General features: G+C 27.5%; 5 protein-coding genes across 7 annotated transcripts; 3 read left to right on the top strand and 2 right to left on the bottom strand.

Annotated features, from left to right (window-relative positions):
• Positions 1-15,113: 15,113 nt before the first annotated feature.
• On the top strand, positions 15,114-22,793 carry LOC135926306 (iodotyrosine deiodinase-like). Of its 2 annotated transcripts, XM_065462131.1 has the most exons (3): positions 15,212-15,263; positions 21,732-21,775; positions 22,021-22,793. In XM_065462131.1, the coding sequence occupies exon 3, from the start codon at positions 22,059-22,061 to the stop codon at positions 22,656-22,658; it is 600 nt and encodes a 199-aa protein (XP_065318203.1). In that variant the 5' UTR covers positions 15,212-15,263; positions 21,732-21,775; positions 22,021-22,058; the 3' UTR covers positions 22,659-22,793. The 2 variants fall into 2 exon arrangements, with proteins under 2 accessions (XP_065318202.1, XP_065318203.1); XM_065462130.1 differs by having other exon boundaries at positions 15,114-15,263; positions 21,732-22,793.
• Positions 22,794-29,387: 6,594 nt separating this feature from the next.
• LOC135925958 (uncharacterized) lies at positions 29,388-54,103 on the bottom strand. Its single transcript, XM_065461560.1, has 12 exons — positions 53,991-54,103; positions 53,766-53,946; positions 53,649-53,726; positions 36,817-37,469; positions 35,783-35,941; positions 34,761-34,819; positions 34,598-34,666; positions 34,435-34,525; positions 33,844-33,958; positions 33,510-33,680; positions 31,213-31,442; positions 29,388-30,324 (listed from the first exon to the last, which is right to left on the bottom strand). Exons 1-12 carry the CDS (start codon positions 54,054-54,056, stop codon positions 30,106-30,108), a joined length of 2,091 nt encoding a protein of 696 aa, XP_065317632.1. The 5' UTR covers positions 54,057-54,103; the 3' UTR covers positions 29,388-30,105.
• Positions 54,104-69,834: 15,731 nt separating this feature from the next.
• Positions 69,835-75,521, top strand: LOC135926251 (purine nucleoside phosphorylase 1-like). 2 transcript variants are annotated; one of them, XM_065462054.1, is made up of 6 exons: positions 69,835-69,884; positions 72,548-72,771; positions 72,838-72,941; positions 72,996-73,171; positions 73,282-73,472; positions 75,233-75,521. In XM_065462054.1, the coding sequence occupies exons 1-6, from the start codon at positions 69,841-69,843 to the stop codon at positions 75,427-75,429; spliced, it is 936 nt and encodes a 311-aa protein (XP_065318126.1). In that variant the 5' UTR covers positions 69,835-69,840; the 3' UTR covers positions 75,430-75,521. The 2 variants fall into 2 exon arrangements, with proteins under 2 accessions (XP_065318126.1, XP_065318127.1); XM_065462055.1 differs by lacking the exon at positions 69,835-69,884 and adding an exon at positions 72,119-72,362.
• A 7,503-nt stretch (positions 75,522-83,024) lies between these two features.
• LOC135926772 (CD109 antigen-like) lies at positions 83,025-104,888 on the bottom strand. Its single transcript, XM_065462704.1, has 24 exons — positions 104,852-104,888; positions 103,696-103,822; positions 101,604-101,799; positions 101,159-101,312; positions 100,844-100,966; positions 99,848-100,052; positions 99,038-99,214; positions 98,803-98,977; positions 93,163-93,390; positions 93,013-93,117; positions 92,409-92,511; positions 91,994-92,070; positions 89,671-90,017; positions 86,295-86,409; positions 86,138-86,251; positions 85,751-85,954; positions 85,536-85,674; positions 85,069-85,490; positions 84,666-84,936; positions 84,406-84,617; positions 84,119-84,343; positions 83,981-84,075; positions 83,794-83,932; positions 83,025-83,198 (listed from the first exon to the last, which is right to left on the bottom strand). The coding sequence occupies exons 1-24, from the start codon at positions 104,886-104,888 to the stop codon at positions 83,025-83,027; spliced, it is 4,164 nt and encodes a 1,387-aa protein (XP_065318776.1).
• A 15,099-nt stretch (positions 104,889-119,987) lies between these two features.
• Positions 119,988-126,007, top strand: LOC135926593 (protein ILRUN-like). Its single transcript, XM_065462519.1, has 5 exons — positions 119,988-120,162; positions 120,203-120,360; positions 120,404-120,604; positions 120,654-120,728; positions 125,433-126,007. The coding sequence occupies exons 1-5, from the start codon at positions 120,008-120,010 to the stop codon at positions 125,525-125,527; spliced, it is 684 nt and encodes a 227-aa protein (XP_065318591.1). The 5' UTR covers positions 119,988-120,007; the 3' UTR covers positions 125,528-126,007.
• The last annotated feature ends 6,462 nt before the right edge of the window (positions 126,008-132,469 follow it).

The raw sequence follows: 132,469 nt of genomic DNA, 5'->3' as shown, positions 1-132,469 counted from the left end.
CGTCTTTTGGCCAGGGCCACCTGCAGGTATTTGATATAATCCAAAATTAATAACTAATATCGAAATATAAAATGAGTGAAAAAAATTATCGAATAATTTAATATTTGCAGTTGTAGAAATAGATTAATTCAATATTCATTAGTCTAATAACGACAAAAATTAATTAAATCATCATATTTTTGTATTGGAGTTTGCGTGATATTTATTAATTAAACTATTATGAATAAATGGTAAGTCGCACCACTAGAACCTATTTATTTAACATAGGCGTTTTAAATTAGAATCAGCCCTTCCCTTACCCTATGTTTAGCCCACAAACTTATGAAGGGTTCCTTATTTTTCCTCTATATTAAATATCCAGTGATGGATTTGAGGAAATCCTAGCGTATCTCTGTTGCTTGTCAACACTAGAGGGTTTAGCGCCGAAATCATGTAGAATAAATTAGGTTTTTCAAAAAAATATAATTTATAAAAAGCAACAGGCCATTTCCATACAGAACTATTTTTGGAAGGTGGCTTCCTAGGCATGTTTCCAGCATTTTTTTAAAAATAATTTCTCAAATCAATATTTATTTTTGTATAATATTTTAAAAAACCATGTAGTTTACGAATCTAAGCTATTTAATCGTTAATAAAAAATAAATAACCAATTCGATAAAATATTAATAAAAGAAAATTTTAATGTAAACATGTCTAGGAAACCGCCTTGAAAATAAAACGTTTTGTTTGAAAATGGCCTGATAAACAAAAATTAAATTTTGCCATAATTTTATTTAGAATTAGTCCCTAATAAACTGTTTAATAACAAGGTCCTCCCCAATTGAAATTGAGAGAATGTCTTCGAGTTTTATCTTGGCAAGTCAGTTTCGGGTTCTAATATTGAAATTCGTAAGAAAAAATAACTACAATTATTCCATATTTTTTTAAAACGATAGTTTGATGTGAAGTGTTTTATTTTTAACAGCTCTTTCATTTATTATCGTCTTCTCGCTTTTTTATATAATCTAATTAGTAATCTCTAAGGGTGGGACAGGCGCATACGCAGGAATTTGGTATGGGGATAAGGGGGGTGGGATAATAAAATTTTTTAAGAAATATTATTGTTTGTTAAAAATATCAAGCATAAATTTATTAGAACTAATAACTATTTCTAATACACAATTTTAAATTAATGTGAATTATAAAAAAATTATATGTATAAACCGTCATATAAAAAAACTATAAAATAAATGTGAATTAAAAAATATTAAACGGATATAAATGGTGGTATAGAAAAACTATTATAAAGTGAATATAACCATATGAATCACTTAAATGACTAAAAATAGAAATTTGAATTTTTTGACCTTTAAAATTTATATAATAATAAATGTTGGAAATATAAATTTAGGAATAATTGTTGTACGTTATATATTTACATGTAAAATCTAATCTTCGTTGGGATTGAGCTAATTTTTCAATTATCTCATCCTTGCTTGTCATCAAATGCCTATGAATATTCAAAAGATCCAAACCTTTCAATCTACTTTCAGAAGTTGTACTTTTTGGTATTTTTTCATAGACCGGGCCGTATTTTAATTTTTTAAATATACCCGGGCCGGGCCCAAAATTTTTTTTTAAAAAACACCCGTGCGGGACCTGAATTTTTTTTAAAAAAATCCGGGCCGTGTTGTATATTTTAAAACAGCCTATATTTGAAATCGTTATTATTAGGTATAAAAATCAAAAAGAAATATAATTTATTTTTTAAAAATCCGAGCCGGGCCTGAAAATTTTATTTTAAAAAAGCCGGGGCGGGCCTGAAAATCTTTTTTAAAAAACCCGAATCAGGCCGTAAAAAATTTTTAAAAAAAATCCGGCCGTTCCCTGCAAATGGTACCTCTGCAGGCTCTGTTATTCTTCTTAAAAAAGAGAATGTTCTTAGTTTACTAATGGGAAGAGTTGCTAATATATATAAACCCTTTTAATACATTGGAAATATAATCTAAAATGTATTTGAAATGCACATAGCATTTTTTGGGACTATATCAACCATAGTTAATCCTTTAAACATAGTTATTTAGTTAATAAGACATCATAGGACACTTTAACATCTTCATGATATAAATCTAACAAATATTTATTTTTTTTCTATCACCATCTGAAAAAGGTTGGGAATGGTTTTGTGGAAGTAATATTGCAGATTGGTAAGTGCTGCATGATAAATTCTAAACCATTCATTTATTTGGGTTATAAATGTATCTAAGAGAGGACTCATTTGTTTTATAATCTACTGATCCTATATTAATGTTTTAACGATGAGCTTGCCTTGCTGCAAGTCGAGGGAGGCAAATATTAAACACGTATAGTTCTGCTTTTGACTCAACAATAAAATATGAAATTCTTCATCAACATTAGCCCTAATTTTCTTGAATTCTAATAAAATGCTCTCCTCTATTCTCATCTTCTTAATCAAACAATGTCATGTTTTTGAAAAGTATTACATATAATAGTTGTATAATTAAATAATACATTCTAATGAGAAAAAAAATTTGGAATAAGCATTGAATCCAATAATTTTCTTGCTTCTGAGGAAATATTTCTTTCAGGCCATTGTGATTTTTCAATAATAGCAAATAATCGGCTCTTTTAACTCCATAAACGCTGTTACTGTTGATGGCTAGACTCTATCTCGTTGGATAAGCTTGTAATTTCTTTCTCCCTGTTGGACAAGGAGTTTCAGAAATAATTATTATTTGACTAGAAATTTGAAAATGGTAGATAAATATTACGCCACTGAAAATTTGAAAATAATAAGTAAATATCACGCCGGAAAACTTGAAATAGAAATTAAATGATAAAATAACTTGGTAGATGAATGTGATAAATAAATATAATTAAATATTTAATATGAGATAGGAATAAATATAAACAAATATAAATTAATAAAACAAAATAATACTTTTGAAAAATATATCCGGCATCTGCATTTTTTGGCTTTGAGGGGGAGGGGGGATTTGTCCCACTCCTTCCCCTCGCTGCGTACGCGCCTGGGGTGGGAGGGCGCAAAATTTGAAGAGCCCCCTGAAAATTTTGAAAAGAAAGTCATTTCCCAAAATAGTCAAAAAAAATTTTTTGAACTTCCTGAGATTGTAAAGACTAATGACGGCACTGTCTCTTTGTTAGCAGTGGTCCCTACTAAAAAAATTAAGACTTTATTCGAAATCTAAACTTACACACTAAAAAAAATCCTAAACACAAACTAAGAGAAAAACAGAAACAACTCAAACAAACTCTCGAAACTACAAAAATCACAAAGCAGACAAAAATATAACTCACCAATGATCTCTTTATTAATAATTAAATTAAATCAAAATAAAATAAAATAAATTCGTCATTTTAATATAAAAAGAAATTAATTTCATAAAAAAAAAATAATAATAAAAATAAATCCACATATAATATATTACATCTAATTTTTCTATCCAATCAACCTTATTTTAATCGGTTGATTGGCATTTCGCGTAAACAAAAAAAAATATAAAATGTACGTATTTACAAATACGACATGCCACCCCTTTATGGGATCAGGGCATGTCGATAAACAAAAAAAAATTTTTTTTTTTTACACGTATACAAAAATGTTCATGCTCACCTTCATGTTAAATGAATATTCCTCACCCTAAGCCGACATGGGACTGCTCCAAAAATCCCCTGCACTAGTCGTCGGTAGAACCTCAGTAGCTATAGTAGCCATAGCTCTCTGCAACATATCTACCTCTCGATGTCCGCGAGATTCCCCTAATTGTGGCACTCCATCATTATAACTTGGTCTTTTCGGAGGACGCCTATCAGCAGGTATGGCCGGTCTCATAAGAACAGAAGTTGTCGGCTGCTCCACATTCATCTCGTTATATATCTTTTTTTTCCTCATATGGTTTTACCCGCGGATTCTCCGATAACACCCCCATAGGTACACGATCCCTGGGTAGTTGCGTGCATTGATGTCTAAGATGACCCTCTCCCTGACAATTATAACATTTTTTCCGTCTAATCCCATACGTCGGTGGCTGATTTTCCTTCCGGCGTCCTTCTCCCAGGGTCATTATATCGTGCTTCTTGATTAATGTGACCTGGAGATAGAAATCTCCAAGGTCCACAAGTCGTGAGATTGTTTCCATTTCTCGAAGGTGATAAAATATTTGTGGATATCTGGTTCAAGGCTATACGTGGACCTTTTCTTTATTTTGGTTTTCAGAAATTAGTAGTAATGACTTAATTTTTTTGAAAAAAAAACTTTATAACAACAAAAACTTCAATTTAATAAAAAAAAATATAATTTACTGGTTCAAGGATATGCGTTGACCTTTTCTTTATTTTAGTTTACAGAAAATGGTAGTAATGATTTCTTGTAAAAAAAAATTGACTTTATAACAACAAAAACTTCAATTTAATAAAAGAAGTATAATTTAATATTTCGGGGAATTAATTGAAAAATAAAAAAATTTTATAATTTAAAAAACAAATCTTTTACAAAAAAAAAATTTAAATTAACTAAACACTTTTATAATTTAATTTTCGTAAAAAAAAATTCACTTCATACACAAAAACAAAATCAATCCATGATTGCGTTCCAAAACATAAACACGTTTTAAACTTTTCCTATTTCCTTTTACGGTATTCCACACATACACAGACCATTAAATTATAAACAAGAGAAAAGGGGGGGGGGGGAAAGAAAAAAAAAACTCAAACAAAAACTTTTAATTAATTATATCTTTTTTTATTTAAAAAAAAATATTTTCCCAGTACCAATACCAATGTTCAACAACCATGATTTATCCTATAAGGCTATGAACAAAAATGTATTCACAAAATGAATTACAACTTTTCTATTCCTTTTATTTTTTACACTTTTGTTCATTTACAATACATATATTACCACAATTTCAATCTTTTTTCCTTGTTTATTACCGACAGCCGGAACATTAAACCAGTTTAACTTAACATTACATATACATACATATACTTCAATTTTCCGTAATATTACCGAGATAACCTCCTTATTCAATTTCACTTTTTTACATAACATCTATCAATAAATTCTAATACCATCATATAATAATACATAAACTTAAACAAAAAAGGTTACCGACCGTTAACGTACATTTTACTCCTTCATGCTTTAACTTTGCATAAATATATATATTTACCACTTTAAGATGAGCCCCTCTCCTATTTGATCCTTTAACTTCCCATTCCCACATACAATATGTTACCCAAACCTTCATTTACACATTATATATTTGCTCGGAAACGAGTCTAATCCTTCGGGATGCACCTTCATTTTATTTATACATATATTTTCATATTTATATTATCATATGAGGTACCTCAGATTTACTTCCGCGGTCTTATATGATCATTGTGGCGCATCACTGTGCCGCCCATTTCTAATTGAATCAAATTCAACTTTGAACCTCTGTTTACCCCAACAATGCCCCTGGCCCATTTCTTGCCCTTCCCGTCAAACAAACGAGTCCATACTTTTTCTCCAACTTCAAACCTAATCTTTCGGTCCTCCAAAACTCCCTTCTCGTGACTCTCGGCCCTTAGAAAATCTAGGGGAACCCTAGTCCTCCGACCCAAAAACAATTCAGCAGGTGTCACTCCCTCCTTATTCCTAGAATTGAGGTAATACAACTGGGCCAAATACACCCCATTCCCCTGATTGCCGGCCTTTCTTATCCAATTCTTAACAATTGCTACCATCCTCTCAGCTTGACCATTTGAGCTGGGATGATAGGGCGGGGTCAAAATGTGTCGAATCCTAGACTCTTTACAAAACTGCTTGAAATTTTCGCTAACAAAGGCAGGTCCTCCATCAGATACAATGGTATCCGGCAATCCAAACCTGGCCATTAATGCTCTCAATTTCCTTACAACAATTTTCGTGGTATATCCATGTACCTCCTCGTACTCTATCCATTTCGAATACGAATCCACTACTAAAAATACGACCTTTTGTCTAAATCGAAAAAATCAACATGTAAGCGTTCCCACGGTTTTCTCGACCTAGGCCATATCTGACCCACCTCCTTTCGGGGCATCGCCGCACACGAATTACACGGTTCACATGTCCTTGTGATATTTTCAATATCTTTTCCCATACCCGGCCACCAAACATATTCACGGGCCCACGATTTCATCTTCCCTTGACCTTGATGTCCAACATGTAACAAATTTAAAATTTTACCCCTTAATTTGAACGGAATTAAAGCACGATTACCCCTCATTAAACAATCATCTATCACAGACAATTCCTCCTTCACCTTTTTAAAAACTTTACAATCCTCCTCCCAAGTCTTTTTTCCCCATTACACATAACTTTATCCTAATCATTTCTCTATCTCTCAATGTACTCAACTTAAGATCCTCCCAATTGGTAGGACCCCCTTTGAGCATATGCGAAAGCGAACAAACCAGGGCTTTTTCAATGTTTCGAACCTTATCCTTGTTCCCTTCATCATTTTCTTCACTTAATCCTAATCGGGACAAACTATCAGGCAAACAATTCTCTTTACCGCAACGATATCGGATCTCCACATTAAAGCTGCCCACCAACAACAACCAACGTTGTAACCGGGGAGACATCATTAACTCCCGATTGTTTTTCCGAAATAAGTGAATTAACGGTTTGTGATCAGTAAAAATTACAAATTTTTTACCAATCAAATATTCACGACATTTTGTCAACCCGAAAATCACAGCCAGGGCCTCCTGTTCAATCACAGAATATCTGGTTTCCACCTCACGAAAAACACGCGAGAAAAACAATACTCTCTCCAAGCCATCTATTACCTGTAATAACGCACCACCAACTCCTTTATTTGAGGCATCTACCGCCAAAACAATTTCCAAGTCATTATCAAAACACACCAAAACTGGCTCTTTTCCAATTTTTTCCTTTAAAATTTCAAAAGCAATCTGCTGTATCCTTCCACTCATAATGAATTCCTTTTTTCAATAAATCATATAACGGCGCCGCCACCTTTGCAAAATCTTCCACGAACCTATGGTAATAATTGACCATACCCAAAAAAGACTGCAACTCAGCCTTAGTGTCAGGCCGTTTCATGTTCGATATATTCTTCAAATTTTTATCCAAAGGTTTCACTTCAATTCCATTAATCCGATGACCCAAATATTCAACCTCCATTACCCCCAGAACACTTTTCTCCTTACTAGCTCTCAAGCCTTTATCACGAATTCTCCTAAACACTTCCTCCAAACGTTGATTATGCTGCTCCGGCGTCACTCCAGTGATTAACACATCATCCATATAGTAAAATACTCCTTCCAATTCTTGGAAAACTGACGCCATGGTCCGTTGAAAAATGGGAGCAGATACACTCAACCCAAATGGTAATCTACAAAACGCAAACAACCCCTTTGGAGTCGTTATCGTCAATAATTTACGGATCTCTTTTCTCAAAGGTAACTGCAAATACGCCGACGAAAAATCCACCTTGGAAAAATATTTCGCACCCTTCAACTGAGCCAAAATCTCTTCAATCCTAGGCAATGGATATTTAACCTCCACCACCCATCGATTTACCGTGACCCTGAAATCCGCACAAAGTCTCAATTTACCATTTGCCTTTTTAACAGGCACTAACGGAGTTGCCCAATCGCTATATCCCACAGGAATAATAATGCCGTCCTTCACCCATCTATCTAATTCCTCATCGATCTCCTTCCTCCATTCGAAAGGAACTCGCCGACAAGCCAAAAAGATCGGTGAAAAACCCTCCCTCAGTTGAACATCAACTTGATAATCATTTAAACAACCTAATTTTTCATCAAAAATAATGCCATACTGCCTTACTAGAATAGGAATAGCTTGATTAACCTTATTCCAATCCTCTTATCCCCCGGCCACAATTTGCTTCTCATTTCCCTCATCATTATGATCCAACTTACTCGATTTCTCCATTATCTCCTCCGAAATTTCACAAATTTTATTATCAGTATTATCCAAATTTTCACTCTCTCCAACATCCATTATTACATTATCACTAGTATCAAAAATATTCCAATAATTATTGAGAAGACCAAGCTTGGTAATCCAATCCCACCCCATAACAGTCTCAACATTTTCCTTTACTACCCATAAATCAAGGAAAAATATAGTATCATTAAGATTAACCCCCAATTTGGCCTTTCCCAACACAGCGACTTCCGATCCATCAAACTGCCTGACACACATAGCCTCTTTTTCCAGTTTGCCCCCAGGCCAATACTTATAAAAATTCTCCTGCGACATTAGAGAAATATTAGCCCCGGTGTCAAATAGCATTTCTATATTCCTATGATCAATCCTCAAACTAACCCTCGGACACAAACATGGTCCATCTAATTTTTCCGTCATTAAAATATCATATGTTTTAATCGGAGAATCAGCGTTTATTTTATCTAAAATAATAATTTCATTGGCATTCTTATTGCCCCCTAAATTCAAATCTGGATTTAAATTCTTATTCCTGACAATTACATTTCTTCTAATAAGATTCATTGGACATCTTTCCCAAATAAAATTCCTAACATCCCTTCTAAGAGAATAACGAACAATATTCCTCGGATATTGTTCCCACTTAAATCGACTAACCTCCCTCTCAGGGAAATTACGAGAATGATTTCTTACTTTAATTCTATCATTTCCCTCATTTAGATTAATAATATTAAATATTTTATTATACAAATTTTTCCGAACTCTCGGAGCCCCGACTCCTATATGATTCACTCTGCAATCATATAGTCAACACGAATTTTGAGATGCTTCCATGCAGTCCATAGCTACATGTCCCGGCCTTTTACACTTAAAACATAATCGGACCCCATTTAAACTAACCATTTTTACATTGGCATTTCCTATATCAGGTCTCTTTAACGGAAATCCATCTTTAAACCTTTGCTCTGGGACTACGCAGGTATCCCTTTTATGTCCTCGCCATCCGCAACGATGGCAAATGATCATTTCCACAAATCTTTTATTTTCCGACAATCCTTTATTTCTCTCGTAATCATTAAATTTCTTATCCAAATTTCTATCACCCACCTGGCTCTTAACCGAATTTTTGCTTTCCTTTATCAACGCATTGATTGCTACTTTCATTTCTTTCATTTCCAGGAGGATCCTATCTGACCTCTCCCCAACATTTCCAGCCTTGATTTCCTCTAAAACATCTTTTAGATTACTTTTGAAGTCTGCTATTTTCTTCCCATAAATATCCGATATTAAATTAAAATACGTTTCTGCCATTTTCTTTTTATAAATATCTGACACTGCAGTGTCCTTCTTCCAATTGCAATACATGCCTGCCAGTACCGCAGTACCCCTTTTTACCAACAATTTCAATATAATAATCAATAAATACATCATTAATAATATTCCCACAGTAATCAACTGTTTACCTAAATCCAATTCATTAAAGTTCTTATACATAACTTTATAACCCAAATCCTTATAAATGAGAACCTTATCCCCAAAACTATGCTCCCCACTAGGCCTAAAAAAATAAACCATTTGCTCATAAATTTTTTTAATTAATACTAATAATCAATTACAAAAATTTAAATATTTGTAGAAAATATTAATACATCACCTTAAATAAAAACTTCTCTATCAGAATCGTATAATGGTTAGTACAAATGCGCAGTCAAAAATTTTTAAAAAAATTTTTAAAAAAATTTTATAATTAAAAATTTTTTGTTTTACCTTCTAAACCGAATAAGTCCTAGGAAACTATCAGCGTCACAAGGCACCACTAAAAAAATTAAGACTTTATTCGAAATCTAAACTTACACACTAAAAAAAAATCCTAAACACAAACTAAGAGAAAAACAGAAACAACTCAAACAAACTCTCGAAACTACAAAAATCACAAAGGAGACAAAAATATAACTCACCAATGATCTCTTTATTAATAATTAAATTAAATCAAAATAAAATAAATTCGTCATTTTAATATAAAAAGAAATTAATTTCATAAAAAAAAAATAATAATAAAAATAAATCCACATATAATATATTACATCTAATTTTTCTATCCAATCAACCTTATTTTAATCGGTTGATTGGCATTTCGCGTAAACAAAAAAAAATATAAAATGTACGTATTTACAAATACGACACCTACAACGGGAGGAAAGGGTGGTTAGGGGGAAGGGGGTACTTTAGAAATTTTTTTAAAAAAATTTTATTTTATTTTTTGTTTTACCACACTCATCCATAACCAAAGGATTAATTGTCTTATAAAATTATATTTCCAATGTATAAATATGCCCAAAAATATTAACTAAAAAAAATACAAATGCTTAATTAATAATTGCATACGGCATTAGTGTTATTAAACGGCTCGTTTTGAGCCGATTTTTTAAAACGGCTAACTCAATATTTTAGCCAGAAAAATTATGCAAGCCTCGAGATTTCGTTTATATATGTCTAGACCTTTGTTGCTTCTAAGAGCAAAATCTTCAGGCTTGCATAATAACTTTCAGGATGGAATAATGAGTTAGCCGTTTTTAAAAAAGGAGACGTTTAACAACACTATATGGCATAATATAAGAGATGATAAATGGGCAGACCATAATAGAAAAAGATATGATGCGACAATTTTAACAATATAAAGAAAAGCTTTTAAATAGTAGCTTTTAAAGATATTATTAAACTAATTGCAGATTAAGAACCTGTCCTCAAATTGTATATTCAAAAAATGGGAGATAAAACAAAAGGGATTATAATCTAAATTATATTCTGATCTATTCTCGTATAATAATATTATTATCATTGAAACCATGAAATATGGTTATAAATAAAATTAAAAAAGAGACTAAATTTAACAAGTGTTTTCAATTATAGTTGATATGGTACATATGATGCTTCGAAATCATAAGCAATAGCTTTGTTATATTATATATTGAAAATGATAGCACGACTGGTCTAGATATTAAAAAAATATAACATGCAAACATAATTCCATGAATCTACCCCTCGATTTTTTTAGGCAAAGCTATGATGGTGCTTTAAGCATGAGTGAAAGGATCATAGGAGTACAGGTTTTGATTAGAGCTAAAATCTCAAAGGCAGCTTTTATTTGATGCTATTATCGATTAAACCTAATCATTGTTCAATTATGCCAATTGATAAAAGAACTAAGAAATGTTATAAGGATCTTAGACGGGATCCGCGTGTATTTCAATGGTGCTAAAAAGATATATAGTGCTCAAATCATGTCATAGTGATGTACTGACAAAATAGCAACGATTTTTATGCATCAGGAATACCACTCGGTAATATTATCTTATTTGTTTAGATTTAAGATGTTTATTTTATATTTATAGAAGCTATCCATCATATAAGGTTATTGTAAAATAAATTTCTACTTTATAATACTTTGAGGGCAGTTTCAAAGGATTCTGAAGATTCTGCCACTTCTACCATGGCTAGTGCTATTGTTTTTAGAATAGAAAAAATTTATTTTATCAGTTTGTGTGTTAACAAGATTGGCTTGAACAAAATTCCAAACCATTTCGAAGGATATAGGGTTGCAATAAATCAAATTCAATTGGCAAAGGATTGCCTGTCTAATTTGAGAAGTATAATTTAAATGATTGTATTGTATTATTTTTTAATCTAATAGATAAAACACTGAATCGGTGAATGTTTTTTCAAAGGCACAAGATTTTATGAAGGGGAGAAATTGCCTTTTGATTTTGAAAGATCTAGACTTCAAACATTACAATCCAAAAAGGAAAAGTGTATATACTTTCATTATTAAATATAATATTTTATTAAAACCAGTTTATGTAGCACGTTTTGGCATTTTGCAGTTTAATGAAATATTCAATTACGAATTTTTAAATCAAACATCAATTTTTACATCAAAGGGAATGTCGGAAAAGACATTCGTTAATGTAACATTGAAGATTCTGTGAATTTTACCATTTAAATTCAAGTCAAGTTTTTGAAAAAATGTCTAAGTTTCAAATTATTTAAATTATGGTTAAAACGAGGGATGTAATTATTACATATGACCTAGAGGTTAGAGAATCTAAAGATTTGTCGGATTCTGGGAATTGTAAATTTCTTTTATTAAAATATTTATATTAATATATTATTTAGCTTCTTCCTCTTATGATGATGATTCTGAAACTTATGATTCAAATTAGAAAAATTATTCGTTATTTTACCTTATCATTTACTTCTGCTTTCCTTAATTTATCAATTTTTTTTTGCATAATTTTTATTTATTTATGGGATCTTCCATTAATTATAGTATTATCACCAAGAAAAATTTTATATGCTAAGTTTTATGTACCAAAAATTTTGTAGAAAAAATTATTTTAAAATATCTTAAATATAAGTTGTTTAATAATATATTTAAATGAGTAAATAGTATTTTTAAAATATTACAAAATGTAAATTGTATATAATTAGTATAATAAATTATGTTGGGAGGGAGGAGGTCAAAAAAGAAAGCCGTGGATGGCGATACAATTAGATCTGCAAAATTAATAGATACACGATGACGAAGATAGAAGCCTTCCTGTGGGTCACCAGTGATGGCGCGAATTTTTTTATAAAGGGATTTGAAGAAGGTTAGGGCATGATTCCCAAAAAACTGGTTATGTCGGATACAATTGGTATGAGATTGCAATTGGTTAGGGAAATATATTTGTTAATTTTAGAGTTTTCCGCTCCCACGAATGAGTTGTTATTAAACGAGGGAGCCAATCGGTCGATGCAAGTGTAATCCCATGCTAAAGGAGTTCCATTACTCCAAGGTATTAAGGTCAGCCCTTCTGGCCGGATACCATTTTCAGAGAGGCCACAGAGTTCGAGGGTTGCGGGTATTTGAGCTGAGCGTAGAGCGCGGAGAATGGTGCCGTTAACTGCACTGTGCCGAGACTGTCTACTTTTAGAGAATCGACAATGAAGAGGGTGATGTCCGAAACAATCAACGAGGTGGGAACATAAATTGCATGCAGAGTTGGCCAGTATTTTACAACCGAGAAGGGACCTATTGCAATGCTTAATTCTTCGTTTGTTAGGAGGAGTCCTAAGTTTGAGCTGGGCAAAGCTTCTAACCATTCGTAACCCGATAAGGAAGGTAAAGTTTGTGGAACTTGCAGTTGTTGTGGGAAAGAGAGATGATCAACAGTTAATTCATCAACTAAAATGGGTGATAATAAATGTGAAAGAATTGATGGGGATCCCTTAGACGCCGCACTAGATATTAGATATTCAACGGAGTGACGTATTAAGGAGTTATGTTGCTTTTGTGATGTGGGGATTGGAGCAGAAAGGGAATTCTCTTTCCAGATTGTTAGGGCGTGGGGGGAGGTGGGGGTCGGTGGAGTTATTGTTAAGTGATAGAATAATTTAGCGGCAGCTTGACTATGAGGCTATAAAGGCAGCAAGGCTGAGTGGCGCAGGTGATCTTAGACCAAGACCCCCAAATTTCGAAGGCAAGGAGGCCTGCATCCAAGAATTAGGGCTGAATTTTATATTGAGTAGAAGAGCGGAAGGCATGTTAGATTTTGGGAATAAAGAAAAAGTTTTTGAGAAGGAAGAAAGATTGATAGGAAGGAAGGACAGGACTTTGAGGATTTTATGCAAAAGGTGGAAATTACGGAGTAATTTTGTTTTGAAATATTCGATTGCTTTATTGCTTCCTATTGGGGATCCAAGATGTGTGAACACGGATAGATTAATGGGTGTGAAGTTATGAAGAGCGGTAAAGAATTCATCTGGTGAATAAAATTCGCATTTGTTGTTATTAAGAGACAACCCTGTAATATTGGTTAGATTATTTATTATGGGGGCTATTTTTAGAAGTTCATCATGTGGACCAGCAAGGGTTCCATCATCCAAATACCAAAAACATTGAGGGTCAAATTTGTCTCGCGATTTATCATTTCAATGATCGACTGGATACCTGGGCGGGTTCAAGGGGATCACCCTGTTGAATGCCTTGCCTTGATTCAATTATTGTGTTGTTGAATTTAAGGTAAGATGATTTGTTATAAGAGGCAAAAAGGTAGTGAGAATATTCTGGAAAAAATGAGTTTTTTGTGAAGCGAAGTTGGATACGCGTGGCATGGGAGGCCACTTCACAACCGGAAAGTATGTTGAAGCCAAGCTGATGGGGAATCAATCGCTCGATGAGCTTGTTTTTAATGCGATTACAAATATTTTTGGATATAATTCGACGGAAAATAATTTATTAACTATTTGTACTACCTTATATACTGCCATATGGGTGTCAAAAATAATTCATTTTTTTCGGGGGGAGGGGGGAGGGTCCTTTTTATGGGGATATTCTGCTTTCATCGCTCACAAAGTATAGGGGCCACGGCTGGTCAAATAATTGCCAAAATAAATGTGATAAAATGTATATTATTTGATTGACATATAATAATCAAAAATTTAGCATTTTTAGGATACGTGCTACCTTAAGGACAAATATCTTAGATATTATAAAAATAAATAAATGAGCTTTAAATCGTCAAAAAAATTATATATTTTAAAAAATATATAAGAGAATTTCATACACATTTACGAATATAATATAATCGGTCAAAAATTAAGCCATGTGAAAATATTGTGTCCTATTTTGTAAGGACTCCATGCAAAAATATGTATCGAATAAATTTATAAGAGTCATCTAGGACAAGAGATCGGTTTATCAATCTTTTAATGAGATCAATACTTCTATTGATTAATATTTAATTTTATCTTTGTTTCCTATCTAAGAATTATTAGTAAATAATGAAATATTGTTTTCATCAAAATATTTTATTAACTTGAGCAACTGTTATTTCGTGTCCACTATATGCAGCCATTGTGATCTTATAAAATATCTTTTGTACATTAGCCTTATATTTATTTTTTTTTAACCAAAATTATTATATTAAATTAACTCAGATATTTAATTTCATTGTCAAAAAAAATCAAATTTATTACAATTGAAAAATTTATCTTTTGAGTTATTCAAAAAGTACGTTTTCGTTTTGTTTATTATCTAAAAAAACCTTTAAAAAATAAATTAATAAGAAACTTAATAAGTACACTATCTTTATAAAAATAATGAAATAAATTATATATTTTTTTTCAAATGATGAAACTTTTAATTTCACTTTCAATGTCTTTTATTTTAATTTAAAATAAATAATTTCTTCTCTTCATTTAAATCCAAAATTCCGGTTAATTCTAAGTCAAGGTATATATGAATATATATTTTAATATAATCATAAGTGGCGTGCAGGATTTTCTCTATGGGGGAAGGGGGGGGGGGGTGTTAATAAATTGTTTTGTTTATATCTTAGGCTATGTTTTTAAATATTAACATATAACAAAATTTTAGAGAGTATTTCATTATAGATTTTATTTATTATATAAAAATACTTGCATAAATTTTTTTTTCCGGTCATGGGTTACTTTATTTGAATATTTACTGATATGATATGTTGTCAAAATGTAATATCAAATAATTAATTTTTTAAAAAGGTAAAATAAATAAAGGTGAAAAATGTAAAAATAGAATTTACGGGAAGGGATAGGGGAACATTCATATGTATTTATTTTTATTATTTAAAATAAATTTCAAAATGTAGATATTTTATACAGATTTTTTTTCCGGTCATGGGTTACCTTTTAATATTTACTGATGGATTATAATATTAAAAATTATATTGTATAAAAACTCTATTTAAATATGAAATTTAATAATTACATAAAATATTAGTAATTCTTATGCAAATAATGATATTCTGAATCTTTTTCCTTGCTTGATATATAAAATTCCAGTGCTACAAATACAACATCATATTATTTTAAAAAAATATAAAAATAATCAAATACTGATCAATTAATATTTATAATAAATTAAAAACATAAAAATAGTTTTTTTTAAATTGCAAGCATTTATTATCAATTTAGTAAATGAAAATAAAAAAATGGGATTCAGTGTATCTTTAAATTTAGACTTACATTTAAAAGCATCGGTTCTCGCATGCTTATATGATGATTATTATTTATAACCCAATATTTTTTGTAAATTAAATATTACGATTACGAACCCCCTTAATTGGGGTATACCGTCTTTACAGAGAATCTTTTATAGAGAATGCAAATATAGAGAAACTTTTATAGAGAAAACAATTGTAGAGAATGTCGTTTATAAAGAATATAGTTTATAGAGAATGATTTTATAGAGAATTTATTTTATAGAGAAACTTAGAGAATGTCGTTTATAGAGAATGATTTTATATAGAATGTCGTTTATAGAGAATGATTTTATAGAGAATATTTTACAGAGAATTGTTTTACAGAGAATTATTTTATAGAGAATATTTTACAGAGAATTGTTTTAGAGAGAATTATTTTATAGAGAAGGATTTTATAGAAAATGAATTAAGTATTATTTTAGAAATAAATTTTCTCAAAAAAACAAGCCAGATGCCGTCATATAAATTCTCGGAACCCTGAATAAAAAAAGGGAAAAAATACTCTTAAAAAAAATTATTCACGTTCCTGATTTGTATTGCTTATGAATAATTATAATAATATTTTTGAGTTTCCTGTTGTTATTTTTTTTAAAATACGCTGAACAATTAGAAGTAGTAATGCTAAAATTATGAAAATGTTTCCTTCTTTATCAGTTTCCATTAGTGCTTTGTTTTAATTAGTAGAGTAGCCATTTAAAAAAAAACTATTAGCAACAAAGCCAGCCTTACGCCAATTGTTTTAGAAAATTTTGTAAATATTTAGTTGCTTTGTGCATTATTTTAATCTGCTTGGCCCGGCCCCGATTTTTTAAAAATATATTATCTATTTTTAATTTGCCTAGATAATAATGGTGATTTAAAATATTTGGTTTTAAAATATTATGGCCCGGCCCGATTTTTTAAAAAAAGAAGCTTTTTTTGACCCGGCCCGTGTATTTAAAAAAATAAAATTTTAGGCTCGGCCCGGGTATATTTAAAAAAATTTAAATACGGCCCGGGTTTAAAGTCGGGCCTGTAGGTCTCTGATTTATAGTGCGCTTTTATAATTTCCCTAATAAATCTGATTTTACCAATTCCGAAGAGAATCTACCCTGGGAATTTCATACGATTGCGCCAAAATTTTTTTGTATTTAATAATTTTATTTAGTTCTATTTTTTCATTTTTTATCATAAATTGAGCGCGTTTTATTAAATTTTAAATCTGATTTTACCGAAAATGCATTATAATATGTGTAGAATACCCACCCTATAAATTTCAGAAGATCTTATATTGAACCTCTGAAGAAATTTTAATTTACATTAATCTGAAATTTATAAGTAGTGTTAGTAGCCTAAAAATCAGCTAAACATAATTTGGCTTAACCGAAAAATCGCCTAAAACTAATTAGACAAAATGTAGGGACTGGGAGCTAGGCTAATCGCCCGTCAGCGTTACGCAACACTAAGCCTAGCCTTTATTAAAATTATTTAATATATTTATTATGTAACGATATATGACGGGCGATTAACCGAGCTCCTTAGCCGATGCCTAATTTTCGAATAATTAGTTTTCGCCTATTTTTATGCTGCCTAATTATGCTTAGCCGATTTTTTAACCTAAAAACTTGGCTAAACGTTTTGGAATTGCCTAAAATTAACCGATTGCGCAACATTAAAGGTGGGTATTCTACACTTATTAAGGTGCATTTCTGGCAAAATCAGATTTTTAAATTTAATAAAACGCACTCAATTAATGATTTTAAATGCAAATAATAACAAAAAATAAAACAATACCCATCAAACTATCGCCTTACCAAAATTAAGTTTAGTTGAAAGATCACTAGAGTACTGTCTAATATTCACAGGATAGGAAGGGAAGATCAGGGGGTGGTTGGATCAATTTCTGTCAAAATCGTCATAGGTCCGAAAATAATTGTATCTGAATTTACAAAATACAAAATGATAGTTCAAACCCTTACCTAAAATTTATACATTGACAAAATTTAAAATAACACACTTTTTTCTCTAAATTGATTTTATAAATGAAAATTTCTTATTACAAGCCTAAACTCCTTAGCAGTGTAGAGAAAGATGAATCAAAAAGTTTATGTTTTTTATAGGTTGTTAAACATTCCGAAAATCAGACTTTTAATATTTATAAGAAATTTCTTATTTACATATAGGGATTATATTTATTGATACCAATTTGTTTAAATATGGTTGGTTCACAGACAAACTTGTATTTCATCATATGATTATAAGAAGCTTTGTATCATGATATACACTGATTTCCATCGCATTGTAATGTCTTATTTTAGAAAATATCGAAGCTTGATATTTGCAGCAGATTGCACAATATTTTACTAACTCTTTTACACTTAGAAGATATTTCAAATACCTAATTATCAAAAGATTTTGCATCATATATTATAATACTACCCCCTTCTTCCCCCACTCCCCTCATTTCCTATACCACATCAAAATTAGAACAACGGAATTCCAAATACAAACTACCCATTTTAATTTCAATGCCAATCTTGAGTTATAACCCCTCCCTATGGTAAAAGGTCTTGTTTAACATTGTTTGAATGGTTAAGCGTCTTTTTATAATTGGTAGTCGGTCTATAAATCTAGTTATAAGCAAGTATAATTATCATTAATATTTAAATTTCTTCTTATCGTTGGGGCTAATTATTTATTCAAACTTTTCTGTTGGAGGGGGGAAGGGGGGGGGTGTTTCTTAATAAAAAAATTTTCATGATTAAAACAATATTTTTATTTTCCAGCATAACATTTGGATTTTCATTATCTACGCTTCCTGCGACAGATATCTTACTTTTCTTATCTATTTTTTATAGGGCCTTGCTTTCTACTGTAAAAAGTGGAATCATAAATGATAAGTTCGCTTCAGCTTGTTTAATTAATTATAATATCCGTCAATGCTTGCCTTTAAAACTTTTATTTTAAATCTTTCTAAACCTCTTTTAGTCTTGAAGAATACACATTTAAAAAAATATGAAGGCATAGAAAATGTAAAAAAGAGATATTTTCCACCTTTCGATTTTTTAGGGTTGTATCTACTCCTTGAATTCCAACTCAAAAGTAAATATTTTATTCCATTAAATTTTCTCATCTTCAGCGATGATAGTAACGTTGAATCACTATTATCACCACTCTAATAAAATTTATGACATTCATCAGATTAATAAAATATAGCAACTGAACTGAAATGGAAATATACTATAATTTGTGTTAAAAATAGCTAAGTTATTTTTAATAATATATGAGGCATGTTCAATTCATTCAATTGTAGTTCTACTTATATTTATTATATTTCTATATCCATTTTTAATTAATTTTGTCTTTGATCACATAATTAGAAAAAAGACTCGTCAGGAAGAAGAACTTAGCAAGAATCAATTAAGGAAATCAATAATCTATTTTTTCCCCAATTCCTGAGTCACAATAGTGGCAATTTCATCATCAAAGATTACACGAATTAAGTACTGAGATAGATAGCAATTCAATTCGACAATCTACATATGATGTTGAATATTGTTTCATGTCTTGTTGTGATAAGCTTTGACTTTGTCTTTTTGATTAAACAATAAGAGAACTTTATACAAATTTATTATCAAAGAGGCCAAAGCTCCATCCAAAATCTTTATTTTTAGGAGCCTAGCCATAATTTTAAATTTTAGGCCTGAGCCTGTCCTGTCCCAAATTTAATTGAAAAATATAACTAAACGCATATTTAAACAATCAATTAATATAAAAATTTAATTCCTTTACCCTAATCTTTAGAGAAATCTATTTTATTGCTTAGAATCTTTTTTTATATTTTTTGAGTAAAAAAAATCAAAAGCCTTAACCCTGTTTTTAAAAAAAATAGACCCAAGCCCGACTTTAACTTAATTTCCAGGTTCAACTAAGTCTGTTCAAAGGCCGATAAATATAAAATTGTAGTTTTCATCAAACTCCATTTCCGATATCGCAACTGATGTAATTGATTTAAGATAATGCATTCGCGACAATGAATTCGCGATAATACATTTGCCATAATGCATTCGCGCTAATACATTCGCTATAATACATTCGCGATAATATCTTATATAGAAACCTTCAATTGACGGTTTTGGTTTTTTAGGTAGGACAAAATTATGGTGCTTCTATTAAATCAAAAATATTGGTTTCTCTATAAATATGTGGAACCCCAAATAGAGATCGGCACTTTTCGACACTCAATATATTAAAGCCATCGCATACATCTAAATGTGTATTATTAGAGATTAATGAATTCTTAGTTATCTATATTAAAAAGATTTATGAATAAAATTTGTATAATTAAATAGAAAAAAAATTATATTTAGAAACGTGTTCTTAAAACGCAGAACGAACGGGAATGTGACATATTTTTTACTCAAACAACTGGTTAAAACCTTTTCTTAATTAAAATTAGAATCAAGATTTTCGTCAGTCATATTATATCCATAAGGGTAAAGTTAAGAACCCTTCTATAGGCTAATTTAGGTAGCTGACATATAGATGCAATATATATAAATTTTAAGAATGGTTGGTTCAGTTTAGATTCTCTTTAATAACGGTTAATACATATTTAACAAATCGTTTCAGGTTTGGTTTAGCTGAGTTTATAATCAAGCTAAACCTTGATATGAACTAAAAAGATTTTACAAAAAAACCATTGTTGAAACAAATAAAGTCATCGAAAAAATACAACAAATAAACTGAATTGTATTATTAATCAAATCCCGTATAAATTCTTTGAATTCTATAATTGTCCCATATAATATTTCTCTAGAAAATCAAGATCTAGAAAATAATTCCCTACAAAATAATTCTCTACAATATAATTCTCTACAATATAATTCTCTACAAAATAATTCTCTACAATATAATTCTCTACAAAATAATTCTCTACAATGTAATTCTCTACAAAATAATTCTCTATAAAAGTAATTCTCTTTAAAATCATTTATAAACAACATTCTCTATAAAATCATTCTCTATTAAGGACCTTCTCTATAAAATAATTCTCTTTAAAATCATTCTCTATAATCGACATTCTCTATAAAACCATTCTCTATAAACGGCATTCTCTATAAAATCATTCTCTATAAATTAATTCTCTATAAAAATTATTCTCTATATAAAACATTCTCTATAAAACATTCTCTATAAACTACATTCTCTATAAAACAATTCTCTGTAAATGCATTCTCTATAATTGTTTTCTCTATAAATGTTTCTCTATAAAATACATTCTCTATAATGGTTTCTCTATAAAGACGTGGAACCCTTAATTAGTAGCATTAAAATTTATTTTTTTAAAATAATAACGGCTGTGCAAATATTTTTGTGTTTGGGAACTTAGTTACATTTTAAAAAAAAATTAATAATATAATAAGGTCAATATCCAAAATTTCATTAAAAAATTATCTATAAAAACTTTTAAAAGAAGACTTCCAGTTAGTTTTATTATCTTTATTCATAAATAATGGCCCAAATTGGATAGACGTAGATACAAAGCTTTTAAATTTTATCTAGCAGCAATTAATAGTTGTGCAATCCTCAGATTTAAATATGACCTTATAACTAGACCAATCATTTTCTTAGATGAAGATAATAATTTCTTCTACTATATTATTTCAAATATATAATTCATTTTATTTTATCGGGATTAGATGCAACATGTAGACATGGGATTACCTTTTTTGGCAAACAATTGGTTATTTTTTCTAATCATTTTTACTATCTATTTAACATGCAAGTTTGTTTATAAACATAAAAGTTTATTGGGAAATTTAAAAACATACTTTAACAAATCTACTCCTTTATTAAACTCTAATGATGGTGATCATAGTCACTCATTTAATTCTCAGGAAACGATGCCACACATAAATTATATTCATCACATACCGTTCTTAATAAATATTAGTAAGAACCATAATTATTCAAAATCTTTATTATTAGAAACGGCCATTACGAGATCTAAGGACTACTTCAATCTTATGAATTCTAGGAGAAGCATTCGTTTTTTCAGCTCCAAACCTGTTCCTCCTCTTGAAGTGATGGAAAATATCATTAAAACAGCTGGAACATCCCCTAGTGGTGCTCATTGCCAACCGTGGACATTTGTCTTAATTTCCAATCCTCGTATAAAAAAAGAAGTAAGGAATATAGTTGAAATGGAAGAAGAGATAAATTACAAAAAAAGAATGGGAGAAAAATGGGTAGAAGATCTCAAATTTGCCAGAACTAATTGGATCAAGGAGTACTTGGAAACGGCTCCATATTTAATTATTGTATTCAAGCAAGTTTACGGATACCAAAATAATAACGAGGGTATGGTTGAAAAAACTCCTTTTTATTATCAAGAAATGAGCGTCTGTATAGCCTGCGGTATACTCATATCGGCTATTCATAATGCAGGAATGGTAACCTTAACGAGTACACCCCTAAATTCTAATAACAAACTTAAACGATTGTTAAATCGACCGGATAACGAAAAGGCGATTTTAATATTACCTGTGGGTTACCCAGCAAAAGATGCGACTGTTCCAAATATCAAAAGAAAAAAATTATCCGATATCATGGTTCATATCGATTAACTCATACAAATTTAACTTAAAAATGTATAAAATTAAATTTATAAATGCTAATTTTCAAAAACGAATAGAATAATTATTCGAACGGAATAATTCTTTTTTATACAAATATTATACTTTTATTAAATTGTGCTATAAGATGCAAAATAAAATCATGAATCTATCAAATACAAAATTTAATTCATTATTTATTTGGTACACATAAGTTTATAACTATTTAAATTTTTGAAATTTAATATTTTTTTTAAAATATATTAAAGTTTTAATTTTTTAATATAAATTCTTTAGCTAATATAAAAAAGTCACAAAATAAATTGATTAAAAAATATATAAATATGTTTTGATTCGTTTTAAGGTCTGAGATATTCAAGGAATTTCACTATAATGTGTATTTTCCAATAAAATTCAAAAAAAGGCGAGAAATGTTTTTTAATAAAGCGTCAAACTGACCAAGACTAAGGAAAGATTTATAGCATAGAGACCTGCAGACCGGGGTACACGGGTCTGGCCGTAATTTTTTTTGATAAACCTGGGCTGAGCAAATAAATTTTTTTAATATCTGGGCCGAAAAATTATTTCTTTTTATAAATCTAGGCGGACTGAATATTTAAAATAGCGATTATTATTAAATATAATAGATGAGATAAAATATAATTAAAAATTGTATGATTAATGATATATCACATGAATTCACTTACCATATTTCCTATATCATTAACCATCTTATAAAAAATTTTATACACCTATGCCGGGCCGTGCCTTTGGTATTTCTGCCGGTCTCTGATTTATAGTTAAAATAAAGAATATAATATTCGTTTGTAATAATATGTCATATCCAAGATTTTCGCAAGGGTGAGACTTTTGCGTAACTTTTTTCCTCGTATATTTAATTGGATAGATCGATCAAGGCCTTCTCCTTGAAGGCGTTTGGTGATATTACATTTTTAAATAAAATTTACTTGGTGCTATTGTCGCTTCATCTTTAATTATTTTTTTCTGATTCTGGAAGGCTAGAATAAGCTTATTGCATGATATAAGACTCTCTTAAACTTCTTTATTCTTCTCTTTTTTAAAAAAAAATCTTTTCAATCCTTTACTCTAGCCGAAAACTTTTATCTTAAAAATACTTTTATTTTTTAACCTCAGCGCCATACTCATATATTATATAATATATTTTGTCAGCTTTATAACATTCCGTCTAATTTATTATTTAGCTTTTTATCCAATAGCTTTTATTTATTTCTAACATCTCGTAGATTATGACATAGTGAAATTACTTTGCTCCTCCTCTCCTTCTTTTTATAATAATACCCACTTCCTGGGAACTTTTGAAGCGTTTTGCAAATGTTCACTAAGTTTGTATTATGCGGATATGGACATGTATAAAATCTTTTTCTGGCATTGGATTAGTTCGTTATTATGCTATTTATTTTAGGGTTAAAGTTTACTCCAATAACATCCTTATGCTTTAATGGGGAAGTTATAGAAAATAGTGAGCTTATATTTATTACATGTATCCATGTCTATATCCCCGAGGAGTAGTGGGGAAAGCCTGTAATTTATATTCCAGGCCTCCAAGTAGTCGCAGTCTCATAGTCATCGATTGTGTCTTAAATATAGGTACAAAGGTTGGCAATGTGGATATCTTTAGCGATTCTGGTGTAAAAATTCCTTAGGATAATCGTGATGTTGATAGATATTAAAGGTGCACGTAAGGAAAACTGCATGGTATGCATTCATTTCACTGTGCCCCTGTTGTAGTGCATGTGTGATTATTCTCACTATCATTCCTGGATTCCCATCTCATAAGTTTAATTTTTATTTGAAAAAATATGCATTTCGATGAAAGGGTTAATCTGGGCAGAGGAAAATAGAACTAGTCAGACAGTATAAAAAATGGCTGAGGCCTTGCCAACGATCCTCTTAGACATTATGTGTATTTTATTTTCTAAGTAATTTTTAATTTATTGATGTAATTTAAAATATATAAAGCAGAGGTAAGTGGAAATTGTGAATTATCTTACAGCTGTCCATCTTACTTATGTTAGTGAATGTTGTAGTAGATTAAACAACTTACGATCACTAGCTCTCAAGCATCATCTATCTCAGTTGCATTCAGTTCCCATTAAAGCAAAGGGAGTTCAAGATTATTTGATATATGGTGAATTCCATATCAAATCAACCAAGGTTTCAACCCGACCCCTTTCAATTTTTCTTAAATTTTGTATACTGGTATTATATACTATAACTAAGAAAAAAATGAAATTTTACCTTCCAACAATGTTTACCCGCTAAGATATGGCAGTTTCAAGCGCTGAAAAATGATTCATTTTTGAAAAAATGCACCTCATTTATTTTCAAATATCTCGAGAAATAATTAAGTTAGAAATATAATTTAAATTTTATTTTGTAGCTTAATAAAAGTTCTTTAAAATGATATAAAAATAAATATGATAGACATTTGATTAATATCGAAAACCGGATGTGTAAAACTCTGTAGATAGATATCACATTGCTTTATATTTGTACAAAATCCTAGACTGGGATGAACATGGGTTTAGGAGTTATCACTCTTTATATGGCTAAAGTTGAACAAATTTAACATTAATATCATCATATTTTATTTTAATGTTAATTTAAAAATTATGTCTAAATGATAGGCCCTTACTTTTTTTTATCTTTATCAAAATTTTTGAAAAGTGGCTGGAATAATGAGCTTTGTTTAACACTTTAGTTAAATTTTGTCTCGAAGTTACTTGACAAAATAATTCTAAACATATTTATAACTTTATTTGCCTCAAATTGCATTATATATAATACAACCAAAAATTTATAATTAAAATATATCATATATTATAATCATCCAAGGAATTTTAATAAATTATGACTTTTGTTTTCGTCTAGGGGAATAAAAGCTTAGAATTTTGTGTTCCAGAAATTATCTTTTCGCTCAAAAATCTGCTTTCAAGATGACTTTCTATGTTCATATATTCATTATTGCTCACAAATATATAATTCACCTAGACCTGTGAGCCGGCCGGCCATTTGGTTACGCCGAAAATGCCGCCGTTTAAGAAAATCACGCCGGCGCGCAGCCGATTTTCATATCGGCGGGGCACGGCCAGCGCAGAAATCTTTCATATTTCATACCTTTTTATTCTAATAATTGGTTAACATCACTGTTGTAATATTTTTAATGTCGATCAGGATTTTGATGAATTTTTATTTTCTACTATTTTAAAATCATAATTATATTGACGTCATTATAGAATTCAATCAATCAAAAATCTAAAATTCCAAAAGTTAGCATAATTTTACATATTTTTAAAATGGATGTATTTACATTTAATAATTCTATAAATAATTGTAGTATCCTAACTCTGGATAATAAAAAATCCATAAAAAAAATGTTTAAGTACAATAGATTTAACATCAGACATGTTAGATCTTGACAGCATTGATCCATACCCGGATACCTGTTTTCAAATTGGCAATTCCAAAGATAATAATAACAATAATTCCATGCATATGAAAACCTTAAAATTAAATGTCCCAACACGTTGGCATAGTATATTAATTATGCTAGAAAGCATATCTGGATTAATTAAGAATTTAATTAATAATGTTTTGTAAGAATTGTGAAGCACTTTATCAAATTATGAATCTGAGCTGGTAGAAGATCTATTAGCATTTCTTTCAAAATTTAAAGAAACTGTCGAATTTTTTTCAGTACAAAAAGGGCCTACTTTAAACTTGGCGTTACTTTTTAGAAGTGAAATTGAAACAAATTTAATAGTAAATGGTAGTGATAGTTCTGAAATTATTTCACGGAAAATATGCTAAAAAACTTGTGTTACGATTTTCGGTGTGTAATCTGCAAGTAATAATATATAAGTATATTCTTTTATTTTTTATTTAAAATTATCTAGGTATTGGCTTTTCTTTTAGATCCAAGATTTCAAAAATTGACAATTGTGTCAAAGTATTTAATAGAGCAAAATTGTTCAGCTTCAGAATTTATAATAAAACATCTTAAACTTATAGAGAATGATGATAATCAGGTAGTAAATATAGCTAATGAGGATCAAGAAGAATTATTAAATTTAAGTTATTTGACAAAATTGGCAAATAAACATTCAACAAATATAAATTATTATTCCAAGTTAGGTGACTTAGAACAAGAATGCCACAGTTTTCTTGGAAAACGATATTCACAAGATATGGACGTTCTAAATTTTGAGAGAAAAGAAGAATAAACTTCCCAATCTTTCCAGGCTCGCAAAAAAATTCTTTGCATTCAGGTGACTAGCACACCTAGTGAAAGAGTTTTCTCTACCGCTGGATTGACGTTAAATTCAAGGGGATCATTATTATCCCAAAAATTTAAATAAAATAATTTTTATACATGATAATTATAAAATTACGAAATCGATTTTTGGTTTATAATGAGTTTTCTATTAAATAAATATTAAAAATATGCCGAGATATGTGTTGAGTAGTGTATATTCGTTTTTTAAAAAATAATAAGCAATTAAAAAAATTTATGTTATAAAAATTTATAACTGCACCGATTTTGTTGACTGCGGCTAAAAATCGGCGCGCCGCCGGCCGTCGACAGGATTTTTGAAAATTTCGCCGGCCGCCGATAGTTTCGTCAGCGCACAGGTCTAAATTTACCCCATAGATATTATTTCTTGCATAGTTAAATATATCTATTGTTGTCAATATGTGATGTTCATATGGACGTTACAAGCTTGCTCGAGCTGCTAACCGTTTAGTACGGCCCCCAAAATGACGTATGGACTTTTATCTCGTGCGGTTTCAAAAAATGTCACTCAGCCTTTATCCCAAAATCATTTTCATGATTGTAGAAATTAATGAAATCTTTTATTTTATATTGGTTACTGCTCCATCAGAAAAATAATAAATTTTAGCCACTCTATTAAATCTTTCCTTCAAGAATACAATCAATTTTTAAAATAAATAAAATGCACATGCGTGTGCTTTAAACAATCTGATATAACCACTAAATATACATGTTTTATTATGTTGTTCTCACGGTAATAAATTATAAGATTTGATAGTGGCTTGATTATTGGTCTGATTAAATTCTTGTGCATGGTTCTGCACTACAAATGCATAGTTTTCTGAAAAGTCTGCAATAACTTAGAATTCGCCAACATTTAAATTGAATTAAGTTTCGAATTAATGATTCTCGTGAAGCTATAAACAAATGAGGAATTAAATTGTTTTATTCAATAAAATAATAATTCGTCAGCGGATTTTGTCAGTGTTTCGAGGGTAGTTTGATCAACTGCTATCCATTGTTTGAATGTTTAATAATCAATAGAATTCTCGTCAAATAATATATTAAGCCTTTCTTTTAATTTTGAATATATGGAGGAAAATTTATTGTTGAATTTCAATTTTGGTAGATTATTTTATGCTAAATAAAATATTTAAAATTATTTTGTCAAGTAATTTTAATTTCGAGATAAAATTTAACTAAAGCTTTAAACAGCTCAGTATCCCAGCCACCTCTCAAATTTTTTTTATAAAGATAAAAAAAAGTAAGGGCTTATCATTTAGACATAATTTTTAAATTAACATTAAAATAAAATATGATGATATTAATGTTAAATTTGTTCAATTTTAGCCATATAAAGAGAGATAACTCTTAAGTCTAGGATTTTGTACAAATATAAAGCAATGTGATATCTATCTACAGAAAAAAATACCTTTTTTTTCTATGGCTATTTCCGGTTTTCGATATTAATAAAATGTCCATCATATTTATTTTTATGTCAATTTATTAAGCTACGAAATAAAATTTAAATTATTTTTCTAACATAATTATTTATCGAGATATTTGAAAATCAATGAGGTGCATTTTATCAAAAATTTACCATTTTTCCGCGCTTTAAACAGCCATATCTTAGCGAGTAAAGAGTGTTGGAAGGTAAATTTCATTTTTTTCTTAGTTATAGTATATACTACCAGTCAAAATTTAAGAAAAATTGAAGGGGGTCGGGTTGAAAATCGACTATTTTTGTTGATTTGATATGGAATTCACCATATACTTTATATGAATTTTAATAAAATTATTAATTCTTACCTAGTAAAGGTATTTTGGGAATTGAGTCAAAAAATATTAAATTTTAAAATAAAAGGAGAACCTACCCTTATTCCTTAGTTGTTGAAATGACTGATTAGTTACTTCCTTGGGCAATATCATAGAACTAAACCGAACCGTTAAGCCGATATTTAACTGTTTTATTTAACAACCTAAGCCGTTACAAATTTTGTCATAAGAATCTGAACTTCTAGAAAATGTGTGAGTCATTCGAACCTTATAGGTCTGTCCGGCTTTAATCTTTTGAAATCCTAACGATTTAAAGAGTCATCAATGTATTTTGAGTGATAATAGGTGTCAGTCGCCATTTTTAGATATTTTTATATTAATATTTGACGTTGCCATCTACACAGGCTAGTGCGTGTAAATTAAATAGCTTGACATGATTGATTTTAAATTGACAATATAACCTATTTTATACTAAATCGTTAATTTATTTACAGGTTATGAAATTTAGTCTACTGAAACTTAGCATGTAAAATCATAAAAATGTTAAAAAATGTTGAAATAGAATATAGTACTAATATTAAAAATGATTCTTTATTTTAGTTAATAAATATAAATTTAATTATTAATATGCATACATTTGATTCCATTTTAAATCCATAAATAATAGTCCCAAATAAATAATTGATCATATATAAATTATTAAATTATATATACTAAATTTGTTTCATGAATTTAATATAATGGATATGTTATAAAAACCAAATTCACCAAAATAAATATAAAAATACGTCATATAAAAGTATTTGGTTCAAAATATATTAATATAATTATAAATTATATTTTAAAAAACGTCTTAAGTGAAATTATAAAATATGGTGTTATGTGTATTATTGTTTTATATAATAAATCGTAAGAGAAATTAAATTGTCTTATCAATTTTATAGTGTTTGTATTGAGTAATTTTTTAATGATATCATTAGGAAATTTACTTTAAAAAAAATAACCAAGTTTAATTTCACATAATAAATAGCGACAAAGAAATATAAAATATTTAACTAATGAAAAACACTGGTAAAAAAAAATTATCTGTCTGACTATCAACACAAATATACATTAAATAGCATATAAGTAAAAGGTAATTACAAATTATAAAATCGTTTTTCAAAAATAGCTCTAAACAAATATTCGGTATTTTTCATATTAATATTAAAAAAGATTAAATAAATAATGTGCTAAATAATCGTTCGCCATAATAGAATGCTTCAATAAAAGATATATAGACCATTTTTCAAAAAAAATGCTGATACTCTAGTAAATTTCAAGTCAGAAATATCTATTCCACCGACTATATCTACAGGACCCTCACTTTCAATGATCCATACTATTAGCTACGATATCAAGGCCTCTCAAATTATTTGGCATTTCGGTAAATTGAGAAGACAAAATAGAAATATTGTGGTCACCATTAAGATTCATTTCCGAATTTAGAGAATCAGAATCGTAATGGTATATCTGTTCTTCGTTAAATTCCTCACCTGCTACAAAATTTGTTTTGTCGATAAAATATTCTTGATTAATGTCTTCGTGCTAAAAAATGAATATTTGTAATATAAAATAAAGGATAATATGGGATAATAAATTATCCCTTCTCAGGACGCTTAATTTTAACAACTCAAGCAATGAATGAATGGCTTGATTCCAACCCTTAATTTTAAACAACTTTTTTTGTTATGCACTAAGTTTGTGCCTGATCATACCATTTTTAAACCTATATGCAACAAATGCAATCATGATGCAGACTGTTTTTGAACGCCATGCACTCAATTGTAAATTCATAACTAAAATTAATCGACAATAAAATTAAAACACTTGCCACATTTCTCAATAAAGCAAATTTCCCGTGCATTCTTGAACCCATGTTCAGCATAAATAAAAAAAAAACCCCTGAAGGAAAACTAGAGTCTCCTTTGTACCTGACAAACCCTTGGTCTGGGATTTTAATTGCATAAATCCCCTTGCCCCTTCTAATAATGTGCATGACCTTCATCTCAGGGCTGAGTCATTAAAATGCCAAAAATATTCTTACCACTTGTGAAGGTCTTTTCTTACTTGGAACTAATTCTCTATCAAAAAATCACATGTTTTATAAAGATAAAAATCATATTTCATTTCCTTAAAATTGGGCTGATTTGCCCTAGACAAAAGGTGTGAATTGTATAAGCGCCTAATAGTAATATATTTTCCCCAATTAATTCTTGCGAATATAATTATTATAAATAAATTGCATATTGAAAAAAAAAATATAAAAATTTCTCTTTAAAAAAAATGGCAGTGGGATAAATATTTTAGATGATGTCCCCATATTAGTAAAAGCCGTTAAGCAGGGTGCAGGAATATGCCATGCGGGCTCTAATTATGTATCAAAAGATAACTATCAAATCTTCTTCCTTTCATAAATATATTAAATCGTATTACTACACTCCCGATAGACAAATTTTGATCGTTAATGTTGCCATGGTCATCAGAAATGATAACCTCGTGAGAATAATCGACTCCCTCCATCATAGTACAATCGTTGACTATTCCCTCCAAATTATAATCCATTTCAGATTTTTTTGATTTTCCTAAATCTGGTCCAGATCTCATGAGATTGGCAATTTTGTTCAGCACAGACGAATCGTGAGAAAGTAAATTAAATCCTTCGTCTTAATGGTATTCATTTAAAAAAAAATATATGACTTAATTTCAGACAAAATAAGGATAAATCTTATAGATTTAAACCAATTTTTAAATTCGATTCAGCCCAATTATTCATTTTTTTAGATATATTTAAAAAAAAAAAATTGGTACCATTTTGCATTATAAGTTTAAGTAATATTATTTCGTTTCGCACTACCACTTTTTTGTAATATTATTTCGTTTCGCACTACCACTTTTTTTTCGCCAATATCGATATATCTACACCACCTATACTTATAAAAATAAACAATGTTTACCAATAAGAAGTGGTTTACCTTGCATCATGTCTTCTACTAAAAACCATTTATGGACTATTCCATGTCAGAGGTCATATATGTTTTAGATATACTAAATTTTAGTGAATTAGCCATTACCTGAAATAATGGGGAATTGAGGTACAATTTACTCTTTCCCAATTTTAAATAATTAGTTTTTAATTAAAAAATTAAATTCGTTCGAATATTAAATCTAATCTTAATAACTAAAACTATAGGTGATAATTATGAGGACAACATAAAATATAATATTTTTCAAATGTGCGTCATTTAGGCCAGCAGAAAATTTAAAATTAATATAATGAATATGAAATCCATTTTTCCCCTTCTATTATTCATTTACCATTTTTCCAATAATTAGCGGGTGCTTATTTCCTCAAAAAATATCGTGAAGTATAAAAAACGTACAGATTGCACTATATATGAACGCAATGCAGTATAAGGCTTTTTTTATTGTTTAGAAACATTTTAAGGCATTATAATTGATTTATGAGTAATTATTACTTTTAAATCAATATTGCTTTAAGATAGAAAAATAAACAAAGACTTATTGCATTAAAACGTTCATATATAGCGTTATCTATACGTTTTTTATACATTGGCGATATTTTTTTAAATAATTATCTAATAATAAAAACGAATGGAAAAAAAAATTGAAAATTGAAACTCATATTCACTTCAAAATATTCATTTTAAATTTCTTACGGCCATATAAGATTAGCTTCTATTTAAAAAATAATAATTTTAATGATTACCTCATAATTAAATTTAAATTCAATATCCAAGCCTTTTATAAGCCAATTATTTAACATATGAAAAGAATTAAAACCCCGATTTTTGTACCTTTAATCCCCGTTTTTAATAAATTAGAATGTAAATGACGCGTCTCCAATCGAAATTGATAGAAGTCGAGACAAGAAAATGTTATGCTCGCCTTGATATTTTGCCAAATGATGTCAGAATTACCCTCTTTTAGCAAAATCTCGACTTGGCTATAATCTTTTTTAGTTTTTTTAAATCGACTAAAAGATTAAAATAACACTACTTCCGATATCATACTTGCTCGAAATTTTTGAATTCAGATAAATATTTATAGCAAGATTTATCAGCGAGAATATCATGTTCGTAAATTTTAAAAATATTAATCATCTGAAAAAAAACAAGTCGACACTTGCAGTTTCGGTAAGCGTCGGTAGTCACTTCCTATTTAAACAGATACAAGTGGCCAATACTCGAAAAAGATAAGAAACTCTTATAAATTATCTTAAAAAATTTTTTCGCCTACAATAGGAAAAAAGGAGGTGATGTTAAATTTTATTTCTCTCTATTTCTTTTTATTTTTCCCTATTTCAACTCTTATAAATTAATTACAAATTAAAAAATTGATGAATTATATTTGCTTTATCTTTTTTTCTAAAATAAATAAATAAATATAATAAAATAATTTTTTTGGTATCGATATTCAGGTATAGATGATAACGGTACCAAAAAAAGTGGTATTGGTGCATCTTCGAGAAAAAGATATATTGATGGTTGGCGAAAAAAAGTCGTCTCCTTGTTAATAATGTTAATTAAATTTTATTTAAAAAATGGCGTATTTTTTTTAAAAAATTTTAACATATTGATATATTAAAATTTGGGAAAGTACTGAAAGTTTTCAAATTTTTTTAAAATGGTTTTTTAGACACATCCTAATAAAAATTTTCAAATGAGGGCAGAATTAAGATAAAAATAGTAGAAATAAATAAAATTAAAAACCTTTCTTAGACGATGTTAATCGTCCCATAAAATCAGAAAAAGCCTTGGAGAGTGGAACGCTCTCATCTTCAACTACTTCATTGGTACTCGAGTCTGACATAGACTGAGTCGTTGGTATAAAATATTTGTAATTATTGTCGCAGCTTTCCCAATGCAACACTCTAGATTGTTCTATTTGTTATAGTGTTGTAAAATAATAATTTCGCGTATAATTTTTTTAAAGTAATGACATCTAGTTAACATTACCAAAAGTAAAGATTTAATATAGTCATTTATTTTATAGTATTCATTTCAAACAACATTATTTATTTTTAAATTAAGGGAAAAAAATTACGATTAATGGTCTGATATTGTTGATTATTTGTGTCGACTCCTGCCTCATTGTTTTCCGTTTCCTTGAGTGGAAATATATTAAGACCAGCAGCTACTAAAAAGCTAAATAGAATAACCTTTTGTGTTATATTAAAAAATGATAATTAAGAAAAAATTGAATATTGCAATTATAAAGACCTTTTAATATTTATCATATTATTAATTCAGTGATTTTAGTGTATTTTAAAATAAATAAATCTAAATTTATTATTTTTTAAAAATAAAAATGTACTACAAGGCGATATGATTATTTAATATATTTTTTCTTATATAAAAGATCACATTTATTAGAATGAAATTCATAAATAATTTAAAAATAAGTTGAAGATAGCATGCCCACTGAACAGGATTTACAGATCCGGAGTTGGGTTAATGCCCTGATAAATACTATGCTTTATTTTAGCGCTCTGCCTTGAGAAACGTTATCAAGCGAATTATATTGCATAGTTATTTATCACTTTATGTCCAAAACTGATTTACTCTACATCTAAATACAATATTGTTTACCCAAAATAAATCAGTTGGTGGACGTAACATTATAAAAAAAAATTACGAAGCAGGAACTAGGATTGGTCTGAGTAGAAACGGATTTGTAAAGCGAAGTCGCCAGATTGGTCAATTTTTTTAACTGACTTTGTAAAGATCTAAATTTTAAAAAATAAAAATAAAAGTTTCGAGTTTATTTTAAAAAATATTATAAAAATTAAGTTATTTACAAGTTATTGGTTTCTAAATTTTTGACTTTGTTTTTGAGTATGTTATTATCGGTCGCATATGCTTGTACTCTAAATATATTTTTTTTTAAATTTAATAAAATTTAAGTAAAAAGTTTCAAATTTTTATTATATAATGGTCAAAAAATACATGTGTTAATGTTACTTGTTTTCCAATGCTTCAATATATTCCTTTTTTTTTCGTCTACTCTCTTGAGCTGATATCTAATAAAGTAAAGTAAGCTTATTGACTACTATATTTATCATGATAAAGCTACGACACTTAAACGGGTAGTCCCTTGGAACATTAAGAATATTGTCATTCATTTATATATAAAAAATGGAATTAATGTGAGAAAAATCCAAAACGATACTATAATAAGGTTTAGAGATTACCGGACATTGTATATCCTTAAGAATGAAGTTTAAATGAGTAGTTCTTATCCAGATTTAAATTCGTTGCGCATATATTTCTTAATTACCAAAATGAAATAACTATATATTGTCAATATACTATATATTTGCATGGCCCAGCCTACAAAAAAAATAAAATGGGTTACGTGGTTAACTAGTACAAACTATTTTTTTGTAATAGGCTGAGTTCAGCAGTTACAAATTACTTGATGATTAGATTTTAAATTTATTTCTATTTTTTTATTGCAAATTTAAATGGGATGGTCAACAGGCTAATATTTTGATTAACAACCGAATTAGTATAAAAAAAATTTTTAACGAGATGGGGAATTCATAGTAAATTTATGGGCCTTGTAGACCTTCTAATTTCATTAAATATTTAAGCACCTCATTTATCCACTATAATCAATTTTTCGAAGTTGAGATAAATAGATGGATTTTATGGGACTAATTCTATCAAATATATTAAAAATATTTATGTTTTAAAAAAAAGTAAAACATTAACTTTAAATATAAAATTTTGTTTTATATTTTATTAAATTACTTTCAAAATCAAAACCTTTGTGATTAATTTTTTCATTATTAACTTACATTTTAGATATATGAGAGTTAATTTAGTTTATTAAGTAAATTATATAAGATCCGGTATTCGACTTGGCCAAATACTGGCAAAAAAATTAGATTTGGCCTGATATTACTGAAAAACCTGTAATATTTTTAATTTTTTATGGAAATAAAAAACACCTAAGTAGATATTTAAAGTCAGGGGAAAACTTTGTTTTTAATCTTTCTCCTAATCTTCTTAAGCGATTTTTCTTCCATTTTCGTAAGCGGATATCGTTTTGGCACCGGGTAGCCTTCGGCTATAAGAGTTCTTTTTTCCTCTTCCGTTAGCAGTAATGGGCCGGTCACAATGTTCCCATTTATTTTGGGCTTAGGGAATATAATCGGAAATAAAAATAATGTATTATAATCGTAGCTTAAACCCCGAACATAAACAAATCTAGAATCCACCCTCTTATAAAATATATAGGCATTTTAAAATTTCCAGGTTAATCGATTCCAACAAAAGTTCAAGTTATTTATATATGGTTTAAAAATCTTTTAGAGACTTTATTTATTTGGTTATTTTTTGAATAATTAAACAATTTGAAACCGCAGCCAAAATTTTCAACTTTAATAAAAATATCGAGAAACCGCCCTTTTTAGTCTAGTTCAATGTGATTACAATGTAATTAACTACAAAACCCACTCTAGGTCTACAGCTAGAACCCATTCCCTTTAAACTTGACGACCTAATATTCTTTTAACTCAATCTGAATCTAGAATCAAGCTCGTACCCGGACGAAATAAAAGCGGATTCAATTTGGACTCTTCGTTTTTATAAAAAAATGAAGCTATTGTTATAGATTTTAAAAATTTCTTTTCAAAATTTTATTAAAAATAATAAAGCTAAATTTTATAATTAACAGATTCGATAAAGGGGGCTTCTAGTTGAAAACATTTATGTCACTAAAATATTTTACTCGTTATTCTTGACAGGAAATAAACTAGTATTTTTTTAAATAAATGCTATTAATGATTAAATAAACGGTTTCTATATGCAAGACTAAAAGTTTTAATCAAGATGGCTAATTTATGCTTAATTTACTACTAAAAAAAATTGTCTTCCAAAATTTTTTACCGTAGATTAGAATTTGCTAATCTAACTGGGTATGATTCTATATTAACGTAATTTTTTTAAAACACAGTCAAGTTATTCTGACTATTCTACAAGGGTGAAATTCAATAAATGATTTCATAAAAACCTGCTGAGATATATATCTGGACAATAAGATTTGATGATGTTCACGATCCGATAAAACGGAACGCCATTCGCTGACGTGTTGATTTTGTTGCGGATGTTTCATAATGTGGCCACCGAGCTCCAAACCGGAATGTATAACAGAGGAATAAATATCTCTACTACTGTCGTCCATCATATCTTCGCAATCAGTGTTTATACTATCTTCTCCCGTGGAGCCAGGCTTAAAATTCACTTTGGTAAAATTTTCATTTATGAGGGCGAAATTGTGGAGTTTATCCCGATTTACGAAATCTGCGAGGACATCGCCCGCGATGCCATTTTCTTTCTCGGCTTTTATAATGACTGAACCGTTGGAATCATTGTTAGATATTTTTTTGAAACCTATTGTCTCGTTAGGTTTAAATTTTTTATTGTATATTGGTGAGTGGGGTTTGTTGAATACTAAGCCGGGATTTTTATCATTTTTGCTAGCTTTGTACAGTTTGTGAACAAAATCAGATCTGGTCAAAGTTAAGGTTTTGGGGATGTTGATTGGAATTTGATCGTTGTTAGACTTGGACGAGATAGGTGAGGAAGTGAAGGTCGTGGAATTAGAATTGAAATGAGGTGTATTGTTGGTGGTTAAAAAATCGTTGATGTTGAGGATGTTGTTATCTGAGAAAAGAAATTTGAAATGGTCTTAAAACTTAAAAGTAATAAATGATTTTTCAGAGTAAATTTTAATTAAATTTAATGGAAATTTAAATCATTTCTTAACATCCAAAAAAACGAATATTAAGCAAAATTCATATTAAATGAGTTGCAATTCTAAGCTTATGCAAAAAATGTGATCTGACCAAATATTTTAAAATTTTATAAGGTACATCGACATAATATAGAATAAGCATTAAACTAAACAATGTATATTCATAAATTCTATATCTTGTCTTCTCTACTATCATGGAAAGAAAATAAATGTTAAATTACAGTGTTGTGATGATTTAATAAAACATATTGACGATTAAATTAAAACCCATCCATATAAATTTATTTTCTTTGCAAAAATAATTTGAAAATTCTTTTATTACTCCTTTTGTTATTTTATAAATTTTTGCAAAGAAAATAATTGTATATGGAGTTTTAATTTAATCGTCAATATGTTTTATTAAATCATCACAACACTGTAAAACTCTGTTTCAGACTTATTTTGCTTAGGTCCATATAAGAAAATTATAGGCGCTCTAAAATAAAAAACTTTGGTTCCTTTTTCTTAAAAGGAATACTTATAGAGCTTAGGAGAACAAAATATTAAAAATTTTGCCACGGTCGTAAAAAAACTTTCAGATTCGCTCCTTGAATGAAAATTTTTTAAATAAATGTTCGGTCCGATCAAAATATCTGTTAAATCAAAGAGATTCATGCAGATAAACTATTACTAATCTAATGCAATCGTTATCACGAGATAAATTCAATTTATAATGATTAATATTTGGAGAAATAATTTTTGTTTACCGATAAATAAAATAATCACACATATATTGCACCATAATTTACCGAAATAATATAATCTATAATGTGTTCCAAACTTTATTGTTTAACTTCCTAATATCTTTCGTTCAACTTTCTTATTTAAATGCAAAATATACATTACAAAAAAAAAGGAAATTAGAGCATGCATTCCTCTATACTTAGGTTAATAATTTCCACAATTTTATAATATTTAAAATATTACACAATTAATTATCATGTAAAATTAAATAAGTGTGATAATTTCGCCCATTTTTGATGATTGATAGCGATAACCTTATTCTATTTAAGTTAAATTTTCAAAAATATAAATAACATATTAGAATTTATAAAATCGCCTCCCTCTCCCTCACACATAAAAAAGAATAAATAAATAAATACACTATCAGCCATGGTCGTAAATTTGAAATAAAATTGCACAATATCTCCCTTTAAAAAAAAATTAGCACAAATCTTTTAAGCCTCCGTCGAAAACTTATTTCAAAACTTTAAGGAAGCCTTACCCTGCATTCATAGTTTACGCGAATACCTGGCGAATTATACAAAATACTTTGTATTTTTGTATTCTCCGCTGGAATTTCGAGCTAACTGCGAGTGAGGTGTTACCCTGCATTTACAGTGAGCACAAATTCGCGGCAAAGTATACAAAATATTATATTTATATACTTCACCGCGAATTCACGCTCTGTGAATGCAGTATAATGTTTAGTTTTGAAAATCCACAAACTAAGACCGAATGTTTTAACTAATTTAAAAAGACTATATTTGGCGTTTTCTAGATAAAGTTTTGAAAGATTTCGAATAAAATTTTTTGATGTTTTGTAAAGCCTATATAAAAACAAAATTTTTAAAAATATACCCAATTCCTATTATAAAGTATAAACATTTAATTATAAAAAAGAAACATTTGATTTTGGCTTCACAAGATATATTTTAATCTGAAAACTGTTTTTAATATTTAAAAGAGTGATCAAAAGGCATGCGGGTAATCCAACACTAATCATCTCATATTACCTAAAATATCAGTTCTAGCTAAACCTAAGGGTTATAAAGCAAAAAGTTTTGAATTTCAAAAAAAAATACAAATAAAAAAATAAAAGAAAAATCAGTCAAATTCGCTAAAATTTAAATTTTATACCTAGATTGCTTAAAAAAATTAGTTTCCTAAAATATACAATTTTAGGGGTAATAAAATAAAAATTAATCTAATAATTTCAATATTTTTGATTTTGTAATATAATTACTTACAAATATTTGAATGATCTACCATACGATGTTTCAATTAGTAATTGATATAACATTTAAATTTATTTTAAAAAATGTCTGCCGCGGTCCAGGTTTGTGATTACAATTTTAGGCATGACCCAAGTTTTATCTATTTTACACCTAGTTTATTCAATTTTTTCAGCTAATAATCTCACTTATTTAAAATAATTTAAATACAAAAACTCACATTCAAATAATTTTAAAAAATTTAATAGAAAACAATTTTAATCTCATAACGCGATAAGATATTCTTGATTAAATCTTTTACATATTGCAGTGTTTAACTCTTGAGCGGTAGGTTAATGTTAAAACTCTCTGTTATCAAAATAGCAATTTTAAAAAAAAACGAAATTTTATTAAAATGCAATAAGGCCCATTTTTAAAATAAAGAAATTATGCGATCGCTGTCGATCTGCTCTGCTATATATCATACCCTGTAAGGGAAACTATCTCGGTTAGCTTCAGAAAAAACCGGCCCTTCCTGGATTCAAGCCTAGATGAAAATATAAAGTGATTACTCAATCAACGCCTATGATAATACTCGAAAAGGATTTTATTCATATTATATTCTAACCATAAGTGGTAATATAGATTCAAACAATAAAAATGTTTAAAAAAACCCTTTTGTCCGATCCCACCAAGCGATGAGTTTAAGCACTAAACTGGGTGTTAGGTGGAAAAAAAATAGTGCTAATGATTTGGTAGGTATAGCTCACCCCGATTTTAAATCTGTCAAATTCTTATATTAAGCTTCAATATTTTGATACTAATTAAGCTAATCTTAAATAATTAAAACATTATCAGCATTTTAAAATACCGAGAAAAAAAGCAAGCAAATTGTCTTATAAACTAAATTTCATATTTTTTTACTATAACAATAAAAACCTAATTAAAACAGGATAATATCAATAATTTGCATTTAATTAATAATCAATACATGTTTTCAAATAGTAATTACCAAAAAATATGAGTTATAAAACTTTGGATAAATAAGCATAGTTAGCATAAAATAGACTAATGAAATAAAGTTCTCAAAACATCGACAAGTTTAAAAATCTTTGTGGTATTACTCTGCCGTAGTATATTACACAAGGGGTAATAGAACTGTTTACACACGAAAAACATTAAAATCCAGAAATATTGTAATTACAAAGATATTATGTGGACATGCTAAAAGTAAAATGAAAACGAAAAAGGGATGTTTATAAGAGGGGAATTGTATTTGTTTATGTGAAATCCCTTTTTCCAATTTAAAAAAAAACTTTTCAATGACAACCGGCTATATATATAATATAATTTTAAAATAAATCAAATATTGTTGAAGATAAAATTTTAAAAACGATAGTAAGTTGTCCTTTATAGAAAAAAACGTGTCAAATATTGACATTAATGATAGAATAAACAAGCCCAAATCTAAAAATGAATATACTTACGTGTATTTATTTATATAACTATGTATTAATTATCAAACTAAACTCAAGGTAAATTTAACGTAATCAATATTAAAGGAAGTAGAAAATACAGGAAGTATAAAAAAAATAAAGGGTTCCCATCAGAGTAAAAGTAAAAATTTTATGTATTGAAGAAAAAAATTTTTAAACATTATTTCTTAATGTATCCTTCCATTCCTAGTCACTATATGACATTAGACAAGAATACTTAATAATATTAATAAATACACCGAATAAAAATGCCTCAATTTCATTTATTTTCCCAAAAGTATATTTATTAGATGCTTTAGATTCCTTAGGCATTTTAAGCGAGTATATTAAATTTTACACTATTAAATTTGTATCAATTAAATATTATACTGATTACAATGTAACACTAAGTAATGAGAACTATTTTGTTTTCGTCTATAAAGCAAGCGACAAATATGTTTTTTAAATCATATTTGTTTGACTCTAAAATATATAACCTAAAGCACGTTTTAAACCTGAATTATAACCTTATTTAACGTGAAAAGTGTGACAAATTATTCGTAAAAATTAGATATTTAAATAAATATAATTTTATCAACTTAGTTAGATATGGTATGATTTTTATTCAGACTCCTCCATGTTATGCTAGTTTACAGCTGGGCTATTTACATTTAGCGAGTTTTTATGATGTAAAAATTAAGAGGAGAGCCATTAATAAGAGGTAATGGGTATAGATAAAAGATATACCGAATTAAGACATGCCTCTATCTCATTATAAAGAGCTAGATAAAAGGACGGTCCATTATTGGTAATTAGTTTGACGGTTTGTTGACTTTTTTGTCAATGAAAAAAGGAGAGCGGGTGTGCTGAGAAGAAAATCAAGATCTTCAAATTTGATGAGGAGAGATGCTTATTGTCATGAATCGGGAAGGGGATAAGATAAGCTTCTAGGAATTTTGTTAATTTAAATTGCAATATTAAAGGAAACATGCTGGAGAAGAGGGAGGGAACATAACCGATATTTATTAATAAGATTGGTAAACAAACGATTGATGTTCTAAAAGGGTTTATAGTATTTTTGTATGATTAAAAACCATAGATACAAATCTCTCAAATGAAATTTTATAACACTCATTAGATAACCACTTGTTAGTATCGGTTATGAATGGTTCGAAGCCATGAGGTTCAAATCTCGGCCTATAACTAAAACTGTGCGTAGCCGGTAATTTTATTTACGCCGGAACCCCCACCGATTGAGATCATCAGCGCAAGTTGGCTCGCCGCTTTTTTCATAGCGGCGGCGAGGCGTGTATAATTTTTTGAATGCTGTTTATTATATTTATATATTAAATTAGAATATTAACATTTAAAATCAAAATATGATTTGTATTCTATTGCTATATATAATAGAATATTGTATATCATTTACATTCATTCCTACATCATATTCCCTTTCCACAAACAATACATATGAATTATTTTTATGGACTTGCACGTTTTAAACCACTCTATATACAATTATGAAATAACAACTCTCTCTACTAATCATAAATCAAGTTATGTCTGGAGGTACTTTGGAAATTTTATTTTGAAGAATGAAAATAAGAAAAGCACAATGATGCCTGATTATATTTATTGTGAACCTAGCTTAAAATTGGGGGAAAAAGATGAGTAAAATTCGTATGAAATAAAATGTTTTAGTAAAAATATAAGTACAAGTAACCTTTCTCGGCACTTAGTTAATTTCCATAAAATATCATAAATTAATAATAAATCCATTCAAAGTCTAAAAATGTTTTTAAAGCCAACACCAAGATGTGGCAACAATTTTTAACTGGTTAATTTAATTTTATTAAGCTTTATTTTGAAAGTTCAAAACTAAATTTTTAGTTTGTTTATTGTCAGCTCTTTGAGATCTTTTTAATGTATAAACTTAATATATAATTTATTAAATTAATTATGTAAAACATTATCTTGAAAGTTCAAAACTAAATTAAATTTTTTATTAGTTTCATTCCAGCTCTAATTATTTTGATGTTTTCGAAAATAAATATGAAATCTAATAGGGCAAAATTATGTTATGATGTGCTGGTTAGATTTAATGCCATTTGATTCTATAAACAATAAAGAGATGACTGATTTTCTAAAGGTTTCACATTTAAATAAAATGATAGATTCCTCGTCAGAAATGTCTAATAGGACAACCATTAGTCGGGGTGTGCTAGATGATGTTTATTTGATATATAAAGGCGCCCGATCATTTCAAGTGTCGAAATTATATCACATCTAGTCTTCATCATTTAAATTAATTTTGATTTAAAATATTTTACCCTAGCAACTAGAAATGTGACATAAAATCATACTGGGGAAACCATATTATCTGAGATTGATAGTATTGAAGAGGAGTTCCATTTAACAAAATAATACATGCTTGCATTCCAAATTTATATTTTAATTTGTTATAATAAAAATCAATAGAATATTGCTAATATGTGTTATTTATATGATTCTGATCTGAGTAAAAATGCAACTCCTTAGTCTATTTCTGAGAATGAGAAAATACATAAATTTAAATCAGAGTGAGACAAGAAATAATTTAAGATCAATAAAACTATACTAACAATGTCTTAGAAAAAAGCGCCCAAATAAATTATAATGATTTATAAATATAATTCATTAAAAAAATTTTTTAAATAAATATCGCGCCGCAGTCGACAATTTAGTAGGCGGCGGCGAAATCGGCTCACCGCCAAACGCCGATGAAAAAATCAAAAAATACCGTCGCCGTCGATTGAGGCATCGGCGCACAGGTCTACCTATAAAGAATAAAATTGTTTTCCTAAATCTTAATAATAAAAGGGTATTTTATTATTAAAAAATGTTTTTACTACGTCTAAATTACGACTTAAGATATCGAAATAAATTGATAGATAAGTTAATTAGATTCCTTATAAAATATGTCAATATTTTTCATTAATATTAAACTTTTATCAGGGATTTTACAGAACCTGGCTAGATAAGTCTACGATATATGATCATCAAGTTTAATCCATATGCCGTTCCGTTCTCATATTAAATTAAAATAAACAACAATACATAACATTTATAATATGTGTGTAACTCATTGATGCACTATAAAAAATATATAAAATTTAATTTTTTAAAACACGAAACATATTGTTTTCATAAATCTCTCTTCCATATACTCTCTATCTAAATCATTGTTTGATAACATCGATGTAAGTACAAAGACCTAGGAAAGTTTGAATTTTTTTCATTTAATAAAAAATGATATTTTAGCAAAAATTTTAAAGAATACGGTGAATATTTATTCCAAATGTATAAGATTTATAGCTAATTTTCTGATGGTCAAAAAACCTCAAAAACTATTATCATAACCTTAGATTCTTAGCTTAAATTTTCAAGAAAGCAGAAATAAATCAACTAGTGCCTTAATATCTAGAGATTTTCTTTGTCGCGGATCTGTGGATTGGGGCGAATGAGTTATCAATCGATTAATACTGTCTTGTATATATGATATGAATGAATACTCTTGTGTAATGGTGGAGCTTGCAAACTCTTACCAAATAGCAGGTGCAACCAATGCTAATTAGCAATTATCCTTAGTGCTGTGTCGAAAAGCGGATTTTTTTTGATTCACAGGAGTACTCAAAAAAATGATCTACCGATAGGAATTATCTTAGGCCTGTTATAGTTAAATTTAGACATGCTTACAACACTTTTACCTATCCCCAGTACGTCAGTGAATGCAACTGCTGATCAAATTTTGTTTTGATTTATAAGGAGTAACTTTTATTTTGCTTTTCTTATAGTTTTTTTTATAATTTTTTTAATATTTCGGTTGCGTCCAAAACTTAAATTTAAGAGAAAAAAATTTGGACAAGTATTTATTTTTTAAGTTTTCCAAACATGTAAAAAAAAATTGTCGTGGATATCGAAATCACCTCACCAAAAATAGGCACATTTCTTAATCAGACCTCATATAATAAAGGAGAAATTTTAACTGACAAATAAAGGAGAAATTTTTGATTTCCCGTCATTCTTGACGGGTTATATGCTAGTATGATAGTCGATAGGAAAATAATATTTTTTTTTGCCTTTAGAGAACGAATAAAAATTCGGCGTTGGTTCGCGCTCTGACCATATCCAATTTTTTGGTATGTCTAGAAATAAATAAGTGCGAAATATTTAATTACGATGCAAATGATCCAAAAATATTATTATATATTATAAATTAGAAAAAAAATAAAAAGGTTTATAATTCCATCATTCAATTTGTTGTCCTAATGCCCTATATATATTTATCTATGTAATTAAAAAATATATTATATATTTGTTTGCAAGAAAATATGTAAAGAAAGAACCATTACAAATGTTATCAATAAATAATATATACGCTATATTATATATTCCAGCAAACTTCTCGTAACTCATTTTAGAGACCTACCCGAACAAAAAGTTTTATATTAAAACTTAGAAGTCGTTAAAAGGCTCTATTTGAGTCGATTTTTAAAAAAAGGCAACTGAATATTTTACCCATAAAAATATTATATAAGCCTGAAGATGTTGCTCATAAATGGCACAAAGGTGCGAAATTTTTTTTGACTATATCGTGTTAGCCGTTTTAAAAAATCGGCTCATATCGAAGAATTTGATTTTATTAAGCAAAAGTCTATTTTATTTCAACTTTTTTGGCTTACTTAGTTGTCAAAATTAATATTAAAAAAAATTCATTTATATATATTTTTCCCATAAAAAATATTAACGCGTGGGACCGAAAACCCAGTACAAATTTTAGTGGGTCGTCGATTTCTTATAAATGGAACAATGGAGAATAATCGTTGCATTATAATTTTTGAATTTAGGTAAGTTAATTCTAGTTATCAAATTATGCGACTAAGATAGCACCAAAAAATTTGATCCTAATCATAATTGGGAAGCATCGAAAAATAACTAAAATAATAATATAAACACGCTAAAAATACAACTAGCAGTAAAATATTCTTTATGAATGCTTTATATAAAATATTAAATTTGGCTTCCTAAAAATAATCAAATGGCTATCTTTCATGACAAGAGTTTTTGGAGCGTTAAACAAAATATCGGTTATTTGTTAAATCTTATTACTGTGCTTATTAATTTCAATTCATAATAGACACGTCCTTGAAACATGCCCCGTCAAAGATGACAACAGTCTGTCTTTCAATTGTAATAGATTAATATATTTTTTTGAGAAATTGATATCATTTTAGACGGTTTATATACATTTTAAAAAAATTCCGACCTATTATTTAAATTTATACGAAGTGAAATCAGTTACCTTTTTAAAAATATTTAATACATTGTTTGGCAATAATTAATTATTAAACAACATTTCATTTCTAATATATGTTTTATTTATAATTATATTGGAATAATATATTATCATTAAAAACCAGTCATGGGAAATCAGCTTTTATAACAAATTATGATGATAAAAAAGTTAGGAGGGGATAGCGTCGTCCTGAAAAAAAATCAAGGCATAGGCCAAGGGAATGGTATGTTTAAAATTTAATAAAATTATGTTTAAGGGTTTATCATTGATAAGATAGGAATATAAAACACAATCAATCAGTAGTGATGAAGTGAAGCCTTAGGCGATAAAAATGTTTCGATTTTAAAATAATAAAATAAATTATGTTAATGACTATTTTTAATTAGTGAAATATACATAAATTATAAATTTTTTATCAATCTATTATAACCACAAATCTACTAATAAATATTATGCATGTAGACCTGTGCACCGAAATATCAGTTGACCGGGGCAGTCTTCTAATTTTTTTCATCGGCGTTTGTGAGCGTTCGAGTTCGCCGCCGTTTAATAGATTTGCGGCGGTCTCGGTAGCGCTCTATATTTTAAAAATACATAAACTAATTTAATCATGTTCCACCCCTATTTAGATTTTTTATTCCTCGTTCTAAGAAAAGAGTCATATATAGATAATATTTTATATATTCCTCATTCATGGATAATCACATCAATGATATTTAATCTATTTAGTAGTATAGAAAATTATACACAAAATAGTTATAATTTATTATTTCAAAATGCAAGTAAATATAAATAGTAAATCTGTCGTATGGATATTATTTTGTCGAGATTTGTGTGGCAAAGAAGTTCTTTTATATGTTAACCTAGCGAAAATTCAATTACAGGTTGCAGATACACAAAAAATAATTTCTAGCTCTGTGAGCACGTTTAGGAAGTTGGTGTGTCCAGTCATTTTTCGAAAAGGTTAGTGCATATAATAATCATTATTTGGCAGAGAATGCTAGAGCCATCTATATATGAATTTAATTTAAGATATTAAAATGCAATGGTGTTGTAGAATTCGAGTTAAAATATTATGAAATAATTTTAAGATTGAATTTAGGGTTAAATATTTTAAATTTGCTAAAATAAAAATTTTAAACAAAATAAGCTTGTTTCAAATATTTCCTTTTAGGCAAAAGATGTCTCGCCTATCAAATTTATTTATTGTAAATACTGATTATTTAGCACAGTACGGCTTTTGTTGACATCCTAACAAACACCTTTTTGTTTCATTATAAGTGATTGTAACATAGTCTTGAAGTCAGCTTTAATCAATATAACCATCCCTACTAAAGATATCAAAATCTTCAAGATATCAATATAATCATTATCCAATCTGTATAGTCTCAGGTTGATTGCAAGAATTTACTATGCTCAGACTGTTAAACATTTCAAATGTCTGCTATATATCTAACCGTCAAAATAAGTTCTCTATTTAAATGATATTAACTTTTTAATATTATTAATTATAATTATAATTAATTTATATTTACTATAAGTATAAATATGCCCATAATTTCATAATATTTTAATTTTATTTAAATATGCAACAATTTTTTTGGCATAGATAAAACTTCTAGTGGTGCACAGGTTTAGATCCCAGCTCATCCAGATAAAAAAAACTTCTAACCAATATATCAGACTATTTATTTCATATATATACTAAGCCAAGCTCATATTGAATTGGGAAAAAAGTTCAATATAGTCAGATAAGGATTTTGACTCTGTCAGATCCAATACCTAGCCCTAGTTAGTGTTGTTAAACGGCTCATTTTGAGCTGATTTTTTAAAAGAGCTAAGTCAATATTTTATTAGGAAAAATATTATGCAAGCATAAGATTTTGTTCACAACATCTATTAACAAAATCTCGGGCTTAGACAATAATTTTCTGGCGAAAATATTGAGTTAACTGTTTTTAAAAATCGGCTCAAATCGAGCCATTTAACAACACTAGCCCTAGTAATCATAATCACATATTTTAAAAAAAACACGCAAAGAAATACTTCAATTTTTGAAAATTCTTTTAAAATATAGGATTTCAAATTGTGTGGGTGGTATTTAGAAAATCAATCACTTTCGGCCGACCCCTTTCGATTTTGATAAAAAATTGTAGGCTGGTTATATATGTTCCCATTAGATCATAAACAAAATTTTAGCGCATTAGCAACTATATTAGTGGAGATAATCGGGGTTAAAGGTCCAAAAAACGTTTTTTTTGCTTTTTACTGATGTTAAATAATTAGTTTTTAATTTAAAACTAAATATGATCAAATATTGAATCTAATATCAATAGCTAAGTTAATAATTGATAATTATGGCGAAAACATCAAAATTAATTTTTTTTAAAATATGGGCCATCTTATGGTCAATTGAAGAATGATCTCCAATTTTTAATTTTTTTAAGAAATATTATCCGTTTACTATTTTTTTAATAATAGCTTCAACAATTAGCATGGCTGGATATTTATTTAAAAAAATATTTCGATTTTTATACTTTTAGAATAATAGATGGTGCTATATATAATAGTTTTAATATGTTAAAATTCATTTTTTTTATTGATTAAAAATATTTTAACGTATATATATATATATATCATAATAAATCGATTACAATGTGCATTATATATATTTATTTGTAATTCAGATCATGAAATTTTTAAAATCTTCACAAATTTTGCCTGATTAAGATAGTTTATAAATTAATTAAATCTTACTTCATCTAAAGAAATACAAAGCCTGGCTGGCTTGTGAGATTTCTTCAGGAGATAATATATATGTTCGGCCGGTGGGAGTAGAAGGATTGACCAGCGAGAGAATATTAGATTTGGGCAACACTAAAATATCATCTATCAGAGGAAATTTAAAGAGGCTGAAGGTCCACAAGGGTGTAAAAAATCGGATTTTTATTTCTTCATTTGTATCATTTTAACGATTATAAATCCTAACCACCATTTGTCTTCATATACACATGTTACATATCCATTAATATTTTTAAATATAATTTTCTCATTTAAAAACGAAACTTGTTTTATATTATATTTTTTGGAATTTGAATATATTTTGGTTTTTAGTTTATTTTGGGAATAACCCCGTGAATTTTTTGGGTCCCATGTATGGGCAGTGCAGAATTAAATCTTTTACGAAAGGCTACTCCTTCGATGTATTCTTGATTGGATATATATTCAAATTAAATTCCATAAAAATTATTTTAGCATAATTATATAATTCTAATGGGGTTAAAATTTGATTTTTATTTAGGCTTTGAAGACTAGCTCTGGCAACTAATCTTTTGACAGTTCCTCCGATACGTCACATGCATATTTGCCGTGAGCAGTGGCGAAGTTGTGCCATTCGGCAGTATATTAAAATCGTATGTATGAAGGCATATGTTCAGAAAATTTTGCGCTTCTTGTATTGAGACGCGGCTCCATCTGAAAAATATATTATTTTTTCTGGTTTAGAATTAAATTTGACTGTTAAGAAATTAATAAAAAATTTTTGATGGACTGCACTAGTATTATGGTTTAATGATTAGGATATAATAACAAAATTTATATTTTTTAAATCTTCTCCAGATTTATAATATGCTAGAATTGGGTGTATAGTGGCCTGCACGTTGTTCCAATGAAATCCCTGAATTTCATCGTGTAAAGTAAAGGAATAATTTTTAGAATAATCTAGAATTGTTAAAAATTCCCCATCTTTTAAATTTTCTTTGGAATTCTTCAAAATAAAGTTTGTTGTTTAGCTATAAACGAGTGACGCAGTAAAATTTGAACTTTTTCTAATAAATAATCGAGAAATCATCAACGGACTTTATAATAGTTTCAAGATTTGTTCTATCCACCGTGATCCATTGTTTAAACATGACATATTTTGTACGATTTCTCTGAAATAATAGGTATAATTGGCCCTTAAGAGATCTATACCAGGGCATTAATCACAATTTGTTAAATAACATTTTGACTTACAAATAATTTGCGCCAAAAGATAGTTATAAGAATTTATACAGTAATCTTCTCCTGCTGTGATTTCAGCTATTACATTTGTCATTAATTTCACATTCTGATGAATGGCGCAGACACAAACAGTGTGTGAGCCACTAGCTCCAACTAAAATACAGTTTTTTGGCCTACGTTCGGCAAATTTAGAGAATCTAATTGATATATTTGGGTATTCTTCCTTAAACATCTTGAATATTTATTTAAGATTATTTAATATTAGTCTTTTTTGGACTGGTTCTTTCTCGCCTTTAACAGATACACAATCTTTTATTTCAGGCATGAGTCGGCTTATTTCATCAGAACTATAAAAATCTTTGACGAGTTTAAATGCTTTCGTTTAGTGTCTTTCCTGCCTTATGTTTTGGGAATGAAAGAATTCCACTTTCTTACCACCATTTTTGATTTTTTGTCATGTATGATGTTACGTTGAATTCCTCAAATTGTAAGAATTTGATATTGTTGATTTTTTGATAATTTATCAAAGTTATCTTTTAATAAAATAAGAATTTCCACTTTCATTGGACTATCATTCTCGGAATCAGATATTTCTAAAATCTTAGTCTTTATTAAACGTTTTTTTATTGGTGATTCTTCAATATTGTGTAATGAATGTTTCATTAATCGATTGAAAGGGATCTTGATTGGATATAAATGCTTCGGGAATGTGTGGACCAATTTTACTTAACTGTTTGTTGAAGATATAAATCACTATTTATATTAAGCATTCAAGGTAGTAGAGAACGTAAATTCTTTTTAAAATTTTTATGTTTTGGTTTATTCAGTGGATTGCAACACTTTAGCTTATCTTTTAAAGGTTTCATTTAGAAAAATTTATTTATTTTTAAAGATAAGTAAAAATATAAAAATTAGTTTTTTTTAAATTAGAAAAATATTAAAGAAATGAATCAAGTACTATTTTTACAATTTGTGAAAAAATATTAAAGAAATTAATTTGTATTTATAGCAACTGAACTGCGATTTATTGTTAGTGTTTTCACTATTTTCGCTTATTAATTTTAATAATCAGTTTATTTTTTATATAATAAAAGATACTATCTGGATTATTTGATTAATTTTTTTAATGTTAAACATTTGCTCAAAATTCAAAGACTTTGATCATAGAAATTTTTAGCAAAAAATATTTATTCTTCGAAAAAAACTAGAATTTTGTTTATCTCAGATAATGACAATTCCATAAAAGAATCTTAGGCCTAGTAATTAATGTGATTTTCCCCTTAATAATTTTATTGCACTCCTTTAATCCTGCCTTTAGTCAAATTTTTTAATTATTTTTAAATTACATTTAAATATTAAAAAAATTATTAAAATTTTTTATCCTGTGAATATCTCACGGGAATGTGGTTTACAAAGTTATATAACCGAATTTTATGATATATTATACTTGAGAATATTTTTAAGCAATAAAACAAATGAATTTTATCATATTAAATCTATTATATATAGAGCCATCTAATTTTTAAAAATATAAAATAGCAATAATTTTTAAAATAAATATCCAGCCACGCTAATTGTTGAAGATATTAATAAAAAAATAGTAAACGAATAATATTTCTTAAAAAAATTAAAAATTGGATATCATATTCATTTCGATATTAATTTCAATTTTTCACCTGACCATAAGATGACCCATATTTTAAAAAAAATTAAATTTTGATTTTTTCGCCATAATTAACATTTATTAACTTAGCTATTGATATTAGATTCAATATTTGATCATATCCAGTTTTAAATTAAAAACTAATTATTTAACATCAGTAAAAAGCAAAAAAAAAGACGTTTATTGGACCTTTAACCCCGATTATCTCTGCTAATATAGTTGCTAATGCGCTAAAATTTTGTTTATCTAATGTTAACATATATAACCAGTCTATAATTTTATATCGAAATTGAAAGGGATCGACCGAAAATCTTGATTTTCTTGCTCATTTTAGATAGAATGACCCAATGCGCTTTAATAATGGGGGATCTAAAAAGCTGGCCATTGCAGACCCCAATGTCAGGGCCTTTTTCTAAGAAATTATAATTAATATTATAGCAAGGGAATACTTAAATATTTTGCAATCATTTTAGATGAAATAAAAAAAAATTATTTAAAATTTTATAACATTCAACTTTAAAAAACTTTCATTGATTGAATAAATGTCATATATATATATATAATCATTTATTTAATAAGAATTCAATTTTTGTAATATGATATATTTAAAAAAAAACTTAAAATGAAACTTCGCTGGTTCTTGGTAATAAAGATGTCTATCTAAGTTAAGAAAAGTAGATGGCTCAATATATTATACAAAATGCCCTAAGCATAAAATTATAACATTGTTATTAATTATCATAATATGCCATAATAAATTGGACACTTGTCTAATTTGAAATGAAATTATTTTGATATAAAATTATAAATGGTATAATGTAGGAATCACTTAGATGTCAGAAGATGAAATTATGTATACAAGTGAAAATAGATTTTTTCAAAAAAAAATACCTAGATAATTTAGATATTTATTTAATTAGGGATACACCCAAGTTTAAGAAAAATCAGTTTTTGGGGCCTAAAATCTTAAAATTTATAATTTTGACTATATTTTACAAATTGTTCCAAAGGGAAATTGCAATGAGCAGCAGCAAATTAATGTAAAATGCTTCAGTATATAATTTGATATAATTTAAATGTATTTTTCAAAAATAGGTTTATTTTTATTTTTATGTTTGATCAGCACTAAATTTTTAAATTTCTTTAAGCTGAGCCAGGACTTTTTAAATCATACCATCTTTCTACCTAATCCAAGATACGTTGTTTTTAGAGCAAGACTATAAGCCTATCAATCTTTGGTTTTTCTACAAAGTTTCTAGAAATAAAAAACTAGCTGTTTTTTTTAGTGATTTTGTAAAATTTTATAAATTAATAATAAATAAAATTTTTAATAATATTTTACAATATTAAATAATTATACACATCTTATTTTATTAAAATTTTGATTTTATTCTTTAGCATAGTATATTTTTATATTAATTACAAATTACATATTTATTTTAAAATATAATTAAAATGAGAAATTTTATATTTCAATTAAATTGGCAATTGTAAGTAACAATCACACCATGTATATGTCAAATATAGCTATAAATAAATAATTTTAATAAAATTAGTTCTAGACAGCTATAATTAATGGTAAATAATATATTTACAAACAAGATTATATTTTCTTTTCATTGGTTAAAAATATAATATACCTGTATTTAAACTTTGAATAGATATAATTTTATCAGGCAAAATTTGAAGTGCATCTGTGTATATTTCTGAATCTAGATCTTAAATAATTTAGCTATTGTTAATAAATATTTTCTCACCTTTACTAAAATCTTCAAGTTTTGTAGACAGTTTCAATATAGAATTTATATGTGAATAACAATGATCTTCGGCATTTTCTGTACTTTCATCAGATCCCATATCGTAATTACCACTAAAATTAATATCAACATCGTCAAAGTCTAAATCAGAATTTCCGCTAGATATGCTACTATGGATAAACTAATAAAATATTAGGCCTTAAATAATTACACCTAAATTATTACTTCATTATGACCAGGTTCGTCCCATATGTTGGATTTAAATCCTTCAAGTGTATCGAAGACCTCCATAATGAATAAAAAAGGAAATATATTTAATTTAACATTAACAAGGAATATCGAAATATATTATTATTTTTCTAAAATATTCACTGTACAACTAAACCCTTATTGACACCAGTACTTTTCATCAACAAGAGTATAATGTTTCGAGATCTTTCTTTATAACTTTTGAGTCTTTATGATTGTTTTTTATACATCTCTTTCTTGATAAAACAAATTGTTTACATTATTCTTTTAAACTTTCTCCCCCAGACTGCCAGTAGGTATTAGAAACTGGTCAAAACCTAAGAGTTGTTTTCAACCAAAAATGGGTATAAATATATACGAGGATATGTGTTGGATTTGGACCGATGGGTCCACCTGTCTGAGTGGGAAAAATACGGTCCGCGGGGGTCAGGGATGGTCGATGACGGGATCCAGGGGGCCGGGTTTTATCGATTTTGTCATGGAATCACTCGGACAACGTAGTGGAAATAATATTTTTAAAGTTTATTAAAGTCGAAGTTACAAAGCAAAATTAAAAATAAATCAAATTCATCCAATAATTAATCAAAAAAAAAATGTATATAAATTTCACACAAAAAAAATATTTAATGGTCAAGAAAAAGGTATTTTTCCAACCTTTATAATTTTTCCAAACAAAGAGAAAAAAAAAGGTTGTTATTTAATCGCGATACAATCAATCTTGCAATATAAAAATAAGGTATATTATCAATTTCATAACAAAAAAAAAGGAAGATGGGAAAACAAAAGAAGCAAGAGGAAAAAAAAACGTAAAGAAAAGAAAAGTTATATGGGACAAGTGGGGAGATAGAACATAACAATATGTGTGACTTTTTAATTTTTATTTTACAAAAACGTTTTAATTTTTCTTAATTCACATTATTTCTGTATCATGATCACGAGATGTTTATATGATGAAATTGTAATAAATACAAAATGAATTAATAAGGAATTGATTTGAATAATTAAACCGTGATGTTTTGTCTCCAATTCAATAATCGCGCATGGTATTTACCCTTCTATTCAATAAAAAGCATTCCTTGCTACTAAATACCCAAATTTCCCCTTTTTATATCTCCTATTTAACTTTAATGATGTCTAATTCTAGGAAAAATTATTGGTTGATCTGGAATACGGCTAAGGTCACTCCATGCAAATAACTCCCCGCTTACTTTTAAACTAATATCTAATCATGGTCAAAGCACCGCCACTAAAGCCAGGTCCCCAAGTTCTCACCCTTGACCGTTGGGTGATCGTGATGGAACCCTCCCTTACCCCATCTAAGCGAGCCTGTCGATACGGCCCCGAATCTTTTAGAGAGAGTGTGCAATAATAATTACAATAAAATTATAGGAGGGGCGGGGTATAGGTTTTATATACAATAGAATAAAGACCTTTTAGGTTATCCCTCATATTTTTTTAAAATTTCAATTTTTCTGAATTTATTTTTCCACCTCAATCCGACCAATTCTCAACTTTTTTAAAATTAATTTTTTCTAAGTATAATATTATTATATAGTTTATTTCAAGAGTTTTAACAGATCTTTATAAAAAAAAATAGATAAATATACATCTTTATTAAAAAATGTATTTTAGATGCAGATAAAAGTATAGATATAAAATACAAGTAGTGTTGTTAAACGGCTCAATTTGATCCGACTTTTAAAAATGGCTAACTCAATATTTTACCCAGATAAACTTTGCGCTAATCTGAAGATTTTGATCATATGTGGCTCGAAAGTCTAAACACTTAATAGCGAAATCTCGAAGCTTAGGCAATATTTTTCTGGCTAAAATTTTGATTTAGACGTTTTTTAAAATCGGCTCAAAACGAGCCGTTTGACAACACTAGATACAAGACATAAGGTATTTGTGATAATGAGAAGGTCAACATAAATATGTTGTTCAAAAAATTTATATGCCTTGCCAAGCAAATTGTATAAACTATTGTATGTGACCCAACAATAGGAGTGAACATGGAGAGATTTATAAACCAACCAGTAAAATTATATAGAGAAATATCATATGTTATATTATATTGATTGTTTCAAAAAGCCAAAATTTTTTTTATATTCTTATAGAAAACTATCTCAAAATTTTTCAGTTTTAGAAAAAATTAAATTTCATATTTCGACGACTACAATATATACATCACTATTTAAACAAATTTAATATAAAATATAAATGAACCAGAGCATGTATCTAAAAAAGCAATTTAAAATTTTGGATAGTAAAATATAAATAAACATATTTTATTCTACCGTTGTAGAGAATAAAAAAAAATGAGTTTAAGGAGGGGAGGGGGGTGAGGTAAAAATCAGAGAAGTTACTTTCCAATTTCCTCTCTCACGAAGGCGTTAATCTAGGCAGCTATGAGAACGGATATATGTCTAATCATGGAAAAAAGGTGAATAATGACTAATATTATAGCTTATCTCATTTTAATTTATGGTATCTGTTGTGATATTTGTCGTATTTGTAAATACGCGAACATTTTATATTTTTTACGGGAAATGCCAATCAACCGATTAAAATAAGGTTGATTGGAAATTAAATTAGATGTAATAATATATATTATATATTGATTATTATTTTTTTTTGTGTTTAAAAAAAAATAGATTTTTCTTATATGTGTAAAATTAATGATTTTTGTATTTTAAAAAATTACGAATAAAGGAATTCTTTAGTATTTCTGAGTTTAGTAATTCTGCATATTTGTTGACAGTTTTTTTAGTTTCGAGAGTTTATTTAAGTTGTTTCTGTTTTTTCTCTTAGTTGGTGTTTAGGATTTTTTTTAGTGTATAAGTTTAGATTTCGAGTAAAGTTTTAAATTTTTTTTTAGTGGTGTCTTGTGACGCTGATAGTTTCCTAGGAGTTATTCGGTTTAGAAGGTAAAACAAAAAATTTTTAATTATATAATTTTTTTTAAGAATTTTTGACTGCGCATTTGTACTACCATTATACGATTCTAATAGAGAAGTTTTTATTTTAGGTGCTGTATTAATATTTTCTACAAATATTTAAATTTTTGTAATTGATTATTAGTATTAATTAAAAAAAATTTATGAGCAAATGGTTTATTTTTTTAGGCCTAGTGGGGAGTATAGTTTTGGGGATAAGGTTCTCTTTTATAAGGATTTGGGTTATAAAGTTATGTATAAGAACTTTAATGAATTGGATTTAGGTAAACAGTTGATTACTGTGGGAATATTATTAATGATGTATTTATTGATTATTATATTGAAATTGTTGGTAAAAAGGGGTACTGCGGTACTGGCAGGCATGTATTGCAATTGGAAGAAGGACACTGCGGTGTCAGATGTTTATAAAAAGGAAATGGAGGAAACGTATTTTAATTTAATATCGGATATTTATGGGAAGAAAATAGCAGACTTGGAAAGTAATCTAAAAGATGTTTTAGAGGAAATCAAGGCTGGAAATGTTGGGGAGAGGTCAGATAGGATCCTCCTGGAAATGAAAGAAATGAAAGAAGCCATCAATGCGTTGATGAAGGAGAGCAAAGGTCCGGTTAAGAGCCAGGTGAGTGATAGAAATATGAATAAGAAATTTAATGATTACGAGGAAAATAAAAGATTTGTTGAAATGATCATTTGCCATCGTTGCGGATGGCGAGGACATAAAAGGGATACCTGCGTAGTCCCAGAGCAAAGGTTTAAAGATGGATTTCCGTTAAAGAGATCTGATATAGGAAATGCCAATGTAAAAATGGTTAGTTTAAATGGGGTCCGATTATGTTTTAAGTGTAAAAGGCCGGGACATGTAGCTGTGGACTGCATGGAAGTATCACGAAATTCGTGTTGACTATATGATTGCAAGGTGAATCATATAGGAGTTGGGGCTCCGAGAGTTCGGAAAAATTTGTATAATAAAACATATATTATTAGTCGAAATGAGGGAAATGATAGAATTAAAATAAGAAATCATTCTCGTAATTTCTCTGAGAGGGAAGTTAGTCGATTTAGGTGGGAACAATATCCGAGGAATATTGTTCGTTATTCTTTTAGAAAGGATGTTAAGAATTTTATTTGGGAAAGATGTCCCACGAATCTTGTTAAAAGAAATGTAATTGTCAGTAATAAAAATTTAAATTCCGAGTTGAATTTAAGAGGCAATGAGAATGCCAATGAATTTATTATTTTAGATAAAATAAACGCTGATTCTCCGATTAAAACATATGATATTTTAATGACGGAGAGATTAGATGGACCATGTTTGTGTCCGAGGGTTAGTTTGAAAATTGACCATAGGAATATAGAGATGTTATTTGACACCGGGGCTAGTATTTCCCTAATGTCGCAGGAGAATTTTTATAAGTATTGGCCTGGGGGTAAACTGGAAAAAGAGGCTATGTGTGTCAGGCAATTTGATGGGTCGGAAGTCGCTGTGTTGGGAAAGGCCAAATTGGGGGTTAATCTTAATGATACTATATTTTTCCTTGATTTATGGGTAGTAAAGGAAAATGTTGAGACTGTTATGGGGTGGGATTGGATTACCAAGCTTGGTCCTCCCAATAATTATTGGAATATTTTTGATACTAGTGATAATGTAATAATGGATGTTGGAGAGAGTGAAAATTTGGATAATACGGATAATAAAATTTGTGAAATTTCGGAGGAGATAATGGAGGAATCGAGTAAGTTGAATCATAATAATGAGGGAAATGAGAAGCAAATTGTGGCCGGGGGAAAAGAGGATTGGAATAAGGTTAATCAAGCTATTCCTATTCTAGTGAGGCAGTATGGAATTATTTTTGATGAAAAACTAGGTTGTTTAAATGATTATCAAGTTGATGTTCAACTTAGGGAGGGTTTTTCACCGATCTTTTTGGCTTGTCGGCGAGTTCCTTTCGAATGGAGGAAGGAGATCGATGAGGAATTAGATAGATGGGTGAAGGACGGCATTATTATTCCTGTGGGGTATAGTGAATGGGCAACCCCGTTAGTGCCAGTTAAAAAGGCAAATGGTAAATTAAGACTTTGTGCGGATTTCAGGGTCACGGTAAATCGATGGGTGGTGGAGGTTAAATATCCATTGCCTAGGATTGAAGAGATTTTGGCTCAGTTGAAGGGTGCGAAATATTTTTCCAAGGTGGATTTTTCGTCGGCGTATTTGCAGTTACCTTTGAGAAAGGAGATCCGTAAATTATTGACGATAACGACTCCAAAGGGGTTGTTTGCGTTTTGTAGATTACCATTCGGGTTGAGTGTATCTGCTCCCATTTTTCAACGGACCATGGCGTCAGTTTTCCAAGGATTGGAAGGAGTATTTTACTATATGGATGATGTGTTAATTACTGGAGTGACGCCGGAGCAGCATAATCAACGTTTGGAGGAAGTGTTTAGGAGAATTCGTGATAAAGGCTTGAGAGCTAGTAAGGAGAAAAGTGTTCTGGGGGTAATGGAGGTTGAATATTTGGGTCATCGGATTAATGGAATTGAAGTGAAACCTTTGGATAAAAATTTGAAGAATATATCGAACATGAAACGGCCTGACACTAAGGCTGAGTTGCAGTCTTTTTTGGGTATGGTCAATTATTACCATAGGTTCGTGGAAGATTTTGCAAAGGTGGCGGCGCCGTTATATGATTTATTGAAAAAAGGAATTCATTATGAGTGGAAAGATGTACAGCAGATTGCTTTTGAAATTTTAAAGGAAAAAATTGGAAAAGAGCCAATTTTGGTGTGTTTTGATAATGACTTGGAAATTGTTTTGGCGGTGGATGCCTCAAATAAAGGAGTTGGTGGTGCGTTATTACAGGTAATAGAGGGATTGGAGAGACCCGTATTGTTTTTCTCGCGTGTTTTTCGTGAGGTGGAAACCAGGTATTCTGTGATTGAACAGGAGGCCTTGGCTGTGATTTTCGGGTTGACGAAATGTCGTGAATATTTGATTGGTAAAAAATTTGTAATTTTTACTGATCACAAACCGTTAATTCACTTATTTCGGAAAAACAATCGGGAGTTAATGATGTCTCCCCGGTTACAACGTTGGTTGTTGTTGGTGGGCAGCTTTAATGTAGAGATCCGATATCGATGCGGTAAAGAGAATTGTTTGCCTGATAGTTTGTCCCGATTAGGATTAAGTGAAGAAAATGATGAAGGGAACAAGGATAAGGTTCGAAACAGTGAAAAAGCCCTGGTTTGTTCGCTTTCGCATATGCTCAAAGGGGGTCCTACCAATTGGGAGGATCTTAAGTTGAGTACATTGAGAGATAGAGAAATGACTAGGATAAAGTTATGTGTAATGGGGAAAAAGACTTGGGAGGAGGATTGTAAAGTTTTTAAAAAGGTTAAGGAGGAATTGTCTGTGATAGATGATTGTTTAATGAGGGGTAATCGTGCAGTAATTCCGTTCAAATTAAGGGGTAAAATTTTAAATTTGTTACATGCTGGACATCAAGGTCAAGGGAAGATGAAATCGTGGGCCCGTGAATATGTTTGGTGGCCGGGTATGGGAAGAGATATTGAAAATATCACAAGGACATGTGAACCGTGTAATTCGTGTGCGGCGATGCCACGAAAGGAGGTGGGTCAGATATGGCCTAGGTCGAGAAAACCGTGGGAGCGCTTACATGTTGATTTTTTCGATTTAGACAAAAGGTCGTATTTTTTAGTAGTGGATTCGTATTCGAAATGGATAGAGTACGAGGAGGTACATGGATATACCACGAAAATTGTGGTAAGGAAATTGAGGGCATTAATGGCCAGGTTTGGATTGCCGGATACCATTGTATCTGATGGAGGACCTGCCTTTGTTAGCGAAAATTTCAAGCAGTTTTGTAAAGAGTCTAGGATTCGACACATTTTGACCCCGCCATATCATCCCAGCTCAAATGGTCAGGCTGAGAGGATGGTAGCAATTGTTAAGAATTGGATAAGAAAGGCCGGCAATCAGGGGAATGGGGTGTATTTGGCCCAGTTGTATTACCTCAATTCTAGGAATAAGGAAGGAGTGACACCTGCGGAATTGTTTTTGGGTCGGAGGACTAGGGTTCCCCTAGATTTTCTAAGGGCAGAGAGTCATGAGAAGGGAGTTTTGGAGGACCGAAAGATTAGGTTTGAAGTTGGAGAAAAAGTATGGACTCGTTTGTTTGACGGGAAGGGCAAGAAATGGGCCAGGGGCATTGTTGGGGTAAACAAAGGTTCAAAGTTAAATTTGATTCAATTAGAAATGGGCGGCACAGTGATGCGCCACAATGATCATATACGACCGCGGAAGTAAATCTGAGGTACCTCGTATGATAATATAAATATGAAAATATATGTATAAATAAAATGAAGGTGCATCCCGAAGGATTAGACTCGTTTCCGAGCAAATATTTAATGTGTAAATGAAGGTTTGGGGAACATATTGTATGTGGGAATGGGAAGTTAAAGGATCAAATAGGAGAGGGGCTCATCTTAAAGTGGTAAATATATATATTTATGCAAAGTTAAAGCATGAAGGAGTAAAATGTACGTGAACGGTCGGTAACCTTTTTGTTTAAGTTTATGTATTATTATATGATGGTATTAGAATTTATTGATATGTTATGTAAAAAAGTGAAATTGAATAAGAAGGTTATCTCGGTAATATTACGGGAAATTGAAGTATATGTATGTATATGTAATGTTAATTTAAACTGGTTTAATGTTCCGGCTGTCGGTAATAAACAAGGAAAAAGATTGAAATTGTGGTAATATATGTATTGTAAATGAATAAAAGTGTAAAAAAATAAAAGGAATAGAAAAGTTGTAATTCATTTTGTGAATACATTTTTGTTCATAACCTTATAGGATAAATCATGGTTGTTGAACATTGGTATTGGTACTGGGAAAATATTTTTTTTAAAAAAAAATAGAAAGAGATATAATTAATTAATTATTTTTTTTTGTTGGGTTAGCACGTGCGGCATTTGTAAAAGAGGAATTAAAATTAAAAAGGAATGTAGAGGGGTGAGGGGTGTAGATGCCTGGTTGAGGTTATAATTATAGATGTTGTAATTATAAACTTTAATTGGTACAGTTGTTTGTTTTTCCTTCGAAAATTGTTATGAATACATCGATATTATTTATGTTGAAAGGGGTAAATTAATATTTTATTTTATATTTTTTTTTTCGTTTGGAAAGTTTAAATTAAAAAATTAATTTAAAACCTTTATTTTGTGAAATTTGAATTAAAGAAAATAATAAGTTAAAAGGTGTAAATTAAAAAAATTAATTTAATTTCTTTATTTTGTAAAGTTTGAATTAAAGAGAATAATAATTTTAAAAAAAAAACTTTAATTGATAAGGTTTTCGGAGGTTGGGTATAAACACATTCTTTATATTGAAAGGGAATTTATATTAGAAAATTAGCCTTCCACATGGAAACTCTATCAAGGATAATCGACATGGGTGATTGCTACTTGCAAGTAACCCTGATAAAGAAAAACAATGGACTGACTCTAACGACGGGATCCTCTAACGAGAACCAGGCACCAATTCCAGAAGTGCGACGACGAAGGTGCTTCAATTGTCAGGAGGTGGGACACTTGAGGCATCAGTGTTCCCGGCCATCTAGGGAGACTCGCGTACCTTTGCAAGCAATATCTGAGAATCGTGTGTATCCAGGACGGAAGCGGGGACATCATGTTTCAGAGGGAAGACCACCAACTGACGCAACTACCTCAGGGTTGGATAGGGAGATGGAGAGACAGGCCGTGGATATTAGTAATGTGGATGTTCGGGGTCGATTCGTGAATGGGATTCGAGGTACAAATGAAGGAGATTTTTTGCAGAGATTAGTGACTAATACAATATCAACTGATAATTCGCAACCGTCGAGAGCTGAGGATTTCTGGATGAATCCCATGTCTATTTGAGAAGAATATTCTTTAAATAATGTTGTAAGTTTTTTTTTTGTAGATATTTTTTTTTTTGTCCCGTTTTTGTTTTATTTTTAACGATATGCCATGATCCCATAAAGGGGTGGCATGTCGTATTTGTAAATACGCGAACATTTTATATTTTTTACGGGAAATGCCAATCAACCGATTAAAATAAGGTTGATTGGAAATTAAATTAGATGTAATAATATATATTATATATTGATTATTATTTTTTTTTGTGTTTAAAAAAAAATAGATTTTTCTTATATGTGTAAAATTAATGATTTTTGTATTTTAAAAAATTACGAATAAAGGAATTCTTTAGTATTTCTGAGTTTAGTAATTCTGCATATTTGTTGACAGTTTTTTTAGTTTCGAGAGTTTATTTAAGTTGTTTCTGTTTTTTCTCTTAGTTGGTGTTTAGGATTTTTTTTAGTGTATAAGTTTAGATTTCGAGTAAAGTTTTAAATTTTTTTTTAATATTTAAAAAACTATTTATAGAAAATTTGCATATTTAATGTGAATAGTATAGTTTATATTTTTTGTTCATTAAATTTATTATATTATTCAATTTATATGTTACATTATGAATATTGGCAAATTACCTTATACATAGATTATCAGGTGATATAGTTTTATATATGATTATGTAAATTTAAAGTTATTTTAAATATATATATATAGAGATTATTAAATATATTTTAGTTAATGATAATTCAATAGTTTTTACTAACCATAATTTAAAAATTAGCCACCGATAACGTATAAATCAAGAATTTACTAAAATAATACCTATGAATGAATGATTTAAAATTTGATTAACCATTAAAATCTAAATTAATAAATTAGAATCCGTTTATAAGTTATTTTTGACATTAATCTAAAAATAATTTTAATTTTTACTATATCCTACCTTAGTGTTTTTAAACAGCCCGAATATGGAGATTTTTAAAAACGGCCCGATTAAGATTTTCGCCAAAATAATATATGTAGGCCTGGAGATTTGATCCATAGATGAAAGAAAGGTTTGACCTCTATTTACCAAATCGGAAGGCTTTGATAATATTATTTTGAGTTATAATCGTAATCGGGCTGTTTTTTTTAAATCTACCCAAATCGAGCAGTTTAACAACACTATCCCTTAATTTTTGAATATCTACCCCCCCCCCCTTTCACCCACTACCACCTTAAATTAAGGCAAATGACTTCTGCCCTCCTATGTAGACGCTGTGATAAATAGCTCTTCTCATTTAACCCATAAATGTTACCCAATTTGATGAACTTGAAATAATCATTTTTTCTTTTTATTCCTTCCTTGTAGACGCTGTGATAAATAGCTCTTCTCATTTAACCCCTAAATGTTACCCAGTTTGATGAACTTGAAAGAATCATTTTTTCTTTTTATTATAATTCTTGTAGACTCTGTAATAAATTGCTCTTCTCATTTAATCCCTAAATGTTACCCAGTTTGATGAACTTGAAAAAAAATCATTTTTACTTTTTATTCTGTTTGAACAAAATTATTTAGAAATAAGATTGGTCAGACACAGTATGAGCTTTTTCTTTTTTATATTAAACTAGTCAGTTTCAAATATTGTAATTTTAAGAAATATTCGGTATTCTTTTATTTTTCCTAGAGTCGGCTATAAAAAAAGGGAGGTTATAAACAGGTAAAAGCTTCTTTCACACTTTGTTGATCTGCAATAGAAGTTCATACAATGTGTAATCATTTAGAATTAATGGGACATAGATTGTTTAGTCCATCCATTAAGTCCATTTAGCAAAAGATCTTTGTCAACTTTGAACCGTTTACATAAAAATTTTGTTGTTTACCATACCAATATGCTCAGTTTTTCTAGATATTTACCAAAATCTAATTTTAAAACATCTGATAATACTACGTTATAAAATAAATAAAAAAAAATATTTTATAAGTTTATATTTGATATAAAGAAATGCTCTCTGAAATTCATTTGCGTTGGTGTAAGCCTTCTAATAAATCATTTGGACAAATTTTTTAATAATAAGTACATATCTGTGCTTCATGCAGCGTACCACTTATTAAAACATTGCCGGTTTTTGTTCGAATCCCTCCCTGTAATTATATTCTAATTAATTTCATAAAGCATTATACTAAAAATTTAAGTTACAGCTAATTTACAAATTTAGTTAGTTTATAAACTAATTAATATAGTTAGGTTTTATAAATATTTTATTAGTTAGAACGAATTAGCGGAGATATACACAAAATATAATATAAATTAATAATTATACATTAATTTTTGCTAACTTGCCGCGAATTAGCGTTAACTGTGAATAAAGTTTTAAGCGAGAGTGCAGGCGAGTACGCAGCGCTGGGGGAAGGCAGGGGGACAACAAAAAATGCAGATGCCGGATTATATTTTTCAAAAATATTATTGTTAATATTAATTTATATTTGTTAATATTTATTCCTATCTCATATATATATTTAATTATATTTATTTATCACATTCATATACTAAGTTATTTAATCAATTAATTTCTATTTCAAGTTTTACTTGGCGTAATTTACCTATTATTTTCAAATTTTGGTGGCGTATTATTTATCTAAATTTCTAGTCAAATAATAATTATCTCTGAAATTCCTTGTCCAACAGGGAGAAAGAAATTGCAAGATTGTCCAACGAGATCGAGTCTCCGCCATTAAGCATAACAGCTTTTATGGAGTTAGAAGAACCTATTATTAATGCTATTACTGAAATATCACAATGGCTTGAAAGTAATATTTCCTCAGAAGCAATAAAATTATTGGATTCAATACTTATTCCAAATTTTTTTCCGCATTAGAATGTATTATTTAATTATACAACTATTTTATGCAATACTTTTAAAAAACATGACATTGACTTGATTAAGAAGATGAGAATAGCGGAGAGCATTTTATTAGAACTCTAGGAAATTAGAGCTAATGTTGATGAAGAACATATTTTATATTTTATTGTTGAGTCAAAAGCAGAGCTATACGTGTTTAATATTTGTCCCCCTCGACTTGTAGCAAGCAAACTCATCGTCAACATTAATATAAGATCAGTAGAAGAGTATTATAAAACAAATGTCCCCTCTCTTAGATACATTTATAACCCAAATAAATGAATGGTTTTTAATTCATCATGCAGCACTTACAATCTGCAGATATTACTTTTATAAAAGCCTTTCCAACTTTTTTCAGATGGTGATAAAAAAAAATATTTGTTAGATTTTTATCATGAAGATGTTAAAGTATCTTATAATGCCTTATTAGCTGAATAACTATGATTAAAAGATTAACTATGGTTGATACAGTCCCAAAAATGCTATGGATGTTTTGCATTATTTCAAACACACTTTAGATTATATTCCCACTGTATTAAAATGGTTATATATATTAGCAACTCTTCCCATTATTAAACTAATGATATTCTCTTTTTTAAGAAGAATAACAGAGCCCTGCAAAGGTACCATTTGCAGGCCCAAATTTTTTTAAAATAAATTATATTTATTTTTGATTTTTATAGCTAATAATGGCGATTTCAAATATTTGGTTTTAAAATATATACAGCTCGGCCGGATATTTTTTTAAAAAAATATTTAGGCCTTGCCCGGGTGTCTTTTAAAAAAAATTTCGGCCCAACCCGGGTATGTTTAAAAAAATTAAAATACGGCTTGGCTCGGGGGCCGGGCCTGCAAGTCTCTGAAAAACATACCTATGAAATACAACTTCTGAAAGTAGATTGAATGATTTAGATCTTTTGAATATTCATAGGCATTTAACGCCAAGCAAGGATAGATAATTGAAAAATTAGCTCAAAACATACAAAATACAATTATTCTTAAGAAACTTTTTGTGTATTAATTTATATTTCCAACATTTAAATTTTTAATACTTTATATATAAATTTTAAAGGCTCAAAAAATTCAAATTTCAATTTTGGGTCATTTAAGTGATTCATATCGTGGTTATATCCACTTTATATTTTATAATTCACATTTATTTTATAGTTTTTCAATGCCTATTTATATATATAATTTTTTTGTAATTCACATTAATTTACTGTATTAGAAAAGTTATTAGTCCTAATAAATTTATGCTTAATATTTTTAAATAACTATAATATTTCTTAAAAAATTTTATTATCCCCCCCCCAGACCAAATTCCTACGTACGCGCCTGGAGAGTGAGATTATTCTCTTATTGGCTATTTATTTTTAAAACTTTACAAGACTTTAGAGAATTCTTTTAGACCTCACAATATGAGAAAATATTTTCAGATTTACTGTCATAATCCCATCAACCACATAATTGTATAGATCGCAACACATTGGTCACCACTAAGGAGAAGCATGGACTTAATTGTTTACATAGGCAAGGTTGACACCAACGTCATACTTCATTAAATCTACTAATAAGTAGAAGCCTAAAAACAACGCAGGTCACTAACATTTTAGAACCGATCAATCTATTATCAGAGAATAGTCTGAGACTTGGTGGATAGACTAAAATTCTTAGGAAGTATTTAAATCTTTTATTTGGAATTTCGCGTGTTTCCTCATTTCCATCATAGGTAAATGTGAAACCTCTATTAACAGTCAAATCAAAGAGGATAAAGAATTAATAACTTTATTGTCATTCGAATTGCTTTATAGATAACTGTATATTTTTCTTTCAAACTTATGAATTTTTAAAACCTCTAAGCAAAAAAAATTAAGCCTCTTTTAAACGAATTGAAAGATATTTCTTTCTTCAGTAAAAAAATGCAAGTGAAATTTCAAATAAAATTATGGCTTATTCTACTCGGAAACCGGTATATAAAATAATTGACTCTTATATTTAATTTCTTTTTGAATATATTTTTATCAATTAAAACAAAAAATTATGCCTAATTCTCTAACTCAAGTTCGGTTATTGAATCATCCTCGAAAGAAAATAATCATTAATGAATATATTAAAAATTGATTTATAACCCCATATATGTAAATTATTGCGAATATTATTTTTTCTAAGTCTATGTTTTTATTTTTACTATTTTTGAAGTTTTTTTTTAAATAAATATAAAAAGATAAGATATTTTAATAAAAATTTGATAAATTTTATTTATGACCCTATCAATTTAAACTTTCAATTTTTTTTCCTACCCAAAATAATGCGAAATCTAGTGAAGTCCGGTGTGTTAACGGTTCTCTATTCAGTCTTTGAAATCATGATCGATCAGGATCATGATCTAGTCAGGTCTTTTTCTTTGATTGGAATTTATTTTAATATTAAATTAAACTTGATTAAAAAGTGTTATATAAATAATTTTAATTTTAAAAAAGATGCTAAGAATTTTAATTCATTATTGTCATTCCTATGTTTTCGTTTTCAAAATCAAAAACAATCATAAAGTAATCAATTTCAATGTAAGATTTTTCTATTATTAAAATATGAATATAAGTTTCTTCATAGAGGTATTTATAGAGAAACTTCTTTTGTTTAAAACACTTTAAAATATGAACGTAAAATTAGGCATTGAATTAATTTTTTAGTTCCCTTTTAAAATATACTAGTCAACAATTTATTAATACTAACACCAATTTGAATTCTTTATTCCTATCAATTTAATAAAAGAATATTTCTTTTGGGAACTTTTAACTTGTGTATCTGTATTGTGCTTGCTTGAGAGGTCTGCAAATGGCAAATTTTCAGGTCCGGTGTGGTGGGAATTTAATTAATGCCCGACGCGGCCCCCTCCCTGTTTCATATTTTATTAAGGTTCTCCTGGGTTTAAAAATATTTTTAAATACAAGGCCTAAACCATAACATTTGTTGTTGAACACCAAAATAAACAACTATTTAAAATCTTGGGGAGTGATTAAATTTAGAAAAAAATAAAACTATACTTTATAAATTATCACTTCTATTAAATATCAGAATTCAATCAAAAAAAAATTTCGGACCGAGCAACGAACTGGGCATTGCATGTCTCTAGGCTTTTATTACAGCTTCTCCTATCTTGCATATTCTTAAGTTTATATTTGAGGGTTTTAATTTTATTAAATATCTAGGTTCTTTATTTGAAATTAATTAAAATATTTTCATCTTTAATTTATAGAATATCATTGTCAACAGAAAGAGTAGCAAATTGATTTTTTTTTATTGATACGAATGTTAATTTTAAAAGAAAATATCACTCTATGTTTTTAATTCAGTTTGCATTTTAAATTAGTTTGAAAAATATTTTACCTTTATATGAAATTAAAAAATTTTTAGGAACCTTTTATAAAAAAAATAAGGAAACATCCAGTTTTTCAATTCATAACCGCTATCCACTCTGGTCTTTAAATTTTTTTAAATTAAAATTAATGTAACTTAGTGTAACGAAATACATTTTTTAATAATAATATTTTGTAATTATGAAATAACATTTTAGATTCAATTTTTTTTGCTCACCTATGAACGAATAAGATATTTCATAATTTTTTTTATTGTTCTTTCATATCATTAATATTCATATATGAAGGCGTTTCTGAATATATTTTATGGGGTTAAGGTGCTTCTGGGCATAATAAATTATGAAAGCAAGATAGAAATAAGAAAGTATGCGACAGATTAAAATAAAGTTTTATACATACAAAAAAAATTAGATTTTTTTTGAAATTGTAATAAGAAATTATTTATCATACCCCTTAACCCTTTTTAAAACTTATTAATGTTTACTACATTATCATACTTTGTACTTTTGTATGAAATTTTGAAATGCTGTGCATATACATTTATTTTTTCAACTCTAAATATTAGAAATAAAAACACAAGGTAAACGAACGTCATGATGTGTCATAACTTCGTATAAATATAAATAATATCCTGTAGTTGCAATTTTTATTCAAATATCATTTAAAATTAAAATTAAAAAGAAACTTTAAAATGAGCACAATGAATAAAAATATTGGAATTCAAAAAATTAAAGGGTATGAAATAATTGTTTTAGACTTGCATTAATTAATAACATTGTTTAAAATATATAATTATAATCTTATTTTAAGAAAATCATGAGTTTTATATAAGGATGATTATTTTAATGAAAATATAATTTTAATTTGAAATATAAGGTAGAAATCTTTGGGCTTTTTATTTTTGGCAATATACTATATATGATTATCTAAACTAAATATAATAAAAAGTTAATTATTTAAAATATCTGATAATTTCTATTAATTGATGCATCCAAAATAGGATGAAAACTCATGTATCCCCTTTCCGGATATAAGATTTGACCATCTCTACTCACCATTCATTAATATAATCATCCTTTTCTCATGGGCTAAACATTAGTCTAATCAGAATATCCTTTAAAGCCATGTTCAACTTATAGGGCTATAATTTTCCTTTTTTCCTAAATAAATTCTTAAACTAATGTTGTTAAAAGAGTCCGGTTTTTAAAAATGGTCCGATTAAGATTTTAGTCAAAATATGTTATGTAAGCCTCGAGATTTGGCAAATAGAGGTCCAAACCTTTCTGTAATCTATGAGCAATATCTCCGAACTCTTACATAATATTATTTATTTTGCAATAAATTTTAGTAAACATTATTTTTATTGCTTTATTATTAATGATTTATATAAAAAATTGCACATAGCTAATATATTTAAGCATTTTGTAATATATTTTACTCGTTTTGAATCATGTATATCTCTTTCAAGCATAATAACATTTATTGGGAACCACTTAATACTAAATTTTTTATGCTGAAAGCATCTATACTGAGACCACCAAACATAAAAATGAACCTATTTTTTATCATTATAGTTTAACTACGCATTTTTATATACAATTTATAATTAATATTGCTAATAACAAATACTAATAATTAATAACAGCTTTTCTTTCGCATCTGAAAAGGATATACATCTATTTGCAAATTTGGTGCCTCCAATGATCCGGTAAATGGATAAAAAATAGAAATACCCAACTCATCTTTCTTCATATTTTAGTTTAGGCGGACATAACAGAAAGATTAAATGTTTCACACGATTTTTCTAATTGGATATTTTTCTTTAAATAATTTTTTAAGCACTTGCTCTTTGTTTTAAAATCTATATATTTTTTTTAATCTTACAAATAACATTACTTACGATAATATCAAATCTATAATCTTTAAGTATAAGATGACATTTTTAAAGAAAAATCATATCAAGCAACACGCGGTTATTCTTCTACTTTACTAGCGTAAGTCAGAGCAGCTAAATCCTTCGAACAAGATGGGACGTTTGGCGCTACCCGTCACATTAACAATACTAACTTAAATACCATAATTTTTTAAATAAAAAACAAAAATAAACTTGTTTTTTAGGTTTTTTTTCTCTCGTTTTACCCCTACTAAAAAATATCCGCAATTATTTTGTTGTCACTTTCTTAAATATGCCACTACTAGAATCTCTTCCATAATTTTACCTTTATTCATATCATATATTCTCTATTTACAATTCGATTTTAATCATTAACTTATAACACCGAAAATTCTAACAAATGCGTATATATTTAGAATTTTTATCAATTGTAACCCGATTATAAATTGTTTTTTTATAAAAAATCGTTAATTTAAACTATCTTTGAGTCATTTTTGAATTTAAAAATCCTGATTTTTTGCTAGATCATAAATATCATACTATAACTGATTGCTTTGATTACGAGTAAAATCAAAACTTTTTTAAAATATTTACAGCAATGATAGTTATTTGTTTAAATTTTTATACATTTATAACTTCATGACCATATGTCATATCCTGGATTTCAAATAATACATTTTTAAATTAATGAGAAATTTCTTTATTCTTGCAATATTGTACAACACAATCTAAACCTTGAAATAATTGGCACACAATAGTATTTATAGTAATTTTTATAAAAAAATCTACAAAAATTCATTTTGGCAATGGAAACCTATAATCCTAAGAAATATAATCTGGATAATTAACAGGACGTTAAATTAAGTCCTTTATCATATAATGTTTATATTTAAATTATATTTCTTTCATGTAAACATCGAATTTTTTTTTCAATTAATTAATATAATTTTTATCTTCGTTTATTTAAATCTTATATGTATTTGTAAATTCGGTTTTTTTGTTAAAAAAATTTAATATGATTATATTTATAGTTATATAATTTTGGTCGATTAAAATGTAAATGAATTCCAATATTTTTGTTTTGTTTAATTTTTATCAGATGCTAGATAATATAATGTTACCATTGATTGAAAGTTAACCACTTTTATTTACTTATAATTTAATCACTTTCGATACAAACACTTAAAAATAAATTATTTTTTTTACCTGTTTATTTCTATATTTCTTTCTTTTATATAATCATAAACTGAGTTTCTTATCATTCAATTTTGATCTTTGAAAATTAACAAAAATATATATATGGTTGGACAAATAATCGGGTATATCTTGTGTTTTAATTTTTTTTAAAATTATTACAATATAAATTAAATCAAATTTTGATCAAATTCCAATTTACAGTATAAAATTAAAAATAGCAATTTTTTTATAAAGATGGATCTTGATATTTATTGTGCCCAGTTTCTTGAGGACGTCATTTAGAAAATTTTTATTTATTTTTATACAGATTTGCACCTGAAGTCAGAAATGATGTTGAATCACAGGGAGAAAAGGACGATATATACGAAAAGGTATTGAAAGCGGCTGACTATATAAATTCTTTACTTAAACCTAATTTAAATCCCACTATCGGTATAATTTGTGGTTCTGGTCTTTATGAAATCGGAAACGTTTTACAAAATAAGGTCGAAATTCCATATGAAAATATTCCGGAGATGGCTTATAGTAAAGGTAAATTAGAATTTTTTCTAAAAAAAACACAATTTTATTATAAATTTTTTAAATGTAAAATTTAAGTCAAAGGTCATCATAATATGATAGTGGCTGGAAAATTAGGCGATAAAGATGTTGTATGTTTTCAAGGTCGGTGTCATTTTTATGAAGGAGTGCCTCTTTGGAAGGTACGATAATATTTATTTAAATTTTTAAATCATACAATTAATCTTATCGAAAAGACAACCATGTCAGTCAGAATTATGAAAATGTTGGGTGTAAAGTTATTGTGCGTGACAAATGCAGCTGGCGGCATAAATGAGAATTATAAGGTAGGAGATATAATGGTTATAAAAGATCACATAAATTTCTTGGGAATCGCTGGAAACAACGCATTAGTTGGTGAAAATGATTCAAGGTACAAATATAATATATTTCTATAATCTTTTTCTCTAAGTGGGATTAATGAAAATGTATTCATAAAATTAAGCAATGATTAATTGCTAATTTTATTTTATTTTGTATTAGGTATGGCACAAGATTTCCTAGCATGTCAAATGCATATGATAAGAATATAAGAAAATCCTGCAAAAATGCCTTTGATAAACTAAAATTATCTCACTTGTACCACGAAGGTGTATATTGTTGCGTGTGTGGTCCTAACTATGAAACTAAATCTGAGGTCAGAATGCTCAAGTTAATGAAGGGAGACGCTGTTGGTGAGTACATGCGCTTTGATTTATGCTTTAATTTATTATTAAAATCTTTGGAGAGGTCTATAGTTAAAACTTCTAATACAATAATTTTTTATTCATCATTCGTGATTTATTTTATCCTTTCCCAATCACCTTAATGACATAAAAATGGAAAGTTTATAATATAATATATAAATTTATTTAATTAATCGATCCAGATAAATTGCTGTAAATTCCATAATCTAACTATCATTTATATATTGTCTCTTCTTCATAGGGCAAAGAAAAAAAATGTCGTTTTTCATGATAAGAGAAGACAATATTCAGAGTGGGATGGCTAGACTAAAGTTTAAATGTAATTTAAAAAAATTAACTCTGGATTTCGCACGGTAAAGTTTATAGGAATTTTATTATTTCTTTTAATGTTAGCTCACATTTCCGAATATTTTATAGAAGTTTATTCTTTTTCTGACTGCAATACGTAGTATTAAAGAACATCGTTGGTAAATTCTAATGGCATTGATGCATGATAATAAATGTTAAAATAAAATATCTGGCCGTAGTGTAGTTTTAGCACATGTTTTTACCACTGAAAATTTGAGGATATTAATTTATATAATAAACGCTTAATAATCATTTTCATGTCATTTTAACTTCAATGCCAGAATTAAGAATTATTAAACTCTAACTTCTTTCTTAATATAAAAACATTCAACTATCCTTCAGGTAATAAAAATGGCACCAAACTAATTAATTTATCCAATACAAATGCTTTAATCATTTTCTTCAAGAGATAGATATTGTTAAAAGCTTAATCAGAATAAATCTCCAATAATAGAAATCGATAAAAGAACAAGAAATAAATTGGATTAATCAAATACATTACTTGATAAAAATAAGTGAAAAGTCTCCAAAGCTTCAATGACAAATATTTAAAAAAAATGAAAAATATTTATCGATGAATTTAATAAATAATCCCTGGCTTTCTTAAAGGTATAGTTCGCCAAATAAAAAAAAGCCAAGGCTAAGAAAAAAAAATTTTAATTTAAAATTTTTTTATAATTAGGATACCGTTCTGATGAACAATTTAGAATTATCTAGTGCTATTGCTTTATAAGAAATAGATTAATCTTTCTCTATAACAATGTGATTGGAAATGCCCTAGAACAATTGAATATACCCCATAAAAAATTAAATTCTTACTATATTCCCTAGCCTTTCCAACTTCCGGGGGTTCACTTTTTGAAAATTTTCACAATTAGCAAATAAGGGGCTTAAAAAATTATAAAAATTTTGGACCAGTCTCGAAAATAAAAATTAATAAACATTTCAACTCGAACTCGGTGGAAATTAATTTAATTTTCAGGATTCTATTAGTTAGACAAAACTCTTAATCATACATCAAGTCACTATCAACAATCATAATGCTCTGTGTGATTTAAAGTATTTATCAGAATACAATCGCCATTATAGAATAATAATATTTTTATATTTTTTTAGAACATGAAATTATCTCCGTTCCTTGTTTCTTTTCTTTCTGATTTTCAAAACTAGTGAGGTATACAACATAAATCTTAAAAATATAAAGAAAATATTAATCTTATAAAAATAATTTGTATCGTATATTTGGAAATTAAATGGAAAATTAAATATTAGAAGAGTTGAAATTCAAACATAATTTTAATCTTGTATAAAAGAATTAATTTATAAATTGTAAACAAATTTTGACTTTAATATTAGGATAATAATGGAATATTAACTCCTATTGTTTATATTATTTAAAGGAATGAGCACAGCTCATGAAGTTACAGTAGCCAGACACTGTGATATAAAAGTATGTGGCCTAAGCCTTATAACTAATGTTATAATTGAGGGAGATGCTGAAGATGCTGAAGCGAACCATGAAGATGTATTGAAATTAGCAGAAGTGGGTGTGCAATATATGGCTTCTGTAATAAAAGAAATGATTTTATGTCTATAATGATATCTTTTTTTAAAAATATATATCCATTTATTTATAATATGTGGTTTTAGTTTTATCAAAAATCGAAATAAAAAATATGGTGTTAAGAATTTTTATTTATAGATACACTAATAACATAATGTCATTTTTCAATTTATTGCTACTTTTTCAAAAGCATAGGCTATATTGTGTAAGAAAGTTTCGTCATCTAGTATGGTATACGTATTATGTACGGAGAAGATGTTGCTCATAAATGGAACAAAGGTTTGTATATTTATTAGCATTTCTGGCAATATTGAGTTAGCCGTTTTTAAAAATCGGCTCATTCGAGCCGTTTAACAACACTACTTAGAAAATTCGATTTTTTAACTAACGCCGCTGTCAAAAATATTATTAAGAGAATTCATTTTTATATTTTTTTTCTTTAACAAAAATTTAAGATAATGGAGAATAATCGTTACATAGGTAGATTAATTTCATTCATCAGAGACCTGCAAGCCCAGCCCTAAGCTAAGGCATATATTAATTTTTTTAAATATACCAAGGCCGGGCCTAGCTCAAAATTTTTAAAAAACATCCAGGCCTAAGGCCAAATATTTTAAATCTCCATTTAGTTAAATTAAAAATAAATATTTTTTAAAAAAATACGGGTCAGATCGTGCAAATGATACGCCTGCAGGTCTCTACTATTTATCAAAAGGCGACTAAGCTAGCATAAAATAATAACTTGAGCCTAATCATAATTGGGGAGCATCGAAAAGTCGTGAGGGAAACAAACTAAAATTATAATATAAACAAAATAAAAATACAATCAGCAGTAAAAATTCTCTATGAGGTTAAATGTTTTATCTAAAATATTAAATTTGGCTTCTTCAAAATAATAAGATAGCTATTTTTCAAGATAAGAGTAGGTTGAAGAGTGAGGACTAAACAAAATAACGGGTATTTGTTAATCTTAGTCCTTATTAAATTAACCTTATCATGACAGAACGTCCTTGGAGCATGTCCCGTTGATGATGATAACGCCTTAGGATTAAGGAATGGTTTGCCTTTCAAATGTTATAGATTTAGTATTATTTTTTATAAATAAATCAAACTTCTTATAGGAAACTTACCAAAATTTGTAAAACTGATATAATTTTAAACGGTTTTACTATTTAAAAAATTTAAACATATTATTACAATTTTTACGAAGTGAAATCAGTTACCTTTCTAAAAATTTAGTACCTAATAATACATTATATGGCAAAAATTAATTATTAAACAACATTTCATTTATATTTTATGCTTTATTTATAATTTTAAGGAAAAATATATTATTAAAAACCAATCATGGAAAATTATAATATTTTATAACAAAAAGTTAGGAAGGGACAGCTCCATCCTGGAAAAAAAAACAAGGCATAGGCCAAGGGTATTATAAAATTGTTTAAAATTTAATTTTAAAAAAATCATGTTTAATGGTTTATCATTGATAGGATAAGAATATAAAACACAATTAATCAGTAATGATGAAGTCCTTAGGCGATAAAGATGTTTCTATTTTAAAATAAGTTGATATAATAAATTATAATGTTAATGACCATTTTTAATTAGTGTTAAATACATAAATTATAAACTTTATTTTGATCAACATAACCTATAAAAACAAATCTATTAATAAATATTATGCATGTATACCTGTGCGCCGAAATATCAGTTGGTGAGGACAGAATTTTTATTTTTTCTGTATACCTGTGCGCCGAAATATCAGTTGGTGAGGACAGAATTTTTATTTTTTTCGGGCGTTTGTGAGCGCTAAAGCTACTATATACCATATTTTTTTTATTAGTGATAACATCACTTAATCCAATCAAATATTCATTTTATTATTTTTTAATATTATACGCCATATTTAAAAAGTTAGGGTTTTGGTAAGTTCAAGAAAATAAAATATTTAATAAAGTTAAAAATATATTATCAAAAGAGGATACAATAATTTCTTATTAGGTCGATATTCCTGTCTGATTTTTTGTGACTCTTACGAAGATGGTCTAGGAGCTGTTATTGCACACAGATTTCTTACTGTTCATGATTAACCGATTGCTTAAGCATCGAGGACACTTTGGCGGCTGAAAATAATCACTTAACCATTGATCAAGAGACTTCGACGATCATCTTCGCTATCGAGAAGTCACATCAATATAATTATGGAAGCATTATAAAAGAGACCTAAATAAAATAACCAGGCGCGTACGCAGGAATTTGGTTTGAGGGGGGGGGATAATAAATTTTTTTAAGAAATATTATTGTTAATTAAAAATACTAAGCATAAATTTATTAGGACTAATAACTTTTCTAATACACAATTTTAAATTAATGTGAATTATAAAAAAATTATATATATAAACCAGCATTGAAAAACTATAAAATAAATGTGAATTATAAAATATAAAGTGAATGTAACCACGATATGAATCACTTAAATGACCCAAAATTGAAATTTGAATGTTTTGAGCCTTTAAAATATATAAAGTTAAAAAAATTTAAATGTTGAAAATATAAATTAATTAATACACAAAAAGTTTCTTAGGAATAATTGTATTTTGTATGTTTTGAGCTAATTTTTCAATTATCTATCCTTGTTTGGCGTTTAATGCCTATGAATATTCAAAGGATCCAATCATTCGATCTACTTTCAGAAGTTGTATTTCATAGGTATGTTTTTCAGAGACTTGCAGGCCCGGCCCCCGAGCCAATTTTAATACATTGGGAATATAATCTAAAATGTGTTTGAAATAATGCAACACATCCATAGCATTTTTTGCGACTGTGTCAACCATAGTTAATCTTTTAATTATAGTTATTCAGCTAATAAGGCATCTGAAGATATTTTAACATCTTCATGATAAAAATCTAAAAAATATTTATTTTTTTTTCTATCACCATCTGAAAAAGGTTTGAAAGGCTTTTGTGGAAGAAATATATGCGGATTTGTAAGTGCTGCATGATGAATTAATACATTCATTTATTTGGGTTATAAATGTATCTAAGAGAGGGGACATTTGTTTTATAATACTCTTCTACTGATCTTATATTAATGTTGACGATGAGCTTGCTTGCTACAAGTCGAGGGGGACAAATATTAAACACGTATAGCTCTGCTTTTGACTCAACAATAACATATAAAATATGTTCTTCATCAACATTAGCTCTAATTTTCTTGAGTTTTAATAAAATGCTCTCCGCTATTCCCATCTTCTTAATCAAGTCAATGTCATGTTTTTGAAAAATATTACATAAAATAGTTGTATAATTATATAATACATTCTAATGAGAAAAAAAATTTGGAATAGGTATTGAATCCAATAATTTTCTTGCTTCTGAGGAAATATTTCTTTCAAGCCATTGTGATATTTCAGTATGAATAATCGGCTCTCATAACTCCATAAAAGCTGTTACTGGTGGAGACTCGATCTCGTTGGACAAACTTGCAATTTCTTTCTCCCTGTTGGACAAGGAGTTTCAGAGATAATTATTATTTGACTAGAAATTTAGATAAATAATACGCCACTAAAGTTTAAAAATAATAGGTAAATTACGCCAAGGAAAACTTGAAATCGAGATTAATTGATATTAGTAGATGAATGTGATAAATAAATATAATTAAATATATATGAGATAGGAATATATTAACAAATGTAAATTAATATTAACAATAATATCTTTGAAAAATATAAATGGCATCTGCATTTTTTAGCTTTGAGGGGGGGGGGGGATTTGTCCCCCTGCCCCCCCCGCTGCGTACGCACCTGAAAATAACAAATAATCGTTTAATATGGTGGGTGACGAAGCTATTAAATAACGACTATGAGATAATTTATAGACCTGGTAATCAAAACAAATGTGCCGCTCTATTCCGTTTGGGAGTAGTGGGAGCAAAAACCAATAAGGTTATAAAATTCGAAGATGAAATCAGAGAATTAAAAATTAATTTAATATAAGATTTATCTTTCATTCGCAGTAAAGTCGTAAGTAAAACAAGCAATAAAATCAATCTGAAAGTGTATAATTAAATATCATTGGTATATTGATAATCTAAATAATTTTTCGTAAGATATTTTATTCGAAGAAGGATTATTATTTTATAATGATTATCCTTGATAATCTAAAGAAGGACATTCTGAATAGTGGGGATGAAATTATTATGCAGATACTATTTTGGCAAATCTTGATTGTGATGTTGTTAATTTCGTTAAATGCTTATTTGCCAGGAAAGAAGACCGGGAGCCAGAGAAATGCCGTTATACAATTGAACATTCATACCCGACCTTGGGAACGAATACACATTGATTTAACAGGCCCCGAATCTGGTATGTATTGGTTGATTTACGTAGACGCCTTCATCATATGGGTTGAAGTTGCAATTTTAACAAATATTAATTTGGCAACAATAAATAATCTGCATAATTATTTTGCTAGATTTGGGTTACCTCATTACATTGTTTCAGATAACGGTACTCAGTTTACTGGATCTGAATTCAAAACGTTTCTTTTTAAAAACATAAAAGATATTAGATCGGCCGCTTATAGCCTAAAATCGAATGGTTTTGCTGAGCGCTATATACATATGATAAAGACGCGTTTCTATGCTGGAAGGAGATGTGGGACTTAGACCAGTTAAATTTAGAGAATGTTTTAATTACTTGCCGAAATACTCCAAATACAACTACCAGATCAGTGGAAACAAACGCAATTTGGAAACAAAGTTTTTTATAAAGATAGGAACGTTGAGCCCCGTGTTGAAGAGAGGCAAAAGGTTTTGGTAGAAAATGAAAGGACATCAGGATGACATGAAGGAACAGTGGTTCAATGGAAAAGTCATATTTTGTTTGATTTTTAGTCTGAGGGTATTGTAAAAAAACAAGCATACCGACCAACTGAAGGATGCTCATGTACAAGCTAAGGAAATACCTATAATAATGACGGAAGATTTGGACATGAATATAATGGAAATACAACTCTTAAAAAAGAGTTTCGAAGCCCCCATTGTCATATATGAAAATATATGTGGTGATAAATAAAAAAGAAGAAAAGAGAAATCGGGAACATACTACATTTTTTTTATTAATTATTATTTTTAATTTGATATTCCTTTTGCTTTTTTTTAAATTTTGTTAGACATATTATTTTATATTTGGAAGTCGGATTTTAGTTATACCAGAGACCTGTCTGCAGGCCCGGCCCGGTTTTTTTAAAAATACCCGGGCCGGGCGGTAAAATTTATTTAAAAAATTTATACTACATGAATTATTATATTCGTCAATTAGATATGGTTATAATGATTATATATAGTTATGATTAATATAATGTTGGGCGAAAGTTAACACTAGCTAACACTCATAGTATCTATTACATAATATAATTATAGTTTTCCTGCCATGGAATAAATACGAAAAGGATAATAGGTAATAAACACATTATTATATAATATATATGTTATATTTTTTATTAAATATCAGTTTTATTTTTTTTATAAATACAATTAATATAGTATATTCTCAAAATATTATTTACACAAATTTTTTATAGTATCAATTTGTAATATACTAAATATCTGTTTAGAATTTAAAAAAAATATGTAATATCCTAGTGTTGTTAAATGGCTCGTTTTGAGGCGATTTTTAAAAACGGCTAACACAGTATTTTATCTAGAAAAACGCAAGCCTGAAAATTTTGTTCATAGATAGAGCAAAGGTCTAGACATATAGTATCGAAATTTCGAGGCTTAGTCAATATTTTTCTGGCGAAAATATTGAGTTAGCAGTTTTTAAAAATCGGCTCAAAACGAGCCCTTTAACAACATTAGCTAATATGCTTGCTTATTAAATGATAATACTCGCCGAAAAATATGATAAAATACTAAATAGGTAAATTTATTGTATATACCAGGTCGAATATAATTTTAAAAAATTCCGAGCCGGGCCTAAAAAAAATTTTTTTTTTAATCCGAGCCGGGACCAAAAAATTTATGAAAAAAATATCCGGGCCGGGCCGTGCAAATGGTACCTCTGCAGGTCTCTGAGTTATTCACAATAAAAGTGGTAATCTTATATGGACATTTTTCTTTATTTTCTTATATAATATATACATTAAATGTTGAATACATATAAGTTATCATAACAAATTCAATTTGTAGTGGGGATAACTGTAATGTATTAACTTTAAATTAATTATATTTTGGATACAATATGTAATTGATTGATTATCGTAAGTGTACTTTCGATGAATATATTGACACATTATTGTTAAAGTTAAATGTCTTTTGATCATTTCATTTTATTAAAATTATATTTTATTCTTATAAAACCTTTTTATATTTTAAACACCACATAAAACATAAATCTTGAAAATTAAAAGAAAGCTTTAATTTTATAAAAATGATCTATATCTTATTTGGAAGTAAAATGAGAAAATTAAATAATTATGTTGGCTTAGGAGTGTTGAAATTGAAATAAAATTTTACTAATTAATTTATAAATTTTATTGTAAATAAATTTTGACTTATTAAATAATGGAATATTAACTCGTTTATTTTTAATAGTTTTTTGGATACAACTCATGAAGTACAGTGCAGACAATGTGTTATAAAAGTATGTGGCCTAAGCCTTATAACTAATGTTACAAATTTTGATGGAAATTAGATATCTACAAAAGTAGGCCGACCCGGCTCGTACCCGGCCCGGGGCCTAATATTTTTTTAAGAAAATCCGGGCCAGGTCGGGTCGGGTTTTAGAAATTTTTTAAAATATATCTAAAATCAATTTTATGTTGAATTTTTTATGAAAAATAAAAATATGTGATTTCATTTATAGAAAGTAGAAGCCAAATAACATATGTATATCGTTTATTTTGAGTAATTATAAAAATTAATTTTTTTTTTTTAAAATTAATAATTTATTTCAAAAGTAGATGGCACTACACATTTTAATTTATATTATATATTGAAATAAATATCAATAATTTTAACAATTTTAAATAAATTATTGGTAAAATTTAAAAATTCTGTATATTTTCTTTATTATAATGTAATATAATGGATTAACGGTACCCTATTACAATTAACTTGTAAAAAAGGCAAACTTAAATGACTTCAAATGAATTATCTTTTTTCCTCAATATAGCCTTGAAAATCAATATGAATGCATAATTTAGCTGAATTATAAGCCGATAAATACGGTTATGACTATTTATTCATAGCAGTGATATAGCTAGCACATATCCATTTAGCCACACCAGTAGTATGTTAAAAAAAATAAATTGTTACAGTGTATACTCAAAATAAGCTTCTCCAAATTGGAAATATTTTAAAAGCGCTCAAAATAAAATAAATTGAATACCTACCAAGCTTTTGCCTCTCCCTAACGACACTGCAGATTCACATAAAAGCAATACCAAAAACATGTTATTTATTCAAAATTTAAAATAATAATAACATTTTTTAAATAAATTGTTAATTTATTGCCTAATAATATCATTAGTGAAATTTTAATGGTAAATATATCATTAATTAAATTATAAAATACAAGAACGCATTAATTTTAAATGACACCATTATAATTTAAAAATATATGTCAATTTTGATCAATTGAGATTAACTTTGAAGGTTTATTAGATTTCGGAGTAATGTAACCTATTTTATATATATCTGGCTGGTAATAATCAGATATTTTGACAAAGGCCGGTTTTATATCCATTATGTTATACAACTTTGTCATAGTTATTCTTAAGCATACAGATTTACCGATCTAAAATAAATAAAATGTTTTAAGGTTATTCTAAATAATGTTTAATATCAATAAATAGGAGTTAAACTTATTACTTGTCATTAGTTTTCCTATAAATATGATTATTCTAAGTCACTCCATTTCCTAAAAACTTAAATCTTATATCAATAAATCATCTAATTTTATATTAGTTGATTATTAATAGTTAAAGAGCTTAAAACTAAATATGGTTCCAACTTCTGAATATTATTTTTAAATATCTGCTTCTATTTTCAGTTTTTAATGTTTTTTTTTAAAAAAAAGTTCCCGTTTTTCGATTTAATTCAATTCAAATTTTTTGGGTTCTGCTTACTGATCCAAGTCATGTTAAATAAGTAATGAAGAGAAAAATTTAAACGCTAAATAAAACCTCTATAATGTATCACAAAATTTAGAAAATATACAAAAAATTAATTGTATTTTTCTTAGAATCAGTTTGGCGTTCCTAAAATATTTTTTTTTAAAAATAGGAGTTCCGATTTTTGGATTTGTACCTGCTGTTTCCTGTTTTAAAACAAACTATAAAATTTCAAATAAATTACAGAAAATTTCTTACATTATTAAAATAAAGGTCAACTTTTGTTCCACCATTTTCCAATTCAAAATATTTGAATTCAGTGAGATTAATAGCCGAAATACTTTCTCGATCGATGACATACCCACTCAAGGCATTTACCTCTAATATTGCCATATTACTTGTGCCATTTAATATGTAGCTTAAAGGTAAATATCAATTATTTAAATGAATATGTTATATTAGCAACCTTGTGCAAATATCAACGAATTTATCTATCGTCACGATATTTAAACTAAAACCAATGCCGCTTTTATTTTCTGGAATATTATACGACCAAGAAAACTGTTAGTTATGTAATAATAAAAGTTGTGATATGATAACAAACCTGAATAATAGCAGATCCTACCCCTTTAGATATAACGTTAATATTTTCTTCCATAGTTTTCAGTTGAAATGTATGGAGTACGAGAGAATTTTGTTGGTTAACACTTACTTTATACATCAGTGAGTGCATTAGAATTGAATAAAACTCTATTATCAAATCTAGCTTTGTGTTTAAGTTGAGAATTTTTGCAAATTCTGTAATAGCTGACAATGCAGCTATTGTATCCTTTTAGTGTAAAAGTAGATTACAAAACCGATAAGTAATTGTCCAAAAATATTCTTAAATACCTGTGTTGAAGAGTAACCACCTATTGAATTTCTTTGTGATAAAAGCCATTTTAAAACAGGTATTCCTTCTTCGATATTCTTATTGAGAGCTAAGGTCAGAAGCACGTAACTCGTCTGTTCAAAATCCAATGATATTGGAATGTATTCACATATCTTGTTATCACTTTCACACGATTTTAATTTGTCAGTATTAATCCAATACGTCATCTCCTCTGTAAATAAAAATAATTCATGTTAGTCATCAGTTGTTGATAACATACTTTCTCTCATCTCGAGACCCTTTAATTGTTTTAAGGATTTTTGCGCAATTTCTTTATTGTTCTTGGAAAGATATAGCGCATAACATAAAATCGCTAAATCATAGGTATTTATGGTCTCAATAGAATCTTTAATCATTCTTACCATGTATGTTTCTGCTTTGGATAAAATATTTTTTATATCGACACCAAGCTTAGTATCATATATATTGTAGGCTTCTTTAATAGCTATGTACACAAAAGCTGTTAAGGCAATATTTCCTGATGTTCCACCCTAAGAATATTAAATTTATAAAATAAAATATCATGCTAAATTTATCTTTGAATAATATTATTCATTTTTTTAGATATCAACAAAGTTCTTAAATCAAATTGCATTTCCTTGTTAGCATTTATATCAAATAACCTGCATAGCCTTATGAATAACAGTTCCTGTTTCTTTGAAAGAACCATCATCCAATTGATTTGATGACAAAAACTTTAAGATTTTGTGAAATATAGCTTGCTCGATATATATAATGTCGATAGATTTAGCTTGTACAAAACTTTTTAACACAAAAGCCGATAACCACACACTTCCCTTCGGATCTGAATTTCCAAATGCACTAAAAGATCCATCGTTTCTCTGATAACTCAATTGCTGCTGATAACCCGCCTTAGTATATTTTACAATTTTATCCTGAGTCTCGGATGTCAACAATTGTTTTGTTTTAAGATAAATATATATGTATATATTGGGAGCAAAGTTTAGCATATTTTGTTCCCCGCAACCACTAGGTAAACGAATTAAGTTACCAATATTTGTTAAAGACGGTCCAATGATATCACCTTTAATAATTATACCAATGTAAAATTATAGTATATTCTTTTAACCTATTACAGATATTTCCATCAATTGTGATCCCGGTATCATATTACTTTTATCCCATTGAAAAGAAAATTTTTTGTCTAAAGCGGGTAAAGAATTTAAAACCAAATATGGTTTATTAAAATAAAGAGTTTGACCCTCCGCCTGAATTATATCATAAGATATAAAAAAAATCATACAAATAATGCTAATTTTAAAGAAAGTAAAATATTTATTATACCTTAACTAATAAATATTTTCGTATCGTATCGCTTAATGTTTTAGTAGCGGCGTTAACTTTTATTTCTATGTTACCAACTTTCAAAGGACGTATCTCGAAATATACACTGATTCCAGATTTTTTTTTGACTGACACTGTTTGCAATTCTTTGTGTACACCATCAATGAGAGCAAAACTTTTATCATTAATTAAACTCACATTTGCCTTTATAGTTATAAATTGTTATATTCTATTACTTTTTAATATTTTTATATAATATTAAATTTTTCATAAGGTTATTAAAATTCATTTCTTTAATTCAACTAAAATATTCTAAACTCCTTTTAAATTTATGTAACTTTGTATATAAGAAATTTTAAAATCTCTAAAATTTAATTTTTTTATTACTATAAGATCTGTATTATGATAGTTATACACTACGACATTTAGTTTAAGTGTTTCACCACGGATAACGCTGTAAGGGAGATTGACTGAGACGAAAAATTTTAATGCCACACGTATCTACAATAAAATTACAATGTAAAGTATTCAATGATACACATACGTTAAATGCATTTTCTGTAATTGCTAAACCTTTTTGGTTGTTTAGTGAAAAGGCCGTCGCAATCCAAGTTGTCATAGTGTCCGGAATTTTGAATGAAACCTTTATCGATGAAGAACTTTATCAAAACGAATTAATAAGTAAATTAAATAAGATACTTCTTTCTTTCTTCCTTTCTTTCTTTCCTTCCTTCCTTCCTTCCTTCCTTCCTTCCTTCCTTCCTTCCTTCCTTCCTTCCTTCCTTCCTTCCTTCCTTCCTTCCTTCCTTCCTTCCTTCCTTCCTTCCTTCCTTCCTTCCTTCCTTCCTTCCTTCCTTCCTTCCTTCCTTCCTTCCTTCCTTCCTTCCTTCCTTCCTTCCTTCCTTCCTTCCTTCCTTCCTTCCTTCCTTCCTTCCTTCCTTCCTTCCTTCCTTCCTTCCTTCCTTCCTTCCTTCTTTCCTTCCTTCCTTCCTTCCAAAATAAATTTAAAATTAATCACGTAGTGTTGAAATCAGACCAAATCCAGGTTTCAGGAAAATATTTCCTGATTTTCACCAAATTTAATGTCGAACTACCCATTTCATCGTTATTTCCAGCCATATTCATAGAGGGCATGACAAAATTTTCCATGTGACCCCCAAAAGATGCCTTGCTTAATCCTTAGAGAAATATTAACCACAAAAAAGTCACGTTTAAATTTTATAAATTTTCAATGTTAACTTAATTTTTCTTATACAAATAATATATTTTATTTATTCTCTATGCGACATTGCCAAAAATTTAATTATTAATAAATTAATAATGATAATATATAATTACTGAGAGAATTTATATTCGGAATTGCACTCATTTTAAACGACAATATATCGGTAAAGGTTATCAATCCCGCTTGCTTTAAAAATATATAAGATTTATGATGATCATGATATATAATCTAGCCATTTACATTATAAGATATTTTAATATTAGGCACACAACTAACATGATATTATAATTTATAAAAATAAATTTATTTAGATAACCTATATTGAGAGATCTATTATGGTATAGATCTGACTATCTTATGTTTTTATTTTAATATATTCTCGGTTTATGGTTTTAGTGTTCCATATATTCATTTTTCAAGTTTTACAGGGGACATTATTAAAAATTTACTTATCGTATTTTCAATAGCGAAAGATATCACTTGCAGAAATGTTCAGGACAAAAAGACACCGGACAAAAATATTCCAATTTTAAAAAAATTTAAATGCTTAAAAGGAGATCATTTTTAATATTAATCTTATTAATAATAATTGTGGTATCTTTGTCAGGTATCTTTTTATCGGTAGATAATTTTGTCCGGGGTATTTTATCAAGGTTTCTTTGTCCAGAACATTTCTGTCCTTGATTCTATGGAAAAACACTAAAAATTTTTATTATGCTCTAAGTGACAGGTAATCAACTTATCATAGACTAACTTGTTATATATTTTTAAATGTAATATGTTAAATACAACCACCAGAATTATAAAAGAATCTAGGACTGTCATTATATCTAAAAAATTACATGAACATGGAACATTATAATAATATAAAAATAAACTAAAACCAAATGGAAAATATAGATTAAAAAATGTCATTTTTTTGAAATGAATCACATGATTTTATCTTCTATATTCTAGATAGGTATAAAACTTTGAAATACAATAATAGTTTGAAAATTAACTCATTGGATAAAAATAATGTAAATTTTAAAAGAAGTTGCGCTTAAATTTTTACTGTTCATATTTTACTAGTTGATAGCCCGTTAAGAATGACGGGAATTAATGTTCTTAAATATTGGATATTAAACTTGGACCTTATAGTAAAATTTAGTAGAAAAAGAGGTAAATTTGTAAATCATACCTCATAAAATATTCGTAATTTCTGATTTAAATATTGGGAAAAATATTAATACCCGCCTTTCTCGAAGGGCATAATTATAACTAATAACACCAGAGCTCCCGTTAGTCAGCATTGCTGTTCGTTCCCCACCGCGTGAAGGTGGGAGATGGGTTTTAGGGGAGCAAAGAATGAATAAAAGAAGGTAGAAATATAGGAAAAAGAGACAAAAATATGAAAAATAATAATTTACAACCATATACTATAAGCGCGGAATTAACACCGCGTGTCGGTATCGGTTCTAAATCGCTAAACGATAAATAGCCAAAAAAAGGGATGTTCCCGATTTTGTTACCAGTAAAAATCCTATTAATGTTTTATTTAAAAAATGAAGATCCAAACCGTAGCAAAAAACATAAATAAATTACTTAAGTATAAGAAAATTAAGTATTACTAAATTTGTAGTGTCTGTTTAATAATATAATTTGTAAGATATAAATTTGTATTAAGTATTTAAATATAACGATGTTTTATTGCCATTTAAAATATTTATTAAATTTCTAAAATGCTTTCTTAAAATTTCACATATAGATATGTAATATATTCGTATATTAAGTATTTAATATAACTATTGAAGAAATTTTTTATTGCCATTTAAAATACTTAATAAATTTGTAAAACGTTTTCTTAATAATTTAATAGAGCTTAATAATCCAATGAAAAAAAATAAATATTGATTAAATTTAGTTAATTTTAAAAAATCAAATATAAATAAAGATTTTTATAACAAAATATAAAGCTTAAAGGGGCTGAACGGTAAGAACGTTTGCCTTACGGGAAGAACGTTTGCTTTTGAAATTAAGGCGCGAGTTCGAACCCCTAGAGATAATAAAAGCCTTCGATTTATTTAACATTAATAAAGAAAAAATAAAAATTAACGTTATAAAGATAGGAAAACGTTCATTTCTTGAATACGGCTATTATATATATAGATATGCAAACTAATTAATTGATTGATTGAAATAAAACACTATAATCTTCATTCGAGATATTCATATTAGTGATCTGCGGGCCTAATTTTTCAAGCCCAGCCCGGCCCGAAATTTTTTTAAAAAGTTTTGCCGGCCCGTTAAAAAATTTACCGACCCAGCCCGGCCCGAATTTATTTAAATATAGAAATTAAATTTTATAATTACTCAAAATAAAAGACATATGTTATATGTCGTTTAGTTTCAATAAATAAAATCAAATATTTTTATTTTAAATAAAAAATTCAATATAAAATTGATAAATTTAGATATATAAAAATTTCCAAGGTCCGACCCGGCCCAAAATTTTTTTTAAAATATTAGGCTCGGCCCGAACCTAATTATTTTAAATAGAATTAGGCCCGAGTCCGGCCCGGCCCAAAGCCCGTTCCGACCGGACCCGGTACGGGCCGGACTTAACTTTGCAGATCTCTAATTCATATGCTAATAAAAAGAAACCTGAAATATGTAATAGGAATTTGTTATCCGATTATAGTAGATGGGCATATACCTCATCGCGCCAGCAATACGTTGCTTATCATTAATTTTTATTTGGTCTTCTATTCTATTTGATTTTGAAATATGTGCGGGATCAAGCGCCTCCTCTATTGGCCTTCTAAAAGGAACACTACTATATGGGAAGCCATTATAGCTATAAGAATTTATTTCTTGAACTATCCTTTGTTGGGTCAAATCATTGTTTTCGGCCAAAAGAAAAACGCTTTTATCTATAGCTGAAAGGCAGACTATTGAATTAGGTGTAGTTGTCACGTAAATATTTAACATTGAGTCTGGACTTCTCTCTACAGTTATATTTTTTAGGATTTTGGTTTTTTCTGGTTTGTCCGATAAGATTATCTTTTATTTGTAAAGGATATAAGAAACGTTTAATTCTATTAAGGTCAGGGTTGGAAAAGCATTGACCGGTCGAATATGATTAAAATCCTGATATGATATTTTTGTGATTGAATATACCACATGATTATTGTCATGCTGATGGAATAAAATAACATCATTAAAAATTTATACTATGTACCCTGCCTTAATAAAGATACCTTAACAAATCTGACCTCTAATCTTAAAAAAAATAGTAGATGGGAACCTCCTACTCAACTAAGGTGACAATATTTGGACATGTATATCCCACATTTTTATTCTATTATGACAAACTCTGGCCAATCAATTAAAAAGAAAGAAAACAATATATTAAAAATGTTTTGCAAATAAGATAAACCAAACCAAAAATTAAAACATTTTATAAAATGTCGCAACAAACTTCAAATTTGAAAGAGCTCTAAAAGCATTCGTCGTTGATGAAATTATTTATAGTAAATACCCAAGAGAAATAATAATTTACTTTGATCCAGGTAAAAAATAGATAATATTCATAATAGTATATTATTTAATCGTGCTATGGTTCCAATATCTTCCCACAAGTAAAATTATACTTGGAAAATTTTTTTAAAAATCTCAATACCTACAACTACCCATCCTACTTAAATGAATAATCAATTTGATAAAACTTGTGATATAATAAAGGAACTGATAAGCAAAATATGTGGGGTGTAGTAGAATTTATAAACATTAATGTATCGTGTTAAGTAGGTGGAAAGGACTTTGCCCACCTTGCCATTTAAAGGATGTGGATATTCAGTATAAGGTGATATTAATACAAAATACCTAAATCAATTTGAAACTTTATAGGAAAATTGGTTAGAATTTATGATTAATTAAAGATATAAGAAAATTATACTAATTCAGTTAAGTGCTTGCCCGAGGCATGGCCCTACGGGTATTTGTAAGAGGCCGCAAGAAAAATTGCCATATTTATGGTGATAAAATAATTAGAAGAAAAAGTATTTTTTTTAAATGTTTTTTAAAATTTTATATTTTTTGAGTTATACCTGCGCCGAAAAAAACTTTTCAGAACGCAGACTAATCAAAACTAATTTAAGATCGATTACGACACAAAAAAAGTTTACTGATTGTTATCAATAGAGAATGACATTGCAAAAAATTCGAATGTTGAAATTTAATAGAAAATTTTGCAAATAAAAGCCAGTATGAAAAAATCTTTTACATATATATTTGATTTTAAATATGAAATTACTATATTGTTGGTTTTTTATAAAAAAAAGATAAGTCGTTCTTTAAATTTATAATCTCTTGATGTGTCCAAAAACCTGATATTTCATAGAAAAGTTTGAAAAAATGAATGAAAAATATAACTCCCACGTTTCTCTTCTTTTCTTCCCACGATAAATAAAATTGAAAACAAATTTTACTATAAAAAGGCATAAAATTGTTAAATGTGATAATATAATTTATTCTTAAGTCAATGTACTAGTTTTACATTTTTAATCGTTTACATACCTGCTACAGAGCATTGGTACGACACTCATTTTTAACCAGCACCATGAACGCTACGAAATAAATTATTCAATTCAACCCTCTAAGGCCGTCCTCAAATTAAGCGATTTTTAAAATAATTAGTAAATATTACTGAATTAAACACAGAATAATCAATTCTGGAAATTCAGAATAATATATAAAACAAATTACCCCTTTATTAATTTTGCTATTTTTAAAAAAAATCATCAAAGATCAATATCTAAATATTCTTATGTTGATATTCCTATTGTTTAAAATAAATTTTAATAAAATATAATTAAGTTAATTAATGTTTTTAACAGTACGTTTTTATATATAATTTCAGTACCAAGCATACCGATGTTAATAGGCCGGTACCTGGAGGTCTTTGGATATAAAAAAGACTAAGTAATGATGATGTTGTACCCAAAAACATATATATTTTTTTAATATTGTAAGAAAACCTTATTTTCTGAGAAATCTTGAATAATTAGATCAATCGAGTCTGCAGCAATCGCCTTAGATTTTGTGATGATATATCCTAATAGTTTTGAATAAGGGCACATTTCATGTTTTATCTTCAGTATTATTTGGTTATTTAAACCGATCTTGTCTAGGTTTATTATTTCGACAATGTTGCCTCTTGATAATACTAACAAAATAATTCGATCATAGTTTATTGAAGTGGTTAAAATATTGACTTTTACTGCATCTCCTATCTAGTTGTTATATTATAATAAGTTGTATATATAAAATTTTTGATGTTTAAAATAATAAACTTTTTAATAATATAGTAATTTGGATTAAGAGAGATATGAATATGATTTAATTTATAAATTTATCAAAATTAATTTTCGCTATTTTGAGATAAGAAAAAACCCCGATTTAATGTTCCCTTTAACTTTTTCTCACTTTTACTGTTTAAATTTCTGGTCCTATAAGTCTTAGGCTGAGAGTATACTAGAGCTTTCGAGGGCATAATCTTAAAAGATAAAATGGCATATTCAAAATTTTAGATAATTTTGAGTATTTGTACCATTAAAAGTTATTGTAACAATTCTATATTTTAAAGTTTAGCATTATATAAAGTAATATTTATAAGCTTTTAGCTAATGGATAGAAACATAGCAATTATTTTATAAACCATTCTCTTAAGGCAAAACATTATTCTTTATAATGCTCTAGTATGGTCTTAGATTTATATAATTAAAATATAGTATTAGTTTAAAATTTCAAATTTATGTTTCCTTAAGTCGGGGTTTTAATTTATTTAAAAAACTAAAAGGTCCTTAGAGACCTTCTTGAATAAATTTCTTACACTCCGTTATAAACGGTCAGAAAAGCAATAAAGTTAAAAGACAGGAAGTCAAAGACGCAACAGTTCTTCCTATCTTTTAAAATCGTAATTTTGACCGTTTAAACGCAACAAAAGATAAGTATGCTACTGGTTTCTCTTGTGAATATAGAATAACATCATTCAAACTTTTATCGGTTTCTCCTCTATTTTCAGTATCATGTATATATTGGAGGGTTCGTGGAAAGCTGTAATAACGTAGGAAAACACTTTATTAGTGTTCTTGAATCTTGCCTAAATAATTTTTCTTAAATATTTTATAAATTATACTATACATACATTTATGGATATAGATGCAATATCATTGTTATCATTAGTTTCATTGATGAGTATATTTTTCACACCGTTAAGAGGTATTTTTATGGAAAAGGAATCGTTCTTAGATGGTGTATTCTTTACATATGCGTTATAGTAATATGCGCTATTATAATTGATTATTTTAAATAGCTCTATCTCTTTTGGGTCATTGTTTGTCAATGGCTTTTCATCTAGTCTACTAACAGTAACCTTTTGTTTTTTTTAGTATTAGTGTTGATATAATGTAAAAGTTAATATAATAATAATTCAGTATATTCTATAATGGGCCTATCGAATATGAATCGAATAATAAAATATTCTTATTCGATGCTTTTGAACCAATTAAATAATTTAATATTCGTAATTATACCAATCGATCAAAAATAGTATATTTTACTATTCTCGCGAATAGCAATTATTCAAATTGTTTAAATAAATGGAATACAAATAATTCAATATTCAATTCATATTCGTTTTTGAATAGATCTACTCTATAATAGAGCTGATATGAAGATATAATCTATATAAGAGACATACACAGTAGAGGTGGGCGCGGGCCGTGAAATTACGCGTGACCCATCGTGTCACGGTGGGTCACGGCGTGAGTGTGAATAAATTTTAAATTCCAAGGCGTGATTGGGCGTGACGGGCCTTCCCAAAATGTTCCCCGGGCGTGATCGGGCGTGAACATAAATTTCCCGTGAATCACGGAAATTTTAATTTTTAAAATTGTTTTTTTATAAATATAAATTTGCAATTTTATAATTATAAATTTGCAATTTTTTAATATGATACATTTTCTTATTTAATTTAGTTCTTTTCTAAAAAAGAATAATTTATGAAAACTAAAAATCTTCTGCATTTTATAAACAACATCCAGTATCATTTTGTTAGTCCTATTTTCTTTTTATGTTTAGGTGTTTTTTATCACGAGACTTTATGCTAAATTTTGCTTAAACTTTTTACAAAAAAGTCAGTTATATTTTATTAGTAAAAATCTTCAATCTTTAAATGCAACAGAAAGTGAAGGATTTTAAAGATAGCCCAAGAGATAAATGTTGGTGTTACATATGGATAACAAAATATAAAAGTTGTAAACCGGAAAACTCTCATGAATATTATAGGTCCAAAAATATACCATAAAATAAAATTTAAGATTAATAGCATGATCAATAATAATTACTTGTCCATAATCACTGATATTTGACGGATGACTATAAAAATCTAATTTTTTTAACCATTACAGGACATATTATCATTAAGGATTTTAAATTAAATACATTTGTTTTGGCCACAAGGGCAATGGATGAAAAAAAAGTCAAAATTAAAAGTGTAGTCAATTCAATTTTAGGACAGAAGTAGAAAATTACTTAAATAAATGTATAGTTGTGAGTGATAACGGAGCAAATCTTATAAGTGCATTCAAAGATGACGAAACGCTAGCATGTATATGCCATATACTAAATAATATTATGCATTATATTTTTGACAATTGTTTAACTGAAATAACCTTATAATAAATGGTGTAAAAAAAATAGTACAATATTTCAAAAAATCTACAGCTAATATAAAACTAAGCCACACCCTTAAACAAGATGTGATAGCGAGAATAACGAGATGGAACTCTGTATATATCATGATACAGAGTTTCTTAAAATCATATTCTGAAATACAGGTGTACTTGTTTAGCAAGCAAAAATTAAATAGATTAGCCACAATTGATATCAGTACCATACGCGAGTTAGATAAATTTTTACCAATATTTAAAGAATGCTCGGATAATCTGAGAGCAGATTCTCGTCCCACAATAAATAAAGTTTTTCAATGGAAACAAAAAATACAGAACAAGATTTCTTTTAAAAAATTATTATGTAGCCACTACATAAGGTAGGCTTAATTCTAGATCCGAATTTCAAAAGACTTAAGTTTTTAATAGAAGAAGAAAATGATATATATAAAACAATCATAAAAATGCTAAATGATATAAAATTAGATGATATGCATAAGTCGATGACAACTATCATTTATAACTTTCCTAACTTATCCTAAACTCATAAAAAACCGTATATTCTAAATGGTCAAACCAACTATCACTTTCCTAATTCATCCTACACTCATAGAAGACCGTATTTTCTTAAAAAAATTTAGAGAATTTCTAGATGATTCTGATGAAGCATCAACATTAACGATAAAAGCTCTGAGGATGAACTTAAAAGATTCAAGATAAATAACGACAATATTTTGAAGTTTTGGAGGCAGGAATATTCATTTCCTTTTTTGAGAAAATTATCGAGTAAAATTTGGTCAGCTGCAAGTTCGGCTTCTAGTGAAAAGTTATTTTCTGTAGTCAATCTCTTATTAGAGGAAAGGCGTACACAATTGAAATAAAAAAAGATGGACATTCTTCTTTTTCTAAATAAATTTCGATTTATAGATTATATTTTTTTTTTGTTATTAATATGGATTATGAAATTAGAGAAATAATAGAATGAATTCAAAAAAGTGTAAAATTATAGCAATAGTTTGAAAAATTTAAAAACACCGTGAAGTTTCGGGCGTGACGCAAAATATTGCTTGTCGTGAGTGGGCAGGTCGGGTCGAAAATTTTTTAATGGTAAGCGTGAATGGGCGTGAATTTTTTTTATAGCCATCGTGAGCGGGCGGGTCGTGAATGAAAAATTAGTCCCGCTCCCACCTCTAATACACAGGTCAAAATTTAGGCCCAGTCTGCTTCCCAATCTGAAAAAAATATTTTATTTTCAAACCCAGCTCTGATTTTTTTTTTAATTTCTAGCCCTTGTGCGGGATTTTCAAAATTTTGTTATTTTAAATAATCTTGATTGTGATTTGCTAATTTTTTCAACAGGAAATTGAAATTATGAACATTAAATGAATATTAAACGCTTTCCTACATTTCCAATTGATTGATAATATAATGGAAAATATTTTGAAATCTATCCCGGCACGAATTTTTAATTCTTTAAGCCCAGACAAGTCCGGAGTTGTAATTTTTTTTAACTGATATAAACATTTTAGCGAATAACGCAGATCAATAAAACTTATAAATTATAAGATTAAATTATTATTTCATCATTATTGATAATTATTATCTTCATATGGTTCTCCATTTATATTTTTCCTAGGAATCTTTGATACTAGAGCCACATATATATTAATATAATATATTCTTCCTAATTTTTCATGGATATAAAGATAAACGATACTACAAAAAAGAAACACGTTACCTTTACTCGTTTCGTCTGAAAAAAGAAACACGTTACCGTTACTTGTTACCTTTTTGGAACTTGCGTTACTGACTATTCAAAAAAGTAACGGGTTACTGGTTACTTAAAAATTAAATATTATATATAAAAAAAAATATTTTAATATAAATAAAAATATAAAAATAATAAATAAGGTAAGATCTTTTGATAAATAAAATTTTCATATATATGATTATAATATCAAACAAAAGTAACATAATAAGAATTTTTAGGCAATCATTAATAGCCAATTGTAGAGTATGAGCTGCACATCTAATGCAAATTATATTTATGGGGAATCTATTAATAAATTTACATAATAAATTACTATTACCTACTCTAGAAAATTTATGATATCAATCTCTAAATAAAATGGTAGTCCAGGAATAAAGTTGAAAAAAAAAACGCGAAGTAAAAATAAATGATTCCACAAAAAAAAGTTAATAAAATTGAAAAAATTTTATATTAAAAATTTTTTTTATGATACCTAGAACCCTTGGACCCTCCACTTAAAAAGGGTCTAGGTTCGGGTTCTGGTACAGCCAAAATACGAGGGTTTGGGAGGGTTCAGGGTCCGGGTTCACATCTGTTTTATAATACCTATGATTTAATATTCTAATATTAAAGTAATGTTTAAAATAATAAATTAATTCCTATGATTTAATATTCTAATATTAAAGTAATGTTTAAAATAATAAATTAATTCATCTTTTTACCTTCATATGCTTTTTTAATTTTAAACTGCTGAACATTGAGGTTGAAATATTTGCTTTGGGACATAATTTATATTTACAAAGTGTAGACTTTATACCCTTATTTTTCTTTATTAGTGTAAAATATGTTTTTAGTAGAGCCAGGGAAGGGTTAAATCATCTTGATCTATAGAATAAGTACTATGGATCTTGATATATAAAATAGAATAATAATATTATTATTAACATTTACTTTGAATTTTGATTGAATATTAACTAGATTAACATTCGACGGAAAATTTAATAACGAGTATTTAAAATAAAAATGAAGGAATGGTAGTTGATATGAATTAAAAAAACTGGGCTTAAATTATTTACATTAAAAAATAAATAAAGGTATTTATATAGTTCAATAAAATAGGTTTTTCTTTTTTTAATATTTTTTAAGAAAAAAAAAATTAAAGTAACGAGTAACGTTTTGTTTTACCGTTAATCAAAAAAAAAGAAACGCGTTACCCCGTTACTCGTTACCGCTAAAAGAAGGTAACAAATGGCGTTCCTTTTCTTCAAAAAAAGTAACGACATTAGTAACGACGTTACTTTTGACGTTACTTTACAGCACTAAAAGATATAAGCAAAAATCATGGTTTTATCTAATAATTTATACGTAATATTTTAAAAATTGTCATATTTACCGTAATAATTTGTTCATGTAAAATTTTTTTACCTTTGCTCAATCTGTTTTAATATTTTAAAAATTTTAATTAAGTGGGTGGTGGGAAAATCAAAAGTCTTTATATTTCATAATATTATTTATTGTTTGTTAACTAAAAAATTCGGTAAGTAAGATAACCAGAGATTTTAATACAAATCATTTAATAGTTAAAGATATTTCGGAAAAACATATTGAAGATAATTTAAACACTATAAATATTTCTGAAGGAGAATAGCCCATGCCAGTATAAAATATTATGACTTGATAATCGATGTTTTTTCTTCAGAAATATTATCTGGATGGATTTCTGTTTTCAAATATTTTTTTTTAAACTCTATACTCGACATAATAAATGATGAGTAAAAAAATCTCAGATTACATAAATTAATTCTTTCCAACAAACTTTATAAATTTACACTCATGTATTATATAGTGTATGCTAAATATTGTTTTAATTACTCGTTCATATTCTAAAATTGTTATGATAGGAAAAATAATAATTTTTCTAAAGCCATCATAAATATTATTCAATTTTTACTACCTTTCTTTTTTTTGTTAGTTTTCACCATATATTATTAAGTTTTTATGCTTTCGTTTTAGATTTTTGAAAAAGATTTATTAAATTAAACTTATTTTTCTAGAAAATTATTGTTTATAATTATACTTATTTATTCGTTGCTGGAAGAGAGGAGATTGGTGAGGGAAGGTTCGCTTATTATTATTATTTATAAAACTTTCCAATTTTTAATGGGAGGGAATTCCCCCCCCCCCCTCTTTCACCATCTTAGGAGTTTAGATATTTAGTTAGTATATTCCTCTCGATTGGATAGGTGACCCTTATTGAAAATGTCTGGTACAGGCTTTGAGATTATTGTTTTAATGCAAAATTTGACAATTTATAGGATAACATTTATACTAATATATGATTTAGTGAATACAAAATATTGTGTACTTTCAAGTGGTAGGGTAACCCGCTTTTATAATAAGGCGATCCCGAAAAGGTTATTTGATATGGAAATGTATAAATATTAATTATTTGAGATGTCATTCTTCGCATCTGAGTCAGATTATCTACGAATTCCAAGCTCAAGTTGAAAGGTCTACCATATTCAAAATTCGAATGATCGCTAAAAAAGAATGTTTGATTAATATTTTTAAAAAAAAAAAATGTTCCTATTTAAATTTACATGAAATTTTCTCCTTTAAATTCTAAACTAAGCTCGAAAGTTGTGATTCCATTGTTAGAATTTAACGTAATGACCCTCTCGGGATAATTTGTTTTTTGATGAAAGTTATCGTAATTGCCATATAAGTCTTTCAATGATATAGTAGCTTGGCCCAGCACATTACCCCCATATGTATATCTATGTTAATAAATCAATGATTTGATTTAAGATGATATTTGAAAAAAGCTATAAATTGTGAAATACAGAAAATTTTTGTCACTTGAACTGTTATTTTTATATGAATCCAACCCTGCATCATATTCATTATGGTTCAGATTCATGCTTTAAAATATAGTTAAACTTGCAAATTTATAAATATGATTCTTTGCAGTATTCTAAATCATAAACTTATACAAATAATTTAAACATAAAAAAAATAAGAATATTTATATTAATGGTTATGATTATTAATTTTAAAAAAAATGAAATAATGATGACTTTTTTTAAAAAAAATAAAATTTAATTTATTAAAGCGTATTAATTAATATAATTTAAATTCAGTATTCACATCTTTTAATATAAAAAAAATATTATGAAAAGTGAGTGTTATTAGAAAAGGATTAAAATAAATTCGAGTTCAAAGTCTTTAAAAAAGAAACATTATGATTTTTAATATAATATACAAATAATAATATTTAATAAATATTTTTTTAAATGTATTTAATATAAACCACTAATTTCATTTTTAATATTTCTTTATGACAAAAATTCTTTTGAAAATTGAGTAAATTCATCTTGATATGGAAAATAATAAATTGAAAAAAAATTAACTTGGCCTCAAAAGATCCCTTTACAACGATTTTATTATCCTTCAGAGTTTCATAGGTCGGCACATTAAGAATAACATCATACAATGGTAATATATATTCCTCAACATTAAGAATTTTGGATTCTGATATTTTTCCTATATCACACCGTAATGTCCATAATCCTTGAGTAGTTTTTTCCGTTAGCTGAAAGGATCCAGTGAATAAACCTAACCAAGGGCAAAATTGTATATTAAAATAATCCAGTTTTGATTTATGAATAATATAATGTTTTATTATGTTTCTGATACCTTTAGTATTTACTAATTTTAAAATTATATAATGTAGCAAAATATATAACAATATTTATGAAATTTAAGAATTAAAGATTATAAATAAATTTTAGTAATTTTTTATAGTATATATTTATAAAAACGCACTATCTCTATCGCTATTTATATAAAGTAGTGTGCTATTATCTATGCTACAAAGTAGCATAAGGTAAACATTTTTAAAATTACCCCATTTTAGCATTCAAACAAATTTCTAAAATTGAAATATTTTTAGTCAACGGGAATTTTTCTCGAGTGTCTTTATACCCCTGTTTTGTCCGGGTCGGTCCATAACATTTTTATTTTCGTGATTCCATTAAATATTAAAATGATTGCACCAAAAATTATACTACAATGTGATATTTATTTACTGAAAAAAACTTACAATTTTTCAAAAAATTTAGGCTTAATAAATTTATTTTTTCTTTTAACATTTTTTTTAAAATTGATGTCTAAAAATAAGTTTCCTAACACTAAACCCTATCTACAGGAACGCTAGATGTAAATGAGACATTCTAATTAATAAACAGTAATTATAAATTTGGAAAATTATTTGTAAAGATAATAATTGATATTTATTTATATTGTTTATTTTCCTTCAATTCCAATTTTAAAAGTAACTAATATTTTTTGCAAAAATGAGTTAGTTACACTACATTACTTTAACAACACTACATAATATTGTAAACCTTTATATAGGTTTCTGCCCATCCATTGCATTAGGCGATTGTTTTTGGGATCCAAAATCACTACATCAATTTTTCTGTCAACTGGTTTTAATTTAGAATCGACCACAATCATTCTGAAATTAACTTTTAGGTAAAAAAAAACAATATTTATATTATTAGCTAAAAGAATTAAAGTTAAATTATCAATTCCCTGAAAATAAAACATTCAAGTCACATAGAACTAAATATAGAATACAAACCCAATTTTAGTTAAAAAAATATACCCCCCCCCCCCTCCCTTAATAGAAAAAAATTAGTTATGCCTATATTAAAAACTTTTATCTGAAGGTTTATAGATATTTTTGTCAGTTTGTATAAAAATAGATATTTCTTTTCTATTAAATCCAATGTTGATCTCCTCCTTTAAAGATTGTATATCTGGAGACATTACCGATAACAAATAACTACCCTCTTTCAACATTGTAGGAATCTGTAAATATTTATATAAATGTCAACTTTATAAAATATTAAGACAATATTCAATTCATAATCTTAAATTTAATTAGAAATTTAAAAATATTAGGGATGGAAAGATGTGTGGATAGTAAACCCCCTAAATCAAAAATATAATCAATTTGACAGATTTTATTGAATAAAAGAACTCCATAAAAAATTTGAAAATTAATAAATAATATTTTAGCCCAATAAAATATCTTCGTAAATAAAATTAAGATGATACATTCCTGAATAAGAAAATAATTGGAAGATATTATTTAAAAACCTGTATTGATAATTCCTTAGATTTCCCGGGCGGAAAATCGCCAAAATTTTTGGCAATAATTTCTATAGGCGTAACATCATCTTTGATTATTTTCGCTTCAATTCTTACTAAAGCTTTGATATTTGCCAATATATTGATGGATAATTTATATAATTCTCCGGATCGTATATTATTCGGTGCATTGATAAAATATGTACTAAAGCAAATAAAAATTATATTGTAATTTTTTTTTATAACTTATTGCAATATATTATCGATAATTCAAATCCGAGTATAGAGGTTATCAAAAATAACAGCATTGTGTGTTAAAAGTATAAATATGAAAGAAATATATTTATAGAACTATTGTTTTCGAAATTAATTATAAAACATTTGAGAAAACACTTTAGCATTTTATAGTCAACATAAAGATTTGTATATAACTTGAGCTAATATTTTTCTCGAAAAAGCCTTGATTTGCAATAATTTTTCATCTAATTTTAGCATTGGCTCATATAAAATACTTAAGGTTCTTTTTTTAGTAATTCAAATTAAAGAAACTACGAAAGTCAATTTTTTAATTACTTCGTATCATCCCCCCTCGTTTGCTTTATTCTCCAAACTTAAAATATGGATGGATTATGGCAACATAAATTTATCCAGTGTCTACATGGCCGGGGTGGGTAGGAGACAAATGCCTACCAAATATATTAGAATTTTTGGGGGTAGGTATTAATTTTGGGGGTTGATATTAATTTTTGGGGGTAGGCATTAATTTTTTGGGGGTAAGTATTTATTTTTGAGGGGTAGTCTATCACTTGATTCATATTCTTTTTGAATCCCATAACTTATAGATATGATGTTGTTGATCTTATTCTGACAAATGAATTAAAAAGTGATCTGTTTATTAACAAATAATAAAAATCAATAAATTTTTTCTTTCTGAATTTTAAGCCTCTTTATTTATTTATTTAGCAATCTCACACGAAAATATTAATATTATGCTTATTTGATAATTTTCTAAAAGTATAGAGGTTAATAATATATATTATATTTTAAATAATAAAATTCAGTTCCTATATATCAATCAGTTAAGGATATAATAAATCATTTAAAATTTTAACAAAATACTTTAAATATTATTATTAAAAATAAGATTTTCATTAGGTAAACAAATTTTAACTATATTCTTTATTTAATAATTAGCAAACATCTAAATTTCAGATTATATTTTCTTCTCATTTAATGATCAATCCCAGTGGAGAGACCCAAGCATCTCTTCCTTCAATTTTTTTAAAATATTTTTTACGCATCTCTTTTTTTACAAATAAAAAATATGACTAAAATTTAAAATATATATATAATATTTTTTATAGCATGTCAAAAATAATCATTTCCATACTGTCATCTTACCTAGAGCGCGTCGATCAGAAAGTATAATCTATAATCAAATAATCGTTCAATAGAACTTGAGAACAATGCAATATTAAATTTAATATATATTTTTTATATAGAAAAATCATCAAAAATTTTCATTTGATTATTTTTAGATTTATAATAATAAAAGATTTTAAATATTACTATTTATTCCAAAAAAATCATCTCTTTTTTGATGTGTCTAAAATTACAATAGTAATAGTTAAAATAAAAATTATGTAGGGGATAAGTGGCATAAATGGCCATCCTTGCTGACTGGCTAGGTCAACATCCTTTAACTTTTTATCTATTTCACTAAAATTGTTTAAAATCTGAAAATACTTAATTCAATAAGTATTTTTTAGCATGTTTTTATAAAATTTATTAATAGATGTGGTTAATTTTAAACACGTTTAACATCCAGGTAATAATTTATAAAATATTGAGTCTGATGATAAAATGAAAATTTAATATTAATTATTTATTGTAATATAGTTCTTGATTAATATCTTATATGTTTGAACTGAGCAAAAAATATTTTCAAATAAACTCATTTTGCACAAAAACTATTAAAGATACAGCTTGATTCAAATTTTATTTTAATATTTAAAGATTGGGCTCTACAAATTGATATTAAATTTGTTTTATATTACTTTCATCTCGTTGATGCTACTAGTAGTCTTATTTGTGATAAAACCTTCGGTATACCATAAATTTATACCCTATGTTAATTTTTTTATCGAGATTAAAATATTTTCCGAGATCAGGAAAAGAAAATTCCATATCATTATCATTTTCCAGGGAAATTACTTTGTCGATAGGATCTATACCAAATTTTTTCAATATTTCAAAATGAAATTATATTAAATAAAAAGAATATGATTATAGAATTAATTATAAATATATTTCAATAATTTTATGTGTATTCACTACTTTCTATATTAGTAGCGAGCTACTTCTATAGCTATTAAAGCTACCGCTACTGAAAAAACGTGCTATATTACTTTAACGACACTGATTATAACCAACAAAAAATTAATGGGGTTTAGCCTAAATAGGCCTGAAAGGATGTAAACAAAATTTTGTAGTCAGATTATAAATTGTAGCTAAATATAAGATTCTTTTTATCAAAATCACTATAGCATAGGGGTTTAGCGAATATGGCGGCCGAAGGTAGTGTAATTTTTTTAGGGGGTAAGATTTTTTAGGGGGGTTTACCTCCATAAAATTTTCTGCCATGTAGACACTTTATCATTGTACTTTGCTGTAAGTATTTAATTGAGAGATCTAGACAGACCCACAACTCAGCCCTCCCCCCCCTGAACCCCGGAGCATTGCCTAAAATGATATTCGTTTTATAATCCTGTCCCAGTAGGACCTAAAAATAAAAGAAATACACCCGGACCGGTTTGCTGATCGGGCTTTCTGGCAGTGCAGGGGTATGAACGCAGAACGTTTTTTGCGATTCCTCAGCCAATAATAAATTAACAGACCCACAATTTATTATTTCATTTCCATATTAAGAAAATAAAGTTTGAGGCCAAACTTTTACATGTTAAAATAATAGGAAAATAGTAATGGATAATGATTAAAGTATGACGTTCGTAGTTATTACCGAAAAATACTTGCTTGCCTCTATACCAAATAACAATTTTTTCTCCTGCAATTAACTCTAAAGAAATATTTAAGATTCTATAATTTTATTCAATTTGTTTTGCGCAATTTAAATGTAAAAAGATATTATAATTCGTTAAATTTTTATACACGAGCTTGCTACATCCCTGTCTCTGATAGCAATAAAATTCTTCAGTAAAAGTTAAGGGATTTTATTAAAAAGAAATTGTGTTTATTACCCTTTACTTGCCGTAATCTACCTTTAAATTGATTCATTATCTATATTATAATTTTCCGATGGCCTCACTACGTCATGTCATCGCTACGTATTTATTTATTTTTATTAATTTTTTTTATTTTTATAAAAGCAAGACTCAAATAAAAAGCAACTATTATATCCTGGTAAATAATATTTATAATTTATAAAAAATTTTATTTATTTACTTTTTTTATAGGTGAAATATTTTGTGAAGAAAATCCAAGAAAGCAAGACTCAAATAAAAAGCAACTACTGGTAAATAATATTTTTAATTTATGATATCAAAAATTAAATATCATTCAATTATTAATTCAACCCATATTCATTTTGAGAAGAAAGGGTAATTCATATTTTTTATTTATAAAAATTGATTTTACAAATCAAACAATCATACACACTTATTTTCCAAAAAATGAGTTTTTACAAGGGCTAATATCAAAAAATAAATATCATTCGATTCTTTCAAGTAAATTAAATTATAAATGCTTATATTTTTTTTACATTTAAAATACATCAATTTTAGCTTCTGATGATATTCCGACTCTTTCTAGAGAGTTGAACCTAATATTGATTCCTCTTCAGGTTTAATACATTAATATTTTTAAAACTATTCTTATGTTTATATTTTAGATAACAAGCCCTGTCTTAACCTCTCTTAATGATTGTACAGATGCTGATTAAGCAACTATTATCCTGGTAAATTATTATTTTTTATTAAAATGAGTTTTTACAAGGGTTGATATCAAAAAATAAATATCATTCAATTATTAATTCTTCCCATATTTATTTTGAGAAGAAAAGCAAAGTAAGGGTAAATAATATTTTTAATATATAAAAATGAGTTTTTACTAATCAAACAATCATCATACACTCTTAGTTTACAAAAAGTATAACATCAATAATTTAAACTTTCCCATTCCAGCTACACACATTCAAAATTATTATGAAAATAGTTTCAAAACACAAAAGATTAACCCTATCTTTTTTTAAACAAAAATGTGGTATAAAACAAGGATGTGCCACTCCCCATTTTCAATCTACTAATTAATGACATCACAAATACCAGTACAAAATGTAGACTGGCTATGCTACGCCTACAACATATATATCATTATTGAAGATCTCATTAACATTAATTATTTTAACAATAGTCTTAAATAATATGTGAAAAATCAGCCTGATAAAAAATTTTAAAAAACTATTCTATTTTCCTTTCCTTTTAATTTCTTTTATTATCTTCACCTTTCTCAAACTTTTTAATTTCCTATTTCTTTCTCTTTAGCTTCCTTTCCCTTTTAATTTCCCTATTTTCTTTCCATTTACAATTAGTATATTTTTTATTATTTAAATAAATTTATATATCTATTTTAAGCATTCTACGTATTTTTAAAGCTATCCATTTTGCCGGGCCGCACAATATGTCCTTTTATCTCTGATGAATATTTTTTCTAACTAACAGAAAAATATCCAAAGTATATTATTTTTAGTATTTAACTAAATTAATATAAATTTTTAAGGATCCTACTTTTTTAAAAGCTTGCCTTTTGTCAGATCCACAATTGCTCTATTCTCCATGCTGATTATTTTGTATAACTCACCAAAAAATAAGTACATTATTTTTATTATAAATAATTTTATATCTATCCTAAAAATCGATATATATATCACAATATTTTTTTTATTCAATTAAAATTATATATTTATTCTTAAGGATCCTACCTTTTTAACAATACTCCTTTTTATTCTTACTAATTTTTTTGTATAACTTAATAAAAAAGACAAAACGGGGTTTTCTATCTTTAGGATTTTACATTTATTCCAAAACAAAATACATACTTTGGTATTTATATTATTTAAATTATTCTATATCTATTCACAAGGTTCCTATTTTTTTTTAATTTGCCAATTGGACTCTCCGAATGGTATTTTATTTTAATCCTACCTTATAAAATTATAATAAGGAACTGTGAACTCCTCTGGAGGTTTATTTTGTTTTTTATCTAATGTTTTATATCTATATGTTTATTATATATGCACCCAGTTGCCTCCTAATGATATTTCTATCACCACTACCACAATCCCTATGTCACCTCTGCCTAATTTTTAACAAATATAAGCATTTAATTCCATTTTCATTCACCTCACTAGGAGTTAATATAAATAATACTTTATCCGATTCCCTGAGGAACGTTCATGAATATTTAGAGGGATGTTCAAACATGAATGTGTAGTGCGGCCAATTTCATTAACATTATTAATGGGAAAATATGCGGTAGTTTTGTTGGCCTTTATAACATTACTTACGACCGTTTTATGGTTGAGTTGACAATGTAGTTCATGATTCTATTTTAGAGGGGGATACCAAAACTGACACTTTGGCAGAAATATCATTTTGCGTTCTTCTTTTATCAGTAGCCCAAGGTCTCAGCTTTATGAGGACGCAATGGGTGTTGTACACTGCTTTGGTAATCCGTCATTATTCATTATTACTTTCACCTACAACCCTAAATGGGATGATATTATACATTAATTATTCTCTGCAGACGACTGCCCAGATTTATTTTGTCGCTTTTTCCATCAAAAACTAAAATGTCATAAAGGATTTGCTCTTAATTTTATCAGACACACAAAATAATAATTAATCTTCTTCATTTTTTTAAAAAATTACCTAAATTTATATGGCAAGAAAAACAAATTTCTTAAAAAATATATAAATAAATTGCATATAGGTTTCATTAGTATTGAATGGCATTTTTGTAATTTAAATAGACAGAATTTTTGTACTTAACATAAAGATATAGATAACCCTTATCAAATTTTTTGATAAAAGGAGTTAACACCCTTCATGTGATGATAAATTATTTAGAAATTTAACTATCTCCGGGTTTGGGAAAAAGTTTTGAAAATTAATATGGGTTGGACTGGGCTTGGTAAATATTCCTCAAGATTAATATTTGCTTGCACCTGACTTGGGAATATCTTTTACAAATTAATATGGGCCGGGCTAGGAAAAAATTTTCAAAATTATTATGGGTTGAGCTAGGCTTGAGAAATTTTTTTAAAATTATAAGGTCTTGGACGCTTGGAAATTTTTTCCAAATATTATGAGCATGGACCTTTCTTGAAAATTTTTAATGTTAAATGTTAGTCTTATGTAACCTATTTACAAAGAATTTTGATATTGGGTAAAAGCTCATTTAAATATATTTTGACTCAAAAAATAGTTTCCACTCTTAGTCCTAATGGGTTAAACTCAATGATATTGGTTGGACTTGAACTAAATGGGGAGGGGAGGGGGGTTTAAAAATAATATAAATTGGATATGATTTTTAAATAAAAGGTAACATCTTTCTTAAAAAAACGAATAAAATTCTCATCTCATTCTCCGTCATTATTAACGGGCTATTCGGAGGAAGAAGTAAATATAATAGAAAAATAGACATTCTAAATAATAATAAAAATAGAAATGCATTAGAAAATAAATATACAAATAGAATAGGCTTCATAGAGCTACTCTGGATAACTTAATTTACTATTCTTAGGAGTAAACAAGGTTCATAGGTATTCTTTTAATAAAACCGGGTATAATTGTCGGAGAGTGATTCTTATTTAGACATAGATTTAAGTAAAATAAAGTTAAAGGAATATATGAAGATTTATAAAAAGTTAATCAAAATATTATTCATAAATGGAAATTTCCGTCCGTGATATATAGCGCATATGCCCTCTGACGTTGAATAAACAACAGCAGAGCTATGCTAGTTTTCCTCATTTCCATCTAATTAGAACATAACTTAATTGGGGTGTAAAGTTAAAAAAAAAATATGAGGAGCCCTCTACACGTTTGTGGGCAAGCCGCAAGTACTTGTACGCGCAACATTTCGAAAAATGTTACAGACGTCCATAGACTTTAAAAAAAAGAGCCTATGCCCAAGAACAGCAGTATAACTTCAGTATTTTAAAGGTGGGCTGTGGCTGATTTTAAATTTAAATTTTTTTTTAATTAAAGCCGTGAATTCATTATATAAAAAAAAAATTTAAAGAGCATACCAATTCCATTTCGGGTTGTCCTGAAAAGGTTTAGAAAATACTAGTTGAGATTAACGTTATAAATTTTAATCAAGCCCAGATATTTTTCATTTAAAATATTTATCTTTAATTCTGAAGAGTTTCTTGGTGGAATTTTTACAGTTGTTTTACTTGATAAATTGTTTCATATTTAAGTTTAGTTCCATTACATCTTTTATAGTTTATAATACCATAAAGATTTATATTTTGTGTATTCTTTCCTATTATAAGTGTAGAGCCATGTAATGGCATCGTGAACTAGATTATGGTCCGAGTTTCTTATGATGTGAGCTAGGAATTGAATACGACGTTTCTTTAATGTAATATGAATTGGAGTATGTTTTGATATTCTCCATAAATTATTATTTGATATTACTTTTGGGTAAAAGATGCCATTTATAATTCGGAGGCAGTTATTTATGAATGATTGTAGTCTTCTATTCTCTGTTTTATTAATTTCCCATAAGTCCCCACCAAATAATAATATAGGAATTATAGTAGAGTTGAAAATTCTTAGTCTGGTGTACACAGAAATCTCTTTCGTTTTCCAAATTTTCATATATTTATAAAACGCCCCTCTCGCTTTTTGTATTCTAATTTTCAACTCTTCTTTACAGCATCCTCTATTGTCAAGCATAACTTCTAAATATTTTATTTAATCTACTATTTTAATCACGTTTTCTCCAATTGTATAATTTAAATTTTAGGCGGCATTTGGGGAAGGAAGAATAAAAGTTTTATTAAAGTTTATTTTTAGACCCAATCTCAAACTTAATGTTTCTAATAAGTATAGATAATTTTTGTTTATTCAACACTTGTAGACACTATGGCGATAACATCAGCATAAGATATTATTCGATTTTCCACACTTATTCTAACATTTGAACACATATCTATTAGATTTGCAGCTCCCAGGGCTTTTTTTATGATTTTATACATTATAATATTGAACAAGAAAGGTGAAAGTGTGCATCCTTGTTTCACACCTTTTTTTATTCTGAAAGAGGGGGATATCTTATTGTTAATTTTTAATCTAGGCGCCTCGCACTAGGAATCAAATATTTATGCATATTAAATATAGCTCATCTATACATTTAATTTTCTTGTGGCATACTCCTGAGATAGAATTTTATTCTCCGTTGATGAATATGTCCTCTCATTTGAGCTTGCACTTATTAGTTTACTATTACAGTTATTTTATATTTAGAAAAATCTGTAATATATTTTTAAGTACGTGATGCTTCCATGACATTCTTGGAAGATAATCTATTAGAATTATTATTTTCTACCAGGATTTTCTAAAATTAATTGACTCTCAATTACCTTAATATCCTCTGAATAAAGATGGGCCAGATATTTAATTATTTCAATACATCAAACATTAATATATCTTTAGACCGATTGGGGGTAATATTTTCAAATAGATTTGAGTTATAACGAATCACAGATAATTTTAATCGGTCAAAAAAATATCTATGTATAAAGATAACTATTTAGTTGTCATTCTTAATCAAATCAATGTTAATATTGGGGTAGTGGTTTACATAGGTGTAGCCAAGATTTTCCTAAGGGGGGAATTTAAAAAATACTGGGGGCTTCGCCACCAGAATCTATTTTGGGCGGGCCTTCGGCCCGTTTTCCCCGGCCTTCGGCATGTTACCTTAGTCTATATCAGAGTTGTACAAAAGATCTTCTTTGAAGATTTTTGAGCGAGATCTAGCTCAAAAATTTGAGCAAGATCTTTGAAGATCGTAAAATTTGAAGATCTTTTATTTATAAAAAAATTTGAGCAACGATCTTAAAAGATCTAGATCTTTGAAGATCGTAAAATTTGAAGATCTTTTATTTTTTAAAAATTTTGTGTAAAACGATCTTCAAAGATCTTCATGATATTTATTTTTTTACCCCTTTACCCAGATGTTTTTCATTTTATTAATATAATATTTCTTTTATGTTTTATACCTCTCCTCCTGCCTTGATGAAAGAAAAAAATAAATTTTTTTTAAAAAAAAATATTGACACAGCATGTTTCTAAAATTTTTGATGGCTTTATTATTAGATTGCAAAATATTAAAAAAAGAGTGCCCACAAGAATATTTATTTTGATTGATATAAGAGTTAGTGAAATAATTTTTAAAAAATATTTAAAAATTTATTGAAAAGGTTCCTTTTCTTTCAAAATTTTTTAAAAAAAATAAAATTATAACCGTTTCCAATGAGAGTGTAGGTAGTGTTGCATATTATATAATAGTAAAGATGTGCTAAACCCATATTTTAAAAAAATTGGGTTTGGGCTTTGTCGGTTCTAAAAAAAATTTTTAAAAATTCCGGCCAGGTCGGGTAGTGCCTTGGAAATTTTTTAAAATAAATATAAATATATGAATAATTATAAAAAATTAATTTTTGCTGGCTGTGCTGGTAAAATTTTTTTAATCGGGTTCGAGCCGGAAAACATTTTTTAAAAATTTTGGGTTGGGCTTGAAAAATTAGGCCCTATGCAGATCACTATAATACATTATTATAATATATTTTCCTCTCGCTAATTAATAAGTAATTACTATGTTTAAGATAACACATTTGCATTTTATATATCCAGTAATAAATTTTTATTTCATTTTTTTTTATATTTTTAAATCAAAATATAAATCTTTTTTTTTGTGAGTTTTAAAAATAATTTCCGGTATTGAAAAAAAGGAATCAAAAAAACAGACCGGTCTATGGGTCTTGGAAACTTTCTTAGAAAGTGTGTCAGCATACCCTGGCTTAATAAATTAGTATCGCTATGCCAATTCCCCTTACTACTAGTTCAGAATGAGGTGCTAACTTTCTTTTAATTTCATCGCTATTTTTTAATATTGATTTTTTAAATAATTTTAGAAATGTATCTATTGGACATATATATTTGATAACATTAGTTCCTAAATTTGATTGAGATAATTAGAATACTTTTGGATATTCGTATTATTTAAGGGGGGGGGGGGTGCCTATTCTAAAGTCAAAATATAGTATAATTTATAATATCAATTTATACTTTTTATCTTTTATTAATTAATAAAGTTTAATAATTATTATTAAGGATAATTTATCTTAATGAGGGTCTAAACCCCGGGTCTGTGCTCAGAGCTGGTTTGGTCGATTTTTAGACCCAAACCTCGGGTCTGGTTTTATATAACTAACCAATTAACAACACTTTAATATTAAGTAAAAGTTATGGAAAATAATTCCCCGTGAAGAAAAATCCCCGGAAGATTACTCCCCTGAAAAAAATTCCCTATGAAAATAATTCCCCTGAAAAAAAAATCCCACAGAAAATAATTTCGTTTTCACTTTTTTTTTTCAATTTTAAATTGAATTAAAACTATAATTTTCATCTATTCTATAAAAATCTATCTGATTGATTACCAAATAAAATATAAAAGGTATTTTTGAATCTGATTTGACCTGAAAGTTGAATTTTGCAGGGTTCTAAAATAATTATTAATTTTAAATATCTTATTATTTTTTTAAAAAATAAATTAGGTTTACGAATCGGTTGTGGGATTAATTGCCATTAACAACTTGCCAATTAATTTAGTAACATATGAATCATTCAGGCTATTATTAGATCCAATAGTCCAATCGTTGAATATGACTATAAACAAACATATCGTAATTGATAAAATAAAATATGCTGCGTCAGAAATAAGATGCCAGATAATGCAACAACTAAAAAATATGCTCATTTCTTTGAAGATAGATACTGCCACAAGATTTCAAAAATCAGTGTTGGGGGTTAATGCCCAATTTATTATGGATGATAAGATCGAAATTCGAACTTTGGGTTTGTTAGAAATTGTAAAGGCGCACACGGCGTCTAATTTAAAGGAAGAAATAGATAATTTATTAAAACAGTAAAATATATGTTTGAGCCAAATATACAGTATAACAGTTGACAATGGTGCTAATATGGTTAAAACCGTTGAAATGATAGCCGAAGAACAGCTAATTATTCATCTTGATCTTTATGAAGATGCCTTCTCAGAAAATTTGTCCCAAATGAATGATAATGAGTCTTCATCGCAAATAATTAACGATTCTCTAAATGATAAAGAGATCGCCCAGGCAAATGACAGCCCTATTTCAAATATAAATGATAGTGATTCGTCTGAGGAGTATATTATACATAATCAAAATCAAGATGATCTTCAACACGATGATGAAGATGAAATAAATGATGACTTGGAAATAAATGATCTAAGAAAATCATTTGGGCTGATTTGTGTGCGTTGTTGTGCCCATACAATTCAATTAGGGGTTAATGATTTTATAAAAAAATTTATTAAGGAGGACCTAGATGAAATAAGATCGATTCTTAAATTATTTAAATCACAAAAATATAAAAATTTATATACACTAAATAAACCAGTGTTGGACACTGTCACTAGGTGGAATAGCACCTATAGAATGCTAAAAAATCTGAATGATAATATAATTTTTTACATTAAAATGGGGCAAATAAATTCTGAAACATTTATTAATTCGCGACTGTGGGATAGAATTCAAACATATCTCACAGTATTATCGCCGGCTAATACATGTACAATAAAATTACAAGAAAAATCTTGTACCATAGGGGATTTTTTTAAACTCTGGCTGGAATGCAAATTAGATTTAGAGGAAATCAATAACGAATTCTCTAATGAGTTGATAAAATGTTTGGATAACCGTCAGAAATATTTATTCGATAATAATGTATTTAGAAGTGGGATCTACATGGATCCCAGATTTAATTATCAAAATGGAATCTATCCATCTGAATACGATAAATTACAGGCTAGGGTAAATTTATAATATTTGACTTTAAATTAAACATAAAAAAATTTATTTTAAGACCATCTGATGTCTACGTGGAGACAAATTCAAATCTTTAATAAGCCAAAAGACAATCAATCTCTGATTGGCTCTCCTGTTATTCCTATCAGTTCTAAAAAAACCAGGCTGGATTTATATTTGGAGCGAGAAAGCGCGAATGCTCCTATACCAAAATATTGAAAGTATCGATATGAAGATCAAAATAAATGGTTTAATATATGGCCAAAAATTGCCATCTGATCAAAATATTTTGCAGTATTGGCAATCCAAAAAATATCAAGATCCTGAATTATATACCCTCTCTCGAGTAGTTCTAGCTGCTCCTTGTTCTCAAGTGTCGGTTGAAAGATCCTTCAGTGCCCTAGGATTGATCGTAACGCCTTTACGAACCAGATTGGACAAATCTACTTTAAACGATATTTTATTAATCAAGCTTAATAAAAATTTATTAAACAACGTTATATTTTGATTTTTATTTTAATAAAATAAAATATTTATTTGAATATTTGTAATTAAAAATTTTATATCATGTCTTATTTTTTATTTGAATAAATAAAAAAAATTATTTTAATGAAATTTTATTTTTACAAGGTGAAGGGATACTAATTTTAAAATGACAATTAATTTAAACACAAAATAAAATATTTATATATATAGGATGTAAGGCTTAACCAAAACTTTTGAAATATTGAAAAAAATCAAAATTAATTTTACTTTAGACACATACTTGTTTTAAGTAGGCCTACAAAAAAACAAATTGAATCGAATAATACTATTATTCGTATTCGATTCGAAAATACGAATCGAATAATTGCGTTATTAGTATTCGTACGAATAATAAAATCATTATTCGTTTCGATTCGTCGAATATTCGATTCGATTTGAAAATTTTGCTAAAGCTTATAAAAAAAATATATAATTTTTTGCAAAAAAAATTATAAACAGATATAATGTTTCAAGATGACACTTATAAGGAAACTAATTTTCATTAGCATATAACAATTTACAGAAAATAAACGAAATAAAACCTAGTGATTTCATATAACGTTATCCAAACAAATTGGCCAAAAACGTCCGATTTTTAGAATTAGAAATGCTTATAAAAAATATTTAAATTATTTCTTCAATCTAATATTAAAATTTTATTAAAATTTTTTAAAAATGTACAATAATCTCATTTTATAAACATCAAAATATAATACACAAAAATATAATTATAGTATATACGAATTTGATAAACACTTTGGCTCGGCATGCTATAATTAATATGACCTAACCTAAACCTCGCCAATTCGCTGATAGATGTCCAAACTTTTGTGCCATCTATATAATTGACTGGATTTGCCGTTTTTAAAATATTTTTAAAAGAAATAGAAAGATTTAAAAATGCGTTGAGTTAGAGTATATAAAGTAAAAAAAATTAATTATCAAACAAGAGGTAAATTATTCATAAATTTTGAAGTATATCTCTTAGAAGAAAAAATTCTTTGGTAAACTATTTTAAAAAATAACTAATGACAAATATATCATATCATTCTGATTTTATTGGTGGTTTTTATGACATTTCCTAGACATCTTGGGAAAGTGTTAATTTTGTTTTACTTTTATTTTTAAAATCGCAACTTGCTTTTATATCGTTGTAAATAGTAAAAGCATGACTTTTACTTAATATTAAAGTGTTGTTAATTGGTTGGTTGTATAAAACCAGACCCGAGGTTTGGGTCTAAAAATCGACCAAACCAGCTCTGAGCACAGACCCGGGGTTTAGACCCTCATTAAGATAAATTATCCTTAATAATAATTATTAAACTTTATTAATTAATAAAAGATAAAAAGTATAAATTGATATTATAAATTATACTATATTTTGACTTTAGAATAGGCACACCCCCCCTTTTAAATAATACGAATATCCAAAAGTATTCTAATTATCTCAATCAAATTTAGGAACTAATGTTATCAAATATATATGTCCAATAGATACATTTCTAAAATTATTTAAAAAATCAATATTAAAAAATAGCGATGAAATTAAAAGAAAGTTAGCACCTCATTCTGAACTAGTAGTAAGGGGAATTGGCATAGCGATACTAATTTATTAAGCCAGGGTATGCTGACACACTTTCTAAGAAAGTTTCCTAAACCCATAGACCGGTCTGTTTTTTTGATTCCTTTTTTTCAATAACGGAAATTATTTTTAAAACTCACAAAAGATTTATATTTTGATTTAAAAATATAAAAAAAATGAAATAAAAATTTATTACTGGATATATAAAATGCAAATGTGTTATATTAAACATAGTAATTACTTATTAATTAGCGAGAGGAAAATATATTATAATAATGTATTATAGTGATCTGCATAGGGCCTAATTTTTCAAGCCCAACCCAAAATTTTTAAAAAATGTTTCCCGGCTCGAACCCGATTAAAAAAATTTTACAAGCAAGCCAGCAAAAATTAATTTTTTATAATTATTTATATATTTATATTTTTTTTAAAAAATTTCGGAAGAAAAGGAAGCTTTTCAAGAAATTTTTAAATATTTTTTTTACAATTCAAATAAATAAAAATTATTTCACTTTTCAATGATAATATTAAAAACTCTTATATCATTCAAAAAAAATATTCTTGTAGGCACTCTTTTTTTAATATTTTGCAATCTAATAATAAAGCCATCAAAAATTTTAGAAACATGCTGTGTCAATATTTTTTTTAAAAAAAAAATTTATTTTTTTCTTTCATCAAGGCAGGAGGAGAGGTATAAAACATAAAAGAAATATTATATTAATAAAATTGAAAAACATCTGGATAAAGGGGTAAAAAATTAATATCATGAAGATCTTTGAAGATCGTTGATCGCAGCGATCAAAGATCGTTACACAAAATTTTTAAAAAATAAAAGATCTTCAAATTTTACGATCTTCAATCTTTTAAGATCGTTGCTCAAATTTTTTTATAAATAAAAGATCTTCAAATTTTACTAGATCTTTGAAGATCTTTTTATTTTGAGCAGATGTACAACTCTGGTCTATATATAGTCATAAAATATCTTTACAAGATAGGAGGTTAATTTTAATAAAAATAAGCCTGGAACAAATATAAAATATATTTTTATTAATTTATATAATATTATAAATTACTTGTATATACATTATTTATTTATAAAAAGTAATTAGACATATAGTTGATATTCCTATATTATTTAGAATTAGTTACAAAATACTAGGTAAAATTCCCCTTTTACAGACATATTTGACAGTTAGAGAATATATTAAAGTTAATATTTTACAAAATTTACTAATCAATGTTCTTGATAATAAATATAGGAATTTGCATTCAATTATTTAACGCATTCTATTTATTTTAAATAAAAATGATATTAAAAATTAATCTTCAAATTATTCATCCCACAATGTTTTTAAAAGATATTTTCTGATGTCCATATCAATATTTTATAGTTTTCTATAAAATATATAATTCTCTATATTGGTAAAAATTACTTGATTGTCATATGATAATTGATAAATAATATTCCACTGTTTTTATTGTGCTTTAATTTTTTTATTTAATTTATGATTTAATTTTATCAATAGTTTTATAATTATATTTTACTTTATCAAGATAAATAAATTAAAATTAGTCACTTTATAAAAAATTATATTTAATATATTATATTATTTAGTAATTTTATGGATCTATTATTAATAATTATAATACATTTTACTTTTTTCTTAAGACTTATCTTTGGCTATTCTATTTTTTAAAAAACTTTTTAGTGCACTTTTTTTTATATATAAATGCTCTTTTCCAAAAATGTATAAATTATGATTAATAGTTTTACAAAAAAATATCAACTTTTACATTTTTTCTTTCAAATTATTGTTTAAGATATATGCTTACATTTTTGGGAGTCACGGAGTGGAGGGAGGACTAAGGGGGATATTATTTATTAGCTTAAAATTATATTCACAAAAAATGATTTATTTCTGAAGGGGAGGGGGGGGGGAATTATCCCTTGCCTCCCTCCCCCACATCTGGCTACGCATATGGTAGTTTATCTAAATGCAAGTAGAGAATCGCTATCTCAAATTTATGTAGCTTTGATTTAGCCTCAACAATCATATATACCTCATGGAATTTTTGATTAATATTATTTTTTTTAACAATAATATAAACGAATCTCGTAATTTCTGAAAAATCAGTATCATTTTTTTGAAAAAGATTGTATAAGATAGATGTATTATTAAATAATTTTTTTAGAGGTCAGCTATCTTAGCCCTGCTGGTCAGGAAGAAAGGTTGAACGGATCGGTCCGGGCTGAAGTTTCGAAAATATTTTTTAAAGCTGATGTTAGGCTAATTTATGTCCTTTTTCTTTATGGGAAGGGCAGGGGCGCATGAAAACAAATTTCCAATAGCCAATTTGGGCCGGGCCATACCTATCTTTAATTTATATGTGCATTTCAATAAGATTGCCTGTCATATTGAATCTTATAAATCTGTTCCAGGAGAAATATTTGGTTCAAGCCATTCTGATATTCCATAAGAGCACTCAAAAGGTACATAATTTAAAATAGAATATAATTTCATTGAAATAGAGATACATTGCGATTTTTATTTCATCAAAGGATTTTATAACTAATTTACATTTTTGACCACAGGGATATTTCCCTCCCTCTGCTGACTACGAGCATGAGACCATATTATATGAGAAAAATATTTTTTTACATACGAAAGATTGCAAATTATTATTAGATATATATATTATAAAGGAAATAAATTTAAAATATTTAACGATGAATAAAAATAAAATAGAGAAATTTCAATATGTTTTATTCTTTTTTTTTAATTTGAGACCTAATAATATAATAAATTCAAATAATATTATGCATGATATGCAATTTTAATTTTGGAGCAAAGTACGTTGGGAGATATTGCAGAAAGGCTTAAAGCGAATCAAAAAATTTGGATTTTTTAGATGTGGTTAAACTTTATTAATTTTTAATATATGTACTAGAATTTATTTTTTTTGCTGATATAGAAAATCATCATTGAATATTTAATTATTTTTTTAATAGTTTTAGTTTATAAACAAGAAAGATAATTCAAAATATAGCCCCCCTCCCTAATGGAAGAGAATAATTTTTTGGGGATCTATATCTAAAATTTAAGGCCTCTAATTTAAAATTTGCCTCTCTGCGCAATGCGGGTTTTTAACGCCCATTATTTAGATTTTATATTCATAGGTGATTTTAGAAAATAATATAGAAAATAAAATTTTCTTTTATTTTTTTCAAAATAAAATGTTAATTAAAATTTATCTGTAATTTAGACAAATCAATTAGTGATTTTTATTTCATTGTCCTCAAAAATGAGTTTCATTTATAATTAAATTATCCACTTAAAATACATTTTTATTTTAATATCCCATGGAAATATATAATTATAATTTACTAATCCAATTCTCATACCAACCAATGTTATATTCCATTTTTTATTTTTGAACTTTTGACTTCCGACTATTTGTGATCCAGTCCAGTTTTATTTTTTATTCACCACTATTTTTGATTAATTCCTTTTCTTATTCATCTTTTCTAATTCTTTGCGATTCCCAGGCCCAACCCACCCTGACTAAAAGCCAGGTTAGGGCAAAGCCTTAGTTTATAATTATATTTCATTAATATCAGTTTACGATTAAGTTATAACATTTTTCAAACATACTAAATCTAATTGATAGGTGGATTCCCACAGTATATATATATAAACGAGATGGGGGTTGGCATATATAGACGTTGCTCCTAGGAATAACAAAATCATATGTCTATTCAAAATTTTTTTAGAAGAAAAGTCCGATTAGGTGAGGGTATCAGCCATATTTATTAGTGGTCTTTAAGCAAACTTATTGTTTAACTTTGGCTGTTATATCCATTTTTAGCCAATTACTTTTTTTTTGCCAATTATAGGCTGCAAATTATTTTACAAACTATTGAAACCTTTAATATTATGTGAAAATGTTTAAATTGTAGATATATCGATAGTTTAAAAGATCTTTTTTGAAAATATTGGGCTTGAAATTTGATCCTTTTAAATGAATTGTTTGACAAAAAGATAGTTCAATTCAAGACTCAAAAAAACTTAATATATCTGAAAAAGATTTAAAATAACATTTTATTGTTTATGTCATATGATGTGTGGTCCTAATAATCATCCATTCGTTATGGAGATTGACCAAGAAATTGATACCAAATTATCTTTTATATTGAATAGTCTGCGAACTAATGATAAAGATATATTATTATCACATTTCCAAGAGCTAACTAAATGTACCTTAGATAAAAATGATGCAATATTTTGGCTGGAGATGCACAATTGGTATGATTTTTTAAAATCGTGTTTACTTAAAATTGAATAGGAAACTTCAGCAAGCTATCGGAGATTTTTTTGACAATTGCTCTGGTGTAAGACTTTCACAATTATCAATGAAATTTATTCAACAAGAATTATCGGACGAAGAATTTATTGTTTTGCCATCCATGCCCTTTACTAAAAATTGGAAAATTTTAAATGATGGTTAATTTTTATGCACATTTTTGTAATATTTGATTAAATTAAGGAAAAGTAAGTTGGCCTATAAATTGTCAATTATCATATTTCTCAGGAAATCAAATTATACTTGAATATCCCTTAATTATGATAAACTCCTTAATGCCAAATGAATTTCAGGATCTTAATTTAAATTTTATTGCTCCTGAAATTCCAGGAATTTATACAACCCAATTAAGAATGTATAGTCCTTCAGGAACTTGGTTTGGAGGTTATTTTAATATATATTTTTTATATATAGAAATTTTATTATTATATAGATATTATATGGCTAATAATCAAAGTTCAAAAGCTTGAGGAATTATCCATTTTATCTAATCAAATGTCAAATATGAGTAATATTATTATTTATTATAGATTAATTTTCAGCATTGACTTTTATATTTTATTAGACTAATAAAAATCAAATTAATTATATTACAATTAAATATTATTTTTTTTAGATTATTGTTATTCACAATTTCTTATAATATGAAATTGCAAAACAATCAATTTTTTGAATATAAAAAGTATTTTAAGATTCAAAAACATAATTAATTTTCTTGGCTCTAGCCATATTAATATGTGATTGGGTAAATATATCCCATTTTGACAAAATATTTTTTTTAATAATCTATTATTTGATGCTATAATAATCCATAACCATAATAAAAATGACAAAACTAATTTAAATTATTTTTATTAATGTTATTTTGCAAAATATTACTTTATTAAGTTCCATATCATTCAATTGAATTACAGATATCTAGTCACGTGTGTTTTTAAAATATGGCTATATTTTCAAAACCAAAATATTATTTTTTGTTTTTGTTAATTTCAAGTAGTGCTGTAAAGTAATATTGTTACTAATGGTGTTTCTTTTTTTTGAGAAAAAGGAATACCAATTGTTACTTCTTTTAAAAAGAGTAACATGTTTATTTTTTGAATAATGATAATAACATTACTTACTAATTACTTCAACTTTTTTTAAAATAAAAATATATTATATTCTATTGTAATATTATTTCTTTTAAATTTCAAAAATAATTTTAATTGAAAAGCTATGTAGAACACCAACTCTTGTTTATCTGATCAAAATTTTAAAAATCAATTGTTAAAAATAATAAAAAAATTATTACAAAAAGATTCCAATTGAACTGATACCCTTTTTATTTTAGCAATAAATTTATCAATTCTAAAATTAATTCAACAAAATTTTATAGATTGAGAGAAGGATAAATTATCAATGTTTTCTGCAAATTTCATCAACAGGGTCCAAAGTCATGCACATTCAAAGTTGTAAAACCAAAGTTTGGACTTTTTAACATATAAAATTTTTTTTATTTTTTTTAAATTAAACTTTACATTTAAGAATACAATAATTAAAAAAAATGGTTTTCAATAAAGATGACCTGAGTTTAATTAAAATTTTAAGACAAGAAAAAGATTACAGAGTGAAGGTTTTTGAATGAATTTCCTAATAGAAAGTATTGATTGATTGCAAAAATTGATGCTACCAGATCAACAAAAAACGGTATGGTGGTGGACCAAACACAGCTTGTAATATGGAACATGTTTATTGAGGAGCCAAATAGAACTCAACATTAAACCCCGACCTCAGTTCAGGCTCTCCTTCTATTAGATCCGACACCCACAACAATTCGTTAGTATCCCAACAAACTGGTATTTCGCAAACTTAAGTGCATTGGATTATCCATAAAGAGCTACCACTAAAATGTTTAAAAAAAGAAAATCCAGGAGCTACCAACGCAAATAAGATCGCCTGCCTCAAACAACTTACTCTCACATGATAGTTCATTTCATATGGTTCATACAAAATGATAGGGCTTACATTGCAATTTCAATGAGAAAAAGCAATTTGCAGCCAATCGTTGCTTCTTACTCTTTCAAATTTCTTTAAGACCTTATAGTTTCGTTGAGGTATCATGTCTTGACTGCACGGAGCTCATCTTTATCGATCCAAGGGTCAAAAAAATGGCGAGATCTTCAAAGAACATAAATTTTAGCTAATCCCGGTCATTTTGAACATCAGCTTTGAAGTACAACATTTGACACAAATTAATTTTAAATATTGATGTTTCCATGTTTTTTGCTAATGGCAACGTTTAATAAAAAAATGAATTTTATATGTTGGAAAGTTCGAATTTTGTTTGTCCAACTTTGAATGTGCATAACTTTGGACCTAGTTAATAGAATTTGATGAAATTTGCAGAAAACATTGATAATTATCCCTCTCTCAATCTATAAAATTTTATTTATTAGTTGACAGATTTATTGCTAAAATAAAAAGGAAATCTGTTCAATTGGAACAGGGGACCTTAATGGCCCTTAATTCTTTGATCAAGTCCAGCCGAGGGTAGTAGTATTTTTTTTAGGCCCAGGCTTACTAAAGTTTCCAAACCTGGCACAAACCCATGATAATTTTCAAAAAGAAAAATCCATGCCCGGCCCAAGCCCATATCCAAAAATTTAATAATAAACAATATTTAAGTGTATTTAGATATTCATTTTGTTTAATTATTATTAGAAGAAAAAAATTGCAATATTTTTTTATTTAGCAATTGTTTTAAATAATCTAAATTTAAATTTAAAAAATTTAGGCCCAAGCCTATTAAAAAAAATTAAAATCCTAGGCCCCCCAATAGAAAATATAATATTAAGCCCATGAAAGTCTCTGATTGGAACACAGTTTATATTATTTTTATATAATTTTATTTTTATTATCTATGGGAAAAAATTAATAAAAAGAAAATTTATATGCAATATTAGTATTTTTAGAGAGCGATTAACGCGTTTATGGCGTTCCTTTATTTCACATAACGAGTAATGGTGACGTGGCCGTTTTTCTAACTTAACGATTAACGCGTTTTTTTGAAATAACATTGTAATTAAAATGTTGCATATCCATTTAAAACTTATATATTTTTATTTTCGAATAAAAAGTTACTTTTATTTTTGGATATGGAACATTTTCACTTTATTGAAGAAAATTTTTTTAAAATATTTTTTCTTTATTTGTCAAGATATAGAAAAAGTTTTCTGAAAATACAATTTTAATATAAGCTATAAGTTGCTTAGATATCATTCTAAGCATTATCTATCAGATAATAAAAAGCAGGGATCCAAACCAAAACGAATATCGATTCGTGTTCAAGTTCGTAAAAAAATAACGGTTCAGGTTCGGTTCGTAAAAAATTAAAATATCGGTTCGGTTCGAACCACTAAAAACTGGTTTGAACACTTTTGTATTCAAACCTACATTCGAATTATGTTTTGGGAAAATATTTTTTTATTTTATCATTAATTTAAAAAACACTTTTATTAATTGCACATTATAAAATAATATTTAATTTATAAATATAAAAATATATATAAATGATTAATTTTAATATGAACAATATATTTTTTTTTACTTAAATTTTTTTTATTTAGCCGCACAATTAATATATTTTTAAAATTTGTCTCCAAATTACATCTATAAGGAGATAGCATAAATTTAATTGTTGAAACATCTTTCCATACTAACTTGGGTAGCCGGCACTGCCAATATGATATCAGATTTGATGTGTCATTTATATTAATATTTTGGATTTAATTTTTCTCTAAGCATTATAATTTTTAAGCTTAAAATATTTAAAAAATGTTGTAAAATAACAATATACTAAAATTTATAAAAATTATGACCGACACTTATCAATCAAATGTGATTGATGATAATCTTTAATTCGAATATAATTGAAATCTAATAATAACTTACATATTATTTTATAAGCATAAAATTATGAAACTCGAACCGGTTCAGAGGCATTTTAGCGGTTCAGTTCAGGTTCGGTTGGAATTTTTTTTAACGGTTTAGGTTCGGTTCAGGTTCGATAAAAATACCGGTTTTAGCGGTTTAACGGTTCAGTTTCGGTTTGGATCCCTGATAAAAAGTCTATGCCTTTGTTGAAAATGGACCATGTAAATTTTTATAAACTCTCATAACGAATTGGGAAAATTTGATATGGAACTTTAAAATATTGACCCAACTATTTGTAAAATTATTTATTACAAATATTATGACATAAAGATGTGTTGCATTTTAGGGCTGGGAAATTTTCAAAAAAAATTATTCAATATAAATAAAAATACCTTCCAAAAAAGGTATTTGAATTCAAATGCAAATACCTTTTAAAATAATGTATCATATAAATACTAAAAATACCCACATAAAAATATTAAATATTTAAATGCAAATACTTTTTAGAAATCGATTTTTAATTACCAATAGCAATTTATGTTAATAATACCACATTTAAAAATTTATAGGTATTTTTTTTATTTTAGAATTATATCACAGACACCAAATTTTAATTTAATAGAACATTAATTTTGGAAAATATTTTGAAGTACTCCCTGTCTAAACATGTAAGGAATGTAGAGACTTTTCTATATATTCTGCGAAAAATATCTTATAAACATCATACTATCTTAACTCATAGAACTAGATTAGGTAAAATCTTGTGTCTATATCATCTTCAAAAATTTTAATTCCTTTCATTTTCATTATGAATGTTGTAAATAAAATAGGATGAAACAAATACTATTCTTGATTATTTTCTAACTAACTCAGATAACAAAATTAATATCAGAATAAATTGAATTTTTGCATAAATTTTTTATATAATATGAATAGAAACTAAAAGTATTTATATTTAATATTTATTAGAAATTTGAAATACAAATAACTAAATACTCTAAATTATTCAAATAAATTAAGTATAAATAAAATGAAAAATCATAAAAATGGAGCTTTTTATTTATTTAATCCTCATTTTTTTTTTAAATTTTCCTTTGAAACAATTTACATCAAAATTATTCAAATTTTCTTTTTAAAAAGTGCCGGAACATAAAATGATTGGGGTCATGCAAAGTAAATTTTTTTTAAATGAGCTGTGCGTGAAATATGGTAAAGGTTGTTCACAAATAATATATATATTAAGACTAAGATTTATATCTTATGATGATTTTTTAAAATTGTTTTAATAAATTATTTTTAGACTTAGCCTTAAATAATCATCAAATGAATAACGCTTCAAAATCATCAAAAATAGATCCACATTCAATGCAAAGCGACTCTACTAGTTTACAATAACTCCACATCTCAAAAAAATATTATCACTCATATTTATTTATTTATTTATTATATTTTATTAAATATAATCAATTATAAAGAATTATTTATTTTTTTAATGTTACATATTATTAAAAATTATATAGAATGATACTGGCAAGTGTATTTATTGTGACGTATCTTATTTTTTATAATGAGAGTTATTAATGATAAGATCTCACATTAAAATTCTTTTCAATATTAATCAAACTGAAATTTATTAGATAACATCGCCAAGTAAATATGCATATAATCGTTATTTTTTCGAAATGATTTAGGCTATGGAGATTTGTCTAAAGCCTTGAAAATCCTTGAAAGCGAACTTCAACTATTTCTAGACTCGCTACAAAATTAAATAATTTTTTAAATTTAGAGTTTTGCAATCTCTTGAGTCTCCTATACTCAGCATTGATGAAACTTATAATTTTATAAAAATCAATTATACATTTTTATATAGTAATAATTTTAATACGTAACAAATCATAATTTAAATAAAGATTATATTTATAAATTAGTATAATATCATTTAATTAAAAATTTTATATATTAATCATTTAATTAAGCAAAAATTTGTGAATTCTTTATCTAAAAAGTAGCATTGGCTTTGCTTTGGTGGCAACTAATCTTCTTGACTTCTGCGCATCTTTATTCGCATTTTGCAATTAATTTTTGCTGTCTCTTATCGCTTGACATCCAAGTTCCTTTTTAGCGCAAACGTTCTTATACTCATTTTATTTTTTTAAAAAAGACTACATTATCTTATTCAGTTCTTTGAACAATTCCTTTTTAATTTTTGGATATATTGATCTTCAAGGTTGGTAAAAACCGATTGTTAACTTATAAAAAATTAGGCATCGAGGGTAATTGTTAAATAAATTTAATTATTGGCATGGTTAGCTTTTAGCTATAGTCAATATTTATCAGAGACCTGCAGGCTCTGCTCTAAATCCGCCGTATTTTAATTTTTTAATATACCCGGGTCTGAACCTAAAAATCTTTTAAAAATTACCTGGTACGGGTTTAAAAAATTTTTCGGGACGGGATGAATATTTTAAATCGTCATCTATATAAATTAAATATAATTATAATATATTTTTCAGGCCAGGTCTGAAAATATAAAACCCAGGGGCGTCACTAGCCTATACAATCTCAAGGGGCTCAACTATAAAAATTTTATGGAGGGTTTGTACATTTGCTCAAAATAAAAAGTTCTAGATCTTTGAAGATCGTAAAATTTGAAGATCTTTTATTTTTTAAAAATTTTGTGTAACGATCTTCAAAGATCTTCATGATATTTATTTTTTTTTCAATTTTATTAATATAATATTTCTTTTATGTTTTATACCTCTCCTCCTGCCTTGATGAAAATTGAAAAACATCTGGGCTTTTAATAAAGGGGTAAAAAAATAAATATCATGAAGATTTTTGAAGATCGTTACACAAAATTTTTAAAAAATAAAAGATCTTCAAATTTTACGATCTTCAAAGATCTTGCTCAAATTTTTGAGCTAGATCTCGCTCAAAAATCTTCAAAGAAGATCTTTTGTACAACTCTGCTCCATATACCTTATTTTTGCGGCACTTTGGCTTTATTTTGCCTAGCCTTCAACCAGGTTTTATATTAATATATTATACTTTTTTAAATGAAATTTGCAAACTCTTAAAAATTATTCTGAATTTCATATTTTCATTTATTATGCATACAAATAATAAAAGTAAAACATAACAGGACATTTATAAATATATTTTTTAATACAAAATATTTATCCATTTATTACAATATAAATATTTTCGATTGCCAATATAAAAATAATCTTGTCTAAAAAATTACAAGTGATAGGTTAACCTCAATTAATAATGGTTTATCACATAGGGCGACATAATTCTTAGAAACCTACATTGACAAAAAGTCATTAAGCTAATATAACGTTTAGTTACCATTTTAGACAATGTTTTATAGATGACTAATAAGAAAAATTTGTAGGAGTAGGCCTAACCAAATCAATAATTATTGAAGAGGATAATATACTAATTCAAATCAAAAGACTATGGTGGTTAGACTTAGATGACATTATGAAGCTAGATAAGTTATCGAGAAAATTATTATGAAATATTATATTTCTAAAAGATTATCTACTACCATTTTAATGATGTATAAACTACTAGTTAGTTGACTATCATTGCTCATTTAAATTATGCAATCAAATGCTCTCAGCAGCAGAAGTAATGATCTTAAATTATATAGCTAAACAAATAAAGATGTTAATTTGCTGTCATAACCATGACACGATGTAAACTCATATCAGATTATTATGGATAAATTGATAAAATAAAAACACTAAAAATTTTTGGAAGAAATAATTATGCAAATATATTGAAGCCTTGAGTTATTTATGCGGTAAAGATGCCAAATTGGAAATGAATCATTTTGTAACTAAAAAAAGAACAGAGTGATATGATGAAAACAATTAAGATTTTAGATATTATTGTTGCACACCTCTAGTAATTATATTATATCTTAAAATAATAGTAGTTTGAAATAATATCAAAAAAATAGGTTAGAAATAAACTACTCATACCTGGGATTGAACCGGGCCCTGCTACGCCTCATTTCAGATCTCTAACCCTTTTAACCACAGCTGACATTAAAAAACCATGTTTTTTTTAGATGTAATAATAATTTACCAGTCAATTAATTTTCATTAAAATGGATTTTATTTTGACATCTCAAACTACCAATATTAATACGTTACCCTCTTAATCCTGATATATTAGATTCTTTATTATTTTTATATAATATGAATTGGAAATAGGTTTATATCAGTTTTATTTTAGTTTACCAAATGCATTATTTCTTCAAATTTAATGATTTAACTTAGTTATATCGTATAAAATCAAATAATTAATATTTCGTTTTAAATTGGAACCTGAAGATTTTGACAATATTATACTTTTTGGCCACATTTTACACTTGGTAAGCATTTGATTAGTTCCTTCAATATATGATGTTAATGTAAAACATTTATCATATTTGGCCATAGTAATGATAATTCATCTGATTTTGGATTTTCAGAATCAGATGATGAGGATTAAATAATAATATCCATGCTTATGCTAATCTATTAAATTAAAATATAAACAATAATAATAAAATTAATAAACTATGTGTTAAAAAAAATGAAATGTGAAAAGGAAATACACAACCGATTAAATTTTTAAATAAATAAAAATATTTTTAAAATTGAACGTTAAATTCGAACGCGTTCGTTAAAACAAAACAGGTCTGGTGGAAACATTATAAGGACCAAAAAGAAAACTAAAAGGGGAATACCAGTAGGCAAGCTTTAACAATCTTAGGTGGCTCAATATTTTTTTTGCTAATATTTTTGAAAATGGACTTTTTTAGGCAACAAAAAATGCAAAATTTTTAGGTGGCTCTTTAAATTTATCAAGCACATTAAATCTACCCCCCCCCCTCCACCTTCAATGAAGCTAGAAAAAGCTCCTTAAGATATTATTTGTTTGCTATATAAAATATGTTATTCAAATTTTAGCAAGTGTTTTGAGTTTTTAATGGGAATGATTTGAACCAATTTAGAGAAGAATTTTGTGATAATAACCAAGTTTCACAGAAAATTGCTAAGATTGCCCTATTGCAAACCTCTACTTTCAACTTTATAAATTCGTCATTATTTGATATTGGAAATTAAGAAATATTGTGATGTAAATTCTTTTGAGATAATTTTGAGGACTTTTTTGAAAATAGTTTTACTCCACTCAGGATGTCCATAATCAAATTCTAGTAAAGCGAATGTCACTATCATCTCCTCAACATCTAATAAATTAAAAAAAAAAAATTTTTGAAAAATACTTAAAAAGACGAAATTTTGGGAAAATGAGTTTAAAAAAATGAATCTAATTATAATTAAAAATTTTTTTTTATTAAATACAGATAGTTTTAAAATTTTTACTTATAAAATGAAATTAGTAGTAAATTGCTCATAGTATTTATTTCATATTTTTTAAAATTAGAAACAAGTAAAAATATGATTAGTTTTAACGTATTGATATTACTGTATGTAAGGTAGAAAAGTGATAGTTATCTTATTCAACAACCTTTTAAAATTATTTAATAATTATATATTTTGAAATCGCTATTATTAATCATTTTCTTTATTTTTAATTTAGGTTAATATGGTCATGTTGTTGGGAAACTCTTAAACTTTTGTGTTGTTAATAGTATCATATATGTAACACTTTCAAACGTAATCGGGATACAGTTCAACTAGAAAGATATATAAATATAATATAAAAATGAGGCTAAAGTTCATTTTGTAAAAAACAAGAGTATTCAAAAAGCTTTAAAAAAAATTATTTTTTACTGGTAATCCTAAAAACTGTAAAGATTAATGTAATGATCTATCCATGTGGCTAATTGTTCCTAGGGGTCTGTAATAATTTTATTATTTTCCCTGTATAATCTTGGTAAAGGATTGGATAAAAAATTTAACAATAAATATCTCCTACAATCAATATGCTAAATACCCCACGACAGTGTCGTTTCCACGATTTTCTTATGGGGGGGGGGGGGGATTTTTGGTGGGCTTTGCCCCCAAACCTCACTTATCTGGCTTTCGGCCAGCTTTCCCCCGGCCTTCGGCTATGCTTATGGTTTAAATAATTATATTTCTATTTGTAACTATTATTTACTAATTTGTGCTAATGGATATTTTAAGCCTATTTTTTATTATTTTTAGTTGGGTATATTATAATTAATAAAGTTTTTTAAATGTATAGTTGAAATAAAGTTTAATGTCATTTTTTTTATAAAATTTGCTTTAAAAACTAAAAACTAGCCTCAGCTTAAATTCTCATACAATATAAGTATAATATAATTTTTTTATTGAAAATACTAATAGTAGTGTAAACGGCTCGTTTTGAGCCGCTTTTTAAAAACGGCTAACTCAATATTTTCGCCAGAAAAATATTAACTAAGCCTCGAAATTTCGATACTATATGTCTAGACCTTTGCTCCTTCTATGAGCAAAATTTTCAGGCTTGCATAATATTTTTCTGGATAAATAACTGAGTTAGCCGTTTTTAAAATTCGGCTCAAAACGAGGCGTTTAACAACACTATAAAATATTGACAAGAAAATAATTTAAAAAACAAGTTTTTTTAAACTTCTTATCAAATACAATATTATACAAAATTTTTTATTAAATACTATAATTATAATGTGATTTTTAATTTTCGTGGGAATGTTGCCAATTCATCAAGAATTTTGTTTGTCGTTGGAACCAAATCTCTGTGGATATTTAACAGTGCTAACCCATTTAGCCGAGATTCGGAAGTAGTACTTCATAAATATGTTTTCAACCTTCTTAAGTTGGAAAGTCCTTGCATTCGTACATGTTATTATAGACAAACATGGTAGAATATAAAACAACTTCAAAATATTAGGAATTTGAGCCAAGGTTTCTTTACACCGATTGAGCGCATCAATAGCATGCTCAGGTAAAATAGCTAAACGTAGTAAATATTTATACCACAATTCGAATTCACTGATTAAATTTATTTCAGTATCAATATCATAGGAATAAAATTTTGCAAAATATTTAATTTTACCAATAGTGTCATTAGAAAACGAAGATAGATCTTTGGGTATTAAAACTTGAAGATTGCTAAAGACTTGTTTTTTATCTAAAAACCGTACTTTTATTTGCGATAAAAAAGTATCTAAGAATGGGATGAAAGTGGATATTTTATAATATTCTTTAGTTGAGCCAATATTTATTTTACATCTCAATAATTGCCCAGGTGCTAGACGAGGTTTAATTAGTGTTATATCATAAAATTTAGCCTTCGATATAACGTCTATATAAATATTATAAAAATATTCATCTGCATTCATTCTTATTGTATCTACCTGTTCATATTTATTTTCTGCTTAATCAATAACCTGAACCAAATTTATATTTGGTTTTTGTAGATTTCTACAAAGTAGTGAGCTATAGGAAAATAATTTATTGATGCAACTAGCAGCAATGATAAACTCTGATTGATCAATTGAATTCAATAATGATATCGCTTCTGACGACACATTACTTTTTTTCATGCTAAGCCTTATTTAACTTTTGTATTTCTATTATATATATTTATTAATAATTAATATTAAAAATACTTATTAATTCTAACTTACTAATAATTTTGAATTTAATAAAATAATTATATATAATAATAAATAAATTACCATTTGATTTCAATCTCTTTGACTTAAATTTTTTTTATTTTATTAATGTTTTTGAATAATGTTAATGTACTCACAAGGAAAGGAAATTTTAATAATATTTATTTATAAAAAATAAATTTTATGTTGGAAAATTGATATTCAAATATTTGTAAAATTTTGATTGGGGGGGGGGGGGGGTGGAGGGTAAAATTTTTATTAGCTTAAAATGATATTTATGAAAACAGTCAAATTTGCGATGGGGGGAATTCCCCCCCCTTCATTTGTTACGCGCCTGCCCCACGAGATAATTATTCACTGCATAAGAGCTGATAAAAGGCGATTTATTTCCAACTTAACTAAATTTATACAATTTAATTTTGACAACAATAATATATAAAAGGCTTTTCTCTCAAATTACTCTTTAAATCCAACCCTTTACCAAGATTACACATGGAATATAATAAAATTATTGCAGACCTCAAGGAATAATTTGCTATATGGATAGATCATTACATGAATCTTTAAAGAACGAGGTGGCCAAGATCTATATGTGATATCCATTCCAATTACCTACCCGGAACCTGAGCCTGATGGATATAATCAGTACCATTAAACGACTAATAATGCACAAAGCTGCCGAAATCAATAGGATCTTTGCAGAACTCTTGAAGATAGATCTAAAGGTCAGTTTA

The sequence above is a fragment of the Gordionus sp. m RMFG-2023 genome, chromosome 3 (assembly GCF_954871325.1).
Source record: "Gordionus sp. m RMFG-2023 chromosome 3, tfGorSpeb1-WG-v2, whole genome shotgun sequence".
Lineage (NCBI taxonomy): Eukaryota > Metazoa > Nematomorpha > Gordioida > Chordodea > Parachordodidae > Gordionus > Gordionus sp. m RMFG-2023.
This window is presented reverse-complemented; position numbering and strand designations above follow the sequence as displayed.

Excerpts from the sequence above, each read along its gene's own strand:
- LOC135926306 (XM_065462130.1), top strand. The coding sequence starts at position 21,732 with ATGCAACATGTAGACATGGGATTACCTTTTTTGGCAAACAATTGGTTA.
- LOC135925958 (XM_065461560.1), bottom strand. The coding sequence starts at position 54,056 with ATGGAGGTCTTCGATACACTTGAAGGATTTAAATCCAACATATGGGAC. Across the intron at positions 34,526-34,597 it reads AATTTAGAAACCAATAACTT|ATCTTTACAAAGTCAGTTAA; the intron begins GTAAATAACTTA and ends TTTAAAATTTAG. Across the intron at positions 33,959-34,434 it reads CCAATCCTAGTTCCTGCTTC|GTTATTCTATTTAGCTTTTT; the intron begins GTAATTTTTTTT and ends ATAACACAAAAG.
- LOC135926593 (XM_065462519.1), top strand. The coding sequence starts at position 120,008 with ATGGAGATTGACCAAGAAATTGATACCAAATTATCTTTTATATTGAAT. Across the intron at positions 120,163-120,202 it reads TGGCTGGAGATGCACAATTG|GAAACTTCAGCAAGCTATCG; the intron begins GTATGATTTTTT and ends AAAATTGAATAG. Across the intron at positions 120,605-120,653 it reads TTCAGGAACTTGGTTTGGAG|ATATTATATGGCTAATAATC; the intron begins GTTATTTTAATA and ends ATTATTATATAG.
- LOC135926772 (XM_065462704.1), bottom strand. The coding sequence starts at position 104,888 with ATGAATCAATTTAAAGGTAGATTACGGCAAGTAAAGG. Across the intron at positions 84,344-84,405 it reads GTGGTTACTCTTCAACACAG|GATACAATAGCTGCATTGTC; the intron begins GTATTTAAGAAT and ends TTACACTAAAAG. Across the intron at positions 83,933-83,980 it reads TTCGTTGATATTTGCACAAG|CTACATATTAAATGGCACAA; the intron begins GTTGCTAATATA and ends TTTACCTTTAAG.
- LOC135926251 (XM_065462054.1), top strand. The coding sequence starts at position 69,841 with ATGAGCACAATGAATAAAAATATTGGAATTCAAAAAATTAAAGG. Across the intron at positions 72,772-72,837 it reads GGAGATGGCTTATAGTAAAG|TCAAAGGTCATCATAATATG; the intron begins GTAAATTAGAAT and ends GTAAAATTTAAG. Across the intron at positions 72,942-72,995 it reads AAGGAGTGCCTCTTTGGAAG|ACAACCATGTCAGTCAGAAT; the intron begins GTACGATAATAT and ends CTTATCGAAAAG.